The sequence below is a fragment of the Trichosurus vulpecula genome, chromosome 6, assembly GCF_011100635.1.
Source record: "Trichosurus vulpecula isolate mTriVul1 chromosome 6, mTriVul1.pri, whole genome shotgun sequence".
Classification (NCBI taxonomy): Eukaryota; Metazoa; Chordata; class Mammalia; order Diprotodontia; family Phalangeridae; genus Trichosurus; species Trichosurus vulpecula.
In genome coordinates, this window is record NC_050578.1 from 67,500,314 (window position 1) to 67,644,492 (window position 144,179).

At 39.2% G+C, this 144,179-nt stretch overlaps 1 protein-coding gene across 1 annotated transcript; it reads right to left on the reverse strand.

Annotated features, from left to right (window-relative positions):
* Window positions 1–52,347: 52,347 nt before the first annotated feature.
* On the reverse strand, window positions 52,348–117,207 carry SLC39A8 (solute carrier family 39 member 8). Its single transcript, XM_036764348.1, has 8 exons — window positions 116,795–117,207; window positions 95,682–95,844; window positions 89,707–89,876; window positions 84,678–84,800; window positions 84,064–84,234; window positions 58,254–58,461; window positions 57,865–58,049; window positions 52,348–53,984 (listed from the first exon to the last, which is right to left on the reverse strand). The coding sequence occupies exons 1-8, from the start codon at window positions 117,020–117,022 to the stop codon at window positions 53,835–53,837; spliced, it is 1,398 nt and encodes a 465-aa protein (XP_036620243.1). The 5' UTR covers window positions 117,023–117,207; the 3' UTR covers window positions 52,348–53,834.
* Window positions 117,208–144,179: the final 26,972 nt, after the last annotated feature.

Consider the following 144,179-nt stretch of genomic DNA (forward strand, 5'->3'; position numbering starts at 1 on the left):
TCTCTCCCCCCCCCCCCGCCACCCCCCCTCTCTCTCTCTCTCACACACACACACACATACACATACATGCACACACATGCCATACTCATACTCTCTTCATCTTGCTCTCTCTCCCTCTTTATCTTCCTTCCTGGATAGATAGAGATAGATAGAAAGAGATATCTTTCTTGAAGCATCCATCCATTTATGCATCTATCAACCTATCTATCCTTCTATCTACCTACCTTTCTAATCTATCTATCCATCTATTTTTCTAATCTATCAATCTAATCTAATCTATCTAATCTCTCAATCTATCTACCTGATCTATCTAATCTATCTATCATCTCTCTTTCTATGTCTAGATCACCTCTGCTGTGTGCATGACTGCATGACTATGGATGCTGGGTGAATGATTCCTAACTCTTTTCCACATTTGGTTAGGAAGCTGGCAAAAGTCCTTCAGCTATTACAGAGAGCACAATGGGTGTATGGATGCCTATTCACTGTTTCATCTATAGCCCCACTGCTATTGGGATGATTTGGAAACAGTCTTCCAGGACAAACACTAATGTCTCTCCTCTGATTGGTTGCCCCTGCTGTTTCCATAACAACTCTGCACACATCCTCTCTCATCCACATTCCTTTCCTATTCAGTGTAGCATCCATTTAGCAGCAAGAGACAGAAAGTTTAATAAAGCAGAAGCATTTTAATAAACTCAGGTATGATTTAAATAAACGCCTCTGGCACTGGCAGCTGCTGAGCTCTCTGAGTGGCACCCAGTGTACTCATGTTCCTTCTCTCCAAGGAAATTGAAAAGGAAGTCCCTTTTTTAAAATCTCTTATCAAAAGCCCAAGGAATCATGAACTCATAACAACTTCAGTGTATTTTGAGAAATAGGCATCTTCACTCATCATTACTCATCTAACTGCAACTACTTCAATTCCCATATTTATGGACTATATGATAGTTTCTCTTTTCCTTACTCCAATCTAGTCATTCATTAATTCATTCATTCAGTCCAATCTGCTACTTGGTCAAAATAGACATTAAAACCCTTAATCTCTACAGAAAATCCAACCCCCACCAACGAAAGGATAAGGTAGACAGTACTCTCATGGGTGGCAAGACAGAACTGGGATGGGAACAAGATGATGGCCAGGCCTGGCGCTAGGGACCAAAATGACAATTTATCCAGATTCCCATGCAGATAGCCATGACTGCTACCTTTGCAAAAGTGCACACTGTATAATTCTCATAATGAAGAATATAAGGGTGAGAAAGAGGTACCTTTTCAGGCTATCAGTCACCTTGCTAAGATCCTCACCAGCTCAGTCCTGGGAATTACTCCTTGAGAACACTGTGTACTGAAAAGAGCACTGAATAAAAAGTCAGAAAAGCTATGTTTAATTCCCAGATCTTACTACCTGTGAGAATTTGAACAAATCGATTAACCTGTTGAGGCTCGGTTTCCTAATTTGTTAAATGAGGATTAAAAATACTTATACTAATTATCTCCCCTTGACATTTTGTCTTCACTGATTGGAATATAAGTTCTTTGAGAGTAGAGACTGTATTGTTTTCTTATATTGTATCCCCAGCACTTACTGCAGTGCCTGGCACATAGAAGGTGCTTAATAAATGCTTTATCTATCAGAGGATTGATAATATAATTAGTAAAATAATGGATTTAAAATGCTATATAAATGTGAACTATTATTATAACTGACACTAAAGCAACCATAGTGGTTAGGGCTATACACGCAAATATAAGGGCATAAAAGTGTCTACACTGGTTCATAGTGATGCAGTTACATTTTATCACTATGTACTTTGCTATCTCTAGTACAAGTAATTGCTTCTCGCATGGCAGGAGTGGATGTCTATTAAAAAATAAATCACCAAGACTTTATATACTTTTATGATATAATGATAACTAGAAGGTCACAGCACAATAACATCAAGTGGCTAATGAGTCAAACCAAATGAGAGAGATGGAGAAGGAGGAGAAAGAGGAAGAGGAGGAGGAAGATGAGGAGGAGGAGGAAGAAGAGGAGGAGGAGGAAGAAGAGGAGGATGAGGGGAAGACAGAAGACGAGGGTGGGAGAGAAGGCAGGAGGAAGAGAGAGAAGGAGGAGGGGGAAAAGAGAGAGAATTGGATACAGATAAAAATAAATAGACATACAGAGAGATAGATATATAGATAGGCAGTTGAGATATAATAACAAATAAGAAGGCAAAAAGAAAGGTAGATGGATAGAAAGACAGACAGATCTACATGCATTTATTAAGTGCCTACTATGGACCACCACTGTGCTAAGTACTTTATATACCACAAAAAGCAAAATCAGGCCCTGCTTTCAAGTAGTTCACAGTCAAATTGGGGAGACACCATGTGAACAACTGTACAAGCTATTTGTGTATATGTAGTTTGTGTTGATTGCACATATATATACATACGTATGTATACACACATATGTATGCATACAGATATGACACAGGATAAGTTGGAGGTAATCTCAAAGGGAAGGCAAGAGCATTAAGAGGGATCAGGAAATGCTTCTTGAAAAGGTGGGATTTTAGCTGATGCTTAAAGGAATCCAGGGAAGCCAAAAGGTGGTGATGATAAGGAAGATAGTTTCAGGCATGGGAGACAGCCAGGGAAGATACAAAGAGCAGGGAGATGGAGTGTTTTGTTCAAGGAACAGTCAGGAGGTTCTTGTCACTGGCTTATAGGCCACATGGAGGAAAAGACAAGAAAGCTAAGAATTATCCAAGATGTGAAGTGCTTTCAATGCCAAAGAAAGGATTTCATAGAAAGTAGGCAGTATGGCATAGTGGCAAAAGTGCTAGATTTTAGAGCCAGGAAGCCCTGAATTCAGATCCTTCCTCAGACACTTACTAGATCTGTGATCCTGAGCAAATCACTTAACCTTCTTAGAGTCAGTTTCCTCATCTGCACAATGGGGATAGGATCTAGATCAAGCTTGTAGTAAGGACCAAATTAGTTAAGTACCTTAAAATATTATATAAGCATTAGCTAGATACACAAATAAATAGGTGACAGAATGGGGACTTTGGGGACTTTTCTTCTTACAAAAAAATTAAAGAAATGTGATTGACAATCATTCATTTTTGCCAAAAATTAGAACTCAAAGAAATTTCACAGACTTACATTTCCAAGCTGTGAAACTTTTACCTCTACTAAATTACAGTTGGTTAAAGTAGAGGGAAAAAAGAAGTCTAAAAAACTGAAATATCCTCTGGTCTCCATGGTAACAGTATCCCTTTTGATTACTCTTGGGCCAGAGCACAGAGCAATGGCAGGAGATGCACATGATGCAGGATAACAAGGAATTGATGATGAATAGGCAACCAATACTGCAAGAGAGGGTTCTCTGTTGTACAGGGCAGGGACTATGTACCTGGTGTGACTATAGATTGGTGCTATTGTAGCCATATTCTTTTGCAGGATTGCATTTGTAAACCAGAGCATCCATATACAGGATAGTACCTGGAGAGTAGTTTATTCACATTAGAATCAAATCTACATCTTCTCGTCTATTACCATGGTCAGTGCCCACATTATTCAAAAGATACCCTGGGTATAAGCCTAGAGACAATCACAGTTACCTGAACAGAATGGTTAGTCTGGATTTCTCTCCTCCAAGACCAGACAGTTTTTCATTTTATTTTTCTTCCGGGGAGTTTTTGGGATGAACGTGAAAAACAAAGCTATAGATCCCTCCTGCTGTTTCCTACCCAAATATCCACTTATCTAGACCCACTACTTGCAAATAAAAGTTGAGAGAAGACTGAGTGTTGAGAATTAATGGACCATTTTAGAATAAGAACAAGGACTTCCTGCAATATTTATAAGGCCAAATTATTAGGAGAATAACACAAAATATATGAAAATGAGAATATCTTATTTCCTTGTTCCATGCAAGTCACTTCTGTTAACCCTTAAAAATTTTAATATACAAAGTAGTATATTTTTAAAAGCTTGGAAACAAAAAAAACAGTTTTACACTAAACATTTTCTGTATGATTTTTGAATGCATTTTCAGTATGATACAATAGGCATGTGTTTAAAATCTTAGTCCCTAAAGGCCACAAAAGCTTTCATTTCACCAATGAGCTATACAGTCATTTTTAGGGTCCATACAGGGCAACTGGAGATGGCCCTGGATTCAGTGGGAGACCTTGGCCTTTTTAAGCTAAGGTCTCCACAGGAAAAAAGTTGGGCTGATGACTTTGCCCAAGCCCCTCCCTCACTTAAATCCAATTCACTTGCATGTCATGGCATCACCTACCTCATGTCACAGTCCTCTTTGAGAAAAAGGACAAAGAACAATCACCTCTGTGAGTACTGGAACTGCTGAGTTGTGCAACACAGCGCTCTCTCTCTCTCTCTCTCTCTCTCTCTCTCTCTCTCTCCCTCTCTCTCTCTCTCCCCCTCCCTCCCTCCCTCTCTCTCCCTCTTGCTCTCTCCTCTGCTTCCTTCCTTTCTTTCTTTCCCTTTGCTCTGCCCAAAAGAATATAGATTTTTATTATTGAAACCTCATAAGATTTCTCAGAGTTTACAGTTTAGATTTCTTTCTTAAGGACCATGCCTTAAATCCAACTTACTTTGGCTCTAATTGACTGTCCAACAATATTTACCAGGCCAAGTCCCATTTGGTCATTTATTTGGGCCCTGTTTGGCTCATAGTAAATGTAAATAAAAATTGTTTCTGTTTTGGTCAGAAACCCTGAGGGTCTTACCATCCCAAGTTGATTTTTTGACTAGGTAAAAAGGCCGTCTCTGCCTCATTTCTTACCTAGCCTTAATCACTGAAAGGGCATTGTCTCAGTCAAACTGATACCTGTTAAAACCTTAGCTTAAAAAGTCCAAGGTCTCCCACTGCATCCTGGGCCATTTTCAGTTTTTCTGATCTATGTCTTGCCACTGGATGCAGATGGGTCCAGAGGAGAAAGTGAGGGTGGTGACTTTGCATAGCTCTCCTCACTTAAATCCAATTCACTTCCAATTGCATCATTTGCATCACCTTCCTGAAGTCATGATCCTCTTCGAGAATGAAGGATAAACAATAACAAAAACAAAGATCCATAGAAATAGCACAAAGCAGCTCTTATATTATCCATGAGAACTCAAAAGGGACTTTTCAGTCCAAGTATAGCTATCTTTCCTCAACTATAAAATTCAACTCCTTTAGTTGGTTTTCAAAAGATTTTTTGTCAATTTGATACATTCCACTTTTCTACATGTGACCTATAGAGAAGACCCATTTCTGGAAGAATGGTGAAATATTTATAACTGATGAAGTGTGAGGGAAGAAAAATCCATTTTGAGTAATAGAGATGTAAGGTAACCATGAATAACTGTTTTCTACAATAGATAAAAATATACCCTATGACATTAGTAATTTCAGATAATTCACAAACTGCCTTACCAAATCTAGGAATGTCCATTTGCACTGGGACAAATGGAAATTTTATCCATTTTTAAAGCAAGTACTTATCTTTAAAAACATGGGAATTTAACTTTTTAAATTATGCAATGAATTACAAACCTAGAGGGGCAAAGTCATGATGGCAGAGTGAAAGAAAATGTTCATGCCCAACTCACCCAACACACCTCCCCCACAACAACCTAGAAAATATGTCACATTGAATTCTGATAGGGAAAGCCAAGAAAAAGTTGTGGTGAGTCATTTCTTTCTAACCCAGGACAGTTTAGGAAGATAGAGAGATTTGTGGACACTGATGCAGAGGCTGGTCAGTGGTGGCAACAGTGGGGAACATTCCAGTGCCTTAGAATGATAAAGAGGCTGAGTCTGAATGCCAGGCAAGAAGCCCTAAGACAGAAAGAGATCCCAGGGGATCCTTGAACCAGCACTGGGAATAGAAGCCAGCTGGTAGGTCTCACTCATTACCCAGTTCCAGGTCACAGTTCCAGAGCAGAGCAGTGCACTTGTGAATGAACACTAAGTATGGAGCAAGTCACAAGTTCCAGAAACTTAGCTGTGTGGCTCTGAGCACAAGAGCAGAGTGAAGGTTTAGCTCTAACCTTTAGCCCCACATATAAATGTGCGATGGAATAAGGAAGGCAAGAGACCCAGAGCAAAGGGAAGCCAGAAGTTCAATCATGCAGACCCTCCCAGAAAGCTAAGAGGGAAATAGTCCAGCAGCAGCCTACTGAAACTCAACTAGACACAAGCCAATAATCCCAAACCTGGTTCAGGAATATATAGAGGTCAGACCATGAGCATATTGAATTATATCCATGAAACATCAAAAAATAATCAAAGTCAAAAGACTGAGAAAAATAGAAGAAAATGTGAAATATCTTAGAGGAAAATAAACCGGCCTGGAAAATAGATTGAGGAAAGGTCCTTTAAGAATCATCAGTTTATTTAAAAACCATGAATGAAAAAAAGAGCCTAGCCAACATATTTAAATAAATAATAAAGGAAAGCTTCCCAGATATTGGTTACCTCCTAAAAGAAACCCCCAAATGAAAACTTTCAGAAATATTATGGCCAAAATTCAGAGCTCCCAGGTCAAGGAAGAAATAATATAACCAGTCAGGAATTAAAAATTCAAGTGCTGATTACCCATAGTCAGGATCACATAAGATTAAGCAGCCATCATTATAAAGGAACGGAGGTGTTGAAATATGATATTCCAGGAGGCAAAGAAACTAGGATTACAATAAAAAAAACCTTCTCAATAAAACTGAGTATAATCCTTTTGGGGAGGGTGGTGAATGAGCATTTAATGAAATACAAAGCTTTCAAATATTTCTGATTAAAAGATCAGAACTAAATAGAAATTTGACATTGAAACACAAGATTCAAGAGAAGCCCAAAAAAGAAAATGCAAGTGAGAAATCATGAAGGACTAAGCAAGGTAAATTATTTACACTCTTATATGGGAAGATGATACATGTAACCCCTCAGAACCTTATTGTCACCAGTCTTAGAGAGAATCTGATTAGACAGAGAGCCTGGGTGTTATACGTTATATTTGGATGATCTCAAAAGAAAAATAGAAGGAAAGGTGTTGGAGGAAATGCACTGGGAGAGAGTGGAAGGGAGAGAAAGAAGGGGGAGGTAATTCATCTCACATAAATGAGGTAATAAGGAAGAGTTTGTACAATAAGAGATCAAAACAAAGAAAGAAAACTAGAAACCAATTTCCCTCAATGAACATTAATGCAATTTTTAAATAAAATACTAGCAAGATTATAGCAATATATCAGAAAGATTATACCCCATTACCAGGTTGGTTTTACACTAGGAATGAATGGCTGATTTCACATTAGGAAAACTATGAGCATAATTAACCACATCAATAAAAAATATCACATGATTATTTCAATGGATGCAGAAAAAGCTTTTGACAAAATGCAACACCCTCTCCTGTTAAAAGTGCTAGAAAGCACAGGAATAAATGGAACTATCCTTAAAATGATAAATAGTATCTATCTAAAGCCAAGAGGAAGTAGTATCTATAATGGAGAAAAGTTAGAAGTCTTTTCAGTAAAATCAGGAGTGAAGCAAGGTTATACATTATTATCATTACTATTAAATAGATATAGCACTAAGACAAAAAAAGGAACTGAAGAAATAAGCATAGGCAAAGAAGAAACAAATCTGCCTCCCTTTGCAGATGGCAATGATGATTTATTGAGATAACCCTAGACAATTAACTAAAAAAATGAATAGAAATAATAACAACTTCAGCACAGTTGCAACATATAAAATAAATCCACACAAATCATCAGCAATTCTGTATATTACTAACAAAACCTAGTAGGAAAATCCCATTTAGAATAACCATAGCTAGTTTTAAATATTTGGGAGTCTATCTGCTAAGACATACACAGGAACTATATGAACTCAATTACAAAATAATTTTCACACAAATAAAGACAAATTTAAATAATTGGAGAAAAATCCATTGCCCATGGTTAGGCCAAGCCAATACAATAAAAATGACAACACTGCCTAAATTAATCTATTTATTCAGTGCCATATCAATCAAACTACCAAAGAATTACTTTATAGAAATAGAAAAAATAAAAACAAAATTCATGTGGAGGAACAAATCAATTTAACAAGAGAATCAATTTTTTTAAATGGGAGGGAAGAGTGTCCTAGCAGTACCAGATGTCAAACTACACTACAAACTGGCAGTCATCAAAACAATTTGGTGCTGGGCTAAGAAATAGAATGCTTAATCAATTGAATGGATTAGGTATGCAAAGTGCAGAAGCAAATGAGCACAGTAGACTAATATTTGATAAACCCAAAGATTCCAGCTACTGTGGAAAAACTCACTATGATTGGAAAATCTGGAAAGAAGTCTGGAAAAAACTAGAAATAGATGAATATCTCACTCTGTTTACCAAGATAAGCTTAAAATGGAACATGATTTAGACATAAAGTATTATATCCCAAGCAAATTAATGGAACATGGAAAAATTACCTGTCAAATTTATTGATAGGGGAAGAGTTCATGATCAAACTAGAGATAGAGAGGTTTACAGGAGGTAAGATGATTAATTTTGATTACAAAAATTTTTTTTAAGTTTTTGCACAAACAAAATCAATGCAACTAAAATTAGAAGAAAAAGAAAAAAAAGTTAGTGGGGGGAATCTTTACAGCAAATATCTCTGATACAGGCCTCATTTCTAAAATATATATAGAAGTGAGTCAAATTCACTAGAATAGGAGCCATTCTGAAGTTGAAAAATCTAAATATACTAATGGGCAATTTTGAGAGAAAGAAATCAAAGCTATAAATATCCATATTTTAAAATGTCCTAAATCACTAATAATTAGAGAAATGCAAATTACAACAACTCTGAGGTATCTCCTCACACTCATCAGATTAATTAAAATGACAAAGGAAAGGAAAATGACAATGCTGGAGGGTATGTGGGAAAATAGATAAATTAATTCACTGATGATGGAGCTGTGAAATGGTCCAAGTACTCTGCAAAACAGTTAGGAATTGTGCCCAAAATACTATTAGTCTGTGTATACCCTTTAATTCAGTGACACTGTTACTATATCTATTCCTCCAAAGAGATTAAAGGAAAAGGAAAAGGATTCATATGTACAAAACATTTTAGAGCAACTCTTTGTGGTGGCAAAGAATTGGGAACTGAGGGGAAAGACTAAACAGGTGGTGGTATATGAATGTAATGGAATACTGCACTGGTAAGAAATGATGAAGGTGGGGGTTTCAGAACCAGTAGAACAATTTACAGAGTAACAGCAATAATGTAAGGGTAATCAACTTTGAATGACTTAGTAACTCCAATAAATGCAATAACCAACCATAATTACAAAGGACTCATACTTAAACATATTAGAAACTTGGAATTGTATCTACATGACATCTTTCATTTTATTCTTTTTTAATTAGTTACAGAAATAAAAATGATTAGCATCATACCACTTATTTAGGGGGTGACATATTGTACAATTATTGCTCAGTCAAATAAATCTTCCAATAGTAATTTTTAAATTACAAACCTATTGGGGGGGAAGAGAAGGGGGAGAGAGAGGGGGTAGGGGGGAGAGAGAAAAGAGAGAGAGAGAGAGAGAGAGAGAGAGAGAGAGAGAGAGAGAGAGAGAGAGAGAGATTATCTTGGGACTAGTTTTCTTCTTCCAGAAGATGCTTCTTCCCTTTACCCTCCAGATAAAGTTAGTTTCTAAATGACTTAAGTATGAATTTAAACATCATAACAAGTCTTCCTAATCATTTAAGAAATTTCTTCCCTTAGACTTGTCAAAACCAGTTTCAATCATTTCTTCTTAGGAAGTGATGAATCATCGAACTCCCTCCTGTCAGAAAAGCATTTGGAAAGTTGGCAGCACTTTTATCAGTAGCTAAAAATTGGAAACAAAGTAGATACCCATTAAATGGAGAATGGCTAAACAAATTGTGGTGTATGAATATACTGCACTGTTAGAAAAAATGAATATAAAGAATGAAGAGAAGCTTGGGAAGACTTATATGAAGTAATACATTGTGAAGCAGAGCTATACATAATGACCCACAAAAATATAAATAGAAAGAACAATTTAAAAAAAATTAGACTCTGTGTAATTAATGACCAAGCTTTATCTGGAAGAAGAGATATAAAAAAGGAACTCCTTCCTTTTTTTAATCAAGATAGGGATGTATGGGCATGGAACATTCCATATGCTATCAGAGCACATTGATATATGATTACTTTTGCTGAACTGCTTTTTTCCCTCTTTTCTTTTTTTCTTTGTTACAAGAGATAACTTGCTGTGTAGGGGGAAAGGGGAGGATGTATTTAGAAAAGAACGAATGCAAAAGCAAAAAATAGCAACAATTTTCTTAAAAGGAAGGTTAATTACTGAATTGAATCCATTATTTTATTTCTTTAAAAGATGTTCTTTATATGAAAAAGACAGATCTCATTTATCCACAACTCCCACTCTATTGCTTACATCTCCCACTGGTATTGAGTAAGCATTTAGGAAGACATATTTACTTAATTCACTCTTAGTGGTGTGTACCAAATGGTTTGCTAATCTAATGGCTTCAAACCTTGATTTTATGAGTGTTTCCAATTACCTCAAAATAATTATTCTCAAAATAAATTTCATTTTAGTTCTCTAAATAATGAAAAAGCATTTTTAATGCTTAGTATGTGCCAAACACTGTGCTAAGCACTGAGGATACAAATAAAAAAGCAACACAACCTCTGCTCTCAATGAATGAATGTTCTAATTAAGTGTAAAAATACATAGATGGTCATTCCTGGTGGTCCATGGGATGCCACTACAGGATGATTGGCAGGGTCCCAGAGTCTTTAGGTTATCAATTCAAATAACTTGTCTGTAGGCAAGAAAATGGCAAGTTCCAATAGCCCTTAGGCACCCATGGCAGGACAAGTTATCAGGCCAGATGGATTGTGGTTGATGACTCCCCAAATGAGTAGGTGTCACTTCTGGAAAAGTATATTTGATGGCTACAGAATTACCAATGGACAATCTCATTATTCAAAAGAAACTGGTAGTGTAGGCAGGAAATCTGCTTTATAAAGGCAGTTTCTGTTTTTCAAAGCTTCCCCCACCAGGTAATTGTCAGATTTTCCCACTCATCTGAAGGCCCCCAGAAGGGCCATAGGTGTTGACTGGAGGAGAAATAAAGAAATGATTGCCAGCCAATGCTAAAAATAAAATTAAAATACAAATAATAAAAATTTCTGAGATTTATATTAGTATAGTTATCTTTTCCATATTGCTACTTTCTCTATTGTGGTTTTGATATATGGCAAATTGGCATAAGACATTAAATGGAATTTTGGGCAAGTTTTGCAGAAGCAGCAGACAACACATGAAGGCCAGTAGCCAACACAGGAAAAGTTCTTTTTCATACAGTATTTTTATTTAACATTGACCTACATATAGCCAATGGCCAAATACTTAACCCAAATTTTATAATAAGGTACTGTAAACACCCCATAAAAGAAAAAGAAGAAAAGTTCACACTTCTCATCTGGTACAAAGGGAGGGACAAAAAATTTTTTCTGGGATTTTCCAGATTGCAGGGATGCCATGCCCATACCCTCCATGACGTGTAAGGGGTAACTTTAATCAAGCCAGGACACATCCAACTAACATCATAGTAAAGAAATAATGTTGCTTATCTCGCCTTACCCCCACACAATGACTTGTTTTACATTTCAGTATTATCTTTGAGGTGATTGGGATTGAGGTGAGTAGAACAAAGGAAAAAATGGTCAAGAGAAAGAGCACCATGAGAATACAGTTCTCCAAGCCCTCGTGACCATAGTCCTTTAATATTTAAGTGTTTGGATAGAGAAGGTATCAATTTAGGCACTGGGGAACAACAGGACAAAAATTGTGAATTCTTTTTCATTCTTGTCCACCCATCTTTAATGATTTTCATGGCCATAAGTGCCATTATGATAATAAAAAGGAATTTTCTTTATCAAAGTCAAACAAGAGATTAACTGAGAGATGTTCAGTGGCAACAGGAGCAATAGAGTTCAAGAGACAGACTTGAATGCCTAAGGACTATTCTAACTAATTCCCTAGTGTAGTCAGCAGCTCAGTGTTTGTATCTCCAAAAGGCTGAATTAGCTTGAGGCTATGAGTTTTTCAGAGCTGAGACATTAGCAGTGAAAAAGTTCAGCAGAAAGTGAAAATATCCAACAGGAAAAAAAAAACCTAGAGAGTAGCTCAGCTGAGACATCCATCAGCAAATTCAGAGAGCGTAGGTGACTCTGTAGTCTCAGAGGTAAGAGACGCCCTAGTCACAAATATTCCAACATAGGGAGGAGAATGTTATCCATGCATGTTCCCTAGTCAAGTCCTTCATTCCGGGGGGTGTAATAACTCAAGAAAAAGTATAACCCTGTGGGGGGAGAGGGACTTTTTGCCACCTCTTTTTTAAAACCATGCCATTTAATTAAACATTTTTGCTCTAAAATAATGTGTCCTCTGGTTGGTTCAGAAAAAGAAACACTCTGATGGTGGCTCCTAAGCAATGGTTTTCCAAAGTGCTTTGAAATAACTTTCTGGGGACCCACATGAGGATGCTAAATTACTGTTTCTAAAAAGTACTATCCCAGTTTTTAAGTGCAGCTGTAAAGGTCTATGGAACACTTTTGAATGCTTCTGCTTATTATAGAAAAAAAAATTCAAAGAAAAAAATTCAAATTGGGTTCCTGAATAATTTTTTTTAAAGAAAGAGGCCATCAAAATCATACAAAAATTTCTTTGAAGAAAGCCTACAAAATTCCTCTCCCATCCTCACTTTTCTCATATGTAAAACATAAATGTGGGACCAGCATATACTTTGTCACTCTCCTCTTCCATAAACTCCAATGCCTCATTGCTACGTCCCCTAAGATCAAAAATAAGCTCTCTGGCATTCAATACTCTTTACCAACATGGCCCCAATTTACCTTTCCAGCTTTATTCTACATGATTCTCCTCCACTCATTCTTCAGTATGCTCAAATTGATCTTCTCATGGGTCCTTATAAACAATACTTCATCTATCATCTTCAAGATTTTGATAGATGAAGTATTGGTCAGTTGATTAGATGATCTAAGTGGTCCCTTTCAGTTTATCCATTGTATTATCCTATGTCCTGGTTTTCAGGAATGCATTAAAGGGAAAAATAGGAGCTACTTGTATTCGGGATAGTCCCCCATAACTCCGAATATACCAGCAGACCCAGAGTAGAGGCACTGTAACTACTGGGCGGGGGGGGGGGGGGAAGGGGAATGACTGAATCACTAGCCTTTATACTAGCACAATAAATGAACTCTTCTGAACTTGTAACTCAGAGTTGCCTGGGGCATTTTGTACTCATATATTTTTTTCCCTTGGAAAAAAATCCTTTAAGATCTATAAAAGTCCCTGATAATGGGACTTGCTCTACTGCTAATTTAATGATTTCCTTCCTCTCTCTGAGACCCCAGAGGCAGCTCTAACTTGGTTGGTGTTTACTGAAAAATAGTCACCATGAAAACATCAGTCATGCCCCCTTCATGAAATAGGAAGAACTCAGAGTTGTTTGACTGAAGTTTTTACTTTTGGCTCCTAGACACAATCTGTAGTGATCAATCCTCAACTAATAAGGAGATTAAAGGCTGATCAATGAAATTTAAAAGGGTCTGACATACTCCAGATGGCAGTCATTCATTGGGTATTGACAGAGATTTCCTAATTTGGGCTGTCTGTAAATTAATTAAAAGAACAAATTATTTCCAAGAATGTTCAAGTATGTTAAAAGAAGTCAGTTTTCTACAGTGGATGGAAAATTATGAATCACTCCAACCTATTCAGTAAGTAGATCCCTTAAGACCCCTCCCAGGCTGTTAATTGTTCCAAAACTTCAAGTCACCCCTGCTAACTGCAGGTATCCCTCAAGGCTCTGTCCCTTAGATATCTTAAACTCAATATATCCCAAGTGGAACTCATTGATTTTCCTCCCAAACACTCCCCTCTTCCTTTTTTTATTTTAAATTTATGGAATAAAACAAGTATTTCCATAATATAGTACAATTTTTGAAAAGATGATTGTACATGTACATGAAACTGCAAATCTACTATGCACAACTTGTTTTTCCTTTCTAATACACAACAAAATTATAATATATTTTTTCCTTTTTATTCCTTCCCTCTCCCCCTGACCCCAGCCCTAAAGATGGTTATCATTTTCCTAACTATAATTGTTAAGACCACCACGATCCTCTTAGGCTCATATCTTGGGTGCCATCATCAATGTCTCACTCTATCACCACCCCCTGCCCATATCCAATTAGTTGCCAATTCCTGTTAGATCCACCTCTATAATATTTCTCATATATGCCCCCTTCTCTCCTCTACCATTGTTACCACATTGGCACAGGCTCTCAACATCTCACACCTGGATTGTTACAATAGCTTTCTGATTGGTCTCCTGGTTTCAAATCTCTCCATTCCTGTCCATCCAACTGTCAAATTGACTTTCCCAAAGCAGAGAACTGCCCCCCCTCCTCTCTTTCTCTCTCTCTCACACACACACACACACACACACACACACACACACACACACACCATTTAATAAAGTCCAATGGCTCTTGACTACTTCCAGGATCAAATATAAAATCTGTTTGGCTTTTCAAAGCCCATCATAATCTACCCCTTTCCTATCCCTTCAATGTTCTTAGATCTTAATCCCTTCTACATACTCTGTGATCCAGTGACATTGGTCCCCTTGCCTCTCCTCAGATTAAACACTCCATCTTTCAGTTCTTGGCATTTTCACTCACTATTCCCCCTGCTTCTCTTTATCTTTATCTCTGTCTCCTGTGGTTTTCCTGGCTTCCTCCAAGTCTCAGTTTACATCCCACCTTCTATAAGAAGCCTTTCCCTAGTGCCTTCACTCTGAGATTCTTTCTAACATACTCTTTCCATTTCTTGTGTGTACATAGTTGTTTGTATATTGTCTTTCTCTTTAGAATATGAAGTCCTTGGAAGATAGGACTGCTGGGCTTTGTTACTGATGTTGTTTAGTCTGTCTTTGTGTCATACCCAGTGCTTAGCACATAGTAGGTGGTTGATACATATTTATTGACTTCTTATCCTGAAGACTAGTTTGAGTTATTATGATCGGTAATAGACAGCAGTAATGTCAAATTCAAATAGAAACAGGGTCATTAATCCATACATAAGGATCCCTGTGGGTGGCATATTGAATAAGTTTTTAAATGTAATAGAATCACTGTTTTATTGTATTTCATTTATTTTGTTGAATATTTCTCAGTCACATTTTAATACGGTTTAGGATACACTCAGAAGTTTTGCAAACATGGCTGACACCTCTGATGTACAGCTTAGGAAAATGCAGAACTTTGACAGGCATGTTACCCTTAATTTTTACTAATTTAATTTAATACTAATTTAATAATTTAATTTAATATTAATTTAAATTTAATAATTTACCCTTAATTTCACTATAGAATTCCTTTCAAAATATCCTTCCTTCTGGGTATGGTGGCACACATCTGTAATCCTTCCTGCTGGAGGACCCTGAGGCTGTGGGATTGTTGGAGCTCAGAGGTTCTGAGCTACAGTGGGCCTAAAGTAGATGGGTGACTCACCATTGTGAGGAACTCCTAAAACCAGGGAGCCACTAGCCTGCCTGAGGTCAGGAAAAAACCTTTTAAAGAAATTTTGGGTTTTGGTTTGTTTGGGGTTGTGGGTTTTTTCTGGTTTTGTTTTGTTTCGTTTTGTTTTATTTACTACTAACAAAAATTATACTAACATTAGCTCAACAGAGCAGGTCAAAACTTCCAAGGAGAACAGCAGCAAGATCCAAGTTCATGAATGACAATTGTTCATCTAGCCTGGATAAGATGCAGGGGGACAGTGAGGGAAGGGAGAGAAAAAGAGAGGAGGGAGGGTGATGGGAGTGAAGAAAGGGAGACAGAAAAAGAAGAAGAAGAAGAAGAAGAAGAAGAAGAAGAAGAAGAAGAAGAAGAAGAAGAAGAAGAAGAAGAAGAAGAAGAAGAAGAAGAAGAAGAAGAAGAAAAGGAGAGAGAGAGAGAGAGAGAGAGAGAGAGAGAGAGAGAGAGAGAGAGAGAGAGAGAGAGAGAATATCCTTACTTATTCATTGTTAGTATCCTGTCAACATTACTGGCTGGGTAGCATTGCAGGGTAACTTACTTGACTTCTCACGGTCCAAGGTAATTCTCTAAGAGTTTAAATTAGAGAATAATTCTGGTACTGCATTGGGAGAGGGAACTTAATCTTTGGCAATAATCTACACTGATGAAATTACTGGTCATAAAACAAAAAAATTCACTTTCTGGATCACACTTATTACAAAATTCACAGAATATTTGTAATTTAAAAGTATGAATACTTTTCTTTAAAAATGAGTCTGTAATTCAAACTTAAATGAATGAGGTATTATAGTAAAAATCATAAAATATCAGAGCCAGAAGAGATTTTGAAAATCATTTTAATCCAGTTTTCCCTCTGTCCCTTCCTGTGCCATTTTACAGATGAAGAGGCTAAGCTTCAAAATAATTAAATGATTTGGCCAACGTCAAATGACTCCTCAATAGAAAAACCCCTTGACTCACTTCTTAAACAGACCTAATACTGAATGGGCATTGCCTTAGGCAAGGTGACAACTCAGAAAGACCTTAACTTAAAAAGGCCAAGGTCTCCCATTGCATCCTGGGCCATGTCCAGTTGTCCTGATCTCTAACGGTCCACTGGACCCAGATGGCTCTGGAGGAGAAAGGGAAGCTACCACCTTTGCCTCACTTAAATCCAATTCACTTGTAAGCCATGGCATCACCTCCCTGATGTCATGGTCCTCTTCAAGAATGAAGGACAAACTATACAACCACAAGACTTGAATTAAAATCCCAGATTTTCAGTATATCACCCCTTCTATGATACCATTTGTTATTGTTCAGTCATTTTGGTCATGTCCAACTCTACATGATCCCATCTGGGGTTTTATTGGCAAAGATACTGGACTAGCTTGCCATTTCCTTCTCCAGCTTACTTTACAGATGAAGAAATTGAAGCAAATGGGGTTAAGTGACTTGCTCAACGGTCACACGGCTAGTGTCTAAGCCTGGACTCAAACATTCCTGATTTCAGACCTGGCACACTATCCACTGCACCACCTTACTGCCCCCACTGCACCATACTGCTTCCCTTATACATGTGGATTCCACTTATCATTTGCTTAAATGATAATAAAGTCCACGTAGTCCAACACCTCCATTTGGAAGATGATAAAACTGAGGCCCATAAAACTCAAGTGACAAACCCAAAGCTACAGAGCCCTGATTCTAATCTAAATCTTCTGGTTCCAAGATATGACCCTCTTCCTACTGTACCACAACAGCTCTGCCAAGTTCCAAGAACTTTTTCCTGCTACTAACAATTAGCATTATCTCAATAGAGATCGATTGTAATTGGACAGCTGAGAGATCTCATTGAACAAAGGCATTTGGTGTGCAGCAACATGGTTATGTAATTCCAGAACCCTGTAGGTTGCCCATTGCTCATGACAGGCAACAACCAAATACTACAGAGAACCTGACTCATCACAGATGGAAAATGCATTGGGAACAGTAAAGCCTCATTAATTTAGATGCCACTATTTAAGAATTCATTAGTTAGGAAGTTGCCTTTTCACTCCAAGTAAAATCTAATTGTAGCAAATAGAGCAGCTAGGTGACAAAGTGGTTAGACTGAAAGGCTTGGAGTCAGGAAGACCTGAGTTCAAATTTGACCTTAGATACTTACTAGCTCTATTACCCTGGGCAAATTACTTAACCCTGTTTGCCTCTGTTTACTCATCCGTAAAATAAGCTAGAGAAGGAAATAGCAAAACACTCCAGTATCTTTGCCAACAAAACCCCAAATGGGGTCACAAAGAGTCAAAGGTGACTGAAAAAGATGACTAAACAACACTATTATAAAGAAGAATCCTATATAACAAAAGTATTGTTGAACTTGAGAAACCCAACTTTGAAGACTGATCTATAGTTCTTACTATTCAACTAATAATCCTATGCATCAAGTGATTACACATTTTCACTAAGGCTGGCAGTCCAGGAGCTGTCCTAGGTTTGGAGTATTAGGACTTGAATTCAAATCTGGGTGGGGGGGGGTGGCGTGGAGCCAAGATGGCGGCTGGAAAGCAGGGACTTGCCTAGGGCTCTCCCCAAGGACCCTCCAAACACTAATAAAAATGGCTCTGAACAAAGTTTAGAATTGAAGAACCCACGAAATAGCAGAGGGAAGCAGGGCTTCAGCCCAGGACAGCCTGGATGGTTGCTGCGTAAAGTCTATCACGCATGGAGCTGGGAGCAGAGCAGAGCCCAGCATGGGCTGCACCCGGACCAACCAGACTGGGAGCCAGATGTAACAGGCCCTAGCGCACTGAATCAGTGAGCTATGGCAGTTACCAGACTTCTCAATCCACAAACACCAAAGACAACAGAGAAGGTTAGTGGGAAAAGCTGCAGGGGACAAAGTGTAAGGAGTTCACAGTTCAGCCACCACCATGGGGGCAGCAGAGGTGGTGCAGCTACAGAACTACAGCTGCAGTTGCTTCTGGCCCCAGGCCCACCTGGTGGGAGGAATTAAGTGGTGGACCAGAGCAGGAGTGAAGAGCCTGATGAAGATCTGAGTCCAGTTGGTGGTTCTTGGGGGAGAAGGAGCCCTGGTGTGGCAGAGCTTGCTGTGTAGAAATAACCCTGAAAACAACAGCACATCCCCTCAAGCTTGGAACAAAGTACTCTCTACTCTACAAGCAGTCATACCCCAACAAAAAACTCAAGGGTCAAGTAGTTGGCTGGGAATGTGGCCAGGCAGCGAAAACAGACTCAGATTCAGAATTTGGAATCTTTCTTTGGTGACAAAGAAGACCAAAACATACAGCCAGAAGAAGTCAACAAAGTCAAAAAGCCTACATCAAAAGCCTCCAAGAAAAACATTGAACTGGTCTCAGGCCACGGAAGACCTCAAAAAAGAATTTGGAAAAGCAAGTTAGAGAAGTAGAGGAAAAATTGAGAAGAGAAATGAGAATGATGTGAGAAAACTATGACAAACAAGTCAGTGACTTGCTAAAGTAGACCCCAAAAAATACTGAAGAAAACAACATCTTAAAAATAGACTAACTCAAATGGCAAAAGAGCTCCAAAAAGCCAATGAGGAGAAGAATGCCTTGAAAGGCAGAATTAGCCAAATGGAAAAGGTCCAAAAGACCACTGAAGAAAATACTACCTTAAAAATTAGATTGGAGCAAGTGGAAGCTGGTGGCTTGATGAGAAATCAAGATATTATAAAACAGAACCAAAAGAATGAAAAAGTGGAAGACAATGTGAAATATCTCATTGGAAAAACCACTGACCTGGAAAATAGATCCAGGAGAGATAATTTAAAAATTATTGGGCTACCTGAAAACCATGATCAAAAAAAGACCCTAGATATCATTTTTCAAGTAATTATCAAGGAGAACTGCCCTGATATTCTAGAGCCAGAGGGTAAAATGGAAATTGAAAGAATCCACCAATCGCCTCCTCAAAAAGAATTCAAATCCTATTTCTAATGCCTACTACCTACTATGTGACCTTAGGCAAGTCACAACCTTCTGTGCCTCAGTTTTCTTCAGGTTCTTTTCAGCCATTGGACCATAAGACCGATAGATCTAGAGTTGAAAGTGATCTTATAGTCTATCTAATCCCATCCCCTTTTTTGGTAGATGAGAAAATTGAAACCCAGCTAGGGTAAATGTTAGAGGTGGGAATTTAACCCAAGTCACTCCAGAAACAGAATTTTTTGTTTGTTTGTTTGTTTTTCCAGTGTATCACAGTTCAAGTCCTAGCTTAGGCACTTCCTAACTGTGTGACGCTGGATAATACACTTATTTCCTCTCTGGACCTCAGTTTCCTCAGTTGTAAAATGAAGATAATTATTCTTGTGCTATCTCCCTCAAAAGATTGTTGTAAGGGTGAGCTCAATTCATTTCGATGAATATTTATATGACATTTACTTTGTGCAAGTCAAGTCAACAAGCATAATACAAGCACCTACTGTATGCTAGGCAGTGGAGGGGGGAAGGGGAGGAAGGGGAGAGAGAGAGAAAGAAAGGGAAGGAAGGAAGGAATGAACAAATGAACAAACAGAGGAAGGGAGGGAGAAAGGAAGGAAGGAGGGAAGGAGGGAAGGAGAGAAGGAAGGAGGGAAGGAGAGAAGGAAGGAGGGAAGGAGGAAGGAAGGAAAGAAAGAAAGAAAAAAGGAATGAAGAAAGGGAGGGAGGCAGGGAGGGAAGGAGGGAAGGAAGGAAAGAAGGGAGGGCGGAGGGAAAGGAGGGAGGGAGGAAGAAAGGAAGGAAGGAAGGGAAGGAGGGAGGAAGGACAGAAGGAAGGAGGGAGGAAGGAAGGAAGGAAAGGAGGGAGGGAAGGAAGGGATGTGGAGAGGGAAAGAAAAGATGAAGAGACAGAGAGGAAACCTTAAATCACTTTAGAAATGTTTATTACTAGTTATTATTATTGTAAACACTACGGTGTAATAGTCAGAGAACCGTACTTGGAGACAGGAGGACTTTAGTTCAAGCTTTGTCGAGGCAATTGGAGTTCAGTGACTTGCCCAGGATCATATAGCTGGTGCCTGAGGCTAGATTTGAATTCAGGTCCTCCTGACTCCAGGGCCAGTGCTCTATCCACTGCACCATCTAGCTGTCCCCCTGAGTTAAAGTTTTGTCTCTGAGTGTGATGCCTATGTGATCCTGAACAAGTCACTTAACCCTCAGTGCCTCCCCCACCCCTTCCTCAAGCAACTCCATTACACTAAGTTGTAGAGCTGTTGCTGATCTATAGTGATAAAGGGCAATGGATGGGTGGATAGATAGAAGAGAGAGAGAGAGAGAGAGAGAGAGAGAGAGAGATAACATATGCACATGCATATATACATCTGCATGTGCATATGTATTGTATATGTATGTATTTCTATCTCTGTGCACATATACACCTACATAAGCATATGTGTATATGTGTGTGTATACATATAAGTCACTATACTAGTTCCTGGGAATATAAAGACAAATATGAAACTTTCCCTGCCCTCAATGAGTGTACATTCTATTGGGGAGGTGGGGTACCTAAGATCCATAAGTAAATTGCTACAAAATATATACCAACTTAGACAAAGTAATGTCAAGAAGGAAAGTTAATACCTGGGGGAACCAGGAAGTGGCACCTGAGCTGTGTTTGGAAGGAAACTAGAGATTCTACAAACTAGGGATTCTTCCTTTCTGTCCTTTGGACTTGTTCCTTGCTTCCTTCCTTTCATCCCTCCCTCCTTTCCTTTCCTCCCTCCCCCCCCCCCACATCATCTCTCTCAACATAGCATCTAGCACATAGTAGGTGCTTAAATCACACTTGTTGACTTGGTTTTATGTGACTCGAACAAAGGAGGCAGGAAACAGAATAACTTATTTGGAGATCAGGTCGCTAGTCAGCTTGACTCAAAGGGCCCTTGAAGGGAAGTAATATGAAATGACTGGAAATGTAGGTGAGAGCCAGATTGTGGAGGGTTTTAAATGCTTCTAAAGATTTCTAAGCAGAGATCCTTATAAATTTGAGGACACCTACTTTCTCTCAACAGATGGTGGTGGGAAAATAGTGAATTCCATGAAAGGCAGCATACAGAGTTGAAAGAAGCGTGGATTTGGTGTTAGAAGACCTGAGATTAAATTCTAGCTCTATTGTCCTAGGTTGTTTTTATTCTGTTATTATATATGTTCTACAATAGATTATATTATTCTTATTTTACAGATGAGGAAACTGAGACAAATGGAGGTAATGTGACTTGTCCAGGGTCATACAGCTACTTAGCCATAAAGTGTGGATTGGAACTCAGATCTTCCTGACTCCATGCCCAGCACTCTATCCATTGAATAGGCTAAAGCATATTAACAAAGAAGAATTGCATAGGAGAAGCAACATAAAGGATATTATCACATAAACATATGACTATAAAAGGAGACAGATTACTCATGTAGTGTCAACAAAAGATAACTTATGGATAGCCCACATGCTTCTTTAATATTCTTGAGATAACAAGAGAACTTGATGAAAGCTTCCAACGCATTGGGCAGACCCCATATGGAGGATTTATAAGAAGACATGGGCAAGAGCTATTTAGGATAAGAAAATGTGGCTAGAGTGAAATATGAACAGTTGGTGGGAGTACCCATAGCAATAAGGCAGTTACAAAGAATCTAAGTATTTATATCTGTGAATGAAGGATTTGATGAACAATTTAATACTAATAAGAAGATTCTGGGAGGGTGAATGTTCACCCTTCAAAAACGTTTTGGGGTACATTGGTCATATTTATTTGCATAAAACAATGTACTATTTATAAAGGAATCTGTTCTGTTAAAGCAAAACTGTTTGACAACACAGGAATTAACTGGAGTTACTAAACATTGCCTTAAAATTTCAATGGTTCCGTGGTCTGTTTAGTGTGTTTAATGTGTGAATGGCCAACAAAACACTTTAGGTAGGGTATCTCATTTCATGCTTAAAACAACAGGTAGGTGCCGTTATTGATCGCACTTGGGCAGATGAGAAAACCCAAGTTCATCAAGATTAAATGACTTGCCCAGGATTACACAGTACCCGAGGCAGGAATGAAAATCAGGTTTCCCTGCCTCCAAGTCCAATGACCTCTTATACTGATACAGTTGGCTACCCATCCAGGTCTTCTCATGCTGGGGAATTCCTTTTATCAATGGTTTCCATAGATCCTCTGAAGATAATCCATTCAGCATGATGGACTCCTTCTTCTAGATATTTTTTTAATTTTAATTTAATGTTTTGATTTTTCTCCAATTACATGGAAAAAACAATTTTAACATTCTTTTTTTTTATTCTGAGTTCCAATTTTTCTCCCATTCCCCTTCCTTTCCCCCCTCCCCACATTGAGAAGGTAAGCAATTTGATATAGGTTATACATATGCAGTCATGCAAAACATATTTCCATGTTAATCATGTTGTGAAGGAAAACAGACCAAAAAAACTAGAAAAATAAAGAAAAAGTATGGTTTGTTCTGCATTCAGATCCATCAGTTCTTTCTGTGGATATGGAGAGTATTTTTTCATCATAAGTCCTTCAGAATTGTGTGGGATCATTATATTGCTGAGGATAGCCAAGTTATCCACAATAGATCAATATTCAATATTGCTGTTACTGTGTACAATGTTCTCCTGGCTCTGCTTACTTCACTTTGCATCAGTTCATGTAAGTCTTTCCTGAAAGCATCCTGCTTATCATTTCTCATAGCACAATAGTGTTCCATCACAATCATACTTGTTCAGCCATTCCTGAATTGATGGGCATCACCTTGATATCCAATTCTTTACTGCCATGAAAAGAGCTGCTACAAATACTTTTTTTAGATATAGGTCCTTTTCCTTTTTTTGTTTTTTATCTCTATGAGATACAGACCTAGTAGTAATATTGCTTGGTAAAAAGGTATACATGGTTTTATAGCCCATTGTGCACAGTTCCAGCTCTGGGAAGAAGTCAGTATGTAGAGAAGCCATTGTGTCAATCATGTCCCTATCCCCAGACTGTTACACTAGAGGCTTCAGGGAATTTCTCCTTTGGTAAGATCTGAGACTCTCAGTTGAGCTATCTTGATCCTAATAAGAGAGGTCATTCACTCTGCATTGTCTTGTATGTTCTAATATGTATTCCTTCTCTGGTTTTTGTTTTGCTATGGACTTTAAATAAATAGGTTTATTTACTATACGTGTTCTTTATGGAACTGACATTTAGAGGGAAGGGAGTCAAGCCTTTGCTATATGGATTGGGACATCCCTTTCCCATTAAAGGGTAGTGATCAGGAGCTCAGCTTGAACCTAAAATTTATTTCCCTTAGACTAACAACATTGGGGTGAGGTGGGAGGGGGGTAAATATAATTCTAGCCCAATACCTTTTCTTTGAGGAAAACAGAGTAGCTATCCTCTGGCCCAGAAGTATGCCAGACTCACCTCCTGCATGAGGAGAGCTGATAAATTTTTAGTTTGAGGATTTATACCTCAGAAAATGGCAGATGCTACAGATAGGTGCCTGATTTATTATTTTGTTTATTGCCCAGTTTTAAGAAAGGGATGGCAAAATGTTGACAAAGCAAACTGGACCCAAAAGTATCCTGTGTACTTTTTCACCAACAGCCAACTGTTAAGATTTTAACAGTACATCTCTGCTCTGACCCCAATTTCCTGCTTCCACTCCAGACAGGAACTAAAGTCTCCCTTGGAGAAGGGTGGATGGAGAAGGCTCCAGAGATGTCTATTCATACCTACATGAGCCACATCTAGACACACATATGGATACATACAACTTATATAGGCAATACAGCATAAACCTCCCCTGTTACATGCTGTTTCCTGATTTAACATGTAAAATCCTTGAAGATAGAGACAGTTTTTCTTTGTAACCTCAACACCTAATACAGTGTCTAGCACATAGTAAGTACTTAATAAATGCTTATTGTTTAACTGATTAGTTCATTACTAGCTTCATGTTATCTTACTTGTCCATTTCTCCAACCAACAAAATTTGGGACACTGGCAACAGAATCCAATCAGTAAGTTCACATCTCCTCATAACTTCTAAGAAAGATGAATTTGTCCATCCTCCTATTTTCAAGGAGCCTCAGACAAAAGGTGTGACAAATCAGGTCAGAAAAAATTGATCCTGTTGAATGTGTTGTGTAGCCCACTAATAACATAAGCCAAGATGCTGAGATGATCACAGACTTTGGTGACAGCACCCATTATCTTAAAAAGCAATTTAATGGGGAAAGAACAGTTTATCTTGTTTAGTGAATGGAAAATGTCTGAGTTTAATATTGATCATTTTTATAGCCTAGCATACAGAAAGCATAAAGTCAGAATTCAGGTGATCTTTTGCATTCTATACATACATTTTTCCAGAACTAAGAAAATTTCATTTTTCAATTAACCTTCTATACACATTTTTACATTCTATAGACACATTATTGCAGAAGTATTTAAGATTTCATTCCTGAATAAGTTCTCATACACCCTCCTAAACCAAAATTCTTCCTCTCAAACAGGACAAAAGGGGGTTCATAAGAACCAAAAATTAATATAAGCCACTCTCTTCCATCTTTGTTCCTTCTGCTTTTCAAGAATATTCTCCAATCTAATGGTGGGACCATCAAAGTGCAATGAGTTATTCTGTGTTCTGCAAACCATGCAGTGAAGGGCAAATGCTGTCTTAGCTCAAAGCATTCTTTTTTATCAGAGCCCCTTAGCACTGCTTTTCTTCTCCCTGAGAACATCCATTCTCTTAGACTACCTAGAGTAATAACACCTCTGATTCAAAGACTTGGGAAATTCACTTAGGTCATTGTGAAGAGCAGACAAGATCTGAGCCCCAGAGAATGCAATAGCAGAATGAGAAAAGAACCATTAATGTTCCCACATACACCTTCAGTCACGGTATTGCACTCATCTGTCATAAACTCTCAGGGAAACTCCTGCAGCAAATTTTTGCTTAATGAAAAACCAAATGACTTTTAAAGAAAGATAAACTCAGGTCCTGCAATCTACCTTTCAAGATAGCTAAATGATAGCTATATTCCAAAATACCCCTCTACCCATTGCATCACCTGGCTACTAGAAGTAGTCAATTATGATTGAGTATCAACATAGCTAAATGAATCCCAGAATCCCAGAATTGGAAGATAGCTCGGCAACTATGACTGGAAAAAAGTTTCCACTGCAACATGCCAGATTTCGCTCAAAGGACTCTTGAAGCAGTCCATTTGAGTTTGGGGAGCTCTTATTGTTAGGAAGATTTTCCTGGTACCCACCCTAAATTTCTCTCTTTGAAAATTTGACATTTTGCTCTTGGATTTGCCTTCTGGGGTCAAACAAAATGATTTGAAACTGTCTTTCACATGTTAGCCCCTCAAATATTTGAAGGAAGCTATGAAGTCTCTGAGAGGCGAGTCAGTGCATGGGGCCCTAGAATCAAATAGAGCTGGGTTCAAATCAGGCATCAGACATTTACTAGATGTATGACCCTGAGCAAGTCACTTAACCTCTGTATGCCTCAAGTTCAATAACTAAAAAATGGAATAATAATAACACTTACATCACAGAGTTGTTGTGAGGATCAAATGAGATAATATTTGTAAAGTGTCTGGCACATGGTAGGTGCTTAATAAATATGAGTATTAAGGGCAGGTAGGTGGCACAGTGGAAGAGGACCAGGCCTGGAGTCTGAAAGAACTCATTTCAAATCTGGCTTCAGACACTCACTAGCTGTGTGACCCTGGGCAAATTATTTAACCTTGATTGCTTCCAAAAATAAATAAATAAAGGCGTTTATCAATCCCTTCCCTTCCCTCCTTGAACCTGGCCATTCAGCTAGTTTAAAATCCATCTAATTATATTGATAAGGATACATGTTGGGGTTATCTTATAATTAATTTGTCTCTATTTTAATTTGGGTTGAAAATGGAATAGAAAACATTTCTTTTCACAAGGGACAGAAAGGAGATGTTACCAAAACCTCCTCAACTTGTTTTATTTATTTTCTTCCCAGAAATGGTTAATTTTAACTCAACCTGGCATTTTTGCAGTAAATAATAGACCCTAGGTCCATCATTCAGGCCTTCAGGTGAAATTGTAAATTCTCTTCCTTTACAAACCTAAATGACCAGGTAAATGAGCATTCCAACTTTTTTTCCCTTTAATTCAAGAGATCAGCTAATATTTATTCTTGCATTTTATTTCACCACTAAAGTTAGTAAACAGGAAATGATCAACAAGTGCTGGGAAGGAAAAAAACAGAATTAAAAATTATAAAGAGGATATAAAATGCAAAAGTAGGACTAGCCTAGAATGATTTATGAGAAGCATTTGTTAGTCCCAGAAGAACAAAGATATACCAATATTCATCCTTCAACAGTGAAGTGTGGTGGAAAAGATTCAAGAGATAAAATAAAAAATAGAATAAGCACAGGGTTTTTTCATTAACTATGAATTTCCTGGTGGTCGTAGGTTTCTAGACAGTTTAACATAATGGTTTTCTTTCCCTTACTGAAGTTCATTTGGTTTCATCCTCTGCCCCTAACAAGTCTTCTACCCTCAGGTGAATTGTTCCAATCCAACAAGAATAAAGCCTATGCTTTATTGGATAGATGATACAAAAGCCAACAATCAAATACTAGAATCCTAGCATATGAGCTATATACACAAGCAAAGAAAATCCCATAAGCTCTTCCCCCATTACACTTATCCCTGGAGCCATGCAAGTCAAGAAAACGAGGGTTTGTTAGCTTCAGGGGACTTGATGAAATTCCCAGTATACAGGCTGTTGTGAAGTGTGAGAAGCTCTGGTCCCACCCCATCCCAAGATGGTGGTTAAAAAGGCAGAAATAAAAATCCGTCAGTGCTCTGGAGGAAAACGCATATGTTCCCTGCTTTTTGTCTCCAGAAATACTCTAAAATAACAGAAGATGATTAGACAAAGAAAGTTAGACAGTAACCTAGAATGGAACCTCTTAGGAACAACTGCTTCAAATGCAATGATCCAATCAGCAAAATGGTCTTATTTGATGAACTGGTCTAAAATATTAGAGTTAACTTCACAATGGACACTCAGACAAAGGGAGGGTTCTCAAAGCACACTCATATTGAAGCATCCAGCCAAGAGATAATAGTAAGAGAGAAAAGCATGTTAACAAGAGAATAAGAACAGTAGACAGATAAGGAAATCAGCTCTGAATCCTGGAGAAGCCAGGCTGGCCACAAGGGAAGTAAGTGAAGTCCAGAGTTAGGAGGAGAGGTGGTGGTCAATCATGCCAGACAAGAGGATAAAAGTAAGGATAAGGAAGACAGAGACTGAGAGAGAGACAGAGAGAAAGAAAAAGAGGGAAACAAAGACATAGAGAAGAAAAAAGCCAGAGACAAAGAGAAAGAGAATACCACCTGTTATTCCACTCGATGAATGCATATTCCCAGAATAAATGTGAGGAGGAACATGTGAGTGTATTATATTCTCTGTGGTTTGAACTTTCTCACTGCTCTCATAATGTGAGCATCTTCCTTTACTAGTTGTAATTTTAGGCTTTCTTCATCATCTACATGGTCTATTCATTCTGCCTAGGCCAGTAGTATTAATAAGATATGCAGCTTTGGTTGGCCTTCCTGGAATTCCTATGCTTTCTTTGACTTCCTGATTTCCTGCCCTGCCTCATGTTGAACAAGACGGAGTAACAATTACGTGGTGTTATGACCACCGACTCATATAATTACCCTTATGTGATAAGCATGACCAAGAGTATCCTTTACCTAATTATTAATTTTCATGACAGCTAAGGCTTTATCTATTTTTCTTTCCTCCTATTTGCATAGAAGTTTTGGTTTCCACCAGTGTCCTGATCAATAATCTGGTTGGATATTGTTTTTAAAAAATCAATTTTGAATTCATACCAACCGTCTTAAATTCATCTACTCTCTTATACACACTGCCTTCTTCTAAAGAGACCATAGTGCCTGTATTACTACAACTGTTTAAAGATATGGAATTATGACTTATGGGTCATTAAAAGGATTTTCAATGGTAATTTTAGTTATACATGTAGTGGTAATTACCCTGGCTCCCACTGCTTGAAGGTCAAGTGAGTTATATTTCATTCTTCTCCCAAGGTTTTCCAGTACCTTGATGGATTTTACTGGCATATAGCTTCTCTGCCATTGGCTCAATCCCCCACAAATTGTATTTCCCCAATTTTAGAAATCCCCTGAACCCCAGTTCCATTTGATCACCTCAGTTCCATGTAACCACTTAGATCAGCATTTACAAAGGATTATTTGCTTCAAAAGTATAGTAAGAATGAATATACAAATATTCTCCACCAGTACCCTTGTTCCTCTTCAGTATCTGGGGGGCAAGAGGAAGAAGTAAGTTCACAGCTGAGCTCAGCTTCTATATAGCATAGTTCCACCAAGTTCCAAGCCCAAAGGCCCCTTTGCCCTTGAATCCCAGACACCTTAGCTTCTCAGGCCTTCCCTACTGGGTTGGCAGCAACATCTAGCCTGGAATTCCATCTCCAAAGTTGTTCTGGCTGCAATACCTGGATCGAAGGACTCCACAACCTGTATCTAGAACTCAAAAGAACAAATGAAATAAACCACAACCTCAGACCCCTTTTCCAAGGCCATAGGACTTAAAGGGAAGAGGCTAACCCTTCCACCCTACCACAGTTCATGGTGTCTATGAGTGGGCAAACATGACCTTGACCTTTTCAATGCCACTAGAAAGAGACTCTTCAGTCTCTTTTAATGAGCTTTTTTTTAAAGACACAGTTTTAAAGTTTTTAAAGACACAGTTTGTTGTGGTCATTCAGGCAATGGAAAGAAGCTGTTCCTGTTCATGGGAAAGGTCTATGGGGGAGTGCAGAATGTCTTCCCCCTGGCATCTCTCAAATGGTTGTCTCCATATTGGATGATCTGGGCATATATATATATACAGAGAAAGAGAGAGACACACACACACACACACACACAGAGAGAGAGAGAGAGAGAGAGAGAGAGAGAGAGAGAGAGAGAGAGAGAGAGATCCTCTTTACATACACAATACTAGCCTTATGTACTATCTTTAAAACCTAACCCTCACACGAGATGAGGGTTCATTCAGCTTCATGCCTTCTATATGTCAACTAAATGTATCTACACATTCCATCCCCTGCCTAGAACGTGCTCCTTAGCACCCCCAGCTCATTTAAAGTCAGCTCACAAGATACCTCCCTACATGAGTCTTTTCCTGATCCCCCCAATTGTTCATGCAACTTGCTCCCAAAGATGACTTTGTTTATATTCTGTGCTATATATTATATATTTTCTTTTCTCTGTGTGTGCTATATTGCTCCAGCAGAAAGTTAACTCCTTCAGGGCTGGAACTCTTTCATTTCTGTCTTTTAATCGCTTAAGGCTTAGCACAATGTTTTACCATATTTAATAAATGTTTGTTGAATAAATGACTACAGGTACCCTCACTACCTCACTACCACCTTGGGGTTATTTCTTGTCCTGAGAAGTGAAGAAGTCCTCTACGGATCTTAGGCAACTGGCCCAGACAAGACCTGTGGGTATATTCTCAATAACTCCTGGGCTGTTTAGGCTAGCACTGTTTCCTATTCAGGAGGACAAAGGCAGCTATAAACTTTTGAAAATGAACCAATATGACATCTGGTTAAGATGCCAATGTGAAAGCAAAGCCTAGCTCTCCTACATAAACCCCAGGAAATATCTGAAAAGAATTTGAGAAAAGACCAATGATAAAACCAAAATGAAACAGAAATAGTTTTTCCATCCGGTGCAGAACTGCATAAAATGATCACCAGAAGCTAGCAGTGGCAGGGAGAAGGATAACACCAGGAAAAGCAGCATGCTCTCAGGTAAACAAGGAAGCTGGCAGAGATAGAGAGAGAAACTATGCCAGGGAAGTCAGCACAAGCTCATTAAAATGAGTCGGAAAGAAGCCAGCACTCTGAAGGGGGTGAGAGTCACAAGCCAGCACAAGCTTTAGCATTTGGGGACCCGAAGCCAGATCCCAGGTATGGCCTATCAGAACAGAATCAGGAGATAGAACCAGCTACCACAAATCACTGAAGAGAGAAGCAGAGAGATTATGCACTCCTTGGAATGTGAAGAGCCATCATGGCAGGAGATATGGCCAACCCAGTGCCTATGCCTTGCCACCAGGGGCCATGCAAGAATCCCGAGACCAGCACGATAGCTACCATCCCACAGGGCCTATCAGGGCCACCACAGAAAATAGAACCAACTCATGATTATGGATTGGGCAAGGAAAGGGTCCGACCAAGACCAGAACTTCCTATGGATGATCAGGTAATTGAGACAGAAGCCAATGACTGAGACAGAGGATGGACTTAATACCAGGCACTTCACTGAGTTTGGCAGGAACATGCAAACTATGAAGGGTACAAGACCAAATAAAGTTCCTGTAATCAATTCAGGAATATCAGTGGATTGTCACAAATACAAAATTCCAAAACAATAACTAAAAACAAATGCTATGAGTAAATAGGAGAAAACTGAATGGAATGAAGAAATGCTAGGAGCTAAGAGGTGAACCCAGAAGAGAGTGATTCCACAACTATAAGCAGAATGTCAAAGGGAAAAAATGAGTTGGCTGCAAAAACTACAAGTATGGCTTGAAGAAATGAAACAAAGGATAAAAAATAAAATCGTAGGGGCAGCCAAGTGGCGCAGGGAGTAGAGCACTAGCCCAGGAGTCAGGTGGACCTGAGTTCAAATCTGGCCTCAGACACTTGATACGCTTACTAGCTGTGTGACCTCGGGTAAGTCACTTAACCAACCCCAATTGCCCTGCCTTCCCTCCTCTTAAAAAAAGAGAAAAATAAAATTATAAATGAAATGAAAATTTCAGAGAAATTTTGAAGGAAGAATAAATATCTTAGAAAAGTTGAGAAACCTTACCAAAGTAGGAGGTCCCCTGAAAAACAGAATGGAATAAACAGTATCTCAATGACTCCATAAGACAACAGGAAATACCAGAACAAAGTAAAAAGACTAGAAAAAATGAAGAAAATGTAAGATATCTACTATCAAAAACTGACCTGTAAAATGTCATAGATATAATTTAAGAATCATAAGACTCCCTGAAAATTATGACTCTACCTGAAAAAAAATCTACACACTATATTTCAAGAAATCTGTCCATTATAACAAAAAGATACAGCGAAAAAAAATCCATTGATCACCTCATGAAAAAAATAAAAAACCACCCAGAAATATCATAGCCAAAATCAAGTTTCCAAATCAAAGGAAAAAATAGTGCAAGCAGCCAGAAAGTATTTAAGTACCAAAGAAACATAGTCAGGACCACACAAACCTTAGTAGCATCTACAGTAAGGAGAAAAATTTTTGAATAAGTATTTTAAAAATCACAGGCTCACAACCTATATCTAAGGACAATCCTACAGGAGAGAAAAATGAACATTTGATATAATAGAAGAGTTTCAAAAATTTCAATTGAAAATGCCAGAGTTCATGTGAGCAACAAGATGGTGGACTTGACATTTTCTCTGATCCCCACAACCTCTTGGACCTCTCCAAAACAGAAGAACCAAAAATAAAGCAATTTCAGTGTCTCTATGGATGGTCTAATATACTCAAAATCCAAAAGAAGGTTAATAAAAAAACTCCAACCCAGGAAGTGATGCCAACTGACCCTCAGCTCACTCAGCACCTTTCCTTTACTGCCTATATTTCTGGTACAAAGAGGAAAAATATTGAGAGGGAAAAGACCCACATTAATCAATCAAACAAGTAAATATTTTTTTAAAAAAAATTTTATTAAATGCTTAGTATATGCCATTTACAAAATATATCTATCGCAACTACTTTTAATTGCAGCAAACTGCAGCAAGTAAAGTAGTTGTTAACTAATTGGGGAATAGCCAAACAAATTACTACTTTAATGGAATACTATTGTTATGCAAGAAATTATGGAAGAGACAATTTCAAATTTACTTTGTAGGATTTTATGAAATAATGCAGAGTAAAATGAACAAAACCAAGAGAACAATTTACACAATGATTACAACACAGCAAAGTAAAATAGCTGCAAAAGATTTAAAAACTGAATAATGAAATGGCCAGTAACAACGTCAGGAGCATGATGATGAAGCATTCTTACCCTTGCTTGGCAGGAATGTGATGGACTGTGGGTACAGAATGAGATGTACATTCTCAAACCTGGCCAGTGTATTGATTTATTTTGTGTGTGTGGCTATTCTTTTTTTATTAAGAGGGAGGGCTTTAATTTAGGGGCAAGGAAGAGATAATAATAATAATAATAATAATAACTGACGTTTATAAGTATAAGACTATGTGCCAGGCACTATGCTAAGCACTTTACAATTATTATCTCATTTGATCTTCACAACAACCCTGGGAGATAGATTCTATTATTATTTTCATTTTATAGATGAGGAAGCAGAAGTTAAGTGACTTGCCCAGGGTGACACAGCAAGTACATGCCTAAGGCCAGATTTGAACTCAGGTCTTCCCAACTCCAGCCAGTGCTCTATCCACTGTGGCACCAAATTATTAGTAAGAGAGGTTAGTGACAGTATTAATAACAAAATAAGAAAAGAGAATCAGTGAATCATTAAAAAAATATATTGAAGTGAGAAGAAAGCTTAGAGGAGGGCAGTGTGGAGCTATCATGTTAGAATTTAAATATCTTTTTAAAGTAGTAGAATCAGGAGGCAGAGCCAAAATGGCAGAGTAAGACAGGAACTCATCTGAACTCTCACAAAATCACCTCTAAACAACTACAAAATGTTGTCTCAAAACAAATTCTGGAAAGGAAGAACCAACAAATGGATGGGATAAAACAATTTTTCAGCCCAAGACATCTTAGAAGGTCAACAGGAAAGGGAGAGCACAGTCCAGTGCAGATGGTATCCAGGCAAGCCAACAGCAGTCTGTGCCACAGCAAGGCCTCCCTGCCCTGGAACAGGCTAGCAGTGAGGCCCAATTATACTGGTGAAGAAGCTTTGGACAGTGCTCTCTCCAACCCAGGAGTAGAGCCCAACATCAATACAAAATTAAATGTTAATATAGAGGCTGGGAAATGAGATGTGTGTGTGTATACACCATAGAAAGTTATTATGGTGACAGGGAAGATCAAAACACAAACTCAGATGAGGACAACAATTTCAAAATGGCTACATGAAAAACCTCAAAGAAAAATGGGAACTGGTCTCAGCACCCTTCCTCCCCCCCCCAAAAAAAAAAAAAACTCCTGAAAGAGCTCAAAAGGGGTTTTAAAAATCAAATAAGAGAGTAGAAGAAAAATTGGGAAAATAAAAGACTGATTTAAGAGAATCATGAGAAAGAGACAACAAGTAGTAAAGGAAGGTAAATGGAAAAATTATACAAAAATTCACTGAAGAAAACAACTCCTTAAAAAATTGAATTGGTAAAATAGAAAGGGAGGTACAGAAATTCACTGAAGAAAGCAACTCTTTAAAAAGTAGAATTGGGCAAGTGGAAGATAATGACTCCATGAGACATCAAGAAACATTAAACAAAATTTTAATAATGAAAAAATAGAAGAAAATGTGAAATTTCTCCTTGGAAAAGTAACTGACCTAGAAAATAGATCTAGGAGTGATAATTTAAGAATTATTGGATTCCTGAAAACCATGATAAAAAAAGGAGGTGAGACATAATATTTCAAGAAATTATCCAGAAAAAAAACAACTGCCCTTTTATCGGGAGTAAAATAGAAATTGAAAGAATCCACTAATCACTCCTGAAATAGATCCCAAAATGAAAATTCCCACAACTATTATAGCCAAATTCCAGAGCTCCTATGTCAAGGAGAAAATATTGCAAGCAGCCAGAAGGAAATAATTCAAATATTGAGGAGCCACAATCAGGATTACACAGGACTCAACAACTTCTACGTTAAAGGATAGAAGGAATATGATATTCCTTAGGGCCAAGAAGCTAGGATTACAACCAGGAATCACCTACCCAGCAACACTGAGTATAATCCTTTGGAGATGTGGGGGGAGGAATGGACATTCAATGAAATAGATGATTTGCAAGCATTCCTGATGAAAAGGTCAGAGCTGAATAGAAATTAAATTAATAAAAAATTAAACAGGAAAGAGAAATAATAAGGGATTCAATAAAGTTAAACTGCTTATATTCCTCTCTGGGAAAATGATATTTATAACTCCTAAAAACTTTCTTATTATTAGGTTAGTTAGAAGGAGTATATGGCAGAGGTATGAGTTGAATGTGATGGTATGAAAGTGAGGCAGTCCCTAAAAGCATTGCTGAATCTGGTCATTATTTTTTCTAGTCTCCAAAAGGGGTTCTAGGCTAGAATTGTATCTATCTGCCCTCTGCAAATATCTCTGGTCTGGGAATATGAGTCTGGCTTCAGAAGAAACACTTATTTTCACTCTTAATAGGAAGCAGTCCTTGGCACGTAAATCTTGGCTTACTCTCACCAGTTTAGGTCCTTCTCACAAGTTTCTGGTTACACAAATGACTACCACAAATACTGAAGAGCAAATAACATTTGTCCAAGCAAAACAAACAAAAAACAAAAACAAAACTTGAAAAGTCCTACAGATGGAATATACTATAAAAAATAGATATGAGTGAATGAGCTCTTCAGCTGAGAGCTAGATACTATCTCAGCTCAAGTCAAGAATGAGGACGCATGTTCTCAACTAGCAGAAATCCATTCTAGATTTCTCAATCTAGAATTACAAGCAAGTCCTGAAATATAAAAAGGCCATCTTTCCATGTGTGTCTTTCCCCAATGCCTTCCTGGAGTGTCGTTCCAAAGCTCTGGAACTAACTCACTAAGTTTATCACAGAATACTCTCTGCAAATCAGGAGTCACATCTTCCTACACCCACACAGTATTAAGCACCTGGCTGCCCTTCCTCTCTCTACCTGACTGCGTAAGAGCCAAGTTGGCACTTGAATTACATTTAAATTGTGGGAGTTAGACAAAATGACCTCTAAGGTCCCTTTCAGCACTAAATCTGTGATTCTAACTCTCAGATATTTGGAGATTTTGAAAAGTTAAAAAGTACTATACAAATACAAGCATTATTATTATGAAGTTACCATCACAAGTGATATTAGAAAGCAAAAAATGTAATACTTAAGGTTGAAGAATATACATCAAACATATTACAAACTACACAAAAGGGAGAACATCAGAAGACCAAAGAAATGAAAATAAAAGTGAGGAAATCATTTCAGTAAGCTTGCGACCACTCACACTTCATCTGATTTTAAAAATCCATTTTAATTCAAGGAGCAAACATATTACCTTCAGGTAGGGATGAAGAGCACCTCAATTTGAGACATTGAATTTTTCCAAGAAAAATCCCTACCCTACTTGTACTTGGGCAGGAAGCAGGTGGTTTAAAAAATGTTTAGTAATAATCATGCATTCTGAAGGAAAAATATGAATGACAGAATTTTATGGGAAAAGGCTTCTAACCAGAAAATAGCCCACACCTATAGTCTCCAGGTATGCTCTGAAGCACAACATCATCATCATAAGGAATGACCCCTGTGATCCAAAGGAAAAACATTCCCTAAAAGCACAAAGTAACTAAAAATGAATTTATCACTTGTAAAATATAAAAAGAATTCTCTAGCAAGCCTACAGACTTGTTTCCTCTAATTATGCATAGAGGAGTAATTTCCAAAGGAAAATTTGACTCTGAACAAAAGTACTGCCAACCTAGATGACAGGAAACTTGACAAATTAAAGTTCTTATTCCTACTTCACATAGCCTGTGATTTTGTAATTCTCAAATTCACTGTGACATCGTGTGCTAGAATTCCCCTGCTAGAACAGCCCCACATCCTCATCATAAAGTTCTGCCACCTGCAGAGGCTCAATAATGCCTTGTTATACGTACTTGAGAAGAGAGGGGCTTATCCTTACTGATGAGGCAGTTGGATGGTGTAGAAGAGGGAGTCCTCATAGTTAAGAAAACCTGAGTACAAATGCTGCCTAAGATGCCTGACAAGACAGTTAATCTCTCCCAGTCTGTTTCCTCACTCAAATGATGATAACAATAGCCCCTATCTTACAAGGTTGTAATGATCAAAAGAGATTATATTTTATGAATTAACGAAGCACTTACTTAGCACTTCTCATATGCAAAGCACTATACTGGGTGCTAGGGAAAAGTGGAACAGACTCTGCTCACAGGGAGCTCACATTATAATGGAGGATACAACACATTTGGAATGTTTCAAATGTAAGTCCAATGGAAAGATCTCATGGTCCTCAGGGTACAGCAGCAAAGCAGGTGGCAATATGTATTCTTTAAAATTATTTCCATTGATAAAAATTCTATCAGTTTCTTATGTTGAACCATGTGACAGTGTCAAGGACATGGATGGCAAGAACTTTCCTTTCTAGGACTTCAATAGCTGAGGCTACAGCATCTGTAGGAGAAGTTTCCAAGCTTTATCTCCACAGGAATTGCTTCCCAGGATGATGTCTTAGGGCACTGGACTGGAAACATTGCTATTCCCATGGCTCTTGGGTTCAAGGTTCTAGGATGTCTCTGTTGGGCTCTGAGGAAAGGTGGTGGTCAAGGTGGTCAAGGTGGTTTCACTTGCCAGGCATATACTCCCTCCTACCTCTCCTTCACAGTGCCTCACTGCTATCATTACTAAATGAGATAATATATATGAAGCATTTGGCAAATCTCAATCATATAGCATTATATAAAAGCTAGCTATTATTATTACTTATTGATAATGAACTAGCATTTTTTAAAATAAAATATTTTATTTTATTACTTTCCTGTTTTTAAAGAAGCCTTAAAGAAGAACTTGATCTTAAAATAGAACTGAACCTAAAATTGTACTTTGCAAAAGGATTGAAGAGCGACCTGGTTTCAATGCCCCTTTTCTACCTCTTGTAACAAAGTTGTTTCCAGCATTCAGTCACACTCTTCTCTGAGGCTTCTTAACAGATATATCATTCAGCTTTGACAAACAAGAATATGCAAGAATGACTATTTTTAGTCTTTCATCTGTAGCAGAAAAATACCCCTGTCAAAATGTCTTTCCCGGAACACCATTCCCTATGAAGATGGTGGCTGTCATCATTTCTTTAAAGAATTGGTTTTGTCAGATGATAACCCCTATAAGTGAGTGTCTCCAGGTTAAGATTCACAGGTATTTATCTGGCAAATTTTAAATGTGACAGCTCCAGGAACACAGTAGGACTAGAGATAAAGGGGTCAAAACTATATGCCCTCCCTGGAAAATGAAGACCTGCATGACAAAGTTAAGTTTCATAATTAACCCTTTCACCCAAAATCCAGAGATTCTAACTACAGAGCATGGCAAAATCAGGGACAGACATTGAAGAAATAGAAACTGAGAAAGCAGCCAAAGCCACAAACCTGATGGCAACTGAGGGAGAAGAAATTGGCAGTGCTCCAAACTATAAATCTTCCCACCTATCAGTGGTCCCTAGAAGGAACTCAGGCACTAAGAAAAAGAAGCAAATAATCATTAGATAACTATTCTTACCTAGCCTTTAACTACTGAAGTGATGTTGCCTTAGACAAGCTGAGACCTGGCAAAGATCTTAGCTTAAAAAGGCCAAGGTCTGCCACTGCATCATGACCCACCACCAGTCATTCAGATCTATGTCTTGCCACTGGACTCCAATAACTTTGGAGAATAAAGTGGGGCTGATGGCTTTGCCCAATTTACTTGCAAGTCAAGACATCATCCTCCTGATATCATTGGTCCTCTTTGAGAATGAAGGATGAGCAACAACTCCAAGAAAGGCTTCCCATTACACAGTACCATGAGACTCACTGTTATGGGTACCAGAGATGCACTGTCTTGAAAGCATTTTTGGTTCCTCTTACGCCAAGCACATCTACCAAATCCCAAACATTAAGTTACTCTTTACTGTAAGCAGAGAGTGAGGAAAGAAGTTGGACCTTCCTTATCTCCAAGGCTCCAATGTCCTAGTCTCACTAGGAGCTAAGAAAGAGGAACAGATGGTGTGTAGTCTCTCCTTCCTGGAAGTTAGTGATAAAATACTTTTTTCATACTTATATCAGAAATAAATGCTAAATAGGGGTCTGATAAATGTGGAGACCCCATCAGCTTCCTCAGCCACTAAAATGTGTCTGTGTGGAGGATGCTACAGAGCTTGCTTCAGGAAAATGTGTATGGTAAATGTATTGGAGAGACTGTAAAGCAGTGTACACATGCCATATAAAGTTCTTTTGGAGGGGAAACTCTTTAAACGGCTTCAGAAGCATTGGGCTATCAGCATGTAACATAAATTTATAGTGGCTCCAGTCAGAACAATTGCATGAATTTCTATAGCCTCATTCAGCAGCACATATGTAGGAGCAAAAGTAGCAAATTGTGGGAGTGATCCAAGGCTGAATCTTGGCAGAGGACAAATGTCAATATGATAAAGGGGCTAGGGAGTCAAGAGAAGATGACAGTGTAGAGTTGATTGGTTCTACAAGGAGACAAGATGGGGAAAAGAGAAAAGAGTGGTAAATGTAGAGGAGATGGGCTGGGAGAAAATTGAGGAGTCGAGATATTAGAGGTCACAATGTAGACGAAGAATAGCGTTAGGTGAGGGAAGGCAGAAGGAAAGGTGGAAAGCCGATAGATTATGATCAGATAGGGTGATTTCAACATTTTTGAAGAATGAGGTGGTACATTTGTGGGTGATGGCAAGATCAAGGGTATGACAATCTTTGTATATTGCTGATGTGGAGTGGAGAAGTAGCTCAAGGGAAATGAAAAGATAGTGGTTAGGGTGGTTAGGTCGTTGGAGGGAGAATCAATATGTATGTTGAAGTTTCCTAGTGTGAGGTGAGGAGCTAGGGCTGAGAGAAAAATTGTGAGCTGTGTACTGAATTTATTGAGGAAGAATGAGGAGTAACCTGGAGGTCTGTAGACAATAGCTATCAGGATTTTGATTGGGTGGAAGGGATGAATAGTATGAATCACAAAAGAGAAGAGGTTTCTGATTAGTGGAAGTAGGGAGAGAACTTGTAAGCAGCAATTAGTGTTGAGAGGTTAAATGGATCTGAGGTGCTAGTTACAGGTCCCTAACAATGAAGAGGAGGAAAGGGGCTTGAGCTGATGGTAGTTGATAAGAAAAACCCCCAACCCTTCAGAGTTATACCTCCTGGAACTCTGAGAGTCAGACGAAGTAGTCCAGAGCTTTAAATGCTACACTAGGAAGTCTTTTTTTTAAAGTTTCATTAATGTCTTAATACATACATACATATCCTATACATATATACATTATATATAATATATGTATAATTTATATTTTACAATTTCTCTCCTTTTTATCCCCTACAGAATCCAATGACAATGTTACTAAGGCAAGTACCACTTAATGATTTTTCCAAATTCTTTCCTGGGATAGTTGAGCCAACTATCATTATTAGTAGTTTTTAATAATAATAATGGCTAGCATTTGTATATAGCATTTTAAGGCAGCTAAGGGGTGCAATGAATAGACTACCAGACCTGGAGTCATGAAGACTCATCCTCCTGAGTTCAAATCCGACCTCAGACACTTATTAGCTGTGTGACCTTGTGCAAGTCACTTAACCCTGTTTGCTTCAGTTTCCTTATCTGTAAAATGAGCTGGAGGAGGAAATGGCAAACCACCCCAGTATCTTTGCCAAGAAAACCTCCAAATGGGGTCACAAAGAGTCAGACATGACTCAACAATCTGTGTTTTTAGTTTATTGAACTCTGAGCTTCTACTTTTGATTGTTTCTAGTCCCTTCATATCTAGACTGGTCCATCGGTTGACTTAAGTTTTTTGTAACCTGGGTAACTAGGTGACACAGTGGATGGAGTACTCAGCCCAGAATTGGAAAGACTTGAGTTCAAATCCAGCTTCAAACATTTACTTACTCTGTGACCCTGGGAAAGTCATTTGATCTCTGCCTGCCTCAGTTTCTTCAAATATAAAATAGTGATCATAACAGCACCTATCTCTCAGGGTTGTTGTAAGTATCAAATGAGAGATAATATTTGTAAAGCATTTGTCAAAGTGTCTCACACAGAGTTGGCATTTAATAAATGCTTGTTCCCTCCCTAGTACCAAATTGCTCTGATGGTTACTTATTGCTTATCACTCCCCTCTATGCACTCAGTCAGTGGTACAGCAAAACTAGCCCTCTCATAAATGTCACTCGATCCCCCACCATTATGCCTTGACCTGACTGTCCTCTATGCCTATAATGTACTTTTTCCTCACCCCTCAACTTTCAGAATCTTTAGTTTTCTTCAAGGACTAGGTCAAGTGTCTCCTTCTACAAGAGAACATTCCTGATTCCCCCAACTGCTAGTTCCTTCCCTACCCCCGGCACTTTCTATTTTGTATATACTATGTATGTAAGATATTGTATCCCCTAACTAGAATATAAGCTCAGTACATATTATATTCCACAGCTAGACTGTAAGCTCTATGAGGAAAGGAACCCTTTTCACTTTTGTATATCCAGAACCTAACCCAGTGCCTGGAACTACAGTTATCCCTTCCACATGACAACTTTCCTCATCTTGGTTTCAATATATCACAAGTCAGCATAAGAAATCAAATGCATTTTTTGGAGTTTCTCAGAAGCCACAGACAACACAGAAAAAGTTTAGAAACACAGAAATGCATAAAATATATTTATAGTATTATATAATGTCAACATATTTTATCTTTTAATCTCATAACAATGCAGACTTTTTCTCTGGTACAAAGGGAAGGCCAAAAGTTTCATGTAGATTTTCCAGATCACAGGGGCACCATCCCCCTAACCCCTCAAGATTTGGAAGGCATAACTGTAGTAGGTGCTTTATAAATGCTTATTGGCTGACTGGTTGATTGCTAGGAATTCTCATACAGATGTTGACCTATACCCAGCAGTACCTCAACCACTGGTCATCATTGCAAACTAAAATGCTTTCCAAAAGTTCATGTTCCAGATTGACTTCTTTACACATTAATATTCCTTTTTTCCATATTGGAGATGGTGATTCTTCTGTAATGTTTTCCAAACTTCTCTCCTTTCTTGATCAAAGATGTAATTTAACACTTTGCTTAATGGCTCAGAATCACCTTATGAACCTCTGCAGTAGCATGTCCCAATGACTGAGCTTCTTGATCCTACGGATAGACTTTGTAAGGCTGGTGGGCTTTTATAGCTCTCTCTGGCTTTTAAATTCCCATGTCTCCTTTCTATTGTCATGTCTTTTTACTGTTTTCAGTGAAAAATGCCCCCTCCACCTCTCAGATGCTGCCTTATTTAATACACAGTTGTTGGGGCCAACTGAACAACCCCTTTTACATGCGGCCTCCCCCACAGCCGCCCCCTTTACATAAAAATTCAAATATGTGGGCTTAACTCTGGCTGTTTTCCTCACTGATGAGAGATCCTTTTTGCTGACTTTAGAATTCCTACCTACGTTTTGTCTTGTTGAAGTGATAAGAAGCCTGCTTGCTATGCAGAGAAGTAGTAAAATACAGCAGTGTGTGTGTGTGTGTGTGTGTGTGTGTGTGTGTGTGTGTGTGTGCTCAGTACAAAATCCCCTTTCATTTTTTGCAAACCCTACCAAACTTCAGGCTTGTAACCACCCCAAGACACTTGGTAGCATTGCCCTTTAGGGGATATCCAGGCCCTCCTGGATGAAAGTTCAGCTCCTCTGCCTCCAAACCCCATTAATTCACATTTTATTGTGCCCTGTAACTGTCTCTCAGGCCTCATTAATGCAAAATATCTGTACACAGCCCTGCAAAAACAGCAGAGCTTCCAACCTGTTTATCAAAGAAGGACAATTTCTGCTTCCAGATTTGAGCTTTAAGAGACCTCGCTGAGATCATTTTATTCTTAAAGGTATAATCATTAGGCCTAATTAAGCTTAATAGGATTGTCATAGAAGTGGAAGGAATGTGGACCAATTTGGACAACAGGAAAGAGGCGTTGTTTTAAAAGGAAAATGGAAGAAGAGTTTAATTGGGCAGAATCATGCCGCTTCTCAAATGCCAAACTATTATTTTATTATTTTTATACTCCTCTGATACTACTTTGTGGAAGGGGGAGATGGGGGAAAGGAGGTGGAGGCTATGGGCCTGAAGAGATCCCTTTTCTGCAGATACAGAGAAAAGAGAACCTAGCATGTGGTTCTTCTTCATTAAGATCTGACTAGAAGGAATAGTTATATTTTTCAACCTTTATTATGAATAAAATTCCAAGTATATAGAAAAAAACCTGATAGCAATTACATATTAAACTATCAAAACAGAAATCCTTTTTGGTAAAGGAAATAAAACAATGATTCCGATTGAGAGACACTGGAAAGTAAGATAGAGATTGCTTAACTGAGGGCCTAGGAGACCTGGGCCCAAATTCCAGCTCTAATAATTTACTGGCTGTGTGATCATCAGCCAATTACTAAACCTCTCTGAGCCTCATTATCTATGACAGTTGAATGATGAAAAAAAAAAGAATTCACATTATCTACCTCACAAGGTGACGTGAGAAAAGAGTTTAATAAACTGTCAATAAGTGTATTAGGACTAATGGAGACTGGCAATTTTGAAAGGAAAGCCAGGGAAAAGATCCTCAAGCAAACAGTGTGATAAGTGTAAAAAGCATGGACCTGAAGTTGGAAGCCCTGAGTCCAAGTGGCCCCTTTGCCACTGATCAATCCTGTGACCTCCTGGAATCTCAGTTTCTTCATCTGTGAAATGGGAGCAATGCTCTAGATACTTTCAAGGACTCATCCTACATAAGCACTGCGTAAATGTGAGTTATTTCATGCCCCCATTGTTAACACCGGTGCTAGACGACACAATGGATATAGTGTTAGGAAGACCAAAGTCGGAATCTGGCATCAGATACTCACTAGCTGTATGACTCTAGGTAAGTCACTTAACCTCTGCCTGACTCAGTTTCCTCATCTGTAAAATGAGGAAAATAATAGAGCCTCCCGCCCAAAGTTGTAAGGATAAAGTAATGTTAATAAAGTGCTTTGTGAACCTTGAAGTGCTATGTAAATGCTATTGTTGTTAATTATCCTTCTTTTGAAGACTGACCTTCTGATTATTTGCTTGTTTTTTTAAACTGGACTTTTGAGGTTGCAGCAACTGTCTTTTTTTTAAGGCAACTGGGGTTAAGTGACTTGCCCAGGGTCACAGGCAGGATTTGAATTGAGGTCCTCCTGACTCAAGGGTTCTGCCACCTAGCTGCCCCTCCTGACAGTCTAAAAGACTTGCTAGGACATTAAGAAGTTAAATGATGTGTCATACAACTTGCCTTCCATGGAGAAGGTCTTCAGACACAAGACTTCCTGACTCAGAGGTCAACTCTTTATTGCTTGTTCTTTGCTGCTTTTCATAAGGGGCATGTCTTTTCATTTATTCACCCATTCATTTGCTTGTTTATTAATCAAAATAGTGTAAGGTATTCCCCAAAAGGAACTGCTTCCACTGCTGTAGCTTCTCCACATCTTACAATTTCCCAGAGCACTGTGAATTTAAGTGACTTGCCCAGGGTCACACAGTCAAGTTAGGGACAGAGGACACACTTCAACCCAGGTCTTCCCATCTCTGAGGACGACTCTTTATCCACGATTCTTCATTGCCTCTCCTATCTTTTGTGAGCTGCAATAAATCGAAGCAGTGTGTGAATAGTTAATGTTTATTTTTAAAATATCATCAGGTGTAATTATTCTGACAATAACCTAGATTTGAGGGGCTAGAGGTAGGTGTCTCTGAGACAGGTGTCTTAAAAAACTGGGTATCTATAAAAATCATGAAATCACTTGGCATCCAAGTGATCTGCTGGTTGCTAAGGAACTGTACTTTTTCTGAGAATCCATGGCATATGGAGTAGGACTAAATTCAATGGCCTAGATTTTCATCCTACATAACACAGCTTTCCTGGAGTTTTCTGGGATAGAACTCGAGTTCAGAACAAACTGTCAATCTGGAAGTTGCTTCTCCAGCTATTCTTTCCTGTTCTCCTTTTTAGAAATCATTTCACGTTAGAAATACATCATGATTGCAATGCCTAGATCATGCACCATACATTTGGTCATTTGGATTATGATGAGGGTCCACTCTACAGCACTTGAGTGCTATCCAAGTCTCAACTACTGTCCCTAGTCATTGTTGACCGGAAGTACAAATTCTGATGCATGTTAGTGCCAAATTAGTGAAATAAGCAAAAATATTTATTATTTAGCAATACGAACAAAACACAATCTAAGGATGCATTTGGGGGCTGCCCGCCATTTTGTTTTATCCCTAAGCTTTGTTACTTCTATTGCAATGAAGAGTTTGCAAAAGAGATTTTGCAGAAATTAGGGAGGTGACTCCAAACGTCAATAGAAAGCAAAACCAGAAATAGCTGACTGGCTTTCCTCATTTCAAGAACTAGAAATTCTAAAGCTGAAACAAATAGGTCTTTAAGCAGCTCTCATAATAGGTTCATTTATAGTTATTAATATCTTTTCAGCTCATGTTTTCATTGCACAAAACTTTAAATCAATCTAATTCCTTCTTTGTATGATATTCTCTCTAATCCTGGCCATTATGAAGTGTTTCCAAGATTTTACATCTTCAAAGACCAAGGCTCTGCTCTAATATCACTGCGGCTGATGATTTTCACATGTTGCCTTTCATAAACTACTTAACATGTAACACTATGTGTTAAGCTTAATGGAGAGTCAAAAGGGGCATAGGGGATAGTTGCTGAGTTGTGAAAACCTGAGTTCAAATCTTACTTCCAACACAATGGTTACTCTCTGTGTGACTCCTAGCACATTTCTCTGCCCAAAGAGTAACCTTTGGGCAAGTTAACCTCTTGGGAGCTGAGTTTCTAAGCCTCCAAGGTCCCTTCCATCTCTAAAACTATGATTCTATGATCCTGGAAACTGGCTTGGTTTCCCTGGCCAAGACACTTAATATCCTCTCACTATTTTAAAGAAAATTATATAGGAAAGTAGAGGCAGCTAGGTGGTGCAGCAGATAGAGTGCCAGGCCTGGAGTCAGGAAGACTTGATTTCAAATCTAGTCTCAGACACTTCCTAGATGTGTAACCCCAGGCAAGTCACTTAACCTCCATCTGCCTGTTTTCTATTATAAAAAGTAGAGATAATAATATCACCTACCTCCCAGGGTTGTAGTGAGGATCAAATGAAATAACACATGTAAAGTCCTCTGCACAGTGCCTGGCATATTGCAGGCACTTAATAAATGTTTGTTCTCTCCCTCTCCCCCACCCCCCAGTGCCCTGAAGCAACACACTAAAACTATAAATGGCATATCAGGTCACAATTTACACTGAATTTCCTTACTCAGACTTTCTTGCTTCAAGGAAATCACAGATCTGGTACCTTCTCATCCCCTGTTGACCTTCTTATATTAAAACATAATAAAATTATGTTTTATAATAATGCTTATGCCAAGAAAAAAATCATGCTATGAAAGCTATAATTTACTTCTTCTCCTTTAGGTACTAAGATTTGTTTAAATTCATACATCCCAGCTTGTTAACAAGCAGCTATTTATTATATAAGCAATGTGTGCATTGACACAAGTAAAAATACTAAAGAAAAAAACATTGATTACCTGTGACACAAATGTATGTTTCATGTACGTAGATGCATCATCCTACTAATGTGTATATGGTACTAACCTAATTCCCTAATCATGCCACTCAGGCATATCGAGCAATAATTTATAGTCTATATTATGAATGGGAATGACCTATATACATGTGAATGCCAGGACATCTTTTACATAAAGACAACTGTTTGTTCAGTGAGGATTTTTGGAAATTCATGCACTCATCCCCAGCTTAAAATCTATGTCTTTATTGTAAGCTTGTGAGGAGTTTGGTCCTTAAAAGTGAACACTTGTATATACACTTTCAGAATCATCTCTCTTGGCCAAAGGCACTTGACAAATTTTTCCATAGTCCATTCATATACATCCCTCGAAACTCCCAACGTCCCCATCCACCTGTCATAGCATCTAACTATGAAATTATCTTTCTAGTGGAAATGACCCTTTGCTCTGCCCTCACTCCCTGACACACCTCCTTTGTTCTCTGCCGACCAACCTACCTGCACAAAGCGACACCCTTTTCTTTTAAAAGCACTAAAGTCAGGGGCACTTAGGTGGCACACTGAGTAGAGTTAGGAGTTAGGAGGACCTGAGTTCAAATCCAGCCTCTGACACACTTACTGGCTTTATGACCTTGGGCAAGTCACTTAACCCCAATTGCCTTGCCTTCCCCTCTCAAAAAAACATTTTTAAAAAAATCACTAAAGTGACATGCTGCTCATGTCATCATTGTTCATCATGTCATGACTAAAGCGAAAGACAAATATCAGTAGTTTCTAACCCCCTTTACTCAAGAAGCAAGTTTTAAGAGAAGGGCTAGTTTTGAGTAATAAAGCTCTATCTAGTACAAGCTGTGGAATTATAGAAAACCACACATATCTGACTGTAGGATGCCTAACAGCAAAAACCTTATCATAGCAACCAGCTGAGGACACAGTGTTCCCAAAGATTATACAACCCACATAAAAAAGAAAGACTGTGAGAAAGTGGCAACAGGAATTACTGGCTGCATAGAATTCAAGTCAATAAACATTAATCCTGTTGTGTACAGATTCGTAAAGTCTTATCAAGTCCTACTCATGTATTTATTGGGGTACAGAGGTGACTCTGGGTTCCCAAAGGCTAAGTCCATGAAACATAATCTTTCATAGGTGCTAACAACTTGGAAGGGCTTTGCACATGAGTACAGTTGTCAACTCTGTGGGCTAGCCAAGCCACATTTGGAAAAGCTCATTGACAACTGTAGCTACCAGGTGAATCAACAAGAAGGGAATAGGAGTATCTCAGAAATTCATAGAGACCATCTACTTAAATCTACATCACTGGAGACAAGATCTACATAGCTGAGATCAAAGATCATTTGAAATTAGAAGTTGATGATATATGCAGAAACTAAGTGCAGGGGAAAAATGTAAATTTTATGTAACACATAGTCCCTACCCAAATGGAGTTTAAAATATTCAAGTCTCCACTAGAAGGGAAAAAAACAACCTATATCCTACCAATCTCTGTGAGCCATTGTGCTACATCTCTCCTCCATTTCTTACCCAAACATTCTGAAAAAGCCGTGTATGCTCATTGCCTCCATTTCCTCTCCTCTTACTCCTTAAACTTTCTGCAATCTGACTTTATCATTCAAACAAAACTGCACTCTTCAAAGTTACCAGTGACCTCGATTGTCAATTGAATGACTTTTTCTCAGTTCTTATATTTCTTGACCCCTTTGCCCTTTTTGACACTTTGTACTACCCTTCTCCTAGAGCCTCTCTGAGTTTTCATTATGCTGCTCTCACATGGTTCTCCTCCCACCTGTCTAGCCACTCTTTTTTACATTGTCCCTTGCTTGATTATCTTCCATTTCACACCCTAACTTTGAGTGTGTGCCCATTTTTTGCTGGATCCTCTTTAGATATACGTTCACTTGATGGGGCTTCTTTTGCCATATACTCTCACTTGATGGCCTCATCAGTGCCCATGAATTCAATGATCACCTCTAGGCAGATGACTCCCAGATCTCTATATTCAACCCTTTTCTTGCCTGAGATCCAGACCCACATCACTGACTGTCTATTGGACATTTTGTATTGGATGTCCTATGAACATCTCAAACTCAATACATTCAAAGTAGAATTCATTTTCTTTCCCCCAAAACCTACCCCATTTTCTAAACATTCCCGTTTCTTCAATGGTATCACCATCTTTCTAGTCACTCAGGTTTGCAGTTTTGGTGTCATCCTTAACTTCTCACTGTTACTCACCTCACACTACCAGATATTTGCCATTTCTTTTCATTCCCATCTCCAGAGCATCTCCACATGCATCCCTCCTCTCTACTAACACAACTACCCTCTCCCCTCACCCATTTCAGGCTCTCATTACCTCTCACCTGGACTTCTTCAGTATCCTCCTAAATTATCTCCTAGCTCCTAGTCTCCACTCCCATTCCGAGCCTCCAAAAAGCCCTCCATAGAACCACCAATGTGACTCTCCTAAAACTTATGTCTGACCCTGTCACTCCCACATTCGTTAAATTCCAGCATCTCCCTATTACCTCTAGGGACTCTTTGGGGTATTTAAGCTCTGCCATTCAAAGGTATTATCCTATCCTTTGAACCTTCTTACACATTACTCTATGGTGGCCTTTCTGTTTCTCACTTGGCATTACCTCTCCCATCTCCTGCCTCTGAATTAGCTGTCCCCCAAACCTGGAATATTCTCTCATATCACCACCTCTAAGAATTCCTAATTTACAACAAATTCAGCTCAAATGCCACCTTCTATGTGAAGTCTTTCTTGCCCCATAGCTACTAGTGCCTCTTCCCACACTCACCTCCTTCAAGGTTGCCATGTATCTGTTTTGTATGTATTGTGTGCGTGTGTGTATGTGAGAGCATGCTACCTACAAGAATGTAAGCTTCTAGTGGTCAGGGACTATTTTGGTTTTGTCTTTGCATCCCTAATACCTTGCAAAGTGCCAGGAACATAGCAGTACTTAAGAAATGCTTGTTGAAAAACTCATGCCCTAGAGGTTGTGAGAAAAGTGGCACAATGGAATTAGAGAGGGGGTACGTTATATAAATTAATTCAGTTATTCTTTCATTTCAATTTAGAAGTGTTGAAAGCAATTTGTTAACTCAAATGATAGAGATCAATAATGCAAAAATGTAATCATAGAATGGTATAGAGAGTATATTTAAACATTTTATGCCTATGTAGCAAACTTTTAAAGAAAGTCTATAAAATTATATGATAAAGATGTATGGACAATGGATCAATACTATGATATAGTGCTCAATACATAATGTCAAATAACTATATAAATACTACCTATTATATTTTTATTGTTATTAAGGTTTGGTCTATCTTGACAGGACCAAAGGCAGTGTTAGACAGTGGATATCTTCAACCTGGAGTCTTCTAGGGCTTCTTAAACTTTTTCCACCCGAGACCCTTCAGCACCTCTTAAAACTATGGATCTCGACTCAAAGTTTAAGAAGTGAGGTGACTAATTCCTATTCTCTATCCAGCCCCTATTTTTAAGTTAGTAACTACTAAGAATGCACTTCCCTGAATAATAAAGATTCTCATTTCTGTGAATCTGTTGATAGTTCATAGATAAAGTCTTCTAATTTCTTGGAGTGTGAAGGTGACCTTAGGTTCTTGAAGGCTCTGCCAGCAGAGCATTAACTCTACTGGTTCCTAAGCTGGAAAGAATTCAAGCATGGACCTCGTGGTGGAGGTGTCTCTGATTAGGGAACCACACCAGGATAGCCACATTGACTCTCAAAGGCCATCTGCTAAGTGATGGAGTTGCAACCCACTCCATTGGAAGAGTACCCACAATGACAATACTGTGCGTATTAAATTAAGAATATTGGGAACAGCCTCAAGAACTGCAATTTGACAATGATATAAAATGGTAGCCATTAATTTCCCCCCTGCTACCTCACTGTCTTTTATCATGACTTCTGAGTAAAGTGTCTGGTTCTTCAAGTCCATTTCCCTTTATTCTGCATCTTTTCTGGTTCAGGAGCTAACACTGGGGTGGTAAAGAGATAAAAGTAAAAAAGAAGTGGACCTGTGTAATCCGAAGCCTAAGCTGAGAGGTGCTGAATAATTGAGCTTAATAAATTTTGATGGTGCAAATTCCACTTTGGAAATAATAGAATTATGGAACATGAGAAAAAGCTTATTATGGAAAGTGGGCTTTTAGCTAGGGAGGGATAGGAATTATAGTACTAATGCCTGAGGCAGAGACGGGGAGGGAGAAAATTCCAGACAGTGGGGGATGGCCCTATAAAAATTCTGAGACATGGAATGTCATGTGGGAGGAACAAGGAAGCTAGTGTCACTAAATCTCAGCATACATGGAGACAAGTAAGGTTTAAGAAAACTAGAAAGGAGGGTGTCAGGCTATGAAGGGCTTTAAAGTTCAGAAAATTCTATATCTGATCCTGGGGGCAACGAGGAGACACGGGAGTTCATTGAATAGGGGAGTGACATGGTCAGACCTGCAATTTAGGATGATCGCTCTGGCAAGTGAATGGAAGTAGGAAGACTATTTATTTCAATAATCCAGGTGTGAGGTGATGAGAGCCTGTACCAGGGCACTGACAGTGTTAAAGGAGGGAAGGATATGTATACAAAAGATGTTGTGGAGGTAGTTTGACATGACTTGGCAACTATTTGGACACAGGGGGCTGAGAGTGAGGAGTGGAGGATGTTTCAAGCCCGAGTGACTGGGAGGCTGGTGGTGCCCTCATCAATGATAGGGAAGTTAGAAAAAGGGAGAAATTAGTTGTTTCAGACATGTTAAATAATGTTTATAGAATATAAAGTTTAAGGTGTCCGATAGTGAGTTGGAGATGTGAGACTGGTAGTCACAGAGAAGTTAAGGTTGAATAAATGAGAATCATCTGTATTGAGACAATCAAATTGACAGAAGCTGATGAGATCACCAAGTAAAATAGTATAGAGGAAAAAGAAAAGAGAGTACAGGACAAGAGTCTTGGGGAAGACCCACATTTAGAAGCTGTACCCTGGTAAAGATCCAGCAAAAGGGCCCAAGAAGGAACAGTCAGGTGGAACCAGGAGAATGGCATGGCAAAAAATGGTAATTAACAGTGTCTCAACCTCTGGGTCAAGAAAGATAAAGACAGAAAAAGTCATTAGATCTGATAATTAAGATGTTATGATTGCTTTGGAGAAAGCGGTTTCAGTTAAATTATGATATGGTCCAAAGGCAGACTGAAGAGTTGAGTGAGAAGAAAAGGAGAGGGATTGAATGTCGATGACCTAATCAAAGAGTTTACCCACAAAAGGGAAGAGAGAGATAGGGTAGTAAGAATGGAGTGATGAAAAAGTTTTTTTTTTAAAAGATGAAAAAGACATGGGTGTGTTTGTAGGTAGCAGGAAAACAGCCAGTAGACTGAGTGAAGATTAGTGAAAGAGGCGGGATGATAGAAGAAAGAATTTTCTATTAAAAAAAGATGGAATAGAATCAAGCATGAATTTAGAGAGGTTTGCCCTGGCAAGGACAAGTATTTCATGTAAGACTGAGGTAAAGGAGATAATAGTGAAAGCATCTGAGTGATGCGGCGAGAGAAGAGGGAGCTCCCAGCAAACAGCCCATTTTTTCGTCAAAATATGAAGCATATTCCCAGCAGAGATTGTGGGGGAGCTCTAGGAAGTATAAGAAGGGATGAAAAGGTTGGGGAAAGCAGCTGTGAGAGGGATAGTGAGTCAATTATGGAGATACAAAAGGATTGCCTTGTTACAGTGAGGGCCCAATTGAGATTATGAAGCACAAATTTGTAGTGTAAGCATAAATTTGTCATCGGCATTGATTATTCTCACAAGAGTTTCAGCATATTATATATCAAAGTTTATTTTTTTCTGAAAGGAAGCTACAGATACCATCAATTCATAGTTTCAAATAAATTTACTATTTAGCTGACTGGAAACTTTGAAAAAATTTTATCTATGTCATGTAACATACAAAACAACATGTTCATTAAGTCTATTTTATTGCTGCATAAAAACACTGTACAAAATTGGAGAGGAAAGATCACTGATTTCAAGAACAATCATTTTCACATTTTAAAACAATTTTTAAGGTGACATGGGAGTGTGAATTATCCTACACACATATACAAAATACAGTTAAAATCATTTAGGCCAATTCACCAGTAGCATTAATTTCCTAACTGAATGGACAGATTGGTCTCTGCTGTATCCTTATCACAATGTAGAAAAATAACCTGAGTTATTTTGTACTGAGGTACTTAAAATATAAAGGAAAAAAGATCAATTAATGACAAAACAGGCAATTTTCCAAAGATCAGGTAGTCTCCCATAAGGAAACTGACCACATCCCTCCATTAACCCTTTACTTATAACAACAGTCCAGCTGTTTTTTATACATTTATAAAACCTCGCTGAACCAACATTTGCCCTTCTTTAGAAATGTCTAAAATTTTACTGTTTCTTTTCATGAACAATCCCTCTAAAAAACAAATATTCATCATACATTGATACCGAGCATTTTCATCTCCTTGAATGCTGATCGGCTGCCACTCAGTAACAATATAAGCCAAAATAAAACTTGTGAATGCCATAAAGGCAATTCTAGCCTTAGAATAAAATCTTCTGGCCAAGTGAAATTGACCCTTTGGGATAAAGTATCTGTAAAATTCAGAGTGCACATGGTTAAACTTTTTGGAATGTCTAGAATGTTCAGATTTTTCATAAGCTATTTTTTCTGTTTTTAAAAGGGGCTTTCAAAATGAATCTACATGTCCTTGAGCCTCACAAAAAGAGAGGAGATCAAAAGCTGAAAGTGGTCTCTTTCTTGTTTGCATTAATTAATAATTGAGATTTCAGCATCTTTTATATGTGTGCTAAAATGGTTTTGATTCTCTTCCATGTTTTGATGGGCTTGCCCATAAAATCCCTGCAACAAATTGATGAGAATTAACCTGCCCTGAAACCACTTGAGCCTTTGCTCCCATCCCAGCATTATTAAGACCTAGAAAACCTGTAATAATTTTTTCTTCATCTTCATGACTTATTTGCCAGTCATGGAATGCATGGGGCTCAACTGCCTGGTGATTCTCTGTTACATATATCATGCAACACTGTTTACCAAGGAACTGGTAAACTGCATTTAATGGGAAAAGAAAATCCAACTTTTGGATTTATTTTTAATAGTATTTTTTTTTCCCCAATTACATGTCAAGACAATTTTTAGCATTCATATTTTACAAGATTTTTAATTCCAAATCTTTTTCTGGATTTATTTCTGTAACATATGGTTGATGAGCTCTTTTGCAGGCCTGGTACCATTAACTAACTGGTTTTCTGTGACTTGCAAAAGAAAACAAGGTCATCTTTTAACTTGGTAGATCAACTGAAAGCCCCCGTTCAGACGAAAATAATTTTTTCATATTTTTTATTGGTAAATTGTCTTCATTAACTATGCCATCTTCAAAGTCAGATTACTCCAACTCAATATCTCCTGCAAACAGGGTAATGATAAGTATAGCTGTGAATCCTGTCAGCAGACCAGCATTCTGAATAATGAAGAAGGTTAAATCTGTTTTTCTTCCAGTTACTTTTTCTCTTAGCATATCATTCATCTCCGGGAACTAGGGAAAAAGAAAGGCAGATTTTTAGAGAACTGTTGCCATCTTGTGGTGAACCAAGATTTTAGTCTGACATTCACAGAATCAGAGAATTCAGATTGAAAGGGACCTTAGATAATAAAATCACCCCTTCTTATACATGAGAAAAGTGAGACCCAGGATTTGCCCAAAGGCACACACAGAACTGAGTCAGGTCATGAAGTCATGCCTTCCAATTACAAATTCAGAGCTTTTCCCCATCCTATCAAATGATGAATCATTGGTTCAATGATCTAATTCAGCTGTTGAAATGCATCAGCACAAATGAAATTGCAGAAGAAAATGTGCCTTATCACCAAGAGTGGAAAAACAGAAATCATCTTTAATGGAATAAGATTAGTCAACCATCAGAAGGCTCATGATAAAACTCCTGAGATCCCTCTATACCTTTTGTCTTCATTTCTACCCTTCCTTACACACTAGCCCTTTACTTCCTTTTCTTCTATCCCATTAGAACAGAATGTCTTTGGTTCCATTCACCACTCTGCCAATGTAGAAACATATAACACCTCATTCCAAGTGAATCAATTAAAACTAGGTGCAGGGGGCCCAATCCAATTTCTGTGGGAATATCTGAAAATGCCCTCATTCAGACAGCTCCCCCAAAATGGTACACTAAATGCCATAATCCCTTTGTGAATACCCACCAGTACAAAGATTCAGAGAATCTTCAAGCAATCACAATAAATACAGGTACCCTCAAAGGCTTATGGCAAGAAAAACGAGGTAACAAATGAGGAAAGATTTTGCAAAGCAAAAAACATCATATAAGGTTAAAAGCATCATACATGCATGGTTTATTAGTTTTACAGATAGTATGGAATTGTGGACAGAGAGCTGACTCAGAGGTGAGAAGATCCATGTTCATGCCTTGCAGCTGTCACAACCTAGTTGTGTGATCCTGAGCAAGTCACTTAACTGCTAGAGTCAGTAAGACAGGAGTGGACATTCTGCATCTTTGGCAAATTCCAGTTCTCCATGCCATTCCCAGAGGTATGACATTGTCACTATGGGTGCTCTGGCAGTGGAGGGGCGGATACCTCATCACCTTAGGACCACCCTCAGCTGGTTTTTGAGTCAGAAAAAGAGACCCCATTGAAGCTTGAACTCTTTCCAGGTTAGGAAAAATGACCAGAGTTTATGTTCTGCCAGCATGGCTTCCAGAACCCAGAATCACCTCCAGACACTTGGGAACCACTGAAGGAGGGCTTCAAGAGGGAGCCAGAACTCCTGGCTGATGAGGAGCTCAATAAAGTAGGCCCTAGGCCCAGTAGAATAATAATACCAGAAATTTTAATAGTTGTTAATATGATTATATTATTGATTATTAACATAATTGGTTATTAATATTATGAATATTGATTAATCATTAATGTTGATTAAGATAATTGTACCAATTTATATATATTATTTTTTATTTAATATTTTATATTAATTATGAATATTTTATCATATGACTAATAAGACTATCACATCTTAATTAAGTAGTATTGTTATAGGGATAGGGACTAGAACTGTAATTTCATTGGTATAAAGAACTCCCAGGTGAGGAAGTCCCCTCTCCTAATGCAGGCCCGCACCTTCTAAGCCACTTGAAGTCTCAGGGAAGGGAGAGGTGAAGACAGTGGAGTCAAATTCAAATAAAAACAAGAGCCACCAAACTACATAAGCATCTCCAAGGGATGCATACTGACTTGGAAAACTACATATGAATGTGAGCTACATTATGTCTCCTATTATTTATTTTTTGAAGTACTTTCCAATTCTCCTTTAATCTAGAGGGTTACAGGCCATGATGCTATAAGACCTCCTTCCACTACCAATGGGAGTTACAATCTTTCTGCTCTCTTCATAGTGGAAAGATCCACACCATGAAAGTTCCTCTGACCAAACATATCCTCTACTGGAAGCCAAGTGAATGAGCCTTTCTATGCTCAGCTGGGCTGGCCCTCAGACAACAGATATAAAAGTATGTCATCATCCAAGGAGCATTTACTAAGCACCTAATACGTGCCAAACACTCTACTAAGTGTTGGGGATGCAAAGAAAACAAAACGAAAAAAAAAGTTCCTGCTCATGATGCTCTAACGGACAGTAGCCCACATTCAAAGTCTTATTAGTCTTGAAAGACTTCTCAGTATTCCTTTGAAAACTTAGGTTCACCTCCACTCCAAGAAAATACATAAGAATTACTGAAGTGGGTGTGTCTGTCTCTGTGTGAGTACATGGATGTGATGTACATACAGTTTGTAGTCACTTGGAGATATTGTTACACAGATTCTCCAAGCTGTTATGAGAAGACAGATTTTAACCACTGCAGTTAGTTTTAATTGATCCCCTCATAATAAGGTATAGGTGTTTGCTTCAAGGATCTGTGATTTTGCTCAATCTCTTCCAACGCAGAACACATCACCTCAGATGTGGTGCTGGTAGTGGTAGTTGTGGTTGTAATAATAACAACAACCCTGTAGCTACCCTGGGGCTAAGTCTCCCTGACTTTAGCTAGGTCTTCAGATGAACAAAGCACAGCAAGGTCCTAACTCTTTCCAAGACCCACTGGCCAAATTTTGTACTCCAGTGGCATGCACTTAAAAACCCAGGGTCAACTCCACAGCATGACTGAGACATCAGAAGACATCATGGAGTGGGGCTAGCACTGGACTTGGAGAACTTCAGTTCTGCTACTTATTTCCTACATGATCTTGGAAAATTAGTTAACCCCTCTGGGCTTCAGTTTCTTCATCCGTAAACTGATGCAGCTGGACTCAATGATCTCTAAGGTTTCTCCCAGGTCTAACTGCTGTAATCACTGTTATATCTGACTCTTCATGACCCTTTGGACCCTACTGTCCATGGAGTTTTCTTGGCAAAGATGCTGGAGTGGTTTGCCATTTTCTTTTCCAGTGGATTAAGGCAGAGTTTAAGTGACTTATCCAGGGTCACACAGCTATTTAAGTGTCTGAGGCCAGATTTGAACTCAGGTCTACCTGACTCTAGGCGTAATACTCTATCTACTGAACCATTTAGCTGCCTTTCTATAATCACACACACACACACAAAACCCGAACTTTTCAGGAAATGTCTTGTATGTTACTCCATTTATCCCAACTTTCTATATTTAGTGCAAGTTTGGGGCTGGCTAAGATTTTCACTACACAGATATAGAAATTCCCGGTATTTATCATCAAACTGTGCATCATCACAAAAGCAAGACACAAACAAAACCAACTCTTTGGCTACAACCATCCCAACACAAAATGAACAAGAAAGGCTTGGGTGAGAATCTCTACAATTTAGACAAAAAATAAGGTCATAAGTAAGGTATGATACTCTCTAGTGCAGAGGTATCAAACTTGTAGACAGCAAAACTCCCAAGTGGTGCTAAACCAGGAAATGTTTGACAAAATAAATAAAAATACAATACAATATAGATAATGCTCAACTGTGGTTTTCTGAGTCAATTTGTGGGTTTGAGTTTGACACTGCTTGCCTAGACTATCAATGACCTTAAGATTACCTGAGACAGGTTTTAAGTACAGCCATCTATCCATCATACCATACTGCCTCCACGTGTTTGCAGCCTACTATCCCTAAGACCGTTCCAAGGAGATGCCTAAAAGCATTTTCTCTCTCAGCTAGAAAAGTTTTACACAAATGGCTGTCTTGGGTTTGCTGCTGTTGTTCTTATTTTTAAACTTCCATCATGAGTTTCCCTGGAAAATGTGCCTTTCTTTCCCCTCTGTGGGAGGCAGAACGATAAGAAATAAGGAAGTGGTAAGCCCCTACCCCTAGCCATTCCTAGATATTAATCTAAAATTAAAATGAGAGTAAAAAATCTTCTTACCATGTCTGCCAGAGAAATATAGAGGAACATGCCACCGGCTAGTGCAAAAATAATATTTGGGGCAAAGTTGTTGCCCAGCAAAATGCCAAAGGCTAACCCAACATAGCAGGAGCATGCTGAAAGAAAGTTGAAAAATAAAGCTTGTCGGGTACTCATTCCAGCATTGAGTAGGATCACAAAGTCCCCTGGAAAAAGAGAACAGGAAAACACAGAATTAATCACACTGTAGAAGGATGTTGCTTCGAGAAGAAATGATCACTGAGGTCTCACAGTTTTTCTGTCATTTCAGTATAGCAAACAGAATGTCTGGTCCTTGGCATTTTGAAGATGCATTTGATCAAAATCACACCAGAACTAACAGATTCTTGCCCTGAATAGAAATCTCTTACCTAACTCATGAGGAAACTCTTCACACAGGATTGCTATGGAGGTGCTAAGTCCCTGAAGAAGAGAGAGGGTACAGGAAGCACCAATGGCCAGACCATCGATAAAGTTGTGGAGGGCATCACTGAGGGTGATCATCCAGGCAATGGTGCCAATTTCTGATAGCTTGGGCCCCTTTAAACAGGTACATGAACTTGATTCCTTTTTCCCATCCTACGGAGAAAAAAAGATAGTCAATTACCAAATAAATACTAAATTGTAGACACTGTTTTAGGCATGGAGGGAGGTACAAAAGCAAAATCCTTGACTTGAATTTTACAGCTGAGTTGGAAAAGCAAGGAATACATGACAAGTTTATAATACAAAAGCAAAACCACCATACAGATGAATAAAAGAAGAGATATTACAAATCATACGTGTACAGTTTGAGAAGCATCATTATTATATATAGGATAGAGAGCCAGGAAGATCTGCCTCTGCCACAGACTGGCTGTGTGACCCTGGGCAGTCACTTAACCTCTCTTTGTCCCCAGAAAACTCCAAGACTCTAAATGATGGAGAATGTCTAATCTGCACTGAGACAGATCCTCAATGCATTCTTGACAACAAAGAAACCATGGGTCCCACTCAACATTTAAGGGATATACTTTATTGTCAGATAAGTAATGGAGACAGACAGTAGGTTCTATGATTGCACAGGAGGGGAAGTCCCTATGGATGACCAGAGTCATTTGGAAATTCTTTGTAGGTAAGGAAAGATGAGTTGAGTATTAAAGGGAGGATTTGGATAAACAGAAAGGATGTGGGAAGGCATTCCAGGTAGAGAGAACATGGAGAAAAGTCAGGTAAAGACAGTCAGAGTGTCCAAGGGAAAGTGATCAGGATGATGAAGGGCCTCCAGGTCACACCACGTGAGAATCAGAAGTAAATGGGAATCTCAACCTGGAGAAGACTGGTAGCTGGCTCTCTTCAGGAATTTTAAGGGCTCTCCTGTACAAGAGGGATAGGTTAGTATTGTTCTGCTTGGGCCCAGAGAACTGAAGGAGAGGAGGTGGGAGTTAGAGAGGCAGATTTAGACTGCATGTTGAGAAACAAAAAAACCTCCCGATTCCTAGAGCTATGGAAAATCAGAACAGAGTGCTTCAGAACGTGGTGGGTATGAAAAACCTCATGCAAGGTTTTCAAGCAGAGGCTGAATGCCCAATTGTCAGGGATGCCATATGGGGATTCTCATTCAGGGACAGATTACACAACAGAGCCTGTGATGTCCCTTCCAATTAAGAATCTAAGCAATATATTGTGAAGTAAAAACCAATAGGGCATGGCCAATGACAGATATTACAAGGTCATTAAATGAATCAATCTCACTAAGGATGCAAGGAAATGTGTATATAGACTCCCTAGATTTCCTAGGGCTATCTCTTTCTGAAATCAACAAGCCTGACATATGTAAAGGAGAGGGATCTAGAAGGAGACTTCCAACTCATTCATTCCACATGACCTCGTGACAGACAGTCAACACTACCAAATTGAGACTGTATTAGTGTCAGTGACTATTTAGGATCTTATTGTCTTTGGCTTCAATTGTGTTCATTTATGGCTTTCCTTTCAACAAACAAGTCTGGCCATTAGGTTGAAAACTGAAGAATTAGCATGTTTACCATCTTTGAGCATTCATCAAATTCTACATGTTGATGAATAACAGTTCAAGTTGTAAGAAATGTGATAATATGATTGGGTCAGTCCATCAGTCAACAAGCATTTAAAAGAGATTATTACCATGGCCCACACCATACTAACCTCTGGTAATGTAAAGAAAGGCAAAAAGTCTTTGACCTCAAGGGTCTCATGTTCTACTGAGATTGATGATAAAGAAGTTCTCATAAGAAGGAATTGCTTCTTGATCTCATGCCATACTACAGTGGTGAATGGCATTAATGGTATTAATCTTCCGGATATATGCATATACATTTGCATTATTCAATTCACCAAATATTTATAAGCATCATGTGTAAAGTACTTCACTAGGCACTGAAGAGAGATACAAAGAACACAAGATAGTCTTTGTCTTCATGACACTTCTATTTTAGTACCTATCACTTATCACAGAAGTTAGGCACTTCTCCCTTTACCTAAGGGAGGCAAAGAAACATCAAATCATAACAAATTAGTGGTACACAGATGAGATCAAAATGCACAGGGCTTCAGCTTCCCATTTAAGATGTCTGGCAGTGAAAACACACCACAGCAGCTTCTCCCTTTATTTCAGTTCATCTTCTCTCAGAAATCCCAGGCCTTCATGTTTCATGTCATTTTATAAGCTCATTGTAACCGAGCTCCTAATTTCAAAGAAAACAGGGGCTTAGTTACAGATGGTTATGTGCCACTGCAATGAAACTATTGATAAAAACTGCTTTCAAAGACTGCCTAAGGTTTTTAAAAGGCAGTCCAGTCCAGTCCCTGAATACATGCACTAAAAATAAAACATTTCCTTCAAACTGTTTAATGTTGCCTAGACTCAAAAGATTTCTAATTTGACCTCAGTGTGTTACATTTTTCAAAAATGCAAATCAGGTCTAAAAACCTTACTTGGAGGAGAAAGAAGGAGATGGGGAAGAAGCAAACAAGGGGAAAAGATGAGAAGAATTAGAAATTAGAGGGGTTCTAAATGTCGCCCTTGTAGATAACCTCATTTCTGAAAATTCTTCCTTGCTTTTGAAAGTACATTTTAATTACAAATACTTAAAAATTTCAAGGTTATAAGCTTGACATTAAATTTTTCAAATGGCTCATTCTTAATAAAAATTATTTTCTAAGAAGAGGCTGTCTTTATATTTATCAAATGCTTTATAGATATATTAGGTAACATCAGCTTCAACAGACCCTCCCATGGAGAATACAAATGCTATTACTTTATCTTCAAAAGGGAATAGAATCTGGGGGCGGAGGGGGCAGCTTAACTGCCTTCTTAAGACTGACTGCTGCCATGATCAGAGAGAGATTATAATAAGAGAAAACTCAAGAGAATCTCTTTCCTTGAGAGACTAGAATAAAGTGTCATCTTTGACAAAGACTAAAGAGATATTTCCTGGGAGAACTGAGTTTAACTCTTATGGTGTGGATAATGTACCTTAAAGAGAATTCTTGAGAGACTTTGACACCCAGAAAGAGCTGAATGGTAGGACTCTATTTCCACAATTACAGAGAACTTGTACCTGATGGTTAGAGGTGACTTTGGCTATGATATTTCTAATTTTAATATTTTGATGAATTGGTTAAAATATATTTTCGTATTACTTGTTACAATATGAACAAACTGTACATCCAGTTAACACTGTTATTTATTTTAAGCCTATGAGACTAAGGGGTTTCAGAAAGAGACGAGAAATCTCATGGAAAAAGATGTTTCTCCATTTTACTTTATCAACAAGAGGCTTAGATATTACCAATTAACAGAACATATTTTGCATTGCTATTATTTTATAAGGAAATATCAAAACATACACCTTAACTGCCTTAGAATATGAGATGAGAATTAATAAGGCAATAAATCAAGTAACAAGATGAGACATGTGGGTTTGGTATGGACATTGACAAGAAATATGCACCTGACACATGTGGTAGTCACCTCTAAAGCCCCTTAGAATTACATATATTATTTCATTTGAGCCTTACCAATCTCAAAATTGTATAATCATCCATAGTTTACAAACAGGAAAACCTTCAGATGTTCAGTGACTTGCCCACACACACACAGCAGACCTGGGACTTGAATTCAAATCTTCTCACTCAACTACTCACTAGTCAACTCTAGCTCCTTTATATTTGTATCTTCCCAGAGTCCCTAGGCACTTGTTCCTTCATCAAAGGTCAACAGATGCTAGTGAGAAGTCATGCAGTTGTAGCATTCCAGCAGACAAAAAAATAGATATATGTACATGTTCCTAACACACACACACTCACACACACACACACACACACACACACACACACACACACACACACACAATCTTCCTTTGGCATGGGGAGGGGTCACAGGAATAGACTTTAAAAAGTCACCTCAAAGGACAGAAGACCTTTGGTGCACCTTCCTTCACCTTCTGAAACTCTACAGGTACTATAGTTACAACACATATACACAATATGAACAATGATATATGGAACAAGAGTTTGGGTCTACTGAAATGCTGGTTGGCACAGTCAGGAAAGGAGGTATAGAGGAGATGGGACTTGGAATGGACCTTGAAAGAATTTATTTCCAAACCAAAAACATTTAACTGAACCATTTGAAATCATAATAGTGATTTTGATTTTTCCAATGATTTACACACTCAAAATAGTTTATCTTCTTGTAGTGATTTTAAAAAAAGTTGCCAAGACTAAACCTAAATTACTTAATGGCTCATCTATAGAGACTATATTGGAATGCCTTTAATTCTGAAAAAGAAATTAAATTAATATTTCAGGCATGAGTTCTCTTAATGACACAGATATTATTGAGTCGATTTATCATCTCTCTCATTAAATCCAAGAGTGTAAAGTCCTAATGGACATCTTAGAAGAAGTTAGCAGCTATAAATTTTCAACAGGTTTGGAACAATCCACCATAAGAAAACTTTCAAAAGAGAAGTTTTATAACTCACTGGCAACTATTCACTCCTAATTCACTCCACCAATCTAATGAATCCTTATTTTAGAGTTCTGCTGTTCTTATCCATCTCGCAGATAATGCAAGAAGGTCTTGTGTGGGTTTGTGGGAGGGGTAGTCACAAGATTGGGATTGGAATGAATAATCCCAACTCTGCCACTGCGCTACTACCAGTCAGTGACTAGTTTTGACAAGTAAGTAAACCTTGATGCTGTTCTTCAGTCTCCTAACTTTTTAGTACAGTGGGGAGAAGGCTAGATTTTTGAGTCAGTGGACATGGGTTAGAATTTATGGTATATGTAACCTTCCAAGTCACTTAAGTTCTCTGGCCTTCAGTTTCTCCATCTGTAAAATACAGAAGGGAGAACTAGATTAGATCCCTCTAAGAAAGAAAAGTAAGGAACACTCTAACTAAGCTGGGGGTAGGGGTACTGAAATGGGAGAGATGAGAGAAATTGTCAAAGAGAAAGCGAAGAGGAGAAGGACAAAGCATATAATCTTTAACTGGAGTCCTGTCCTGCTGGAGACATGAATCCAGTTCCCTCCTACAGGGTGAGTTTGGCAGCTTCTCACTCCCCTGGCTTCCTAGGCAAGGAGTAGCTTCAGAAAGGAGTATGTCTTTCTGGTGGATTCTGAAGGGCCAGCGAGTTTGGGCCTTCAACATTATGTGGAATTAAGTTGTCAAAACCCATGGTCTCAGGTGGTAGGCATTCTAAAGCCCATAAATACATAAGAATTAAGATTAGGAAATTAACTAGCTAGAAGGGTAAAACATGCTATGGAAATGGGAGAGAAGAACTTTAAAAGTTAAAAAAAGAAATAAAATATCCTTTTAGCATGCTTATAAGAGGTTGTGATAAAGTGAGTGTTGGTCGAAAATCTGAGTGTAATTTGGTAATGGGAAAGGATATAAACATATACATTAGACAGTAAGCTTCATGAAGGCAAGAAGTTTCTTCTTTGTTAGCCCTTACTTCCTAGTACTCTTATATTTATCAAATGAATGAATATGTTTAAGTATAGCATTTAATACATATATACATATACATATATACACACTCAGATAAATAGAGATAAAGATAGATAGATAGATAGATAGATAGATAGATAGATAGATATAGGACAGAAGAGTTACAGCCATCAAGTGATTCTCAAAGTGTGATCCAGGAAACCCTTTAAGGGAGTCTTGAAGGCCTATTTTCATAATAATACTAAGATGTTTTTGTTTCTACCTAGTAAATATCAATAGATCCTCTGGGCTGTGCTAGAACTAGATTGAACTGGTTCTCCAAATTGCTAAATTTTCAGTGTAAGCATTTACATCCCAGAAATCAGCAAACATTACAAATCAGGGCTTGATTTACTGTTTTTATTCCTTAGACTTAAGGAAAGTAATAGAGGAAACGTTAATGATGCAGATTAAACTTAAAAGTGTGTCGTTTTCCCCCAGATAACCAGTCGTTAATCATTTACTAGCCCACCCCTAGATATAAAGCACACAAACAAAAGCTCTTTGGGTGAGTCCTCAATAATTTTTAGGAGTATAAATGTTTGGTTCTGAAGCCAAAAACTTTGCAAACTGCTGGTACATGGTATTATTACAACGCTGTCTTACTTCCTGAGCCAGCAGAAGATAATGGCACTAACACAACATTTGTGATATGCCCACGCAGGAGGCAAGTTAGATAGAGATTTAAGACTGGCAATAGGCCTCTCCATGTCACATATCTTCCATTATTTATAGTTGTTCCTAATTTCTAAATGTAGATTTACCAGTAAATCCAAATGACTGGTACTTTACTGGTGTTATTTGTCCTTTCCATCCTGAAACAATTCAAGAAAAATATTCAACATGGGCATGGGGGGGGTGGGGCGCAAGTTGATAGGGCTAACTGGAAGGGAGCTAAGAGGCTATCTATTACAACTGATAAATGAACAAACTGACAGCCAGAGGAGATTAAGGCACTTGCCCACATCACCTAGATAAGCAGGAAAGGAAAATGTGGCCAAAAGGAAATTTCAAATAGAAAAAAACAAAAAGGGAACATTCTTCTCAATCTATGTAATCTCTTCTCAGTCAATTGTACATAGTTTCCACTTATTTAGTTCCAAGAGGAGCCCACACTCATTTCCAATGCTCTTGCTAATGAAGATAATTATTAACAAGAAAGGAATCATTAAGAGAAGGCTGGCAAATAGTTTCCTTTCTGAAATGTGAGAGGCGTCATCTTGAGAATTTAGGATCTCAAACAAGTAGGCTTTATTTTCACTTGGGGACCATGCAATTTTGCTGCCCTGATACAAATGAACTTTTGGGAAACTTGAGGAGTCCTCACAGTTTAAATTAACACTGTTGGTGGAATTTAAAAGTACAAAACAAATTAAATATTTACAGTTACCCCAATGAACCATCTACTTGAACTACTTTTGCAAGAAAGCCTATACTCTCTGTGGATGATAATAATGACAGTACTCGGGCACATACAGGAAACAGAATATTACTTCCAAGCTCCCCTTCTCATACAACACATATTGGCAATGAGAGGAGACCTACAAGAACTTAGGAAGATTGCATTTACTGTGTTATAAATGGGTGCTTAACAAAGCTCAAAAGTATTCAAAACAAGTGCTACTTGCACCTTCTAAAACCCATCCCAGGCTTAATTAATTAAGTCCTGAGAGCCCACAGCATACTTTCAATAGTGCCAGGGAGAACCGCATGAAAAGTTTCAATGACATCCAGCTCCCCTGAGAGATTCTCCAGGCAAAATCAAAAGAAGAGCAAGAAGAAGCAATCAAGCCAAAAGGTAACACCAGGGGATTGATGAGACTAGGTCAAGACCTAGAGGCCAAGGTGTCCCCGGGGCTTCCCAGGAAGACTAAAGTCACAGTGATCTCTTGATATTCCATAGAAGACAAAGGGAATTCCCAGGTGGTGAGTGTCTAAGAAGGAGACAGAGGTGGAGCCAAGGACATCATCTAGGTTGGTCTACCAGAAGAGAGAGATTGTACAAGACAGGGACTGTGGCATATGGTGGCAGTTCTTGCTCCCTATCCAGCCCAGAGCTGTGAGAGATGGTAAGAAAGAGAACCAGGAACCAAATACCCCATTCAGAACTGTGACAAGGTAGCAGTATAAGCTTCCAGGCTATAGCAGGAATAGGACTCACCCAAAGAGCTTTTGTTTGTGTGGTTTATATCTAGGGGCGTGCTGATAAATGATTAACAACTGGTTATCTGGGGGAAAATAACACACTTTTAAGTTTAATCTGCATCATTAACATTTCCTCTATTACTTTCCTTAAGTCTAAGCAATAAAAACAGTAAATCAAGCCCTGATTTGTAATGTTTGCTGATTCCTGGGATGTAAATGCTTACGTTCTAAGAGGATACAAGGGGACATTGCTTGGAGCTAAGGCAACAGATATAAGTAAACAGAATAAAACCCCCAAGTTCAATGAAGAAATCCTATAAGTTAAGAGAAGACCCAAAGCTGAAGCTAGAAGAAGAGAGTAACTTCACAAACAATAAGCCCCATTAAAGAGAAAAGTTTGGTCACAAGGACTCCAAGAGTATATGAAAGAAATGAAGCAATATATAAAAATGAAATTAGAACTCTTAAGAAAAACATTCAAATATTAAAATAAAAGATGGAATAAATGACCAAAGGAGTGGATTACCTAAAAAAAAAATAGAATGGAGCAAAAAGAATTTAATGATTCAAGAAGACAAGAAGAAATATTAGAACAAAGGTTTTTTGGGGTTGAGTTTTTTTAAAACAAAAAATCAGAGGAACAAGTGAAGCAGTTACATACTACAATGGCTACTGTGTTAGACCTAGGGTCAGGAAGACACGAGTTCAAATCCAGACTCAGACACTTATTAGCTTGTGATTCTGGGCAAGTCACTTACCTCTATCTGCCCATTTTCTCTACTGTAAAATGGGGATCAAAATAGCACCCACTCCCAGGGCTGTTGTGAGGATGAGATAATATTTTAAAGTGCTTTGCAAACTTTAAACCACTACATAAATACTAGCTATTATTATCAAAAACAACTGACCTGGAAAACAGGTCAAAGAGAGAGAATTTAAGGCTCATTTAGACTCCCTGTGGGGAGTTTTAATCTGTGTCCCCTTATGAGATCACCTCCACATGGAAGAAGTATAAACATAACATGGCATGCCAGAATATGTGCACCAAGTTTGTCTCTGTCCTCAACAGAATGTAGGCTTGAGATGAGCAAGGATGATTTTATTTTTACCAAATGCATAGCACAGTGCCACAAAGGAGGTGCTTTAAAAAATGTTTGTTTCTTGATTAATTGATTCAGCTTGACAATCTCACACTTTATCTGTATCATTTTTTCTGGATAAATCTCTTCTTTTTGGATCCAGAGAGGTCCTAGTGGTGCAATTTACTCTGTGGGACAAGGAAGGAAGTACACAAAGCAAGCATTTATTAATTGCTTGCTATGTGCCAGACATTGTGCTCAGTGCTACACAATTATCATCTCATTTGCTACCTTCAACAACCTGGAGACATAAGTCTATTACTATCCCCATTTTACAGTTCATAAAACTAAGGCAAACAGTGGTTAAGACATTGGTCCAGGTTCAAACAGCTAGTAAATGTCTGAACTAGACTTGAACTCAGGTCTTTCTGACTCCAGACACAGGGTGTTAACCACTGCATCACCTAGCTTCCCCAGGGGTTTACAAAGATACTACCAGCTGTTTGGATTTTAATACCTGGATTCTACCCAGTCCCAACCAATCCCACTACACAAGATAACTCTACATATATCAGCAAGGTGGAATCAGAATGATGAGAGTGATGCCAACAAGAAGAGTGATGAAGCAGATTTGGCTTAAGGAGGGAATAACATACACATTCAATTGGGTATATTACCATATAGGAAAGTAGGTGGGAAGGGGATAAAAGGGGGGATGATAGAATGGAGGACAAATTAGGGGAGGGGGTAATCAGAAGCAAACACTTTTGAAAAGGAAAGTCAAAGGAGAAAATTGAAAAAATGGAGGCTAGATTAGAAGGAAATATAGTTAGTCTTTTACAACATGACTATTATGGAACTGTTTTGCATAATGATACATGTGTGGTCTATCTTGAATTGCTTGCCTTCTCAAGGATGGAGAGTGGGGAGGGAAGAAGGGAGAGAATTTGGAACTCAAGGTTTTAAAAACAAATGTTAAAAGTTGCTTTTACATGCAAATAATATATACAGGCAATCGGGTATAGAAATCTATCTTGCCCTACAAGAAGGTAAGGGGGATGGGGATAAGGGGTGGGGGGAGTGGGGTGATAGAAGAGAGGGCAGACTAGGGAAAGGGGCAATAAGAATACATGCCATCTTGTAGGGAGGGAAGAGATGGGGAGAAAATTTATCACTCAAAATCTTGTGGAAATGAATGTTGAAAATTAAAAATAAATTAATCTAAAAAAAGAATATTGATGAAGGAAAGGTTCATGAAGCAAGCAGAACCTGGGCTATCTTGGATGTGGACATGGCAATTGTAGAAAGCAAAGGAGAGAAATCCAGGTAGAAGGAATAGTATATGTGAAGAATTCTAGAATATGAAGAGATTTTAGGGGTCATGTAGCCTAAGCTCCTCCTTTTACAAATAAGGAAACTACAGTCCAGAGAGATAAGAGACTTCTCTAAGGTCATACAGTGGCAAAGCTGGGATTTGAATCCCAGTCCTCTGACTTAAAGAGTCTATAAGCCAAAGGGCAGTTTTCATTTGGTTTGTTTACCAGGAACAATTGTGATATTTCAAAAAGGAAATGATGATATAAAAATAGAGTAAAACTTTAGTTCTCTGGAAGCTAGTCATGAAGAAGAGTTCCGGACCTAGAAGTGGCTAGGAAGAAGGGGTTCAAGTTTGGGGCTGGGAGTAGAGAAGGAATCTTGTGGTCAGTAAAGCAGCAGCCCAAGGGCATTCAGGAACAAATGATTACTGCCAAAGAGAATGCAGACCCAAAGACTATATCTGATACTCTGTGGTTAGTATGGTCCAAAAGGAGTGTTACAGTTATTGAGAAGGTCCGTGGAAGATGAGCCTTTTCCAACAAAACTTGAGACGCACAGGAAAAGTCAACTATAATTTAGATACAAGAAAACAAAAAGGGAAGACAAAAAGGGGAAAAGTCAGGGAGATTAAAAATTAAATAGAAGTAGCATCTGTAATAAGAAACAATGATGAGCATAGCCAGTAACTGATACTCTGACAACAGGCAAGAGGCAGCAACAACAAGTCAGGAGACAGAATAGACTGCCAATCTTCAGGGACAAATCATCATCTCTAGTCCACTTGGCAACAGAGGATATCCATGTCTGGGTCACCTGTACTGTCAAGGGTGGCTGAGAATGAAAAAAGAATGTCAAGGATATCCAGTTTTCCTCAAGATGACTATGAGCCATCAACGAAAAGTCCAAATTACAGTCAACACGTTATATTTAAGAAGCTAGAAAAGTGCCTCTGGGATGTACATTTTAGACAGAATTTCATTTTATTTAAAACTTTTAGAGCAAACATCCACCTGTCTGGAAATCTCAGCCAGCCTGAATGACTGATTCCCAAAACATAGCCAAAATCACATTTTTACTGAACTATCTGATAAAGGTGATCTTTTTTCTGTATAAGGCATGTTGAAGTGGGGAAACGACTTAACAAAGAAAGGCAACTAGAAGTGATCTAGAACGCCTGGGACTGGCTGAGCCACCACACCACACCACTAAGGCCAAAGCCCATAGATCTGATTGTTCTGTGGACCAATTAACTTCCATTTTTTGTTGTTGTTCTGTCATGTCTGACTCTTCGTGTTCATGGCCAATTCACTTCATTCTTTGTTGGGGTTCAGTTGTGTCTGATTCTGCTTTGGGATTTTCTTGGCAAATGCATTGAGGTGGTTTGCCATTTCCTTCTCCAACTCATTTGATAGGTGAGGAAACTGAAACAAGCAAGGCTAAATGACTTGCCCAGGGTCACATAGATAATGTCTCAGCCCAGATTTGAACTCTGGATGATGAGTCTTCCTAACTTTAATCCTGGCACTCTATCCACTGTGCCAGCAAGCTACCCATTCTAGTCCCCCCAAATGACCAAAGATGAATCTCAAATAATAGCCAAACATCCTAAAGACATTTCACATGAGAATATGATGCAACAGCATAAAACCATCACCACTGCTATTAAGATAACTCCAAGCAAGCATTGTGAGTCAGTTATGTGATCTTTGTGTGTGTACATATATACATGTATATATGAATCTTACGCATATAGGATGATATATACATACCCACACATATACATATCTTTGCAGAGATACATGTAATAACAGAGAGGGAGCAGAAGAGAAGACAAGTGACAGGTGGTTAACAACTCGCTTAAAGTTTTATAGGAAGAAAACTAGGACCTAGCAATGGGATCAAGAAGAGAAAGAAATAAAATAGCACTGGAGAAAAATGGTGATGTTTGTTGACAATAATTGCACAGTTCAAGTAGGCCAAGGAGGACCGATTGAGTTTGGGAGGTCCTGCCTATCCTAAGGTTCCAGTACCATATCAGACTTGTGAAATGAATTCCCAATTCATAATGAGGACTAGTTGTCATCTGTTGGAATTTTGAGGGGTTATTTATAATGGGTTAATTTGTGATTTCTTTGGAGCAGGGTAATCTGAATGAGGAAATTCTCTCTATCAAGGCAGACTGGCACCTGCTCTGAATAGCACCATATTGTTGCCTATTTCAATGAGAGGTTAAGTGACTTGCCTGAGGTCATGGAGCCAATATATGTCAGAAATGGGACTTGAATCAGATCTTCCTCACTCCAAAGTCAGCTCTCTATCCACCATGCTACACAACCTTTTAATGGAGGCAAGTAAGTTGAGTTGACTAAGTAATGTACTGTAAGCTAATATGAAGAGATGGAGGTGGGGTGAGGAAATCTTCTAAAATTCCAACCATAACAGTCCACCCGTGTATATGAAGCAGAGCTCTGCTTCCTAAACGACAAACAATCCTTATGTGGATGTTAGGATTCCAATAGTGCAAGGCTAAAATGTTATGACACATTCAGAGCCATTGTCTCACTTGGAGACACACCTTGGCTCCAACTCACAGTTTCTTCTGTACCAGATCCATTTTATTTTTATGTTCTTTATTATTATTTCCAGAGCTCCTTCTTCACTGCTTTAGTACTTACAGGGCATCATGATTTCCTTAAATGAAAAAAACAATGACTTTGGTGTCAAAGGTTCTGGGACTGAAAATTGACTGCACCAAATAACCGTGTGACCTTGGGTAAGTCATTTTACTCTCTGAGCTTCATCCATAAAATGAAGACTAAATGAAATTAAAATCTAAGATCCATGATCACTGTGAGTCCTCCCTCATCCAACACTGCCCTTTAGTAGCGAATCTCATAATTGGTGGCATGGGGGTTGAGGAAAGGAAGACTCTTCTGGTGTTTATTTTTCTGGTAATGAGCCACCCTATCAATCAATCATTCGACAAGCATTTATTAGGCATGTACTACATTGCAGGCACTGTATCAGCTTCTAGGGTCAAAATACCATGTATCAAGATGCTCCCCACACTCATACTAACTCCCTTCCTCATCTCTGCTTCCTGTCTTCCTTCAAATCCCAGCCAAAAAAAAAAAACACCAGCTTCTCCAAGAAGCCTTGCCTGATCCTCCTTCATTCTAGCACCTTTTTCAAATTTATCCTATCTATTGCTCATTTATACACAGATGTTTGCATGGAGTCTCCCCCATTAGGCTGTGTGCTCCTTAAGAGCAGTGACTGTCTTTTACCTTGCTTTTTCTCCCAGGTGCTTAGCATAGCACTTAATAAATGTTTACTAAGAATCATGTATTCACTTTCTCCCGATATACCAGTATCCAGAGAAGGAAGTTATTGCACAACACAGAAGGACCAAAAAACACCAAAAAGCCAGGTTGGAGACTGCAGTCATCCAGTGACCTTGGAAAAACACAATCTTCTAAGTTTTCCAAGCTATAAAGCAGGTCATCAGTGGAGTTGCGACATAGGTTTTATGAGGCGATATTAAAAAAATACTTTGGATTTATACCCAAAAGATGCTCAGTAATATACACACACATACATATATACATATTATAAACACACACGTACCCTACATTTATATGTACATACACAGACATATCTCAAAAGCATAAATTTACAGACATGCCCAATGTATTGTGTTTGTTTTGCTTAATCATATTTTCTTACAAAGGGAGAGTTTGATTTGGAATAGGCAGGTGAGATTGGGAAGTGACAAGGAAAAAAGCATAAATATTTCTAAACAAATAAAATGTATTCTTTTTGATATTTAACATGAAGATGACCTCATGACATCAGCAATGAGCAGAAATGAAGTCTCACAGGGAAGAGAGTCTCTAGACAAGGTCCTTCCATTAAATCGATTAGCATCCAAGCCACTGATTAAGCACGGAGAACAGCTTTTTAAAGGTACCTATACTTTGCCACTAATTAAAACAATTTCATATTCATTCAGATAACTGGATAGAGAGTCCTGCAGAAGGCTCTATCCAAAAGCAAGTTCATTGTGGTGAATGTTAATATAAATTTCACCAGCCAATCAATGATCTCAGTGCTAACTGGGTACATTTATTAAGAGTAAGCCATTAATTTAGTCTCCAAGTACGCCAAATCCTTAGCATAGTCCCTAACATCACTAACCAAAGCACTCCAGCTATGAAAAGGTATGTATATCTTTATCCTTAGACATAAATGAATTTCCTTTATGCATGCCTTTCATATATGAAATATCTTATTACATTACCCCAAATGTAAATGGCATGTAGGCTGCCCCACACCTAATTTGTAACTGTATCTTTTTATTTGAGGGACTTTCTTTCCCAAAGTAGCCTTGAATAGAGAGAATGAATTATAGTACACACCCAGATGGCCAGCACTTCACCTGTGTCATGGTTTTTATAGTTTATTAAAACAGTAAAACAACCTAGACATGAGTAATTTTCCATTTCATGCAAGCCATTAAGTTAACATCACTCACCGGGGTCTTGATCCAGTATCTCAAAACTGCAAGGTGTAGCATGTAAAGAATGTAGTACTGTATTAATATAAGAGAAGAAGCAAACAGTAGAGGACAAAGAAGAGACATATTTTGGACAATCTCTCATTTCTCACTATGGTGCTGGATTAAAACAAAATCCCTCACATAATAGTGGTGCTGATGACTCAGTATCAGTAGGGATATAATTTATCTTTTTGATATCGCTGCATTTATTCTAAGCCTTTGACTCAGTTTGACCTAGATTTCCTCCTGACCAACATTTGCCAGGTAATGGTAGGGGTTTGGTGTTAGAGAGGTTAACCAATCATCTCTTAATTGCTAGATCACACGGCCTTTTCTTTCATTTTTGTCCTTTCATTTTTTTTCGTTCTGAGCTTATTCCTAGCCTCTCACCCCAACTGGGGGGAAAGAAAGTGAAACCCTTGTGACAAATATGCAAAGTCAAGCAAAACAAATTGCCATCCTGACAGATGGCCTTTTCTGAATCCTTATTCTCACTGACCTCCCTCTGGAACTTTGAAAACTGTTGGCCACCCTCTCCTGCATATTCCAGCTCCTCCCTCAATCTGAAAATCCTGCTCTCTTCCCCTAGCTATTTCTCTGGTGCTTCTCAGCCTCCCTTGCTAGATCATCACCCATATCCTGCTCCATCAATGCTGTTGTTCCCTGAGGCTCTGGGCTAGACAATCCTCTCCCCCTCCCCCCAATTCCCCTCCCATGGGGCCAATTATTATCTTTATGCAGATGACTAAAAAATCTATATCCAATTCTAATTGCTTTGCTGAACTTTAATCTGTCATTAACAACTGGCTACCAGACAGCTCCACCTCAATATCCCATGGCCATCTCAAACTAACAAGGTCCGAAACAAAGGCTATTATTTCATTATTTCTTTCTCTCTCTCTCTCTCTCTCTCTCTCTCTCTCTCTCTCTCTCTCTCTCTCTCTCTCTCTCTCTCTCTCTCTCTCTCTCCCCCCCCCCCCCCTCCCTCTCTCTCTCTCTCTCTCTCACACCACACACCAAATTTCCTTATTTATGTTGAGATGACCTCTATCCTCCTAGTCACCCAGGGTCCTACTCAGATTCATCCCTAACTCTTTCCTCTCCTTCACCCCTTCTAAACAGCTGCCAAATCGCTTCAGTTCTGCCTCCAAAGTATATTTTGTAATAGTTCCCATCTGTCTGATAACAGGGTCACCATCCAAGTTCACACACTCATCAGCTCTCTCCTGGATTACTGTAAAAGTCTCATATTTGGATCACCCATTTTCAGTCTCTCTCCTTTCTAATCTACCATTTATAGAGTTGCCAAAATAATCATGCTAATAACTCATATCTGACCATAACACATCCCTCCCTAAGAAGCTTCAGTGGTTCTCAAATGCCTCTAGGATAAAAGACATCCTATGAGTCTAGAAGGAAATACAATGCAGACTGGCATAGTCTGGTTCCAGCCTACATTTCCAAAATTATTCCACATACTCTATATTCAAGTTTACTGATGTGCTGTGTGGTTTTCCCCCATGCCTGAAATCAGCTTCCTCCACTGATCATCTCAGGTGTCACCTCCGAAAAACATTTCCTGATCCTTTTTAGTTGTTGGTATTTTCTCCGGCCTCAACTTATATTGTCTTTGTTTACATGCTGTCTACCTCACTAGAATGTGAGCTCCTTGAGGGCAGGGACTGTTTTTTTTTTTCTTTCTGTGCATCCCCAGGACCCAAGAGTGCCAGGTACTAGTTGCTGAATTGAACTGGTCCACGCAGCAATTAAATCCATGAGCTCATGACATCACAGCACTCCAAACTGCTGGGCAAATCTACCAAGCACCTTGGATTAAAGAAAGTCTTCTAGATTTTGACATATTAACTAAAATTTCTATTAAAATTAGCAGTTTCTACAAAGCAGGTTTAAATCATTTAAATACGCTTTTTTTCCTGAGTCCCAGGGTGAGCTGAAAGTAGGTGAGAGAGATTCCCAATTTTAGACCTCAGTACTTCCTTTCATAGGGTAGCTACGTGGCACAGTAGATAGAATGCTGGACCTGGAGTCAGAAACATTCATCTTGTCAAGTTCAAGTCTGGCCTCAGACACTTATCTCTGTGCCCCTGGGCAATTCACTTAATCTTGCTCGCCTCTGTTTCCTTATCTGTAAAAAAGAGCTGGAGAAGTTAAAGGTAAGCCACTCTACTATCATTTCCCCCAAAAGGGGGTTGGACACAGTTGACTAACAATTTTGTTTCATGGGTTACCATGGCCAAAGAATTCATCACTGGCATAACCTTACAGAGCAAGAGTGTAGTCCATTCCATGATTATATGTAACCCACGCTTTGGAGCTCTTCCAAAAGGACTTGGAGATGGAATAATGAGAGATATGGGGAGGAGGACTGCTTATGGGCAAGCTTCTTAAACACCTTACTATCCAGACTGCTTTTGACCTTTACCTTGAAGGGGACCTATGGGTAAAAGAATTCAAATAAGCAACCAGATACAAAGAAGCAAGCATGGAAGAACAAAAACTGTTACCTGCCCAATGAGGGGATTGAATGAAGTAGGCTGAAATAAGAGCAACAACCCAGATGGAGTCTAAATATTAGAACTTGTGGGTTTAACTGATGTCACTCACCAGTGACAGAATTCCAGAACTCGCCAATGACTATCTGAGACACAGGAACAAGGCTGATGACAAGAGATGTGCTCATCATCTTTGCACTTTAGGGGGAGATCCTCTCACTTGTCATAAATGCCAGTTCCTTCCTTGCTTCACGTATTGCCTAACTGACAAATACATGGAAGAGGAAGTCAGCCATATCTCTTCCTTCATGAAGCAGCAGATTGTGGCTGCTTTTAAAGCTGTTATTTTCATAAATAGTGATATTTGAATGGTTTGTGTGACAATATATTAAAATCCAGATTACCACTCAAACCTGTGCGAAGTCTGCTTCTTTGAATGCTAGCAGTGAGATTGGGAAATGTGAAAGGACAAAACCCTGGAAGAGAAGCAGATTTCAAGTCTTGAGGATTTATAACCCCCAAATTAAATTAGAAATAGTTAACTGGAAAAATATTTGCTATAAATTTCTCTGATAAAAATCTTAATATTTAGGATATGTTACATAAAACAGGTATAAAAACCTTTCCCCAATAGATAAGTGGCCAAAGGACATCAACAGGCAATTTTCAAAGAAAGATAAAGTATAAATAACTGTGAAAAAATATTCCTAATCACCAATTGCAGAAATGCACATTAAAACAGCTCTAAGATTCCACCTCACATCCATCAGATTGGCAAAGAAAAAAAGGACAATATTATTGCTAAAGGTGTTGAGCACACTGATACATGCTGGTGAAGCTGTGAAGTGGTCCAGCAATTCTGGAAAATAATTTGGAACTATACCTAAAAAGTTACTACACTGTATATACCCTTTCAACCAACAGCAACACCACTAAGCATATGCTGCAAAGAGATATTAAAGACAAAGGGGAAAGGCCCCATACGTAAAAAATATTTATGGCATTTTTGTTATAGCATGCAACTGGAGACAAAGCCGGTATCTATCAATTGGGAAATGGCAGAACAAAGTATGGTCCATTACTGCCAAGGATGAATCCAAAGAAACCTGGAAAAACGTGTATGAACTGATGCAGAACCAAGAGAATTATTTATAAAATGACAAGATTGTAAAGAAAGATAATTCTGAAAGACTTCATATCTGATAAATGCAAAAACTGATTACAATTTGAGGAGATTGATCATGAAGCATACTTCCTATCACTTAGTAAAGATGTAAGAGAGGATATAGAACGAGACACATTTTTTTACATATAACCAATACAACAGAAATTTATTTTGTTTGACTATACTTATTTGTTACAAAGGAGGACTTTTATTTGGAGAGGAGGAGCTATACGACACATTGTGAGAGAATGTTGTGACAGTAACATACATACAAAGAAGAAGAAAAGGAAAAAATATCAATGAAATATTTTTCATAAATATACAGAGAATGAAAGAATGTTCCAAAGAGGATACAGATAAGTACAGTAATCTTGATATTGCACCCTTGAAACTTATAGACAGATATAAATTTAATCAAGCTGTATTCAATATAAAACTATCTACAACATAGAAAAATGGTACCAGAGGGCACAATGGAAAAGGAGGGTACAGTGGGATCAGGATTCTTGAGGGACAAGATTGACATGGATAAGTTATGTTGGGAGCAAGGAGTGATGGCCAAGAAAGCGGCTATGGCCTAGGAAGCCAACAACAAAGATTCTAAATGGAGGCACAGGTCAGTAGATTGGCCTACTTTCCATAGTAGCAATGGTAATATGATTTGATGATCAGTCTTTGAACAAGACGAGAAAATGAGACAGGAAGGAAAGTGACAGAGGGGTTGGTGCGTAGCAGCAGGAGGGCACATATGAGGCAGGAAACCAAGAATTTCTGAGATCCTGGTGTTACTTTATACGTGGGAATTATCTAAATGAACAATAGTCAACTTACATAAGTTTTAAAGAGTCTTAAAAATACTTAGCAGTAAATGATTTGGATTTTCCTAAGTAATTTTTAGGGGTAATTTTTGGGGTAGAGTTGAAAAGATGAGTCCCAAAAATGAACAACTTCAGTGTCATCTCCAATTATTTTCTAGGTTTCAGAGATTTATTCAAATTAGGTATTGGGGATTAGAAAGGAAAGAACACTAGAGTAGCCACAGACACATATTCTATTGAAAAAGAGAAGCCAATACCTCAAAATTTATTTAACGTGAAGGTTGTGCTTCCATGGGAGCAAACACATGGATGCAGAATGACAAAGTCTACTATTCAATTGTTTAAATTGTAACGTCCTTGAGAGGATGGCTAGTTTTATCAATCTTGGTTCTTCATCACCTAGTACAGAATAGGTGCTTCATAAATGGTTGTTAAATCTGAATTCTGAGACTAAAATTATCAGTAACTATAACAAGTATGACCCTTAATTTTTAAAAGATGGTAGCTTGCGTCCCAATTATTTCAATAGTACTACAATCAAATATTCTCTCCACATGCTTAAGGCTTCACACTCATTTTTAATGCTCTTTCAAATGAACTGGATGTGTCAGACTTTGACAGATATTGCTAGCCTCACAGAGAGAGTGCGACATAACTCAAAGATTCTCATAGAAGATCAGCGGTGCAAAGATTGGCAATGTTATCATGCAAATGGCAAATTAAATTGGTCTCAAAAGTTATATTCCATTCAATGACAGCAAATGTTTCAAACTTCTGATTCACTCTCATGGCATCTGAAAGAAGAGAATGATACTGACCTCCTTTACCCTCTGAAGGTTATTTTCATATCTGGAGAGCTCTGAATTTTGTTTTAATAAAACTTTAGATTCTGTGTGATGTAGGAAAAAGGTAATACTGGGAAATAAGAAGCAGAGAAGGAAGGAGATGAACAATCTCTGAATTTTCTGCATTATCATACTGAAAAAAGTAGAGACACATGATGAATGTGGGTCTCAGCATATTGCCAACAATGATTTGTATCTGAGAAGTGATGTAACAAAAATCATTGAGGCCATGAATGGTTGACCAGGAAAGGAAGTGAGTCAGCCAAGTAACAATGGTGAGAAATTACAGAGGGCCAAGCCCAAATCCTGGGTGACTATCCACAAAATCGTAAAAGAACTAGGATAAGGCCTCCAATGAGTTGAATTGATCAAGTTTCATAGGGTCTTAAGTGCATAGATTTAGAGATATAAGGGACCTCTGAGACCAACAAGTCCAACCCCAAAGTGTATTTGAAAAAGTAGGTTCAGATCAACTGACTTGCTCAGGATCACACAGCTAGAAAGTGTCTGGGGCAGGATTAGATCTCAAGTCTTCTTAAATTCAAGTCTAGTGCTCTATCCACTGTACCATATAACCGCAGATTTATTGGGAGGGGGAGGGGAGCAGACACATGGACAGTAATCATTTAAAAAACTGAGGATACAAGGGCAGGTTGTAATTGATGTTGGAGGAGGGACCATCCACAGGGGAAGGAATCAGGTCTCATTGAAGTATTTTGTGTTATTCTCTTCTGAGAAAATAACACTAATGCAGAAAGCCCTAGAAGCTACTAAATCTGAGCTTCTTTGTCCGACATTCGGGACTATCCTAGATTCCCAGAAAACTACCATAAAGCACATTAAGAGAGAATATCTTCTGGCTGTTACAAGAAGAAAATCATTCTTCTAGTTGAGTTTAGTTGCTATCAAAGGGAATCTTAAGGTATCTCTCAGTTGAGGAAAGCATCAGATTGGTGTGAGGCCAGTAAACTAAGGATTTAAAAACTGACACTACGTGGTTAGCGTTTAACTAATTGTGGTTGTTTCACAGTCATTTCAGTTGTGTCTGACTCTTCGTGACCCCATTTGGGGTTTTCCTGCTAAAGATACTGGAATGGTTTGCCATTTCCTTCTCCAGCTCATATGACATATGAGGAAATTGAGGCAAGCAGGGTTAAGTGACTTGCCCTGGCTCACACAGCTAATAAGCGTCTGTGACCAGATTTGAACTCAAGAAATCTTCCTGACTCCAGGCCTGACTGAGAAATTTAAGAGACTTTCCCAATATGACAGATGCTAACTACTGCTGGTAATTCATGTAAGGAGAAATAATACTGCTGAACCTAAATCGGTTTACTGCCAAATAAAGAGGCAAATCACTAAATTCTGCAGACAGCTAAATTCTAAAGGACATGTAAAGCTATAGTAGCCTCATCTTTCAATTTAAAAAAAAGTATAACAAAATATTTCTCAAATAGGCTGGAATTTTTTTATTATTATTGTTTCTTCAAATAGAATAAAAACTTATTGAGGGAAGACATTGTTTCATTTTTCTCTTGCTTTCCCTCTACCCAACACAGTATATCTAGCCCATAGGAGGTGCTTGATAAATGCTTATTGGTTATCAGCAAATTATGGAACTAATTCCTTTGTTCTAAAATAACAGCAGGGATTACTAAAATGATTGAGGGAGAGGGGAGTGATCAGGACACTCTGATCAATCGATTTCTCATCTTCCCACCTACCCAGATGATGAAATCACAGAAGAGAAGGGGCAGTTATGCAGCTGCTATGCACGAGGAAGCTATGCAGCCTCCAAAGGCTTCATAATTTTAGGACCATGAAACAAAACAGAGCCGATTCTAATTTATCCTTGGTCATATCTCTTTGCCTCCTCCAGGGGGAGCTTAAACACTTTTAAAAAACACCCTGCATTCAGTTCCATGCAGTCTGACATCAAACTAAAGCAGTTTCAGGACATGGTGGTTTATCCTGATGTCAGTGCACTGAGGTTTTCACTTTTTACCTTCTTTCTCCTCAGTAATGAATGCAAGGGCTGGATCCATAATGGTTCTAACAGGCAAATTCACTCATATTATTCACTTATCTCTTGCATTACATATTTTTCCCTCACATACAAACATTGAGGCCAGAATCAAGGGCAATATTTTCCCCGTCTATTTTTCCTGCCTCACCCTTTTTTGAAATAGCAACCATCTAACCAATAAGGGAACCTCTAAACAAAACACACTTATTTTTGCAAAGGCAGTACATGATTAATTTCGGGAAGTAAACATTTGCTGGTTTCTAACTTAATAGGAAGAGAGGAAAGTTAGTCAGCACTTCTCTATTCCCGGCCCCTCCCCAGCTGCATTTTGCTCTACTTTGTCGTTTTCTAAATTGGAAGTTCTTAACCTGAGGCCCATGAACTTTTTTTGCCCCCTTGATAAATGTTTATTTATTGATTGACTGATTAGCATCACAGGTCCCATCCAAAAACCAAACCAAACCAAACCTCCAGCCTAACACTATGCCTTGCATAGAATATATGCCTAAAATTTTTTATCAACTTTAATTGAATGATGATTATTTTTTATATAAATATTTCTCTTTTTAATTTTATTATTTAATATTTTTAGTTTTCAACATTGATTTCCACAAGATTTTGAGTTACAAATTTTCTCCCCATTTCTATCCTCTCCCCACCCCAAGATGGATATATTCTGATGGCCTCTTTCCCCAGTCTGCCCTCTCTTCTGCACCCCACTTCCTATCCTTATTGCCTTTCCCTTTACTTTCTTCTAGGGCAAGATACATTTCTATACCCCACTGCCTGTATATCTTATTTCCCAGTTGCACATAAGAACAGCTTTTTTGAACATTTGTTTTTACAACTTTGAGTTCCAAATTTTCTCCCTTCTTCCCTCCCCACCCACCATCCTTGAGAAGGCAAGCAATTCAACATAGGCCACACATGTATCATTATGCAAAACACTTCCAGAATAGTCATGTTATGAAAGACTAACTATATTTCCCTCCATCCTATCCTGCCCCCCTTTATTCAATTTTCTCCCTTGACCTGTCCCTTTACAAAAGCATTTGTTTTGATTACCTCCTTCCCTGATCTGCCCTCCTTCTTTCATCCTCACCTTAGCCCCTTCCCCCCAACTTCCCTGTAGGGTAAGATACTCAATTGAGTGTGTATGTTATTCCCTCCTTAAGTCAAATCTGATGAGAGCAAGATTCACTCATTCCCCCTCACCTGCCTCCTCTTCCCTTCCATCATAACTGCTTTTTCTTACCACTTTAATGTAAAATAATTTTACATTTTATCTCTCCTTTTCTCCCTCTCAATATATTCCTCTCTCATCCCTTAATTTGATTTTTTTAGATATCATCCCTTCATATTCAACTCACCCTGTGCCCTCTGTCTATATATATATATATAGATACATATATATATAAATATAAATATGTATATATATACACACACATATATGTATGTGTGTGTGTGTGTGTGTATTCCCTTCAACTACCCTAATACTGAGAAGTGTCTCATGAATTACACATATCATCTTTCCACATAGGAATGTAAACAAAACAATCAACTTTAGTAAGTCCCTTATGATTTCTCTTTCTTGTTTACCTTTTCATGCTTCTCTTGATTCTTGTATTTGAAAGTCAAATTTTCTATTCAGCTCTGGTCTTCTCACTGAGAAAGCTTCAAAGTCCTCTATTTTATTGAAAGTCCATATTATTGTACTCAGTTTTGCTGGGCAGGTGATTTTTGGTTTTAATCCTAGCTCCTTTGACCTCTGGAATATCATATTCCAAGCCCTTCAATTCTTAATGTAGAAACTGCTAGATCCTGTGTTATTCTGATTGTGTTTCCACAATACTGGAATTATTTCTTTCTGGCAGCTTGCAATATTTTCTCCTTAACCTGGGAACTCTAGAATTTAGCTACAATATTCCTAGGAGTTTTCATTTTGCAATCTTTTTCAGGAGGCTATTGGTGGATTCTTTCAATTTCTATTTTACCCTCTGGCTGTAGAATATCAGGGCAGTTCTCCTTGATAATTTCTTGAAAGACAATGTCTAGGCTCTTTTTTTTGATCATGGCTTTCAGGTAGTCCAATAATTTTTAAATTATCTCTCCTGGATCTGTTTTCCAGGTCAGTGGTTTTTCTAATGAGATAGTTCACATTGCCTTCCATTCTCTGGGTTCTGTTTTATAATATCTTGATTTCTCATCAAGTCACTAGCTTCCACTTGCTCTAATCTAATTTTTAAGGTAGTATTTTTCTTCAGTGGTCTTTTGAACCTCCTTTTCCATTTGGCTAATTCTGCCTTTTAAGGCATTCTTCTCCTCATTGGCTTTTGGAGCTCTTTTGCCACTTGGGTTAGTCTATTTTAAGGAGTTATTTTCTTCAGCATTTTGGGGGTCTCCTTTAGCAAGTTATTGACTTGTATTTCATGATTTTCTTGCATTACTCTCATTTCTCTTCCCAATTTTTCCTCTACTTCTCTTACTTGCTTTTCCAAATTCTTTTTGAGCTCTTCCATGGCCTGAGCCCAATTCATATTTTTCTTGGAGGCTTTTGATGTAGGACCTACTTCTGGCTGTTTGTTTTGATCTTCGTTGTCACCAAAAAAAGATTCTATAGTCTAAGTCTCAGTCCTTTTATGCTGCTTGCTTATTTTCCTAGCCAATTATTTGACTTTTGAGCTTTTGGTCACGGTATGACTGCTTTAAGAGTAGAGAGTGCTTTGTCCCAAGCTTCAGGGGTTTTGCATTGCTGTTTTCAGAGCTACTTCTATTCTGAGGTGGTATGATACTCCTCTCCTGGCCTGTGCATGCAGGCACTTCTTTCTGCCATGTAACTTATCAGGAGGACTCCCTCTCCACAGTCACCACAAGCTCTGCCACACCAATGCTCCAAGAACTTTTTTTTAATATTTTAATAATTATATTTCAACATAACTGGTTTCCTCCCTAATCCTATAGATTTTATTTTATGCTTTTACAAATATTATGCTGAAAAAGGAGTCCAGGAACCCTGCTCTGGACCTAGCCAGAAGGTTACAGAGATATCATTAGTCCTTTTCCTCCTCATCCAACCCAACCCAAGGGTTACAGAGATATCATTTGTCCCTCTCCCCAAATGTGTGTCCAGCTCTACTGAAGCATATAGACAGGGGTCTGGGGCTGCAGCTGCTCTTTTCCTAGACCAAAAGGGCTTTAATCCCAAACCTGGAATAGCAAAGGACACTTTGGGATGTCAATGGAGCCCTTCTTTCAATTTTTAAATCATCTCACTCTTCCAATTTCTCTCTCTCAATCAACCAAGGTAGTTTTTATCTCTAAGCATTGAAGAATTGTTGGAGAAATGTCAGGAAAATAGATTTTAATTAATTTTGCCACTTATTACTCTGCAATTTGGGGTGAGTCACCATTCCTCAATAGAGAAGTAAGAACCTGAAAAATAATGAATGTTGTCAGTAAATCAGAACTCAGTTCTCCATAATTCCTCAACTCTCCTCTCTTCCTTGGAAGATTTAGAATAATCACATCTATGGAAAGGCAAGGAAAGCGTTCAGGTAAATAATAAATTCACTGATATATTTTCATAAGGAATCAGACTGATCATCAAAAATAAACTAGCCAGGCTTCCAGATAGCCTTACATGGCACAAAGAACACAGTAAATTAAACAAGAAAATGAAAGAATCATCATACCTGGAGAGAAACCACACTGACATTATCAAAATGGAGATGTCCGTTAGGCTGTGTTACTGCTGGGTTTGCATAACATTTGACTCCATTGATGGCAGGCACTTTAGGGGCTGGAGGGTTCACTTTTTCTTGGGAAGGAAAGAAGTCCTCATTTCCAAAGTGAGCATGATCATTCTGCAGTGGAAAAAATGGAAAAGTACACATTTCAGAGATCAGGATACAAGTTGATCAAGACAGGTAAACAAAAGGAGTCTGCCTTCTATTCACAAGTGGGAAAAATTCACATGTTTGTTCTGTATATATATATATGTTGAAGATAATCATTTAAAATATATGATTTTTCTCACTTTAAAACATTGTCCCATTGCCTATATTTTACTGACTTCTTTTTCTAGAAGATGCACAAACACATTGAAACAGAATGTATACAAACTAAACATGTCATTCGATGCTTACTTTGTCTTTGCACTAAGCAAATTCTAACTTTTATCATGCTAATCAATGTGTTGATTCACATTGTTATTTTAATTCAATTAACTGCAACTATATATATCAAATCACTTGTGCCTAGCAAAAATATCAAATAGAAAGAGACCTCTTCAAGAAAGCACTTTTACCTGCCCATAAGTCTTTAATAGCATCTTAAGTACTCTTTCAACAAAGAAGAGAATATAGAATCCACCAAACACAGCAGCTGCTTTTTCAATGTAGCGATCAACTTTGGGGTCAAATCCAAATGCCTAAGAGAGGAAGGAATAATAATTTAAATGAACTCAAATTATAATTTAAATGAACCCAATTAATTACAGGAAAACAATCAAACACCATACTTACTATAACATCAATTAGTGCCAAGATTACAAGGCCAATTTTCCCCATCTACATGCTTTTGTTGATCTGTCTTCCAAATACACATGTAAACATGTGCAAAAAAAAGTGATAATCACTTTGGCATATTCCACAGGGAGTCAAAATTAACTCAACCAAGCAGAAGACCACAGATAATCAAAGTAGTAATATAGCAATGAAAGGCAAAAGTTGCAAGACACCCCTCCCCCAGGGTCTGACTAGTCAGCAGTCCTCATTCATGTTTAAAAATGTAACAGAGGTCTTGGAGGTAATATGTAAGTGGAAAATCAATTCACTGTCCTTTCCTAAAACCTGTCTCTGGATATCTGCTCTTTAACAGGAATAGATGTATTATGAGCATCACTACCAAATCCATAGCTTGAAACCTTCACAAGTGAAGTACTTTTGTTCATAAATGTAGAGGGAAGGAGAAGTGAAAGAGAAGACTCGGGACTTGGGGTGAAAGATAAGGAAGAGAGAGATTTAAGAGAGCCAAGGGAGGCTAAAGAAGAGTTGATAGTATGTTTATTCCAAGGAGAAGAAAAAATGATCTAGGACTAAAAACCATATGAGGCCCTCCCTCCTTATGATGAACAGAGATAAACTCACTCACCTGCTCCCCCCAAAAACATCAAAAATGAAGAATTAGCATAAAAACATAGAAACTACCATTTGGGGTCCCCAAAACTGTAAAGTTCACAAGTGAACAGCTGCCTAATGTGAAAAGCACTGGGTTAGGAGCAAGACTTCTCACATACTCAAATGGAGCTGTAACAACCCATATTGGCCTACTTACCCAGTGAGATGCTTTTCTACATCCTTTTCTAGTTGACCACGGGCACTTCATGCCAATCAAATTATCAAGGGGAAACCAGCCTTCTACCATGAGAGAGCTTGAGGCCTGCCTCCTTTTCTCCTGACCTTATGAAAGTTCCAGGGAGAACTCTGGCAGCCCAGCCACTGTGCCTTGTCCTACCACATGAATAGCCTGTCTTCTCTTCCTATTATACATTTCCTCTATGGCATATTTTAGTCCTGTTCTTCTCTGATGTTCCTCACTAGATATACACTGCAGCTTGCTCCTATATACCATGAGCTCCTCCAATTACCCCGTTGCCACATTCCTTTTTAATTCTACAGTGACTTATATACTATGCCTCATTGGCTTACACCAATACCAGTACAATGTTGTTGATGATGATGAAGTTGTGGTTTAAATAGGCCTTTGTCTCCAAAGGAAACTTAAAATCAACAGCCTGGACAGCTACTCTTTTTTTTAATTTTTTTTTTGGAGGCAATGGGGTTAAGTGACTTGCCCAAAGTCACACAGCTAGTACGTATCTGAGGCTGGATTTGAATTCTGGTCCTCCCTGACTCCAGGGCTGGTGCTCTATCCACTGAACAGCTATTTTCAAATCCCAGGTCTACCACTAACAGGAAGCATCAACTTATATAGATGCCTCAGTTTTCTCACCAGTAAAACATTGCATCTGCCCTCTCAACCTACTTTACTGAGTCATTACGAAGCTGAAATAACTTTCAAAAATATGAAAGCAATGCTGCTCATGGTATCATGAACATCTTTTGGCAATCTGGTGAAGCTTATGGACCCCTTCTTAGAATAAAGCCATGGCTGAAGTGCAAAGATATGCTATACAAATTTCAACTGTCAGTTGATAAATATTTATTAAGTGCTTAAGTACTGAGGATACAAAGAAAGGTATAGGACAGGCCTGATCTCAGGGAACTTGCAATCTAATCAGGGAGACAACATGTAAAGAACTATGAACAAACAAGATACATACAGGATAAGTAGAAAATGGTCAACAGAAAGAAGGCACTATAATTAAAGGGAAGGGAAGGCTTCCAGAAAAAGCTTGGATTTTACCCAGGACTTGAAGGAAGCCTCAAAAGCCAGATGAAGAGGGAGAGCATTCTGAGCATGGGAGAGAGCCAGTAAAAACACCCAGGGAGATGGAGAGGCTTGTTAGAGAAGAAGCAAGGAGGCCAGGGTCAGTGAATCAAAGAGTATGAAGGAATGAGGGACATACGGTAGAAGTCATTATTATGAACACCTCTTCTAGCAGACCTTTCCAATGCCCACTTCTGGGTACTTCTGGACCCTTCAGGCCACTAGCGTGTTCCTTAAGCTCATTCTTTTGAGTCTTACTTTTCCAGTGGTACACAAAGAATTTTCTTTAAAGATGATGGCCTTTTAAGGACTTCAATTTAACACAATTTGTCAAAAGGCCTTCCAATTAATTGAAATATAAAGGATATATATTTACAATCTCTATATACATACATACAATGTAACTACATGATACATGATTTAAAAGTGCCTTATGAATCTATATGTATCATATTTTTGTCCACAGACTGATGGACCTCTCTAATGCTTCAAAAGATCTACGATTCCATCAAGTGATACAAACCATAACCCTTCCAGGTTTTAGAAAAAGTTCTTAATATGGAGTGTCCATTAACTTATTTTTTTAACATTCTGATAAGTGTACTTGGTTTCCTTTACCATCGTATGTACTTTATGCCTTTAGACACACGATTCTGAGAAGAGGTGCAGGTATTTCACCAGACTTTAGCTCAAGGTATCCAGGACACACAACAGATGAAGAAGCCATGCTTTAGCACCATATTTCACATGTTGTAATGTCTAACTTGCTGGTGATGAAACTCCTTTCACTTTGTGGAAGACAGGCCTCAGACAATCTGTCACCACCACATATTGGATGCCTTCCCAACATGAGCGGTGCTGCCAGAAGTGGTACTCAAGGAGCACAGTACTCAAGAGCTCAGGGTGACCTCCATGACCCAACGAGGCCCTGGAAGAGGACTTTATCCAAAGTTATAGATGCATAACAAACATGTGCACACACTTCAGCTAAGTCCAGGAAGAAAAAATTCATGATACAGGGCTCTAATTATGCATTGTATTCATCTGTTTTATAGAGATAGGGACTGAACTCGATTCCACTGATAAAGGAAATTCCCTTTCCCATGAAAGGTCAGCACCTTCTCTGCAGCTTAGAGTCCTTGAAGGACAGTGATGGATTAAGTGACTTGCCCAGGGTCATACAGCCAGTATGTGTCAGAGATAAGACTCAAGCCCAGGTATTCCTGGCTCCAAGGTCAGTTCTCCATCTCCTATACAACAATGTCTCTCATATATGATCTATGTGTATCACATGCATATATCATGTGAATTACATATTCTACTACTGTAAACAATAAAATTAAAATAAATATCCACATTATTCTATTAACCCGATAAATACCCCCTTTCTTGATTTTAGGTGTCAAGACATGAAATTGACAAATCATCCTAGATCTACACTGTGAAAGACAGAATCAAAATTTCAAGTGACAGTATTTGCTTAAGGATCTATGGTGACATTCATCAAAATAGAATGTTTTACTTGAAAAAAATAGTCCTAATAAACAGGCATAAACAGGACCTAATCAATATATTTGCTAATTAACCTTTCCTCTCTCAGAAAAACTTTGGTTTTCAGTATGACACGTATATATGGCTACTACTATACAATGAAAGTTTCTCTCTTCTTTGTAGCCATTTTGCTACTACTCATCTTAAAGTAGCAATACGACAGTATAATTCACTTCTAACTAAGGGATGGAATCTCTCTGGTCTTCAGGACAATTCTGGCTCTTGACTTTTCTCTAGATCAGAAAGCTGAATAACATACTCCAAAGAGTAAGAAAAGCTGCATTCCAAATTTGGCTAACTTACTTACTAGCTCTGTGACCTTGATTATAAGATATTTCCCCTTTCTAGGTCTCATCTGTAGAACAAGAGACTGGCCAAAGTACCCTAAATGTTTTTTAATTGGATTTTATTATTTCAAAAAGTGATATCCCCATTTGGGCCTATGGTTATGACAATTTAGCATGACTTTAAAAGATTTCATCCAAAATTTCCTAAAAGACCACAAGATGAAAATGTTATTTCAAGAAAGCCTTTTTTTATTCTCTACTCTGTGTATTAGCCTCTGTATCTGGGTATAGATTTCTTTGTGTGTGCCTCAATCTAAAGGGATGCTTTTTGTCTCCATCTCCCTGTCTTTCTCTGTCCCTTTCAGTGACTTTTCAAGCTCATCTCTCTCTCTTCTAACTGTTTTTCTCCCTTCACTGGCCAGAGTATAGACATCTTCTATTTTTTTATTATATTTACTGAATAATTTTATGTTTACTGCTTTTAATTTTAGGAGCAGCTAAATGGAATATTTCCAAGAAAAAAAAGTTAACAGCAGCGTTATTTGTGTGGCCTTCAGGAGAATTTTTTCCATGGGTCAGTAGCCCTTGATTGAAAGAAATGTTCATAACTGCTGCTCTGTTATCCCCTGGGCTTCTTTAGGTAAAGTAAATATCAGATGGGCATTTCCTTGTCTTCTCTGAGTAAATATGATACTGTCCGCTCTTAAAAGAAAATGGTAACACTGTATTGAAAAATTGGATTTGCCAAAAAGCAGAACAGTAGATATCTTTGAGCTCCTCAGAGGTGTACAGAAGTTGTTTGAGCATAACTGCTGGCCAGAACTTCCAGAATAGTAATTTTCTCTCTGACACAGATACCTCTGTAGTTTAGGACGAGCCCACAACCTTGCTAGGATTCGATTTTCCCTCAGATAGAAAACAATCCAACCAACTCAAAAAATGCTGCAAAAATCATCATAACTGAGGGAGCTCAGAATGTTTTAAAGAAGAAAACTGGACACTGTGTTATTATTAATAAGCACATTAACAAATAGCCAACGACCCTACCTCTGGAATAAGCTGGAAAATTGCGTTTGAAAAGAGAGTCCCGATGGCCAGTCCCACAAAATAAGTCAAAATCTTAGGGAAATATGGCTTCTTTAGCAACGGAGTCAAAACCAGTCCCAGGAGAGATGCCAGGTTGATGATAGTCACCGAAAGAAATCCGTATCCCCAGACTGTGAATGAGAATCAACAAAGATAAAGGATGAATCTGATAAAGAACATGCTTCAAATTCTAATTCAAAATAAATATTCACTAAGTTTAGAACAAATTTCTTCTTAAAGCCACAAAAATAATAAACTTTTGTTAACATAAATAGGGATAGGGACTAGTCTGTGATATTATTAACAATATCATTGCAGATAGTCACTTTCTCTTTAACTTATAGCCTTAGCAAAGAATGACCTAGAGCACTGAGAGATCTGGTGACTGATTCAGGGATGCACACCAGTATGTGTGTGTGTGTGTGTGTGTGTGTGTGTGTGTGTGTACACACATATACATACATATATATACACACACACATATGTATATACACATATATACATAGAGATGTGCATGTATGTGTATATGCATATATGTATGTGTGTATATATATATATGTATATAGATATATACGTGTGTGTGTGTGTGTGTGTGTGTGTGGCAATGGCAGGATCTGGATCCAAGGCCAGCTCTCTGTCCACCACACCAAACTGGCTCATGGGCAGAGAGGAATGCAGCCTAACTAACATTAGCAGGAATGCTGTTGGCCTTTTAATCAGCCCTCTTTCATTAAGAACCATAGAAGATTAAACCTGGAAGGACTGTCTATGAAAGTATAGTGGATTTCTCCTCTATTTCTTGTTGCTTCCACGACCTGTGCCAATCTGGACACCTAAGACAATAGTGGCTAACATTTACTTAGCCAGGCAGCTAGGAGGTTCAAGGGATAAAACACAGCACTGGGAGTCAGGAAGACCCAATTTCAAATCTTGCCTCAGACATCAAATACCTGCATGACCTTGGGTACTTCACTTCAGCTTTCTACACCTCAGTTCCTCCATCTGTGAAATGAGAGGGCTAGACCTGAAGATATGTAAGGTCCCTTACAACTCTAAATCTCTAAGCTCTCTAGGCCTATTAAAAGATCATTATGTATACCCATCCCCCATACCTAAGCTCAGGTCATGAGAGATGATATATTATAGTGAATCAAGAATCGGGAAAATCTGGGTTCGGGTCCTACTTCTGATTCATACTGTCTGTGTGACTGTGGATAAATTATTTGGCTTCTAAGTCACCCTGACAGCCCTCTAAATCTATAAACTTCAAAGCCAATGCTTATTATCTACTTTAGTACATGGAATTTCCTCACTATTAATAATAATGAGTTTCCTCACCAAAAGTTCCCTATACAAGGCTAGGGGGAAAAAAGAAGGGGAAAAAAGAAGGGGAAGAAAGCTTACGGTGACCTTACTTTTAGATAAAGATGGTAAGAAGGGAGGGATCCCAGAAATGAACTCCCCCAAAATCTCTCTTAATGAATTTCTGTAAAATCAGATAGGCTGAGACTATTGGTCCTACACATGTGAAGATCACCACAAAAGGTATAACAGGTCAACTACAACTTGAGACTTGTAATGTACGATCTTAGCAAAACATTTAAGGCTCTTTGGGTTTCAGCTTCCTCATCTATAAAATAAGAATTTTGGGCTAGATCATCTCTGAGGATCCTTGGAATTCCATCATGGAGAATGGATGGATGGCAGGAAGATGCCTGAGGGGGTTGCTGCGTAAAGAGGTGATGGTGATGGTGATGGTGATGGTGATGGTGATGGTGATGGTGATGGTGATGGTGATGGTGATGGTGATGGTGATGGTGATGGTGATGGTGATGGTGATGGTGATGGTGATGGTGATGGTGATGGTGATGGTGATGGTGATGGTGGTGGTGGTGGTGGTGGTGGTGGTGGTGGTGGTGGTGGTGGTGGTGGTGGTGGTGGTGGTGGTGATGTGATGCTGTTGTTGGTGGTAGTGATGGTGGCAGCAGCAGTAGTAGTAGGTAGTAAGGAGTAGTAGTAAGTAGTAATAGTATTTATATAGCACTTTAAGGTTTGCAAGTATTTTTACATGTCATCTCATTTGAAGAGCCCTTCTAGCTAAGTGCTATTATAATCCTCATTTTGTAGAGGAGTAAAACTTAAGCAGACAGAGATCAAGGGACTTGCCTGTGGGCACATAGCTAATAAATGACTGAGGCTGAATTCTAGTTAGCTAATGAACGCCTGAGGTCTTCCTGATTTCAGATCCAGTGCTCAATACACTGCACTACCTAGCTGCCTAGGTATGTGCCACAAGCATTTAGTAATAATAATGATGATAATGTTTATAACACTAAATGTTGCAAAGCATTTTACTAATTTCTCACTTTGTAAATTAGTACGTTTAGAGAAGCAGCAGTCAGGTAGTGCAGTGGATAGAGCACCAGGCCTAGAGTCAGGAAGATTCATCTTCGTGATTTCAAATCTGGTCTCAGACATTTACTAGCTGTGTGACCCTGGGCAGTCACTTAACCCTGTTTGCCTTAGTTTTCTCATCTGTCAAATGAGCTGGAGAAGGAAACAACAAATGACTCTAGAATCTTTGCCAAGAAAACCCCAAATGGGATTACAAAAAGTCAGACGAAACTGAAAAAATGGCTGAACAGTAACAACATCTCTGTGCAAAGGGCTATTAGTCACAGATATGATCATTGTCTGGCAGGTCTTTAAACACACTAATAATCATGCATGCTCCTCAAGTGCATCTCATAATTGGCATATAAATACGTAAAAGCAATTAACCTACTACACTCAAGGCCCTCACTGCTTGGACACAGGGGAAAGAGAATCAGGCTACTATTTTAAAATGAATTGGAGAATTTACATTTAACATTTTACCTTGGTTTGACTAAATCTGACCTTAATTTTTTAAATAAACTGATAATGCAAAATATTCTAGTTTACTTTTACTTTAAGGGATACAAGTTAAAAAGATAAACTGCTCTAGAGACAGCCGGCCAGAAAAGGGACAAAAAGACAGAAAGGCAAGGAAAACAGTAATAACTAGGAAGGATTAAACTTCTTCATGATTTTCTGATTTGTGAATTAGAGGATATGAAGTATGAACATGTTCCTAGATATCTAACAGTTAGACAACATTTTTTAGACAAAGTATTTTTTAAAGTAACATACACCTTTTCATGAGAACCCAGGAAAAAATATTGAAATTCCAGGGGGAAAAGAGATTGACAGACACAGTTCAAAACACTGAGAATAAATGACACGTTACTTAGGATAGCATTTAAATATATCATTCTCCAAATCTACAAATTGATTTCATTGATCCAGCATTAATTCAGCAAGAATTAATTTCCAACTATTCACCAGATCTTAGAGTAAACTAGCCAGAAATAAGCCTTAGCCCCCAATAGAACTACTTGGAGACACAAAAAGCTTTACTTTCCACTTAAATCAGATCATCATAAATATATGCCTATTGACATACTGCCAACAATACGTGCTGATAATGATTACAGTGAAATGCACTGAGTAGAAAGAAAAGCTGTTCATCTTATCTCAAGTTAGTAGGGAAAAAAATTCCCTCATCATTTCATGATGCTTTCAAATATAATTGACTAGTTTAAAATTAATCACTTGTGCTACAACATATTAAGGAGACTGAATAAGGGAAAAGTCTGAGCTGTTACTGACAACATAATAAACACTACTAAAAATCATGTTCTATCCTAGTGGAAAGAGCATAAGATATGAAATCAATATGTTTTCTTTATTCATATCCAAGCCTGGGCATCTGCCTGGAGAAGGCACTTCCTGAGGAAAATGGAAGCTATATTCAAGGATTTGAAGAACTTCCATGGAAAAGTAGAAATAAACATCCTCCTAGGTCAGAGAGAGAACTAGGGAGAGAGGGGGGAAGTTTCAAAGAAGCAAATAAAGGTTTTATTTCAGGAAAACCTTCCCTTGGGTTAGAGCTGCCTCATAGGCTGACTGGGGAGTGAGTTCCTCCTCAATGAGTTTCTTCAAATAAAGGCTGAATGACAGTCTAGCAGGAATGTTTTAGTGGGGAATCTTTTTCAGGTAAAAGGGGGACCAGATGTGGGACCACTGAGGTCTCTTACAACAATCTATGGCCCCATTCTCCTAAGATTGTTTCCCATTACCCAACTCTGGTACAATTAATATTTAAATTGCACCCAGTTCTATTTAGAAGGGGCTGCCAAAATTCTCTGGCATAACTATAATTCCAACATCCTCATCCTACCTAGGCCTTTAGAGATTCCTACCCCTTTTACTACTGCTCCATGCTCCCTGACCCCAGGACCCGATCCATAACATGACAGCTGCCACAGGAGGCCCTTTGTCTAAAAACCCTATGTAAACCCAGACACTCAGTGGCTCTCAGCCTACAGATGGAGGGCACATCCCCTTGCCCATCCAGACCACCACCTCCGGGGGGAGGGGGGAGGGAGAAAAAGAAGGCAAGCTGAATTAGACTCGATCCCTGAGAGGCATCACCTGTCATTCTAATTATCTTTAGTTTCCCATTCACTTAAGAGCCATCATAAATCTGCATGATGCTACTACAATTCTGAGACTTTGATTTACCAGATATGGGCAAGTGACTAAAACTCTGAGCCTCAGTTTGGTCATCCATCAAATGGGGTAATGAGATTTGTACTGCCTACCACAGAAATGAACATTTTTTAAATAGTAAAGTGAGACATAAATGATGCCTCTTATTATTGGCCTCTCTAAGGTTCCATCTCTCTAACTGGAATAATAATAATGCTCTTATTACCGAGGACCCACAGGTTTTTGTAAGGAAACATCGTTTTAAGTGTTCTAGAAAGGTGTGATTAGTATAGCCACTGCTTTGACCATATCATTTGATATAGACAATACTCCTGGAACTTCACTGGTATAGGGAACTCCCAGGCAATGGAGGCCTCCACCTAATCTGCAACTTGGAGGCTAACAGAGCTGCCTAGACCACTGACAGCCAGTCTATGTCAGAAGGAGGACTTGAACCCAGGTCTAGCTGATCCAAGGCCATTATCTTTCTCAAAATGAATCAAAGACATCCCGAGGGAAGGGGCTAAGTTATAAACGCAAACAAGAAATGGTATACGCATGGGATAGGAATAGTAGCAGGCCCCAATATTTTTGAGAGAAATGAAGAGGATTAGCAAATAGTCCTTAGATGGTTGATACCATAGGTTGTAGGTTCATTTTTATTTTTAAATATGAAGTCTAAGAAGGTGAGGAGGTAAATTCATGTCTCAGCAGCCAGAAAATGAGAAGAGAGCACCAAGTTAGAAGAAGGGTCAAGAAAAGCGCTAACAACCCCGAGTGTTAAATGTTAGCCCTGCCATTAAAAGTGATCTGGGTGCAAAAGAGGCCTGGAACACAAGAGGGCAGAAGTTTTGTTTGTTTTTAAAAGTTCAGTTTGGAAGAATATCCAGGGCTGTAAAATCCTAGTCACACTCAGTTCATCAGGAAGACTCATCTTTCCAAGTTCAAATCTGGCCCCAGACACTTACTAGCTGTGTGACCCTGAGCAAGCCACTTAACCCTGCTTGCCTCAGTTTCTTCACCTGTCAAATGAGCTGGAGAAGGAAACTGCAAACCACTCCAGTATCTTTGACAAGAAAACACCAAATGGGGTCATGAAGAGTTGGACACTACTGAAATGACAACAAATTGTCAATTAAATTAAACAAATGTTAACAGCAGCTTGTTCATTAAGCGTAGAAGTCTTAACAGGATTACTGATAATTTAAAATGTGCTGGGGTAGGTTTATTTACAGTTTTAAAAAGACAAAATCTAACAGTACCTATTTACATTATGCCATTTTGCTAATCTTTTTGCATTTCGCTGCAGTGAGGTTGTTATATTACTGGCCCCCATTCCCCCAGAGAGGGAGTAAGTTACATACTTTCTGAAGACGTTGGCCTAGATTTCTGCTTTGGATGGTGATCACAAGGGTGAAAGGACAGCTGTTGTAAGACGGCTGGACATATCTTAGAGAAGTTAGAAATGGTGATCCTGGTGTCATTGGAGAGCCCATGAATGGAAAAGACCTCTTCTGCAGACAAACACTGCAAAAAAAAAAATGAAACATAGGAAAAACCATATCAATAATACAAAATGACAGAAAAAGAATATGATATTATGAACAAAGAAAAATTCATCCAAAGGCACTCCAAAAGCACTTTCTAGGATTCTCGAAAAACAAGAAATCAGCAAAATGACCTAATTTATGGTGAATTAAAAGTCGGTCTGCAACATTCAGAAAAGTGAGACTTAACCTGCATTCATAAAAACAGAGTGAGAAGAGGGGCAGAAATCAGGGTCGCTCAAAAGCAAGAGCTAATCATTTCTGTGTCATATACTTTTGGCAGTCTGGTGAAGCTTCTGGCTCCTTCTGAGATGAATGTTTTTAAGTGAATAAAACAAAATTCATAAAATTACAAAGGAAACCAGCTATATTGAAATAAGTTATCTAAATATCTAAAAAAAAAACAAGTTAATACATACCAGGTCAAAAAAAAACCTGCTATCTAATAGTAGCCTAGTGAAATTCAAGCAGCAGAATCCCATATACTCAGTCTCTTGTCAGCCAGGTGACTCAGTGGTTAAGCACTGGGCCTGGCATCAGAAAGATCCAGGTCAGACCCTGGCAAGTCATTTAACCTCTGTGTGCCTCAATTTCTTCATCTCTAAAATGGGAGTAACAATAGGGGTTTTTGTGCGGATAAAATATTTGTAAAGTGTTTTGCAAACATTAAAGTGCTATATAAATGCTAGCTATCATTATTTACTATTTTTTAATGAGAATCTGTTTTTATAGCAAACCTCCAGTAAATTCCTGATGGCTAAAAAGTTTTCTTTCTAGTACTAGACTAAAAACTCTGTGAGGGACGGAATTTTGTATTCCTCTTTTTTTTCCCTTTTAATTGACATCTCCACTTCTCGTCCTCTCTTTGGCATTTTGGCTTCTACAAAGTCCTCTTGACAAGTTCAATTCTCTTCTTTCTTGGCCTTTTTGCAGCCTTGAACACTGTCAACAACCTCCTCCTGGATACTCTCTCCTCTGGAGGCTTTGGGGAAACTGTTTTCCCTTGGTACTCTTCTTACATGCCTGACCTCTCCTCAGTCTCCTTTGCTAGGTAGTCATCACTGAGGTCCTGCTCCTTATTATGAGTATACCCCAAGAGTCTGTCCTAGGTTCTCTTCTCTTTATCTCTATCTGCTATCTCAATGACCTTTGACCACCCTAGTTTGGGCTCTGATCATCCTCTCAGCCAAGCGATATATTAGCCTCCTAATCTCCTAAACTCTAGTCTCCCTACTCCAATCCTTCCTCCAAACCCCAAAAGTGATTTGACCACGTCTGACAGTGTCAAATCCCTTCATAAAAAACACAAGTGGCTCCCTATTACCTGTACAATCTACTATAACCTCCTCTTTGGGCCATTCAGAGCTCTTCCGAACATGATTCTATACTACTTGTCTAGCCTCTTTCTTTATTACTCACCTCCAGGTTCTCTACAATCCAACCATACTGGCATGCCCATTTTTTCCACTGGCTACTCCTTCTACTGTCTCTGTTCTGGCTATATTCATGCTTGGAATATATTCTCTCTTTATCTCTTCATCCCTCATTTCCTTCCAGATTCAGCTCAAAAGCCATTTTGAGACTTTTCCTGGTTCCCCCAGTTGCTAGTACTGTTCCCCTCCCCAGGGTACCTTCTATCAGCTCCAAATGAATTTTGTACCTACTTATGTGTCTCCCCCGTGATAGGGTCAAGATCTACCAGCCTTTGCCTCTTTTCCATTTGAGTTAGGTTAATTCTTTCCCTAAATGAGAAGGAAGTGGTCCCCTAGTCTGGAGAGGCTAAGGCTCAAGCTTTTTCTGCCTGGCCTTCTGGCTGCCTCAAGTCATGGTAATGTGGCTTTTTGTGGTCATTTAATAGTATAAAAAGCCCTTCCAAGTGATGGAATCAGGGCCCCTTCAGACAGGGATAAATCCACAGACAAAGCAGGCTAAATAAATCTCTTTCTGTTAACTGTGGAACATGACCAACATCAAATCTAAACTCTCAGAGGATGGACCTAAATCAGTCCTGTTTATCACACCTCTGTAAGAATCTAAGCTCCTTGAGGGCAGGGCCTGGGGAAGCTTGCAGCTTCTGAGGCATTTAGGGTGGGATTTCGGGTGTGGGGTTGTGTGTCACAAGTCATAGGTACAATGAGGGGCAAGTCATTTCATCTGTTCAAAGACCAAGCTGGCCTACATGACCTCCAAGGTCCTTTCCAATTCTCCATCTATAGTCCTACAGTATAGTGCTTTATGTAACAGAAATTAAGAGATGATGAGAATAATGTGCATAATGAACACTTCTTTGATAAACATAAATACTGTCCTATTAATTAAATTATATGTCCTAATTAATTAAATTATTAATCTCTATTAATTAAATATTCCTACAAGCTCTCTGATATGCATCTCATGTAGATTTCATGGCCCATAGGAAAACTAAGCATATTCCTTTTACATAGATAGCTTAGGAATCATGGAATATATTATTTTAAATACCCCAACAGTGTTATTAAAGAGTACTTAAGCATATCACAGAACAACACCAAAAAATCTTCACTTGGCCAAACTGATTATCATAAAATTGTAGGTTGATGCTAATGTTTTACCTTGGTATTTAGTCAAGGTCTTTTGGTAAAGAATCCTGAGATCCTCTGGATCAAATGAGATAATTGCAGAATTCTTTGTAATTGTACATTGTAATTGTAAAATGTCTATGTAAGCACCATAAATCTTATTGATGGTGGTGATGGTGGTGCTGGTGGTGGTGGTGTTGGGGTTGGTGGTTATTAAAGAGATGTGTGATCAAGGAAAACAGGAATAACCAGTCAACTAGGTGGATCAGTGGGAAAGAGTGCTAAACTTGGAGTCAGGAAAATCTGAGTTCAAATCCTGTCTTAGACATTTATTGGCTGAGGGACCCTGAAGAAGTCACAACCTCTCTGGGGACTCAGTTTCCTCATCTGAAAAATGAGGATTATAATAGCCTCCACCTCACAGGATTGTGAATAAATGAGATAACATACAGTACTTCAAAAAACTTAAAGCACTAAATACTAATTAGAATTATTATTTGTTGAGTACCTACTATGGAGCAGGTACTGTGCTAAGTGCTAGGGATAAAAAAAGAGGCAAAAGATAGTTTCTGCCTACAAGGAATTCAAAATCTAATGGGTGGGGGGAAACAAGTAAGCATATGTATAAACAAGCTTTATATAGGATAAATAGGAAATAATGAAAGAGAAGGCACCAAGAATGAGAGGGATTGGAAAAGGCTTCTCATGGAAGATAAAGACTTCAGCTAGGACTAAAAGGACACCAGGGAAGACAGTAGGCAAAGATGAGTAGGGAGAGCATTCTAGGAAAAGGGAATAGCCCCAAATGACCAGAGCCAAGAAATGGAGTATCCAGAAGAGCAAGAAGGCCAGCATCACTGGGTGAGCACTCAAATACAGCTATTAGGCAAGTGAGATAACATTTGTTCTGAATACAATCTGTTAGATATCTAATTATAAATTAGAGGGCAGATTACTAGAACAGTTACTGATCCAGCCCAAGCGCACTTTAGGTTCTTTGAAATGCTATCTGCAAAGGCATGGGGAGAGTAGACAAAACTCAAAAACTGTCTAAATAATTTCCATTTCACAGACTGGAGAGAAAGTAGTTCATTGAAAAAAGCAGTCGAAGCTTCCTGGCAAAATAACTTGAAGGAGTCAGAAGCCATCCTAACTCCATAAGTCAAATGTCTTACCCAGTTAGCCCACAATATGCCACTGGTTCATGGTCATCCATGAATACTATGACTCTGAGCATCAACAAGTATTATTAATCACTTGCTCTATGCCACTCATTATATGCTAGAGGCAAAGACAAAAATGAAAATCCCTGCCCTCGAAGAGCTTATATTCCAATGGAGGAGGGGAGGTGGATACAACGCTAATAGACAAGTGATCTTCAGGGGAAAGTTTTGGTTTACTGGCCACAGGAGTCGTGAGTGAAGTTTATGACCAAGCATGGGATGATTAGCATACTGTCTGTCACAAATATCTGGTGATAGATTGACAGTCTGCCTTTCTAGGCTAAAGACACTTGTCCCACTGATAACGCCACCTTCCGTAACTTGGGGGGGGGGGAGGGGAGTCAGCATAAGGCTTATGTTATTATGTTACGGCATCACATTTGAAAAGAAATGCCTTGGTCAAAATGGGCTACAGCCTACGACCTAAAACATTCATCATTAAACCCCATAATGATGCACAGCATTTGGGTAGATGTTTTCACTGGCAAGGAAACCAGAGGCTATAAAATGTCACTGACAGTTCTTATCAGCAAAGGAGAGTGAGAAGATTTAAAAAAGAAAAAAAAAAAACTGATGACAGAATGTGAGGCCAGCAGTACCCACTTAAATCCATAAGGTGGCAGCAGCAGGTTCAGCAGTGATTTAGTGGCAGGGACAAGAGTTATCTTATCCTGGTCTATCCCTGATATTTATACTGAAAATGTCATTCATCATCAGGCAGCATGGCCTCCCAACTATTATTTTCACATGTTGGGCCTCAACCTACTTTGACCTCCTGCTACGATTTAAACAAAACTTAAGCAACAGACATAAGTAAGGAATTGTCTGAGAAAGGATGGCAGCAAATATCTAACAAAGAAAATATCTAATAAAATATATTTGGCCAGAAGATGAGTGAGCACCGTAACATAAGTTCAATGACAACAAAAGCAGAAAAATTATGGCTAAAGAAATTCAAGTTAATTTCCTTATGAGAATAGCCATTCTGCCGTAAAACAGTGAGCTTTTCAGGGAAGAAGTGCCCATAGATTCCCCATGATGACTGCAGCTCTGTCCAAATAAAACACCTCAGGATTTTACCATCTTGGTTATCTTCACAAATTAACTCTTCACTATGTTCCTCCTCCACTGGCTCACTCACTGCAGCTAGGGGCTGGAAAGGTAGGAGGGTGAGGAAGAACTTTGGAACCAATGAGTTACCTTTACAATATCATTCTTTTCATTCCTTCAAACCCATCAAGAAATGAAAGGTCATCCCTGTTCAAAGATTACCACACAGTTTCTGGAGTTTTCTTCCAATATGGAGTGAGATTCAGTAGATACAGATTTGATTTAACAGATATTACTTGAAAGCCACTATGTCCAGAGCACTCTACTGGCGCTGGCCTCCTTGATTTCCCATAAACAAGTGCCTCCATCTGACAGCTCTGGGCATCTTCTCTGGCTGTCCCCCATGGCTTAAATGCTCTCCCTCTTCATCTCTACCTTCCCTAGATTCCTTTAAGTCTCAATGAAAGTCCCATCTTCTATGGGAAGTCTTTCCCAACCAGTCTTGACCCTAATGCCTTCCTTCTCTTAATTACTTCCTGTACATTACTTGTTTGTACACAGCTCTTTGCTTCTTATCTTAGATTGTCAGCTCCTCCAAGGCAGGAATTGTCTTTTACCTGATTTTGTATCTCCAACATTAAGCACAGTACCTGGCATTAAGCAAATGGCAAACATTTCTTAAAATGTTTACTGACTGACAGTGTGAGTGCAGAGGGAGATACAATGAAATGTAAGACCCACACACCTATCCTTAAGTTTACCCTGGTGGTATACAGGAACAGATCAAATAACAATCATTGTTTGTCCTTGTTCTGGAAGAAGACCTATGATATCTGGAAAGTGATGCCATGACTTGCAAGTTAATTGGATTTAAGTGAGGGAGGGCTGTGCATAGTCACCAGCCTCAATTTCTCCTGTGGAGCCAACTGGGTCCAGGACAACTGGAGATGGCCACAACCAACAAAAAGGAGTGAATGGCAAGTGCTAGACTCTGTTCTTGCCCTACACTAACCCCACTGGAGATTGCTTATACTCTCACAGATTCAATTTCCACCTCTATGAAAATGAGCCCTAAAATCTATCTAGCCAGCTCCACAAAAACAAGCTTCAAAGTAGATCAGAAAAGCATGAAGCTTACTACCAAAGGGACCTTTGAGAAGCACAAATGAGCAGGGGTGCTCTGTGTCCTCCTACCCAACCACCTGGGCATCTCTGATTCACCAATCGGCTCCGCTGGCAATGAATCTGGCAGTCAACCTTTGGTTAGTGTTTCGTGGGTACTGCTCTTTTACCTTTGTTGGGTCCCTCTCCTGAATTTAAGCTTCCCTGGAACTTCAAATATCTGCTTCTTAGCTGTGCTCCCACTTCCTTATCAGAATTTTTCTTTGACTCCTCGTTCAACATGCCTGCTACCCTGGGACCCCTGGAGGTTTCCCAGAGTAAGGCCTCAGCCTGTTTCTTTTCCTTGATCTCTCTAAATTTGCCTGTCTGGATGCTTCTTGCCTTATGTCTCCCAGGGGTATCATGATTATAGGTTTAAAAGTACCATGTTACTGAGTTGTTTTCCAAGAATGGTTCTTTTAGGGAGGAGTTCACTAGGATATTGGTTCTTGTCACTTACACTCCTTGCTGAAGAACAGGGATGGACCAGTGAGGGGTAGAATACAGAGTAATAAGGAGACAGAAGACAAAATGTTGTGTATACAAAAGAATGGGGGGAAGGGAAGCAAAAAAGGAAAAAAAAATAAATTTACATGATAACTTTGTTGCATATTTGAAGGAATAGCAAGTTATATATGGTAGATTAGCAATTTAACATACAATTTTTTTATGGAAAGGCTTGTTTTATTCTGTGAATTGAAACTAAAATAAAATTCCCCTTAAACATAAGTTTCACTAATAAAAAAAATTGCCTAGAGGATTTTCTCTAGACCTCTCTTTAGCCCCATCACATATTACCTTGTGTTATACTTACTTTATGCATGCAATTATCACCCCTAGTAAGTGCAAATTTCTTAAGGGCAGGGATTGTATCATTTTTCATTTTTTAAATCCCATTAAAACAGAGCCATAAACATTAAAAAAAAAAGAATGATTGGCCTAGGGTCACTTAGAGGAATTTGAATCTTCTTCTCCTCAGCCTCCAATCCAGTGCATAACGGGTTGCATTAACAAGGAAGCAGTTGCAATGTATGAAAAGCAGGAAGCCTAAACAGATATCCTAATTAAGATAAAATAGGTGAATTCTGAAACAAATGGGATGAATTTTGCCAGAAACTTAGCCTACTCCAAACTAATCATGTTGACCGATTTATTAGAAATTGTTTAGAGAGGAAGATTTATAATCAATTCTGGGAATTCTGATGTGAATAATATTCCAATCATTTACCAGAGCTGTAAAATAAGCAGTGTTCCCTGGCATTCTCAGAGTCAAGCTCTTTTCATCACTGCTCATTCGAGGGCCTCTTCCTAGAATGACCACTGTTATCCAAAGCTATCAAGAGAGAAACTAGGAGGACTCCTGATTTTTCTTCCTCAATGCTTGTTACCTCCTTCCACTAGAATATATGGAATTGAAGGTGATGACTTTGTTAATTCCTGACATCTGAAACAATAGGATCACCTCAAAATTGAAAAAAAAAACAACAAAATAATGGTGATTTTTTTTAACTGAAAGGTCTAGCAATCTGACCAGCTACATGCTTTTTGTCTGAAGACCAGACTGCCCATGCCTGAAGAAGCTTATCACCAGAAAATCAGTCAGTTGCTGTTGTTCATGGTGGTGGTGGTGGTGGTGATGATTTTACCATTATTCTTTAAAACAATCTACTAAAGCAAAGGATCTCCTGCATTGTTAGAGGGAGCATCCACACCAGTAAAAAATGAAACATAAGTACTTGAAGTCTCAAAACAAGACTAATTATCAAAATGGTCCTAATGTGGAATGCTAGGCACCAAGGGGAAAGTCCAATTCTGAACCAATAGAGAACAAACCTCGACCTTTCTACAGAATTAAGCACAGTTGGCAAATATCTCCTTCTGGATCCACTATCTTCCTCTGCTTTCATGACACCATTTTCTTGTAGTTCTCCTCCTACTACTGGCAAATCACTCCTTCCTGATCTCTTATATGGTTTCTCCCTCATCTTGCTGACCCTAAATATGAGTGTCTACCCCCAAGGCTTTGTCCTAGACTCTGGAGATCGCTTCTACTCTCATTGATTCAATTTCCACCTCTATAAAAATGAGCCTCAAATCTATCTATCCAGCTCTAAGCTCTTCCCTAAGCCCCAGTTCCAAACATTTTACCTTTCTGCCGGATATCTCCACCAGGATTAAGAGTCATCATTGAGTATTGGATGGAGAGCAGGCCTTCAAGTTGAATGGACCTGGGATTAAGTACTATCTCTGACCCACCTTGGCTGTGTGTTAGTGGTAAATCACAACCTCTCAGTGCCCTAGGCAAGACCATAAGTTGCAGAGAAGGTATTGGCTTACCTTAATAGAGGAAATTTCCTATTCCAAAAGTTCCCTGTACCAATGAGATCATTGGTCCAATACCTATCCCAATCTCTACCTGGATGTCCCAACGGCATCTCAAAATTGAAAGACTCATCTACACACACCCACATACACACACACACACACACACACACACACACACAAATATGCTCCTCCTCCCAGCTTCCAATTTTCTAATTAGAACAACACTATGTCTTCCCACTTTCTCAGGGTCCCCACCATGCTAGTTCACAACCATTCAGCCTATTGTAAAAGCCTAACTGATCTCATTACCTTGCATTGCTCCCTTCTGCAATCCATTCTTCAGTTGGGTCTGACCATGCCAAAAAACCTTGTCATGTTCAGAACCAAAGAAGCACTCACCACCCCAGTAAACTCACCTTCCCACATTTCATAATACAAAATTCGAACCAGAATCATAAATGCCCCAAACCACACATCTTGACAATGTTTAATTTCTTTCTGCTGTCATTCATTTGTTTTGTTTGTGGGGTGGGGAAGATGTTGCTATTGTTATTTTAAGACTAGATCTCCCAATCTTGTCCAAGTAGAAGGGCAGTTTACCTCCTCCTTAGGCAGCTTGGAGTCCTCTGCTCCCTTTTCCCAGGGATTCACCACATCAGTGGCAGACTTAGTATGGATGCCCCGTCAGCTTAAGCTCTATTACAACACAGAACTCCTCAACTCAACAGATCCACCATCCTCAGCCTCCCCAGCAGCAGGAACCATGTGAATGTACCACAATGTCCTACTCTCATTCTCATTTGTAAGATGTCACTATAATGATACTACAGAACAGGACTGCTTAGCCTATCTTTCATTACCACACCTTCAATTTGAATTCTACTTTAATAAAAACCCATGATTGGGACTTTATGGAGGAGAGTGAAACCAGCTGTGAAGATTGGATGTGAAAATACTACTTAAGCACTCCGCAAACCTTAAATATCTATAAAAATGTTGGCCATTGTTATTATTATTATTGGGGCTGCTGTTGCTGTAAAACAAAGTTCCCTTTCACAAGCTTCTCCCTGCTCCCCATCTCAACCAATCCAACCCACAAAGAGGTCATTAACTTCTTTTCTTCTTTAAGGAAAAAAAAAACACTTTAAGACTTAAGTCTTAAATTCACTTGGCTCCTGAAATAGGGAGATCATTTGGGAACATGCTGACTACTCCCAGGTCTATTGAATGTGGGCCTACAATTATCTGTAATTTGAAATCGTAAAACTATCTGAAGACAACTGAAGGCACTTTCTCACATTGCTCAAGGGCTACATAACATTCGCTTGCTCTTGTTTTTAACCCAGTTGGGTTGTAAGTGATCCCGACGTTAAATGTTTGCTCTGAGGCATTTATTCGTACGGTCACTTGAGCAGAGCCCATTCTGGATGGCGTAAAACTTACAAACTCTTATTCTCCTAATACCGTAAACTCTTTTCATTCAGCTTGCTTTACCTTTCCCCAGGGATCAGCACTCCTTCTCAGCTGCAGACCTGGTTTCTAGCTGCCATCTGTATCCCTTCTTTTCAAAGAGAAAATGGTTATTGCTAACACAGAAGGTTCCAAAACATGCATGTTTCATATTTTAAAAAAAATCAAACCACATGATACAAATCATATTTAGCAAAGAAATCTAGTTTATCAGAATTTAAGGGTGGATGAGACAGTGCTCTCACTTTGCAGATGAAGAAACCAAGGCCCCAAAATGTGAAATGACCTGATCAAGGTTAAAAAGTTATTTTGTAACTACCCAGACTTAAAGTCCATGTTCCTGGTCCCTAGTCCAGTAATCTTTCCAAAATCCCACACCACCTCCCACATCAAGGATGTTATTCAGGACCTAAATGAAGCAGGAATTAATTCACATTAAGTTCTTTCTAACTTTCACAAAAACACATCCCCTATAGCAACACCTTCTAAAGGGGCTATAATCAGAAATGCAACTACAGAAAGCACATTAACAACTTCCATTCAGATATAATCTCTAAACATTATGAGAGAAGGAAAAAATGTATCCCAGTATGTGTGAATCTGCCATCTCAGCTGCAGCTCTTCCCTAGTAAGACACCATGAATTTGAGGGGGTACACCCTTGCTTTCCAGCCTTTCCTGACAGTTTCTATTTCCACCTACACATAAAAATCAGATACTGCATTGTCAAGATAGATGTGTAGAGTGAGATGGAGTAATGTATAGAGTGCCAGCCCTGGAGTCAGAAAGACAAGAGTTCAAATCCCACCTCAGACTCTTTAGCTGCCAATCATTTAAGTTCTGTCTGCCTCGGTTTCTTCATCTGTAATATGAAGGTAATAAGAACACTTACCTCTCAGGGCTGTTGTAAGGGTCAAATGAGATACCTGTGAAGTGTTCTGTAAACCTCAAAGTACTATGTGAATGCTAACTATTGTTATTCTATCAATTCTCCCATGGCCAGCTGAGTAAATAAGACAAGGTAAACTGGAATTGCTCTCTCAGGCTAAAGGTGAGAAGTGGGCTAAAAGACTGCTTGGTTAAATACTCATCCAGGCTAGAAGCCTCAAAGTTTAGATGAAAGAATAAAAAGATATTTCTGCCATTCCTGAAGGCTAGTAATAGGTACTACCCCTGTGATTTCAGTAGGCTAGGGAAGTACCAGGTGAGAAACTCCTTTCATCGATCCAGGTCAATACATTTTCTGCCACTTATTCTCTCTTAAAGGATGACTTAGAGCACCCAAATGTGAAAGGATGTGCTATGGGAAACTCACACAACCAGCAAGTATCAGTGGGGGGACTTGAACCCAGGTCCTTTAGATAAACTTCAAGGCCAGCTTTCTCTACGCTGGACCACACTGCCTCTCTTCCTAAGGAATACTGAAGGACAAATTGACTAATGTGTCTTTTTGGTTATTGGTTAACTGGATAGAAGGGATGGTAAAAATTAGGGTGTAGGGGCAGCTAGGTGGTGCACTGAGTAGTACACCAGTCTTGAAGTCAGAAGGACCTGAGTTCAAATCCGGCCTCAGGCACTTGATACACTTACTAGCTGTGTGACCTTGGGCAAGTCATTTAACCCAATTGCCCTGCCTTCCCCTCTCCAAAAAAAAAAAAAAACTAGGGTGTAGATTCCTGTTCTCCAGGAGTTTAAAGTTCATTTTAGAAACATACTACACACAAATAGTAAGGATTTCTTCATTCAAAGACAAAACAAATCTAAAATACAAAACATAAATATTTATAATTTGTGAAAACAAAGGTCATAAGTCTCAACTTCAAAGGACAGAATGAGACCACACTTCTGCCAGCAGGTGTCTCTGGGTGCCTAACACTGTCAGCCATGGCCAATAGGTTGATCCGTGTTGACAGCACTTCCCTGCCTAGAACTAGGCCTTACCTGTCATTATCATATCAAATGATCGGGCCTGCTTGTGGACAAGAATGGAAATGATGAAGGAGTGATTAGGTGAATGAAGAAGAGTGCCAGACCCTCCCCCTATCTCATCCGTCTTGGCAATCCCCTTCTCCCTCCAACCTGGAGCTTTTGGACTAGCCAAGGCATAAGTAGCATCTAGCAAAACAATGAAGCAAAATAGTTAGGGGCGGACATATAGATTTTGGAATCATCATCATAGAAATGATCACTGGACCACTACAATTGATAAAATTGCTAAAAGAAAGGGTAGAGACAAGAGGATTCAAGACAGAGCCTAGGGGGACCCCACAATTAGGAAGTTTGATTTGGAAGGAAAGGGCAAAGAGAAGAGAGGAGAGAGGTATTAGAAGGAACTTATCCTAGGTTAGCTCTGAGCACTCCCGATACCTTACGTCCATAGGAGAAGTCTAAGGCAACAGTCTCCATCTCCAGATTGGGCAAAGGAAGAAAGGTATGGGGCACTCAAATATATACGGATAGGAAGTGAATGCCTTTTCCCACCCTGTGACTTTCTATAGCAGGATTGCTGCTGTTCCAAGAATCTTCTAGTTCTAGCCTCTAGGCTGATCCAAACATCCTTTTTGGAGTCCTAGATAGGGAAAGACATACAAATGTTGTAGTAATCATCATAAAGATGGTAATTGGACCCATGAGAGGTAACAAAATCACTATGAGAAAGGATAGAAAAAGGAAGATTCAGCATAGAGCCTTGGGGGACACCACTACTATGGAGTTGGACACAAGCCAATCCAACAAAGGTCACTAAGAAAGTCAGACAAGAAAGACAAGGAGAGAAAGGGAGGGAGGGAGGGAAGGAAGAAGGGACTAACCCAGGAGAAGTAGTGATTGACAGGGCCAAAAAGCTTCAGAGGTCAGCAATGACGAAGCCTGAGGAAAGATCAGATTTAACCATTATAACACTGTTGTCATCTTTAATAAAGGAGATTCTGTTAAATGGTGTGATCAGAAACCAGATGGCAAGGGTTAGTGAAGAGAGTCAAAGGATAGAAAGTAGTGGCAATGGGTGTGTATCTGGGAGAGATATAGATAACTTGAAGAAATGACAGATTCAAGGTTTTTTTGGTTTGGTTTGGTTTGGGGTTTTTTTGTCTGTGTTTTTTAAAGGATAGGGTAGACTTAAGTAGGTTTGTAGGCAACAGAAAAGGAGCCAGGAGATAAGGAGAAATTGAAAATTAAAGAAGGGAGACCAAGGAAGGATGATGGAGAAAGTAAGCTCCGGAAAGAGACGGGATGAAGGGCAGAAGGAAAGGGCTTGGCCTTGGGCAAAAAGAGCCACTTCTTTTTCAGGGACCAGAGCAAATCAAAGATTAAGTATAGGGGTTTTAAGGTACAATATAGGGAAGAACAGAAAGTGCATGATGGATATACTCTACATTCTCAATAAAGTAAAACACAAGGAGTACTATGGGAGGCTTTAGAAAGGAAGACAGAGGGGCAGCTGGATGGTTCAGTGGAAAGAGCATCAGGCTTAGAATCAGGAAGATTTATCTTGATGACTTCAAATTTGTTCTCAGAAGCTTATTAGTTGTGTGGCCCTAGGAAACTCAGTTAACCCTGGTTTACTTCAGTTCCTCAAACCACCATAATACTGTTATTCATTGAAAAATGCAAGGCAGCACTGGTTTCTAGAGGGGAAGGGGGGTTGCCTTGTGCCCAGCAGGCACGTTTTGATAATAGGCAGTAAAACAGTTTGGGGGTCCATTTTAACAATTTCACCAGGGAATCTGGGAGACTGTGAACTTCAGGACTCAGCAGGCATCTCTGTATAGACTGACCTGTTCCTCTTTTTTGTCACTGTTGTATCCCCTCTTCCCTTCCCCCCATGGTACTTTGACCAGTGTCTGGGTATTTATTTTTATTTTTTAAAGTGGCCATTGACAAAGTGATCATCACTTCCTAAAAGGTGTTTACATGCTATGTTCTGAAGCTTGTGCACAAAGGTTTTATTTGTGAAACATTAAAAGATTTCAGCTATTTGAGAGAGAGAGAGAGAGAGAGAGAGAGAGAGAGAGAGAGAGAGAAGGAAATGGCAAACAATTAGGAAGGAAGGAAGGAAGGGAGGAAGGAAGGAAGGGTTTGAAATAGCCATTTCTAGAAAGTCAATAGAATTGATCAGAAAATAAAAATGTTTATCATGTGGCAGTGAGGACCCAGTTCATAAAATCATATATTTAGAAGGAGAAGAAACTTTAGAAGCCATCAAGTCCAACCCTCTCATTTTCCAGATGAGGAAACTGGGGCTGAAAAACATTAAGGGAATTTCTCAGGGCCACACAGTAAGTGTCTGAGGCAAGATTTCAGCTCCAGTCTAGTAATTCCAAATCCAAGGCCCTATCCACTGAGCCACCTATTAGAGAACATGAATTTCTATTGGACTTCATCAGTATGAAATGATGATGATGATGACAGCTAGCATTTATAAAGCATTTTAAAGTTTGCAAATAACTTCACATGTCATCGCATTTGATCCTCACAACAATCCTGGGAGGTAGATGCTATAATTATCCTTAGTCGTGAGAAAACGGAGCCTGAGAGAGGTCACATGGCTTACAAATGACCAAGGCAGAATACAAACTCAGGTATTCCTAACTTCAGATCTGACACCATGCAGTTTCTATGACTTCTGGCAGCTTTCAGCAATTGGCCAGGAGCCAGTTTTGAAGTGTCAAATGGTCAGGGTCATCCAGTGCTGGGGTTTAACAAAGCAGAAATAACCAGAGAAGGCAAAGGAGGATAATGATAGTTAAACTAGTTCACTACTGAGTCAAAACTAAGACAGGAGAAAAGTGAGTCTAGCTTCAGTGGGAATGCTGAACTGGGAGAATAGGGAGGTCACCAAGCAGATGAAGAATGAACCAGCTCAGGGTGTGAAAGGCACAGGGAGAGACAGAAGACCAGAAGGCTGGAGTCAGAGAACAATTTCAGAAATTCACGGGTCATAGATTTCAAATAATTATGACTGGTGGTAAGATTAAGGATATGGTCATCCTACTGTGTAGCAAAAGTTGATGAACTGGGAGGGTAGAGTTTTTGAGGACATCAATATGTGTACTGAAGTCCCCACATTTAAAGGCTGGGGTATAACTAGAGGCCAGGTGCTGAATTCCTTGAAAAAGGAGAGAAAGTGACCTGGGGACCTATAACAAGGACTTGAATATGGTGAGATAAAATAAGCCTCAAAGGAGAAGAGGCTCTTAAGTAATGGTGACCATTTAGTCTGGAGGAGGCATGAGAAGAAACAGAAGATCTCCTGGTCTTATGCAGGTGGGAACCCAGTAAGAAAACAAGTGCACAGGCCTGCCGGAGGTGACAAGGGATACAAGTTAACTGTAGGAAAACCAAATTAGGTGGATTTTTTTCAAAGTTACAAAATGCTCAAACTAACAAGTTATGTTTCTCAAAGCAAGTTACTTTATAACACTAAAAAAAACTTAGTAATTATAACAAGGGTTACAAAACGAATGTGAGACTGACTAAAGCTAAGTCAGCGTCACCACACATAGAAAGGGAATCTACTGAAAACATAACAGTGCTTTCGACTTCCCTTGTTCAATTACCTGAAAAATCTCTTAAAACAAGTCTCAAGATCCTTTTCATGCTTTATTTAGCACCGCATTAACATGTTTTCCCTGCATTTGGAAATCACATAGTTCTCTAAAACGGTGTTTTGGGGGACACAAAAATAGCTAATGTTGTAAAATCTAAGAAAGGAGAAACGGATGGGCTAGCTTGAAGGCTGGAGGACATGGGGCTGAAAACCATACCACCTACCTTGGAAACAGAAGGCTCAAATCAAAACAGCTGTCATCAGCCAACTCCAAGTGACTTAGGATGTGAAGCTTTAGGCTCAAGTGAACAAGGTAAAAACCAAAGCAGATACTTAAAAGTTACAAAAAATTGTAACTTTGCAGTTACAACACATTGTAGCTGGTACTTTTGGGAAGGAGCCAGGTTTATGTGACTACGAAATGATGAAGAGTTGTTAATGATGAAGAGTTGTTAATGATAGCGGGAGTTCCAGAAAACACAATGGAAGGGGGGAGGGGAAGGGAAAGGCTAGGGACCAGGAGATGGACAGAGATAAGAGACTGGGATAAGAGACTGGGGGACGGAGAGGGGGAGGGGGTGTGATAGCAGGGGATGAAAATTTTGTCTGAGACCTTTGTTAGCCATAGGACAGGTTACCACAAGTTATTCTCACCTTCAACCATCCTATGATAGTCTCAATGTCCTCTCTCAAAGAGGAGAAAAAGGGAAACGAGAATGGACATCTGTGGTTAATAAATAATCAAAGAAACCAGGAGGCCAATTCAGCATATTCACCATCATCTCAAAATGGCAAGGTATGACTTAAGTCCGGTCTAGTTCAGAACTAAGTGTATTTAGTTCCTGATTGGGCTTGGCATCTAAGGGGCTGCTCTTAAATAAGGTTCTAGCAGCCAGAGCCCTAGTTTCTGAGACTCAGACCCTAGGAGGATGTCTCGACTGCAGAATTCACTAAATCACAGAATTTAAGTCAAAAAATCTCAGTGGACAGCTGAGCCAACTCATACCCAAAAGACATTGCCACTGTAACTTGTCCAAAGAGTGGTTATCTAGGCTATGCTTGAAGACCTCTATGAAGTGAAACCTCAACATCCAGAGAGTCCATTTTACTTTTAAATAGCCTCAACTATTAACAAGTAGGGAGGGGAAGCATTCCTCAAATATCGGACCCAAACTTGCTTCTTTATGATTTCAGCCCATTGCTCTGAGTTCTGACCTGTAGGGCCAAAGAGAACAAAAGTTTACAACTCTTTCACATGACTGCCCTGCAAACACCTTACTTGAAGACAACCGATCATCAGGTGTCATGGACTTTGGGCCCCTTGACATCATGGTGGCCTCCTCTGGACACTGCCCAGTTTCTTCTTACTTAGAAAGGGATAAAGGAATTGCTGTGTGGCGGTGAGGGCCCAATAGAGAACAGATAACATAGAAAGCCTAGTGACTGAGACAGATGATTATGGTATCTCATACTAATAGCCCTCCAGACACACACACACTGCACTACAGCATGACTTAACCTTTTTGTGTGCTGTGTGTGGACCCCTTGGGCGGTCTGGCGAAGCCCATGGACCCCTCCTCAGAATGTTTTTAAATACACAAAATACCTTTATGAAGGAAATACACACACATTACACTGCAATACATATGCGCATATAGATGTGTGTATGTATACACTGTACATACATATATACTAAAATACAGCTATCAAAATGTTTATGATTTTGTGAGTTAATTTTTTGTATTTTTTTTAAATAATAAACACACAAAAGCCTCCAGCAGGGGAGATATAGATATTTTTATGGGCTTTTAAAAATATTTTAAAAAGAAACAAGTTCACTGCACCCCAGGCTAATAAGTCCTCAGTATACATGATACAACTAGTAAAAAATGTTTATTGACTACTGTCTATATCGTCCTCTGACTACACTATGAACTCCACAAGGGCTGGAGCCCAATTGTTACCTAAGTTTTGTGTCTCTTTCAATGTCTAGCCAAGCAGCAAGTGTTGTTAATTGTCTGTTGACATTACAAAAAGTAAAAGAAGTAACAGACTGCTTTTATAAGGATGAGGAGAGCTTGGAAAAGTCAAGATTAGTGGATGCTAAGGTGAATGGCAGCTGCTGAGGAACCCAAATGTATCCCTAGTTAATAAGATTTCATGTACCTTGTGCCTTCTCAAGGGGTGGAAGAGGGAGGGAAAAAAAATTGGGAACTCAATTTTTAAAAATGAATGTTTAAAAATTTTTTTACATGTAATTGAGAAATATTTAATGAAATAAATTTATTCCTATTAATTACTCATTCTTGTACCCAGAAATCAGTTTAGAGACATCTGAATGATAGGATTTTGGTTTGTCTGTGACATTTTTTTTTTCATTTCCAGGATTTCCTTCTGGGAAAACATTTGTAAGTTTCATATCATTTCATTGATTCAGACAAGCATGTTTTTACCAATTGGGAAATTATTTCCTTTGGAATTCTAGAAAAGCAACTATTAACAGCACATAAAAATATAAAGACTTTACAGAAACTTTTTTAAAAAAGTATATTTGAAAAAAATTTTATGCATTTGGAAGGTATATTTTCAGAGTAAGATCTCAACCTTCAGCTGGACTAGGCCTGCATGTAAGGCCCAGAAGGAACAAAAAGAAAGGTCCTCTTGGGCCACCTCTCACCTCAGGGAAAGGCCAGGCAAGCAGCAAGTCAATTGCTGTCTCTAAGAGGTTCCCAGGAGCTTCAACCTAAGGCAATCTTATACCCCTGGATGTGATGACTTGCCCAGGTCATACTTGAACCCTAATCTTTCCAGTTCCAAGACCAGCTTTCTAACCCCAAACTACCCCCAAGCTGTCTCTGCATGTCGTTCCCTACAAAATAAAATCAATAATCCCAAATTAATAGACTATTGCTAAGTAAACACTTCTCAGATAAGTGACTTGTTCACTTAATTGGTGGTTTCTTTGTCAAGGTTTGTTGTCAAGTCTGGAAATGTGAAAAATGATGCTCCTGTCTCTCAAGATTTTGTTTTCTTTTCCCACAACCCTCAAATACCTAGGAAGAATATAACAAAGGTCCTTTAGATGTTTAAATCAGTAGAATGGGGCCAGGTATCAACACAAGGCACAATCTACCCATTTGAGTCACCCTTACCCCCAGCAGGGAGGCAAACCACTAATAAATTTCCATTTGTTATTTATAGCAAACATTCCACATATTTTCCCCCTTTGGGGCCAGAAGGAAAGGGGAGGGCCAGTTTCTAAGTGGTTTGAAGTCCTTGGTAAGATGTAGACTATAAATGAAACAGTATTGGGTTTTGCTTTTTTTTTTTTGGTCAGCCAATCAACATTTATTAAGGGCCTACTATGGTGCTATGTGGAGTCCTGGGGACACAAAGAAAGACAACAGTGCAGGTTCTCAAGGAGTTCACAGTTTAATGGGTGAGACAACAAGCAACACAGATGTACAAAGAAGATTATATATATATATATATATATATATATATATATATATACACACACACACATAGAGAGAGAGAGAATAAATTAGAGAAAATCAGAGGAAAGGAATTAGAATAAAGAGTGATCAGGAAGAGCTTTCCTGTAGAAGGTGGAATTTTAGCTAGGACTAGGTGGCACAGTGGATTGACTGGTTGGCTTGGAGTCAGGGAGATTCATCTTCCCAAGGTCAGATCTGACTTCAGACACTTCCTAGCTGTGTTACCCTGTTTGCCTCAGTCTCCTCATCTGGAGAACCAAATGGCAAACCACTCCACTATCTTTTCCAAGAAAACCCTAAATGGGGTCACAAAGAGTTAGACACAACTCAGGGAGGGAGAAGAAAAAGAATGAAGGAAGCCAAGAGGGAGAGATGAGGAGGAGCCCAGCCAGTGAAACTGTCTTAAATTGGGGGATGGGGTGTTTTGTTTGAAGAACACCAAGGAGGCCAGTGTTAGTGGATTAAAGAGCAGGGAGAAGGTAACAAAGGGCTTTGAATATCAAAGAGAAGATTTTATTTTTGATCCTTAAGGTGATAGGGAGCCACTGAAGCTTATTGAGAGGAAAAAAGGGAGATGACATGATCAGACCTAAATGGTGGTATCTCAAACACCAAAGTAGAACCATCCATAAATACATTATTACCAGAACCCACTATCTCTAGTTCAAGTGATGGTGTAAAACAAGTGTGCCATAACCAAAAAAAGAAAAAAAATTCTCCCCCTTCTCTAATCAGTCACAGGACTCAAGGTTGGGTTAATTCTATTCTAAATGAGCATAGAACTAGCTTGACAAGGAAACACATTAGCAAGAATCAGTTTATCTGATTAACCCACTACCACCTATGGTCATAGGAAAAGGGATCTTGGCATTGAACAAAACAAACTGAGTTTTTATGTGGGTAGGAAAGTGTAGACCCCAACTGCAAGTAAATGGCCACTGAATGGCCAAGGAACTATGTGAAGACTCCTAGATAGCCATGGCACTGAATTGAAAGAATTATAAAACAAGGGGGTAAAAAAAATGTAAGCTAAGAGCAAATTCTGCTTCCTTCAGAATTCAGAGGAACACTGATCCATATCATTCCAAGGAGCAGAAAGAATTATAGTTTTGGAGTTTTAGAGACCAGAGTTCAAATCCTTCATCTGATACCCATTCACTATGTTGATCTCAACAAGACACTTAACTAAGTCTTTCTTTCCACATTTGTAAACAAGATATGACAATATCTGGTACTTACCTCCCTGAGTAGTCGAGAGGGTTAAAATAAATCATGTATGCAAACTGAGTTTGTCAGTTATTGGCAGCCTTTATATTAAGGCCAGAATTTTTATTATAGCTGAATGAAGCCAGGAAGGCCTAGGTGTTTGACACTGGACAAGTCTTTCAATTTTTCAGTGCCCTCAAGTCACTAAGATTAAAATTTGCAGAGATGTTGGCCTTCTCTGGGATAAGATGGGTAAGAAAAACCAACTCAATAAGCATTTATTAAACACTTAGGATGTGACAAGTACTGCACTTAAGTTCTGGGTAAAAGGAATTGCCTCATAGGAGAGTTCCCAGCATCAATGAAATCACTATCCCCAGGGAAACGAGAGCTGTTCTAGACAGATTTCTAAGAAGTGGATAAGCTGCGATCTTTTGGATAGTATTGACCGAACTCCTAAGGTCTTGTTAACTGCTGGAGAACTATGAAAGTACTTTCCCCTCTTTCTGAAGATGCCTCCCATACAATAGGTTTTGATCCACCGTTCTGCACCGCGGGCATAAAAACTGTGACCTGCTCCAGCCCTGACCTTGTGGAGTCCGCTTAAGACAAACTGGTCTTGCTTTTATTTTATTTTTTTTTTAAGTTAGGCGGTGAAACTGCAGATCTTAAGGCCAGCGTCTACTTGTTTCCTCTGATCAAATGTCTGCGTCTTGCACCTGGCAGGACAAGCAGAGGAAGAAATGAGGAAGCGGCAGCCAGGGTGGACAGGACAGGCACCTCTGAGCTGCCACGGGGCCCGGAGGTGGCTGGGAGAGGAAAGAGAATGAGGCCCGGGGAGGAGGAGGAGGAAGCGAAAGCCTGGGTCAGACAGCCACTGTCACACAGCCTACCTGGTTATAGTGCAAATCCAAGTGCTGGAGCTTCTCGACCGGGTTCTTGGACGCAGCGCCCAGATCATCCAGCAGGTGACCCACTTGAGCCACGGACAGGCTCCGGTTCTCCCCGAACACGGTCAGCAGATCCTCGGTGAAGTGTAACATGGAGCCGACCGCTCCCCCGAAGCCCCCCATCGCTGCTAGCAGCAGGAGCGCCGCTACGACATGGACCGGGCCCCCCATGGCAGAGCGCGAGGCTGCACGCTCCAGGGCTCCCCACGTGCGCGCCACGCACCACTCACTCAGCCCGCCCAAGGGGCTGCAGCGTTCCGGGCACCCCGAGTCCGCCGCTGCCTCGGCTCCCTGGAGCCGAGCTACGTGTTCAGTCCCACGCCGCGGAGCCTCCGGCCGGCCCCGCCTAGTCTTACCGCGCCTCGGTGCCGAGCGAGCGTGGGGTCACCAGCAGCTCCCCTCTGCGAAAGCCAAAGCTAGAGTCCCCTCCTCCTGGGCCGTCCCAGGGCTGGCCGGCATTGAACCGAGCGTCCAGTAGGGAGGAAGCGATAGGCAGCGGCAGGTCGGGGCCCCTGCTCCTCCGGGTGCGCCTGCGATAAGGAGGACAAAGAGGTTAATGAGAGATAAACGCGGCTTTTGGGGTCAGCCTCCCCAGCACCCTGCCCACTCCACCACAGCGCCCAGGGACCAGGGAACCGGCCGCCAGACCACCTTAGGCTCCGAAACCCGAGCTGGCCAAAGGCACCGCTCTTCCACACCGCCTCTGGAACAGGATTTGCGGAGGAACACGGGGTCAGCCTTGCCCAGGGCTTCCAAAAACAACAACCACCCTACATCAGCCAACTTCGCCTGTCCTCCCTCCCCCTCGCACACACTTCCTTTGTTTCTTTTTACTTCCCGAGACTAGAAGCTAGGAGCCCTGGAGCGACTCCTCTCTAGGGGAGTAAAGGCCGGGGAGAATCTGTGCCCAGAGACTTCTCTCCCCGTTTCCTCTTTGACACGTGCGTTTACCCCCTCCACGCCTTGCCTCGCCTCTTTCCCTCTCGCACTCTCTCTCCCTCCCTCTCGGTCTTTCTTTGTTTCTCTCTCCATCTACTTGGTGTCTTTCTACTGAGAAACTCCAGAGAACAGATGCTTCGCCCTTTACCAGATAAAGGGAAGGGGAAGGAGGGGCCTTGGGCTCGGCTCGAAACTGCCGGGGTGACTGCCGGGGTGGCTGCCGAGCAGGCCGGCGTTCGGCTTCTCCGGCCAAGTGAAGCGTGCAGGGACCCGCGCGGGGGCGCAGAGCGACCGCAATCCAGCTGCGCCTGGCGTCCAACTTCACTTTCCTCTCTCTCCCTCCCCTCCTCCCGGTCTTATCCTGGTCACCGCCCCCAGTTCCAGGGATTAATTTGCCCTAGAGGACTCACATCTGTGTCAGGGCACCTGACCCTCCTTTTTTGCTGTTGTTTTCCACGCCCTCGATCCTTGAGAGAAACGAGTGTCCAAAAATCGAACCTGGGGTGTCAGCCGTTGTTTGAGAACTTGGCAGGAACTGCCTTTTAGGGTTTTGTTTTGTTTTTTTTAATATATTATTTTCGAAATCCAAGGAGAAAGAGGAAAGTAAAGCGGCAGCCTGGGGTCGGGCTAGCTGAGCCAGCGTTATCCAGACTGGCCCTTCCTGACACCGCAGGGGTTATCCGTGCACAGAATAGATGTTTATTTTGCAGGCTGGGACTTCCAGAAAAGCTGACTTGGGTGTGAGGTCAAAAAAAAAAAAAAAACAACAACTATCAACCATGTGCAGCAGGAGTGGGTGATGGTAAACGAGTTGGATAAGATAGCTTAATTGTCTCTGATAAAATGAAACCATTACATATTGTTGCACTCCCAGGAATGGTCATAATAGCAATAATAACGACTCCGGAGTCTAGAGCTGCCTTTCGTCTGCGAAGCTCAGGGCACTGTGGCAAACAAAACAAACTAGCTCCGTTTGAAGAGCACTACTGGTAATGTTGAATCGCATCCAGGAGAGGGCTGCTATCAAGACTGGTGAAGGGTCTGGAAGAAGCTCACAAAGTGGAAGGATTGGAAATTGTGTTTACCAAGGAGGAAAGGAGACTTCAGGGAGCGAAACATTTGGTTTCAGTTTTTTGGAACGCAATTCGATGGAAGAGGAATTGAATTAGTCTATGTAGATCCAGGGTGAGAAAGAGGGGGAATAGGAGTTACATGGATTATATAGGTTGAAAGAACAATTCCAGCTCTGCAATAATGTAATCCATTATCTCATTATCCTTCTGAAAGTGTTCAAGCACCCACCAACTGAAAATATATTGGGAATTCCTGCAATTCGTGGGCTTTGATGACCTCAAAGATTCTTTTCTATTCTAAGACTGTTTTGAAGTTGGGAATGAGCCTCATTTGTACTAGCTCATAGGAGCTCAGATGTAGACCTGGAAGAGACCTCAGAAGCTATCTAGTCCGACTCTTCCTTTTATAGATTTGGAAACTGAGACACAGAGATTAAGTGAATTGCCTACAGTCAGACCAAATATCAACTAAGTGGGGATGGGGGGAGAGCAGATTTGAACCCAGGTCTTCTGACTCCAGAGCCATTGTTTTCTCCACTGTACCAAGGGAAAGAAATTAATTAACAGGACAAATGAGCATAGAGTAAATCTGGAACAAAACTAAAAGCTAAAAGAAGCAAGATGTCTAAGACTTCATCCATTGCTGTCTTATTAAGTTTTCAATGTCAATTTTATATAAATTTCTTTCTTTACCTATGTAAATGTATGAATTCTATCTCTGTCTCAAGGCATTTCTTGGAAATCTGGTAACACCAGAGAGACCATCAACACTCACCAAGTTAGTTTCCAAGAACTACTCTATTATGCATCTTATTGCTACTAATTTATAAAATAATTTGCATTTCCAACCATTATGAATGGGCCCCACAATCCTGGGATATCATTGATAGGAAGAATTCCCTAGTAAGGAAATTGCCTTCACCATCGAGTACCTGCTTTTCAACTTTCACTCTTAACAGAGTTGCCTGGAAGGTTAAGACTTGCTCAAGTACGGATCAGATATTGGGTTTGAACTCTCGCCTCCCTAATTCTAAGGCCAGCTATCTACTAACATGACATTGCCTCAAAATAATATCTAAATTGTGGATTAGTGTGGAATAGTTATAAATCATTTGTGTGTACATGTACTAGAGACAGAGTCATCAATCTGCTGACCTCAAAATCAGTGAGAGCAGAATAAAATAGTCATAATGCTTTGTGACCTACCCAAATAAAGTTATTGCTTGCCTAGGCAAGTGGAAAAGAAAACTTCAGAATGTCAAAGGATAATAATCAGGGCAACATACACTTAATAAGCAATTTAAGATTTATAGAATGCTTTCCTCCCAACACTTCCATTAAGTAGTTAGTTCAAGTATATTATTTGTATTTTACAGATATGAAAACCAAGGCTCTGGCTGGTCACCAGGTTTTGCCAGTGTCTACAGATCTATAAAGCACTTTTCCTAGAGTCCAAAGACCTAAATGGTTGATCCCAGGTCCAGCCTTTCAACTCCAATACATAAATATTAAATAGTATTTACCAGGGAAGATCCCATATACAGGCTATGAACATGAACTCTCTGTTAAAGCAGACCTCCTTTTCTCCTATGTCAGATAAGAATATTATCTCATCTACCTTACAGGGTTGTAATGAACAAATGAAAAGATGGATGTAAAAGTGCTTTGTAAACTGAAAAGGAATGAATATTCAAATATAACATATTATTAGTGTGATTTCACTAGGAGGCCAATGGAAGTAGCCTATGAAACACCTAAAGGAAAGGGGAAAAGCCACTCAAAGACATTATCACTTGGATGATTTAAATTCAGGATGTTACGGAACAGACAGCTTCAAAAGAAAGATTAGAGTCTGTGTCTCAGAAATAATACCCTTCTGACTAAGTTAATCATAGGCTTCCTAATGAAAATGACAGCTGATGACACTGACATTCTTGAGAGAGTTATGAGAAATGCTTTCATAATTAGTTTGGGGTACTGCATTGATAGGAGTACTTTATAAATGCTAAGTAAGAAGAAATGGAAATATTTCACAACATTCACCATAATCACATACTCCCCCCGCCTCCCAGTATTATACACAACCCTCCAAACCAATACAGGATTTATAATACTGGATTTATAATCCAAGGAAGCAAAAAACATTCTTGATATTGGTTTTAATTTTATGGTGAAAGGGTCCCTGTTTTGTTTTTTTTGTTGGTTTGCTTCTTTTAACATTATAAACACAAAGGTATAGCAAAGAGAAGAGCTGTGTATCTAATGTCTGAGAATGAGTCAAGCTAAATTTGGAAAAGGTCAGAATCATCAGATTATCAGCCACTGCGTAATTAATATATATTAGCCACAACAACCCTCAAAGACTATCTAAAAATGATTATTGCTATGCTCCATAAATGTGAGTTATTAGTATTATCCTTAAAGACAGGCAGCTAAGTGACCCAATAGATAGAATTCTGGGCCTGGAGTCAGGAAGATTCATCTTCTTAAGTTCAAATCTCGCCTCAGACATTTACTAGATTGTGACCCTGGGAAAGTCACTTAATCCTGTTTGCCTCAGTTTCCTCACTAAATTTAATACATAATTAATTAATATAAATTAATAATAATAAATGTAAAATGAGCTGGAGAAGGAAATGGAAAACTACTCCAGTATCTTCACCAAGAAAACCCCAAATTGGGTCACAGAGAGTTGGACATGACTGACAAATGACTAAAAACAACATAAAAAAAGAAATATGGAGTAGTCAATCAATAAGAATGTATTGTAGTTGAAAATGTAGTATTTTCTACTTGTCTATAATACTAGTTGGAGATGATTTCTTTTTTAAGTATAGTAACTATTGGAGATCATAATAATGATTGGCATTTATACAGTACTTTAAAGTTTTCAGGGTGTTTCAAATACATTATCTCACTAATATGATCTGATTCAGTAAGAAGAAGGAGGTAAGAAGCCAGTTCTCACTCTGGCATTTATGTCTGCCAGCTTACTGACTCAAAGTACTGGGACGGTATGAGTTTCTCTTTGGTTCTCATAGAGGGGATGGACCACCTTTTCTTCCCTAAGTATGCATCTCTTGGGGTGACCACCCATTTCATCAGTCTAAGGCGTAATTAATATGGATTTGCCCAGTCAAAATGAGTCTCTATCAATCTGCTTTACCCTTCCTCCTCCCTGAACTATATCATTGAGCCCTGGTTGTATGTCCTTTATATAATGGAGGAATGAAATAACATTCTTGCATACTATATACAGGCTTGCAGGAAACAAGTATTTATTAAGTGCTTATTGTGTGCCAGGCACAATACTAAGTGATGGGGATACAAATCCTAGCAAAAATTCCCCAAGTGAAAAGAAATACAATCTCTGCCCTTAAGGAGTTATAAACAGAGACAGGAGGTCAGTGAAACATGATCAGCCTGGGTCTGTTCCCTGAAAATGGAACACTCTGGAGGGAACTCACCAATGAGAAAAGTGGGCCAGCATGGCAGAAGGATATTTCAAAGTAAGAAGACAGTTGAATCATGTTGCGGAAGTCTAGAGAGTCATAAATAAACAGTATTTTCTTTCTGCATAGTAACAACATAATAAAACAAAATATAATAAGCATCTTCCACATGATTGTGTATCTGTTACTTCTAGACGTAGGCAGACCCCCAGACAGTTCATAGGGCTACTCTGACACCAGATTTTCAATAGAAAACTCAGTGTTTCTGTGCCACAGCTGCTATTTCTGAGGGTGGGCAAAGGAATTTAGGAAACAGAGTATCCAAATGATATTTGACTTACACTTCCAGGAAGTCCAGTCTTTGGAGCAAGTCTCAGGAACTCTGGACTTGGATCTTGGCTTCTCACAGGTCAGAGACATAGACTTAGGACCCAAGGCAGACTAGAGCTCCAAGTGGCTGATGCTTTCATATTTGGTTGCTGGCAGAGACCTTTGGCTATTTGTCATCACAGCTCAGTCATTTTTCATTGGGTAGAGAGAGGAAGTTAAATAGTAGGCTCCAGGTGTCCTTCCACCTTTAACTCTTTAATTCTAGTTTCAGATGGCTAAGAGGCACCTTTACAAGTGGAGTGTGTGTGTGTGTGTGTGTGTACACATCATATATACATGCCTGTATATGTATATACATACACACATATACATATACATACACATATACATACAAATATGTATATATTCACAAATGCAGATACATTCTTATATGTGCATATACACACAAATGCATAGCATAAATACAAAGAAACTCAAATATATACAAGGTAGTTATATACAATGCGGCTGAAGAGAGAAGCCACCAGCAATTAAGAGCAGCAAGAAGTGAGTACATTCCTGGCCAATAGAAAGACACGAAGGCAGGAAATGTGTTGCCGTTGCTGTTGCTGTTAAATTGTTCAGTCACATCTAGCTCCTTGTGACCCAATGGACCACAGCACTCCAGGCCCTTCTAGACTCCACTATCTCTCAAAGTTCGTGTTCGTTGTTTCCATGACATCTGCTATCCATCTCATCCTCAATCTTTGTCAAAGCCACTCTTTTGCCAGAGTAGAAAGGAAAAAGGGGAGAAAGTAGAAGATGATGCCAGTTGTTTTTTTGAGATGAAGAAATGGGAGAAGAGGGACTGCATGTAAAACACCACCCATTTCTCAGTCTAGTAAGATACTAGGTCTTCAACTGAGGGGGGGAGGAAGTGTAGAAGGTAAAAGAAGAAAAAAGATTTGTGAAATAAGGATTCAATTCACAAGGAATTAAACAACTGTTTTGCTACAGTGGTGGTTGTTGTCCTTCATTCTCAAAGAGGACCAAAATGACATCACTATGCTTGAATCAAGATTCAATGTGGCCGACTGTGGCCGATCAGGCGAATACAAGCTTGGAATGCTCTTCCACAGGTTGGGCACAAATAGTCTGTGTGAATATTTGGGGTGGATACTCCAAACTTGCGCATCCTGTGTTTCCTTTGAGCTATTTCAATTCTGCTTTCCTCATAGAGCACAGCATCTTCTCTGATGTAGAAACACCATGCTGAGCAGTCCTGTGCCAATGTCTCCCATGTCACACAGTCAATTCCAAAGTTCTTGAGAGAGACCCTGAGAGTGTCCTTGTATTGCTCCGCCTGACCACCATGCAAACACTTGCCCTGTGTGAGTTCCCCATCAAATAATCTTTCTGGCAAGCATATGTTTTAGATTTAGTCCACCTTATCAGTACTGTTGTGAGACTTTTTTTTAAACTGTGTTTAGCATTTCATATATAGTAGAACAGAATGTGGCTGGTAGGAGGAACTGAGGGCTCAGGTTTGGCAAAAGGTGAACAGTGGGCATGGGGCAAATGGGGTATGGCATTGAGCCAAGGAATTCCAGAATGGAGGATAGTATAAAATTAAAATGGCTAACTATTGGGTTGAGATCGGAGAAGATGGAAAATGAAGTCACACAGTGAAGTCAGAGTAATGGCCCGAGAAAGTACTAAGAGGTAGGGGAATTGGAATTCTTCATGAAAATGAAAGGTAGTTTTAGGATGGTAAGGAACAGAGAGAAATGGAGTGATAGGAAATTATGGTCACATACAAGAAAGCCAGAGTTTCTAATTAGGGAAGTGGAACTTTTGGGTAGTAGGTAATAGTGAGATCTAGCGTGTGACTATCCCTATATGTGGGTAAAGTGGGAGAAAGGAGTAGGTTATGAGATGAAAGGAAGCCAAGAAATTAGGAGTTTAGGGATCCTAGGGGATCATATATGGGAATATTAAAATCCCTTAATGAAAGGGGAGTAGGGGAAGAGAGGAAGATGGTAAGCCAGGTACTGAATTCCTTGAAGGAGAAGGGAGAATTACCTGAGGGTCAGTATATTACAGTCACTGTAATTTGGATTGGGTGGGAAATGTTGATCAAATGCATTTTATATAAAGAAAATTTCCTTGTTGAAAAAGGCAAAGAGAGGGTCTGGAAGTAACAGAGAGGATGAAGGTGTATTCTGAATCCTTTTCCAGGACTAGTGTGTAAGGTGTGTGAGGAACTACAGCTAGTACTAGAAGGATATCAAGGGATGGATGCATTGTCATCAGAGGAGAACCAAGACTCAATGAAGCTAGACCAGGGGTGGGAATCCTGGGGCCTTAAGGCCACATGTGTCCTTATAGGTCCTTAAGTGCAGATTTTTGACTGAATCCAAATTTTTACAGAACAAATCCAGGATTATGACAAGTAACATTATTCCCATTCTAGAGATGAGGAAACTAAGAATCAGGAATCGGTCCATCATTACACAGCTAGTATGTCAGAGGCAATATGTGAACTCAGGTCTCCCTGACTGCAAGCCTAGCATTCCATTCTAGCATTCCAAGGGCCACATGTGACCTTGAGGCTGCAGGTTCCCCACTCCTGTGTTATACCATATTCCCGCTCTCATTATATGTTCCATATGTCTCATTTAATAAAAAGCATACATATTGATAAATGGGTGTGGAGTCCATATCCATTCTTTGCTTGATGCTGGACATTTTGTTACAGAACAATTACTTAGGCTGCTGTCTTTTCTTGACGTAAAGAGTAATTTACATAATTTATAAAACTGTTGCTCAACAAGTTACTAAGTAAATTGAGTGGAAACATGAGCTGACTTTCATTGTTATAACTGGAAGTTAAAAATATTGTTTTCTAATTTTTTCAAGTGAGAAACATCAGCCCACATTCTTTTTTAAATGCTAGAGATTGCAAAACAGATTGTGATTTTAAGGTATCTTTCTACGTTTATTAAGTACTTCAAGGATATGTGACTTTACTGGTGTGCATATTCCACAAACACAAATTTCAATCCCAGCATATCTCTGAAAGGATATTGAACCCCAAACCACCTGCGCATTAATGGGATTATCTTTTATTGAAATGCTAGCATATGGTCTCCAATAGTTGTTAAACTAAAAGAACTGAGAATTATGAATTGTATGACAAGTAGAGAAAAGGCTTTCTGCTCCAATGTGTGTATACCAGTTGCATTAAGAAAATAATGGATTCAACTCCTTATTGCTTTACTTATGGATAACAGGAATAACTTATGTTTATGTAATATTTAACTGTTTAGAGGGCACTAACTTACAACAGTCCCACCAGTCAATCAGTTAGTCAGTCAGCAAGCATTTCAGTACCTGTACTGACATGAAGGAGGTAGTACAGACATTACAATCCATATTGGACAAGTGAAGGAACTAAGGCTTAAAAACTTGTCCAATGACACACAGCTAGTAAGTGGCAGAGCCAGACTTCTGACCCAGCCCTCCCACCAAGTCTTGATGCTTTCTCACAGTGGATAATATGAGATATTAGGTAATATGCATAGCATGAGATAATATCCATATCTCATATGGTTAATGGTCAGGTTCTGAAGTCCTTGATGAAATAGCACACAGGTAAACTCAACTGTCTCCTATGCTCCCTTGAAAAGAATATGTTGTAATTATCAAGTCTTGTATGTGGTAATCAACTTATTGATCCCAACAGGCCCTGGATAGAGAGCCACACATCCAAAGGTATGATCAGGCCCCCAAATACAGAAAGGACAGGGCCTACAATTCATTGCATATCACCTTTTCTACCTCTTGTGATTAAAACTGAGTTGATTCATCATGAATGCTTTCATATAATGAGCACCCCTCTTCCTAAGTCACTGTGAATTTGAGGGCATGTCAAGTCCAACTGGATACCAAAGTTACAATTGAGTTTCAGATGTGAATCTAAGAAATGGTTGAAAGAAAAAGAACATTGTTCAGAAATTCCAGAGTCAGAAATATGAACTGGATTAGGATTTCTTCTAGCATGTGAATCTCAGACAAGTGACTTCACTGTGAATCCTGGTTGTCTGAGGTGATGAGGACATGAAGGTAGAGAATAGAGAAAGATAACTTAGTAGAATTCAGTAGAAAATTCAACCTGGGTCTTAGGATAAAAGTAAGGTGATCTAATAAGAAAGGGAAAAGAATGACTTGGGTGGGGGGGAATCAATTTAATGTCAAAACTATGCAAAGCAAACTGGCGATGTGAAATTATGTACTTAATAACAACTCAGCTATAAATCATTTGTACCCTGACACTGTCACACTATAGGTAAAGTAGTGTACTTGAAAAGATCTGAATATGCTTTATTGAAGTGGGCAACAATAAAATGGGTTTAAAAGGATCAGAAAATAGAATGAAAAAAAACAATGAATCCAGGACCATGTTGTAAAACAAAAATCTCCCAGCTCTTTATGATATTCTAGAGCAGCAATAAAAGTGACTTAAGACAAATTGTGGTGGGAAGCAGACTGAAAGATCTTTCTTTGGGGGAACTTTCCTGCAAGTGCCTTATTTTATTACTCATGGTGTTCAGGATACCTTCCCAGTAGTAATCCATGCTGTAGTATAACTTTATGTGTGAGGTTAAAGAACCTCACTTTATGTCATTAGAAAACAGTTATTCAAAATTTAATCAAAAAAAATAATCTATATGTGGCACCTCTGGGGCACTCTTCCTTCCTGAAATGGCCTAGCAGGTTAGGTTCCCAAAGGGCAATAATAACTCCTCCCCTAGGGGTTAGAGGTATAACCCTGAGACTATGGAGGGTATGAGCCCCCATCTGGTATGCTCCCAATTGATTATCAACCAGATTTAATTAGCTATTAGAAAGGAATATTTATTAATGTGGTTTAGTGAGAAAAAGTTGACACAAAAACATACCCTGCAAATAATGCATTAATAGGAAATTTTCTTTGTTATCAAGATAGTGAAAATACTTCTTTGTAGCCTGTCAGCACCACCATTGTTTGCTTTACTTGTCAAAGAAAAAAAACTATTTTTGTTTAGTTAAGTTTTTGAGAGGTGAAAACATTTAGTGCTTTTCTGGTATATGGTAAAAGATGTTGTTCTAAACCTAAATTCTTCCAAATTATTTTTAGTTTTCTGGGATATATGCTGCCACAAACATATATATGGGAAGAGTGGGCTCAAACTTAACAGTGGGAGGGAAGTATAGGATATACATGTAGCAGAGGAGTAATTTGACACCTGTTTACTAGAAATCCTTTTGTCTCTTAGAGTTCTTGTAGAGTTCTCTTTAGTTGTAGTTATAGGCTGAGCTTTAAGGGTTCATTCCCTTGTAGAATCCTGAAGTTGCCTGTCCTTCCTGTGTCTTGTGTGCCTATCTTCCTACAGCCTCTCCAACATTGACTATTGACTACAAATAGTCAACAGCCTTTGACAATATCAGTCACTCTTCTTGATATTCTTTTTTCTCTGGTTTCTCCTCAGTGGCTCAGTCACCTAATTCTATTGATCAATATCAGAGGAATTGAAGTACACTAACTAAACCCATTAGAGAAGGATTTATAAACAATAATGCCAACTTATTCATGTACAATGGAGGTATTTACCTCTCATGGAGACCAGGGTATGCATCAGGCCATCCCCTTTGCAATATGACAGTATTTGGGAAATCTAGGTGGTAGGATCCATTCAACACATGCTAAAGCTTTAGATTATAGCTTACCTAGCTTGCAACTAACCTAGGCTGCTTGGTGAGCATGTAATCATTAAATAAAAGAAGCTGAATATTTATAGGATATTTTTTATCAGATCATGCCAGCTTTGTGGTTCACCTTTCTATACAAGATACCCCAAAAGTCTTAGGATATACCTATCTCACAGATTAGAACATTTAAATGCATTCATCTCTACCTCTTTTTTGCTGGACAATGAGTGCTCTGTAACAATGTATTCTTATTCTAACGCTATTTTTTCAAATATTCATGACTTTCTTTTTGTATTGTCAATATGCTATCATCCATATTTTTCAACACTTAAAAATAATATAGTGATGCTTTTAAAAAGACTATTGCTTTCCAATGACCCACTCCCTTTCTCCTCCATAGAGTACTACCTTGTAACAAAAGGTATAATTAAGGAAAACAAAGCAAAACAAGCGCCCCAAATCCAAATACATTGGTTATTTGTTGTTTCATTGTTCATCTGTAGCTCACTGAACATCGCTGCTGACAAATAGAGATATGTCTCATCTTAGCCCTCTGCAGTTACACAGTAATAAAGGCTCTCGATAAATGCTTATTGATTTATTGAAGTCAGGATTAAATTGTATTGAAATGAGTTCTGATGTCTTTCACTGTTGTTTCACTGTTTATATTATTTATGGCTATTGTGCAAATCCTTTTCCTGGTTCTTCTTACTTCACTCTGCTTCAGTTCATATGAGTCCTCTGAAGATTTTATGAAATCTTAATAACTGTTTCTTAATGGCAAGTTAATATTTCATTAAAGAAAAGTACTACAATTTATTTAGCTATTCCCCAATCAATAAGCACCTTTTTTTGTTTCCAGTATTTGCTGCTACACATAATACAAAAATTTGCTGCTGCAATATAAATGCTTATGCCTAGTTGTGGGATTGCTAAGTATAGTGGCAATCAGGGCAGGGCTCTTTGCTATTATTCTCTTAGGTGCCTTTAATGATTCTGCCCTTTGTTTGAATCGGGGCAGGTGAAGTCGGATTTTTTTTTGTATTGGAATGTTTCTCAGCATTAAGACAATTAATTGATTGGAAACCCTTTATAAGGTGGTAGTAGGGATTAACTAACTTTCCCACACCCTAAATGGGACTTTTCACTTTTCTTTGTTTGAGTGTTTCTCAGCACTGAAGTAATCAAGTGCCCCAGAGCCCCGAGATAGGTATAAAGATTCGAGGTTGGTGTTTGACTTTTGGGGGTGCACTCATTGAAAGAATGTAGGTGACAAGACTCTGGACAAGCTGTTGAAACCCACCCCCCCCAGCTTTGTAACCCAAACAAATAGATGTTGGTGCTTTTCTGGTAACTATGAATTGTGATTTGAGTCAGACAAGGTCTGTCTGTTGATGTTTGTAATTTCTGTTTGTATTTGCCTTGAAGTTCGGGCAGGCTGATCTTTTCCCCCTGAACTAAGTGAATGATATATGTATGTTTGATTAAACTGAGATTGTTAACCCCTTAAAGTTGCTTTCCTTAGAAAAGCAGATCAAAGAACCTGTGTTAGCAGCCCCTCTGTGTGACGGTTGTTGTTGGTCTTCCATAGCCACAGTAGCTGCTAGCTACATTATTGGTACATAGGGTAAAGGGCATGAACATTTTAATGACTTTTTCCAGCAATTGTAGATCATTTAACAGAATGGTCATACCAATTCACAGTTCCTTTATGAGTGTGATTGTCTGCTGGCTGCCCCTTGAACATTTTTTCCAGTCTTGTCTTTTGTAATCTGAAAGGTCAGACTGTTTTAAGGTACCTTTGCATTGGCAGCTAGGTGACACAGTAGCTAGAATACTGGACCTTTAGTCCCATAAGGAAAACCTAAGTTCAAATCTTGCCTTGGATACTTATTAGCTGTATGATCCTGGGCAAGTTACTTAACCTCTAACTCTCAGTTTCCTCATTTTCAAGATAGGGATAATAATAGCACCTGTCCCACAGTGTTGGGAGGATGCAGTGGGATGATACACGTAAAGTGTTTGCGAACCCTCACGCACTATACAAATGCTAGTTCTTATTATAATTTTATCATTGTAACTTGGAGCTTGCTTTATATGATAACCAACACTTACAGAGAATTTTTACATTTCTTTTTTTGAAAACTGCCTGTTCATATTCTTTGACCAGTTATCTACTAGAGAAGGGCTCTTGTACTTGTATGTCGGTATCAATTCACTATATATCTTGGAGGCAACATGGTATCATGGATAGACTATTTGTTTTGCAGCCAGGAAAATGTGGTTTGGAATTCTACCTTAGACACACACTGTTGTTGTCATTGGTATTGTCTAGCGTTTCCATCATGTCTGACTCTTCGCGACCCCATTTGGGGTTTTCTTGGTAAAGATACTGTAGTGGTTGGTGATTTACCATATCCTTCTCCAGCTCATCTTACAGATGAGGAGTAGAGGCAAGTAGGGTTGTGACTTGCCCAGGATCACATGGCCAGTAAGTGTCTAAGGCTGGATTTGGACTCAGAAAGATCACCTCCTGATTCTGAATCCAGCGTTCTATCCACAGTGCCAGCTGGCTGCCCATAGAAACACACTCACATTCTACATCAGTTTCCTCTTCTGTAACATGAGGATAATATTAGCAACCTATTTCATAGGCTTGCTAGGAGGATCAAAAGAGAAAATATATGAAAAGCACTTTGCAAACCTTAATCTGAAAGTGTTATATAAATGGGAAGCAGTTAAATGACACAGTAGATAGAGCACTGGGCCTAGAGTTATGAAGAACTGAGTTCAAATCCAACCTTAGACACTTCCTAGCTGTATGACCCTGGGCAAGTCATTTAACCTTGGTTTGTCTCAGACTCCTTATCTGTAAAATGGAGACTATAATAATAGCACCTTCCTCCCAGGGTTGTAGTAAGGATCAAATGAAATAATAACAAAAAGTGCTTGGCACACTGCCCGGAACATAAGCTCTCTGTAAATGTTCACTATTACTACTACCTGCCATCATCATTGTTAAGCAGAGATATTTATTGTGATGACTGTTTTTACTAATCAACATTTCCCCCTTATTCTATCTGAATTGATTTTTATTTCTGTAAAGCTTTAAAATTTGTTATTGGGGGCAGCTAGGTGGCGCAGTGAGTAGAGCACTGGCCCTGGAGTCAGGAGGACCTGAGTTCAAATTTGGCCTCAGACACTTGACACATGTACTAGCTGTATGACCTTGGGCAAGTCACTTAACCCCAATTGCCCTGCCGAAAACCAAACAAAAAAAGAAAAAAAAATAAAAACAAACAAAAAATTTGTTATTGATATTGGGTTTTTTTTTTATCTTTTATGATCCCTTGTTCATTTAATATTTCTTCTTGTATACATAACAGTGACAGGTACTTCCTTCTGCTAGACTTTATCTTTTTTTAATGAAATGGTCTTCTCACCTGGCTGTATGTACTACTCATTATTGGGATGACTTCACCATCCTGTAAGATCTCATCAGCCTTGATTATTGTTGGGAAGTAGGTTTCAGTCATGTCTGACTCATCGTAATCCCATTTGGGGTTTTCTTGGCAAAGATACTCGAGTGGTTTTGCCATTTCCTTCTCCAGCAGATGAGGAAGCTGAGGCAAATGGGGTTAAGTGATTTACCCAGGGTCACGTAGCTACTAAGTGTCTGAGGCTGGATTTGAATACAGGAAGATGAGTTTTCCTGACTCCAGGCTTGTCACTCTATCCACTGTTCCCCCTAGCTGTCTTGATCAGTCTTGAAAAGCCACCTCATCACCACCCTCTGCCTCTTTGATTATGGGTGGGTCCAGGAACTCCAAACCTCCTTTTTAAAGAGATACCCCAGCTGCAGAGGTTTCCTTGATTTTCAGCTTCCTTTTGTGTTTTGTCTTCCTCTATTAGATTGTGGTACTTAATAAATGCTTATTGACTGACTGCCTTTTTAGGTAGAATATGAATTTGGACCTTGTTGTAGTATATGGTGGAAGATGATGCTCTAAACCCGATTTCTTCCATATGATTTTTAGTTTTCCCAAGAGTTCTTGTCAAACTTCTCAAATAGTTTGTGTTTGGGGGTTTATTGAACACTAAGATACTTTTGTTCAACACCTTTATAACAATTCTCAAATTTACATGTAAGGGTAGGGGCCAAGATTCCTTGATTGAATCGGTTAACCAAAAGTATATACTAGGTTTGAACAGGACTTTAATAAATTTGGGAGATGTGGCATACTTGAGTTCTTGCATGAAAATAGATGATACCACATAGGAAATATTTTGTGACTGACTGAAACAGTCAGGTGCACCTCTGGGCCTATATATAATGTAGCCAGTCATACTGGAAACAGAAGCAGTCAAGCTTTAAGAGCTTCCAGGCTTGGAATCACCTTAAGGAGGCAGATCCTTGAGTCTATTCCAAGGGGAGTATTACAGTCTTTGTCTCCTATATTGTCTAGGTCATCAGAGATTGGACCCAGAGTAGACAACGCATCCAACGGCAAGATTGCAACTGCAACAATACATAAGTATAGTTGGTAGAAGCAACACAACCATTTTGGAAACAACTTGGAATCATGCAAATAAAAGGACTAAAGTATACATATCCTTTGACTCAGAGATTCCATTAATAATAATAAGCCTAATAGGCTTATACTCCAAGGAGGTAATTGATAAGAAAAAGGTTCCCATATACATCAAAATATTTATGCCACCACTTTTTGCAGCGGTACAGGATTGGAAACAAAGTAGATGCCCAGTGAGTGGGGAACAGCTAAATAAAGTGTGGCCCATGAATATAATTGAACATTATTATTCCATAAGAAATGATTAGCATGGTAAACACATAGGAAGATTTATATAATCTGATGCACAGTGAAGTAAGCAGAGCCAAGAAAACTACATGATGACTACAATAATAGAAATGGAAAGAACGCCCACAGAAAAAATTAAAAAGAATGTTGCATAATTACAAAGTACAAGCAATGCCACAAAGAAGAAATATGAAAACACACCCATTCCATTCGATCCTTTGCAGAGGTGGGAGGTGCACTGGTGTGGTACATTGCATAAATTTTCAAAGTTTTTTAGTGTGCAGTACAGATCAGGTTTGTGAACTTTTTTCTCTTCTTTCTATGTAAAAAAAAATATTATTGGGGCCAGCTGGGTAGAGCACTGGCCCTGCAGTCAGGAGGACTTGAGTTCAAATCCAGCCTCAGACACTTGACATTTACTAGCTGTGTGACCCTGGGCAAGTCACTAACCCCAATTGCCTAAATAAGAAATAAATATTTTAAAGAATATTATTAGTTATATGGGATTATTCTTTAGGAATGGAAGGATACTGGGTTAAATTATGGTATTATAAACAAATTAAGATAAATATTATTTTGAAAAATCTTAAATACTTGTTGATTGCATAATTAAATAAAATAAATTCAAGAAAACATTGGAAGATCTTTATAAGTGAAGGAAGTAGAACCAAAGAACAATATTCACAATGATTACAATAATGTAAATAAAAAAACATTAGAACAAAGGGAAAGTCTAATTCTATTAATTAATCTTGAACTCAGAGAATGAATAATGAATCATGCTTTCCTCATCCTGTAACTGCTATAATATAAGCACTTAAAGATATTGAAGGATGTTAGATGACCACTGTATTTCAAATTAAATTATAAAACATTTTGACTAGAAAGGCAGAAGGCTACAAACCTTGTCAGATATGGTGCTGGTGTGAATTAACTGTTTTTCTTTGTTACAAGAAAGGGTTCAAAACCAGTGTTCAGGGAGGAAGTATATCTCCAGAAATAACTTTAAGGTAAAAATAAAAGCTTTTAACACATCTTACTTTTGAAAAAAAAAGTTAAGTAGTTGAGGTAAAAAAAATGTAAATAAACCCTAGGGGAAAACCCCCCCAAACCATCATCTCTTCCTAACTTTGCTATATTACTTGTCAAGGATATCTTCAACCTTCTAGGCACCCAAGACTACAACCTCTGGGTCATCCTCGACTCCTCACTCTCTCATGCCCCCCCCACATCCAAACTGTTGCCAAGTCCTATTGATTCTACCTTTAGAGAATCTTTTGTATACCCTCTCTGGTGTATCACCCCCTCCCTGGACTATTGCCAACAGCCTTCTTGTTGGTCTACATGCCTCAAGTTTCTCTTCTCTCCAGGCCAATCTACACTTAGCTGTAAAAGTGATCTTCCTAAATCATAAATAATCTCACCATGTCCCTCTCTCATATCCAATAAACCTCAATGGCTATCTATTATCTCCAGAATAAAATATAAAATCCTCTTTTTGGCTTTTAAAGCCCTTCATAACTTCCCTTTCCAGTCTTCTCACGCTTTATTCCCCTGCACTTATTCTAAAGTACAATGGCACTGACCTCCTTCCTTTTCCTCACTCAAGACACTCCATCTCCTGACTCTGGGCATTTTCACTGGCTAACCCTCATGCATGTAATGCACTCATTCCTCACTTCTGTTTCCTGGCTTCCTTCAAGTCTTACCTTCAAAGGGAAGCCTTTCCCAGTCCTCCTTAATCTTAGTACTTTCCCTTCAAGATTACCTCCAATTTATCCTACAATTGTTTTCATGTCACTTTATCTATTAGATTATGAGTTCCTTGAGAGCAGACTGGTTTTTTCCACCTTTCACTATGTCCTCTGTACTTAGCACAGTACCTGTCAAATAGAAGGTGCTTAATAAGATTCTTGTTGATTTAAAGAGAAGTCCAAATGTTTTATCATTTTATTTGAAATATAGTGGTCATTTAACAACTTCAATATCTTTAAGTGCTTATATCATAGCAGTCATTCTAACAAGTATCAGTATCTCTTTGAGTCCAACAAGCTTCAAATTTACTTTATAAAACAATGGCCTATAAAAATCTTTAGCTACTTAGTTGAACTTAGAAAACTGATTCAGAGGTCTTTGACAACCAAAAGGAGGAATGATAGGTTGTATCTTTATGATTCTCAAATAACCCATTGAAAAATGAAAAAGTTTTAAAATTTTTAACCAATTGTTTTGGATACATAACAGCATCCTCTCACTCCTCCAGTCTTCAAAAAGAACTACTTGAATGATTTCCTTTTTCTAAGTTAACTGAACTGACCACTTGTTGTGACCAGACAAAAATATAAAACTCAGCTCACCCTGAATATAGTAACTCAAATTGTTAATATTAAAATGCCCTCATATACAGAGGCATGACTTAGAAAGGAAAATTGTTTTTACTGTTAATAGAAATTTCCATTTTACTGGCATTAAATATTCAATCACTACCAATTTTTAACTAATTTTATATACTACCTTTGCAAGTTCCAAGTTAAGTACTTCGGATTTCTAGATATATCAAAGGGCAGCCAACATAATCCTTTCCATTTTTCATGTATGTATGTTTTTTCTTGACACCACTTACCCAGCTTCCTCGATGCTAGTCAAGGAACATAAAAATTTCCAACCACAGGGAGTCTGGAACTTGTTGGATGCCTGAGACCACACAGGCTGCCATACCCTGGCACAGTGCCTGGCACAAAGTCAGCATTATATAAATGTTAGGTATTGTTATTGTTATTATGCTGATGACTTACTGACCAGATGGGTTTCTAGATGGAGATGGGGGGAGGGAGCTCATCTAGAGAAGCTGTGTCCTTGTTTTATATCTTTGATGCACTGGGGCGAAGTAAACCTCTTCATTAAATGTTGAGCACCTTGGGGAGTGCCTCACTTTGTCCCAACATGGAGTAGTGAATGGTTAGATGGCCTTGTCAGTAAGGCCTGGGTTCTAGTCCCACCTCTGACGCATACAGTCTAGCTAACTCTGAGTAAGTCCCTTCCTCTCCAAATGTTATCAGAATCCTTCTAAGACTCCATGTTGCAGAGGAGGCAACGATTTGGATTGGTGGAAAGAGTTTCTTCAGTGGGAGCCCCCTCTAACAGTGAAATCAGAGGTCAAGTTCAAAAATTAACTCTCAGAATGCCAGGGAAAAGTCATCAGTATTTCTAGTTGATGTATATAAAGAAACTTTAAATCTTTTAATTAACAGATTAAGATATTCAAAAAGGTTATTAAATGTAGCAGTTGGTGGGCTGGGCTTGGAAGACCCTTCTTTTTTTGAAGTAAGGTTGAACTTATTACCTATTCAACTGCTGTTAGGCAGGGTTTGGGATAAATAACCCTGGGAGCTTTCCTCCCAGAGTAAAGTTCAAAACAGCAGGGATTGGTAATGAATCTCAGTGCGGTATCAGTGCAGGTGTTCTTGCTGGCAGAGGAAATGCAATGCTTGGTAAGGCAAGCTAAGGATTGACATGTGGAGGCACAGGTAGCCAGGTAAGGCCAAGGTCAGGTCAGGTTCTACAATGATTTTGGAGTATTGGTGTGGGTCAAAGCTGCTCACTAGATTTGATAATCTGGAGGAGCAATGTAGGACACAATGCTGGTTGGCTAGGGAAGACAAGGTGTGATAGGACCAGTGTTTTTCCTAATACAACTTCTTTCAGCTCCAGCTTCCCTTATGCTGGTCTAGGAGCATAAAAAATTCCAACCACAGAGAGCCTGGGCCTCTCAGACTTGGTCTGTACCTGAGACGTTGTTACTATTCTGATGATTTACTGACCAGATGGAGGTGAAGGAGGTCTCCTTCAGAAAAGCTGTGTCCTTATTTTATATTCTTGATACAATGGGGCAATGTAAAACTCGTTGTTGGCAACTAGGTGCCAAATCTGGCCTCTTAACACTTACTAGCTGTGTGACCCTTGGCAAGTCATTTAACTTTGTTTTCCTCAGTTCCTCATCTGTAAAAAATGAGCTGGAAAAAGAAATGGCAAACCACTCCAGTACCCTTACCAAGAAAACCCCAAATGGGGTCAGGAAAAGTTGAACATGATTGAAAAATTACTGAAGAACAACAAAAAAACCACTTTGTTAAATGTTTATCTTCTTCCTCCTTCTTTCCTGTGGGGTAAGATACCCAATTGAGTGTGTATGGTATTCCCTCCTCAGGTCAAATCTGGTGAGAGCAAGATTCACTCATTCCCCCCCCACCCCACCCACCTTCTCTTCTCTTCCTACAGAAATGCTTTTTCTTCCCGCTTTTATGTGAGATAATTTACCCCATTCTATCTCTCCCTATCTCCCTCTCTCAATATATTCCTCTCTCATCCCTTAATTTGATTTTATTTCTTTTAGATATCTTCCCTTCATCTTCAACTAACCCTGTGCCCGCTCTCTCTGTATATATATATACACATACATATACATACATACACACTCACATATATATACATAAACATATATATATATATATATATGTATATACATATTCCCATCAGTTACCCTAATACTGAGGTCTCATGAATCATACACATCATCTTTCCATGTAGGAATGTAAACAAAACAATTCAACTTTAGTAAGTTCCTTGCAATTTCTTTTTCTTGTGCTTTTTCTTGATTACCTTTTCATGCTTCTCTAGATTCTTATGTTTGAAAGTCAGATTTTCTATTCAGCTCTGGTCTTTTCACTGAGAAAGCTTGCAAGTCCTCTATTTTCTTGAAAATCCATATTTTTCCTTGGAGCATGATACTCAGTTTTGCTGGGTAGGTGATTCTAGGTTTTAATCCTAGCTCCATTGACCTCCAGAATATCGTGTTCCAAGCCCTTTGATCTCTTAATGTAGAAGCTGCTAGATCTTGAGTTATTCTGATTGTGTTTCCACAATACTAAAATCGTTTCTTTCTGGCTGCTTGCAGTATTTTCTCCTTGATCTGGGAGCTCTGGAATTTGGCAACAATATTCCTAGGAGATTTCTTTTTGGGATCTATTTGAGGAGGCGATCGGTGGATTCTTTCAATTTCTATTTTGCCCTGTGGCTCTAGAATATCAGGGCAGTTCTCCTTGATAATTTCTTGCAAGATGATATCTAGGCTCTTTTTTGATCATGGCTTTCAGGTAGTCCAATAATTTTTAAATTATCTCTCCTGGATCTATTTTCCTGGTGAGTGGTTTTTCCAGTGAGATATTTCCCATTGTCTTCCACTTTTTCATTCCTTTGGTTCTGTTTTATGATATCTTGATTTCTCAACAAGTCACTAGCTTCCACTTGCTCCAATCTAATTTTTAAAGTAGTATTTTCTTCAGTGGTTTTTTGGACCTCCTTTTCCATTTGGCTAATTCTGCCTTTCAAGGCATTCTTCTCGTCGTTGGCATTTTGGAGCTCTTTTGCCATTTGAGTTAGTCTATTTTTTAAGGTGTTGTTTTCTTCAGTATATTTTTCAGTATTTTTTTTGGGTCTCCATTAGCAAGTCATTGACTTGTTTTTCATGGTTTTTTTGCATCCTTCTCATTTCTTTTCCCAATTTTTCCTCTACTTCTCTAACTTGCTTTTCCAAATCCTTTTTGAGCTCTTCCATGGCCTGAGACCAGTTCATATTTTTCTTGGAGGCTTTTGATGTAGGCTCTTTGACTTTGTTGACTTCTTCTGGTTGTATGTTTTGGTCTTATTTGTCACCAAAGAAAGATTCCAAAGTCTGAGACTGAATCTGAGTGCGTTTCCGCTGCCTGGCCATGTTTCCAGCCAACTTACTTGACCCTTGAGTTTTTCAGCGGGGTATGACTGCTTGCAGAGTAAAAAGTACTATGTTCCAAGGTTGGGGGGATGCACCAGCTCTGCCACACCAGCACTCCTCCTTCCCCAAGAACCCCCAACCCGGACTGGACTTAGATCTTCAGCAGGCTCTTCACTCCTGCTCTGATCTGCCACTTAATTCCTCCCACCAGGTGGGCCTGGGGCCGGAAACAACTGCAGCTGTAGTTCTGTAGCTACCCCACCTCCGCTGCCCCTGGGGCAGTGGCTAAACCAGGAACTCCCTCTTTCACTCTGTCCCCAGCAGCTTTTCCCACTAACGTTCTCTGTTGTCTTTGGTGTTTGTGGGTTGAGAAGTCTGGTAACTGCTGCAGTTCACTGATTCAGGGCACTAGGGCCTGCTCTGCCTGGCTCCTGGTCTGGTTGGTCCGCGCCGCCCATGCTGGGCTCTGCTCCGCTCCCAGCTCTGTGCGGGATAGACCTCACCCAGCAAACATCCAGGTTGTCTTGGGCTGGAGCCCTGCTTCCCTCTGCTATTTTGTGAGTTCTGCAGTTCTAGAATTGGTTCAGAGCCACTTTTAATAGGTTTTTGGTGGGACTTGGCAGGGACCTCACACTAGTCCCTGCTTTCCAGCCACCATCTTGGCTCTGCCCCCCCCCACTTTGTTAAATGTTGCATGCCTTTCAGAGTACCTTACTTTGTTCCAACATCAAACCTATACTGAGAAAGTGGTGTCTTTATAGTTGAGTCCCCAACATTTGGCATAGTCTTGACAGGTTGGGACTAGGGTAGATGACCTCATGGCTCCCTTCATGGTTGAGTTGAGGAAAGTGCCCTGCAAATATAGAAGAGGAGGGTGGCCTGATTGGATATGGGATACTCTCTGGCTCCTTGTTACTAGAGCCCTCCCATATGGAGAGTCTTCTAGGCGCAACCAGCTTTAGGCTTCCACTGAGGCAGAGGGCTTAGTTCACTGGGGGCTCCCACAGAGGCAGAGGACTTAGTTCATTGGGGGCTCCCACTGAGGCAGAGAGCTTAGTTAGCAGGGTCTTCCACTGAGGGAGAGGGCTTGGTTCAGTGGGTGCTGGAAGGGGCTGCCCAAAAGAGTAAAGAAGCCAGCATTCCCTGGTTTTTATTGACTGTATGGCATACATCAGACTGAAAGTCAACTGGGCTGGCCCATCCAGTAGCTAGAGACACAACTCTCAGTTTCCAGAGACCATGCAATGAAAGCTGAGAAGCCACTAGTGGACCCTATGGCAGGGCAAATAAAGAGATCTCTTCTAGTGAGGATGGGGCATAAGGGGCCCTGAACTATAGAGTCTCTGATCCAGAAGTCTTGAATCTTCTTAGAAAAAAAGCCATAAGGCTGGTGGACAGCAGATTTAGGGCAAAGAGTCTCTACTGACATTTAGACAACCCCAAGTTTATCCCAGAAGGAAAACAGTGACTCCCTGCCTGAGGGACCCAACTGTGGGCCACCCTCTCTACCAAATAGTTGTTTCAGGAGGAGTTCAAACAGAAACCTGAGGAGTTCCTGGAGCAATGATTCCTGAGTGTGGTCTAATGGAGCCAATGCTGAGATGCTCTCTGCCATAGATTTCTCTAGCCTGGGGGAACTCTCTGAGCATCTACTTTTACCAAGCCAACTGAATTTATTAGGTGTTTATCCCTTTTAGCTTGGCTCTGTACTTGGTCTTATAAAGGTGAATTCTCTTTGCAGCCAACTCACAGATGGAATCTGCTAGAGAGGAGGTGAAGTTCCTAAAGGAAATGGGTTATTTAGATTGTATTTATGCTGCCCTTGCCACCAAGTCCTGCCATACCATATACCCTGCCAGTCTCAGGGGAAATTAGGTCCTGCCTTCTGGGTGGAGGCCTTCAGATGTTAGCTATGGGTCTCTCCCACCATGCAACCATATAGGTATGGGCTGATCAGTTGGTAAAATTTGAAGAGCAAAGTGGGGCAGTTGTGGACAATATAGCCATCAGTACAAATAGATGCTCTGGAAGTCGGGAGGAGAAGACATAGAGCCTGCAGCCATGCTAGGTAAGCAGAAGGAAATGGATCCATCCTTAGGAAGGAGGTTTCAGTGTGGGTCCTGAACTATAGGGTTGATAAGTAAGTAATGGCTAGCCCCTGGGTGGGGGGCAGGATGAGGAGGGTCTTTTAAAACTGTACACAGAAATTCAGCATTAGGGCACTAGGGGCCCTTTAGATTGCTCAGGCTTGAGGTACCCTCAAAAATCCTATCTAACTTGTCAAGGCAGTCCATGGAGAGAATGAGTGTTATAGGTTCACTCAATATTTGCGTAGGCCCTTTTAGCAACTTTTAGGCAAGTTACTATAGGCAAGGCTGAATGGTAGCTCTTAGAGTTAGCTGAACTACCTCATATAGTTATCACCATACAGTTGTTGTTCCTCCTTCTGATTCAAAGAAGACCAAAATGACATCTCCATGTTGGGATCAAGGCACAGTGTGTTTGACTATGGCTGATCAAACCGATACAAGCTTGGAAAGCCCTACCACAGGTCTAACACAAATAGTCCATTTGAACATCTCTCTTTTCTTTTAAGCTACTGTGATTCTGCTTTGCTCATAGAACACAGCTCTTTTCTTTGACATAGCCATGCCATGCTGAGCCATCCTGTGCCAGTGTTTCCCATGTTGCACAATTGATACTAAAATTCTTCAGAGAGATCTTGACTGTCCTTGCATTGCTTCTTCTGACTTCTGTGTGAGCATCTGCCTTATGGGAGTTCTCCACAAAATAGTCTTTTAGGCAAACATACATATCTGCCATTAGAATGATGGGACCAGCCCATGAGAGTTGCATTCTCTGCAGTAAAGTTTGATTGTTCAAAGTTCCAGAAAGGACCTCAGTGTCCAGGACTTTTATCTTGCCAGGTGTTTTATATCCTTGGAGTTAGGGCAAAGTAAGACCCCTTTGTTAAAAGTTCAGTGACTTGTGAATGCCTCATTTTGTCCCAACATCAAACCTAAATGGTTCTGGCATTAGAGCCACACCTCGAACATGGGAGAATAGTCAGGATCAGAGAAAGGGGACAATTAAGGGAGGTTCTCAGGTTACAGCAAAACACAGCCCAAATGGCATTACCTAGTTTACATACAAGGTCCAGAGCACCATTTTCCATGTATTCCCCCTTTCTTTTTTGTTGAGCTTATTTCGATTCTCCCAAACAGCCAATTTAGGGCATATCATCTCCCTTAACAATTGGCCATCATATTTGGAATCAAGGATGGAGATACAAGTTCCAATTATCCTGAAGCTTTGTAGTCATACCAGTCATAGCATAATGCTTTTTAATGAATTGCACCTGGACTTTAGCTGGGCAATTAGAGGGCCAATTTTACCCTTTCTTCTGGTTCTTTGTCAAGAACTCTTACAAAGTTACCCTCACTGACCAAGTCAATCAGTAGATCCAGATGTCCAGGAGTTCTGAAAGAAAATGGTTATTCATTTGCAAAGCAAATACTTCAACTACAAGCTCAACAATGGCCTTTCTTTCTCTAGAGATTCCTTGCCAAGTTCTCTGTGGGGCTGGGTATCAGTGATGAACAAGCCATTCCACTTCACAGCTAGGCTGGGTCCTCAGTGATCACTGTATGGCTACTGGATGAGGCAATCTGCTACTGGACTGGACCAAGCAGCTCGGTTCACTCATCCGCTGGGCTGGCACCTCCCTTGGCACAGTTGATTGACCACCAGGTACGGCTGTTGCTAGACTTGGCCAGGAATTCTGCTTGGTCACTAGTACCATCCTTCAACGGGTAGTTGAGATCTGTACTACCTCCAGTCTCTGAAGTGCTACTATGATCTTTCAGAAAGAGTAGAGACCCTTAGCGGAGGACTGGTAGAGATGCTTATCTGAAAATTGGTAGAAGGCCTCTACTCTTTGACTCTTTCCGGGACTTGGCACTGAGGCATGATACACCAGGAAGGTGAGATAGCTATTTTTGTCCCACAGTCCTTCCCGGTTCATCCTTATTCATTTTGACCATTGTTGAAGTCTTACATAAATGAGCACCTAGGATATATAGGTCACCTGGATATGTCATCCATTGGTATGCTGGTCACTCTGTCAAAAGTATAGAGTGAAAAGCAGGAGCAAATAAGTCCCAATCCATTTTCCCTCTCCTCATGAGGAAAGAGAAATGTTGGCTAATAAAGTTTAGAAGGGAGGATGTTTGTGGGACGAGATTGGAGAAAGATTACTATATCTTTACAGATCTGGCCAAGTATCTTTGTTGCTGGTAGAGCCAAGAATGTGGACTGAATAAGCAACTGATTTAGTTCGTTTTGGCATTTTGTGTGTTTCGCAATCAAATATGTTTATAGCTCTGCAATGGGTCTATTTTTCTGTGGGAAATGATTCCCTTCTCTGATCTCACCTTAGAGAAAACTGAAGGCTTAACGTGGTCCAATCTCTCCATGTCATGGGAACTAGTTAGGAATCTAACTGGTCTAGATCTCCAAGGAAACAGATACATTTGGAGGTGGAATTGAGTTAGGAAGAAAAATAGTTTGGCATATGTTGGAGAAGAAAAACTTTTCCTTGGTCTGCACCAATCCCAAATAAAATTTCTTGGGTCACTTTAATATAAATTAGAGTCTCTAGGTTCTCCCCAAACAAGACCTAGACCCTAAGGCAAGGAAATTAGGAAAATTAGAAGTTGCTATTCATTTTGCTGACATTTTTACCTCCCAAACCTGTGATTTCATTGGAAAAGGGACCTCCAAAGAAGCAAAGTCTCTCTAGGACCAAAAGTTCTCATCTGTTCTTAAAGAGTGGCCTGGGGTACTGAGAGGTTAGTTTAATGACACAGAGTCGAAGAGCCCTTAAGGGCCAAAGGCTGACACCCCTGTCTTGGTTCTTGAAGAGCTTCCAGAAGCTTTTTATCCCTCCAGCCACAGTGTCTCTTTCTCTCACATTGGTTTTTAACTTTATTTTATTTTTAACTTAGTCAGTAAACACATTTATTTCAATATACAAAAATCAAAAAAGAGGATCACACCAGAAATTTGAGCTTCTGTTTCTGAGTTGAATAGTTTATTTTTAACATATGTATATATACATACGTATATATACATACATCTACATTTATTGTCATCAATAGGTGATAACAAACCTGCTCTATTAGTTTATACCTCTTTATCCATTTTTCTTGTCTC

Coding starts and splice junctions, on each gene's coding strand:
- SLC39A8 (XM_036764348.1), bottom strand. CDS start 117,022: ATGGGGGGCCCGGTCCATGTCGTAGCGGCGCTCCTGCTGCTAGCAGCG. Junction 89,877..95,681: donor TAGGCCAACGTCTTCAGAAA/GTATGTAACTTA, acceptor TCTCATTCACAG/TCTGGGGATACGGATTTCTT. Junction 58,050..58,253: donor AGAGTTTCCTCATGAGTTAG/GTAAGAGATTTC, acceptor CTCTTTTTCCAG/GGGACTTTGTGATCCTACTC.